Source organism: Mastacembelus armatus, chromosome 5, assembly GCF_900324485.2.
Source record: "Mastacembelus armatus chromosome 5, fMasArm1.2, whole genome shotgun sequence".
Lineage (NCBI taxonomy): Eukaryota > Metazoa > Chordata > Actinopteri > Synbranchiformes > Mastacembelidae > Mastacembelus > Mastacembelus armatus.
In genome coordinates, this window is record NC_046637.1 from 6,232,422 (window position 1) to 6,348,216 (window position 115,795).

The 115,795-nt window shown below is 38.6% G+C and overlaps 5 protein-coding genes across 9 annotated transcripts; 3 read left to right on the forward strand and 2 right to left on the reverse strand.

Annotated features, from left to right (window-relative positions):
- Positions 1-20,026: 20,026 nt before the first annotated feature.
- On the forward strand, positions 20,027-44,398 carry phc2b (polyhomeotic homolog 2b (Drosophila)). The gene is made up of 16 exons (XM_026307380.1): positions 20,027-20,176; positions 23,356-23,746; positions 24,893-25,054; positions 25,170-25,247; positions 25,576-25,737; positions 26,434-26,568; positions 26,915-27,209; positions 32,637-32,938; positions 33,740-33,816; positions 34,054-34,184; positions 37,977-38,188; positions 39,095-39,224; positions 40,350-40,455; positions 40,569-40,683; positions 41,421-41,745; positions 41,904-44,398. The coding sequence occupies exons 1-16, from the start codon at positions 20,133-20,135 to the stop codon at positions 42,056-42,058; spliced, it is 2,820 nt and encodes a 939-aa protein (XP_026163165.1). The 5' UTR covers positions 20,027-20,132; the 3' UTR covers positions 42,059-44,398.
- A 1,110-nt stretch (positions 44,399-45,508) lies between these two features.
- LOC113129834 (T-complex protein 11-like protein 1) lies at positions 45,509-54,140 on the forward strand. Its single transcript, XM_026305969.1, has 10 exons — positions 45,509-45,665; positions 46,652-46,742; positions 46,867-46,996; positions 47,108-47,228; positions 48,085-48,305; positions 49,248-49,384; positions 50,145-50,326; positions 50,748-50,929; positions 51,373-51,545; positions 52,179-54,140. Exons 2-10 carry the CDS (start codon positions 46,664-46,666, stop codon positions 52,409-52,411), a joined length of 1,458 nt encoding a protein of 485 aa, XP_026161754.1. The 5' UTR covers positions 45,509-45,665; positions 46,652-46,663; the 3' UTR covers positions 52,412-54,140.
- anks1ab (ankyrin repeat and sterile alpha motif domain containing 1Ab) lies at positions 53,566-89,821 on the reverse strand. 4 transcript variants are annotated; one of them, XM_026305965.1, is made up of 15 exons: positions 89,636-89,821; positions 88,714-89,150; positions 80,516-80,588; positions 73,620-73,738; positions 69,424-69,522; positions 68,396-68,542; positions 66,747-66,854; positions 65,180-65,350; positions 63,862-63,999; positions 63,586-63,657; positions 63,238-63,321; positions 62,977-63,114; positions 60,781-60,963; positions 57,876-57,973; positions 54,146-56,575 (listed from the first exon to the last, which is right to left on the reverse strand). In XM_026305965.1, exons 2-15 carry the CDS (start codon positions 89,005-89,007, stop codon positions 56,542-56,544), a joined length of 1,758 nt encoding a protein of 585 aa, XP_026161750.1. In that variant the 5' UTR covers positions 89,008-89,150; positions 89,636-89,821; the 3' UTR covers positions 54,146-56,541. The 4 variants fall into 4 exon arrangements, 3 of the variants coding, with proteins under 3 accessions (XP_026161752.1, XP_026161750.1, XP_026161751.1); XR_003295648.1 differs by lacking the exon at positions 89,636-89,821 and having other exon boundaries at positions 57,417-57,973; positions 88,714-89,574; XM_026305966.1 differs by lacking the exon at positions 89,636-89,821 and having other exon boundaries at positions 73,620-73,735; positions 88,714-89,574.
- A 10,510-nt stretch (positions 89,822-100,331) lies between these two features.
- On the reverse strand, positions 100,332-104,276 carry snrpc (small nuclear ribonucleoprotein polypeptide C). Of its 2 annotated transcripts, none has more exons than XM_026308127.1 (6): positions 104,182-104,276; positions 103,438-103,480; positions 103,238-103,346; positions 102,357-102,416; positions 101,548-101,634; positions 100,332-100,869 (listed from the first exon to the last, which is right to left on the reverse strand). In XM_026308127.1, exons 1-6 carry the CDS (start codon positions 104,187-104,189, stop codon positions 100,748-100,750), a joined length of 429 nt encoding a protein of 142 aa, XP_026163912.1. In that variant the 5' UTR covers positions 104,190-104,276; the 3' UTR covers positions 100,332-100,747. The 2 variants fall into 2 exon arrangements, with proteins under 2 accessions (XP_026163912.1, XP_026163911.1); XM_026308126.1 differs by having other exon boundaries at positions 101,548-101,652.
- Positions 104,277-106,008: 1,732 nt separating this feature from the next.
- On the forward strand, positions 106,009-114,407 carry ilrun (inflammation and lipid regulator with UBA-like and NBR1-like domains). Its single transcript, XM_026306667.2, is given in 6 exon segments — positions 106,009-106,315; positions 108,132-108,286; positions 108,412-108,428; positions 108,430-108,610; positions 108,807-109,111; positions 110,777-114,407. Coding segments are annotated over 6 exon segments (852 nt in total). The 5' UTR covers positions 106,009-106,157; the 3' UTR covers positions 110,813-114,407.
- The last annotated feature ends 1,388 nt before the right edge of the window (positions 114,408-115,795 follow it).

The following is a 115,795-nucleotide window of genomic DNA, read 5'->3' on the forward strand; positions in this document are numbered from 1 at the left end:
TTATCAGAGACAAATAAAACCTTCAGCAAAATGTTCTAACAATGGCATCAGCAACAAATTTACTCCAAAGCATCTAGAAGATGTTAATCTGTTATTCTTGTGTGTTCGCTTGTTATTTTTCCTTGTGTATTTTAACACTACACAGCTTTAATTGATGCAACATGCATTTGTCAGAAATAAACTGTGTGAGATGATGTTTGTCTGATTACATTTGACAGGTCGCAGTGCCAGTGATTACTGATAATCTTTTACCCACTGACCTTTGCCTCTGGCCTCAGCAGGCACTGTTTATATGTATTCCCATTTTTCAAGACAAATAAAAAGAGAAGACTTTTCAAAAGCAGACACTGATTTAAACCTCTACTCTTCTCAGACGCAGAAGACGCAGAATTGGGCGTCTGTTGTGGCCTTCTGAAGTCATGGCATGCAAACCTCAGTCACTCTCAAATGCTAAGAATGGTGGCTATCTTCCAAGAAACCTAACCCAGCCATCGCATGCAAGTTAAAACAAATCTTACTAGCATTTTTCATCTGTTGTCTGCCTTCCCCACTAACTGGCCTGTCATTTCAGATCCCGCTGCACACACCTGCCCAGCAGTTACCACATTCCTTCCCATCTTCTCAGTCATGTGATTCCCAAGTCCTACTTTCTAACCTGTTTCCTTTGGATTCACTAGTGTCCTTAGTATACTGTCCTATCCACTGTTACTTACCATCTGCTACTTACTTATTTAATTGTGCCTTTACAAGCTATCTTCCTGTTTTTGCATTCCTGCCTGTTTCTGGACAATTGTCTTGTCAGTCTCCACATGCATGCTGACTTCTCTGTCACCTTTACCTTGTTCCTTGCTTTTCATGTATTACCCTTTGAATAAAGGTGAGTTGTTTAAGCTTTTATTCAGAACACAACATAAAGCATCTAAGAGCTCCATAATCACTGTTAGCTTCCTTGTCGTTCCTTGTCCCTTGTGTCCCTTTTTTTAATCTGACCAATCACCACCAAATGGTATGCAGGGTATTCCTCAACCTTGCTGATACTAGAGTTCCTGTCCTTTTTGTTTCCTACTCGGTAAGCCATGGTTTCCTGCATCACCTCCTTGCTCACCAATCGAGCCCTATTATTTACCAGTGAATTAAAGAAGCTGTTCGATCACATGGCTCCCAGAAGAGTAGCAGCTTTAGTCTTACTCAATCTGTGCCAGGAGAACCGAGGAGTGACTGATTACTCCATTGAGTTCTGCACAGTGGCAGCACAGTGGAACAATCATTTTCTGTATAATGCCTATTACCATTGTTCCTCTATTAAAGACGAACTTGCACTACAGGAGCTTCCTGCAGCGACTGAAATCTGATCTCTCTGACCTTTTGAGCCCGACTTTTGAACTTTAACAAGACGACATCATAGTTTTCATCAAAACCCAGTAGGAACATGTTCAGACTGTTCTCCACAGGCTACTAGAGAACCAGCTCTACCTAAAAGATTCAAACCAAACACTATTGCTGTGCTTTCTTCTCCTGCTAATTCTTTCTGGTCAAGAAAAAATCTGACACTGGGAACTGGAACTTGCTGGCCATTAAGCTAACTGTTGAAGAGTTGAGACAATAGTTAGAGGGGGTTGAACAACTATTTGTGGGCTGTCTTGCTCATCTCTGCTCCTTTAGGGTCATTCCTCTCACCTGACATGCTATCCTGGAGCAACTGACACCCTGTCTTTGTTTTCCTGTCCTTTATCCACAAGCACCTTTTCTGTTTAACCATGAGGGCCTGACATTTAGGAATTTGGAGCTACCTGACCCATCTGTTCCCAAATGTTGTCCTAACTGCCACACTTCATACCTGACGCTAGGGGACTACCCAGAAGACAGCTCATTACCCAGCATCCCCTCAAGCTTGTCTCCCTTTCAGTGTGCCATCACCTTTTCTCCACTGACCAAAAGAAAGAGGTCCCCTCTGACCAACCTTTCATTCCCTGCTGTGGCTGGACCTGGGCAGAAGTCCAGTGCTTGCTTTCTCTGCACTTCTGTGCTTAACCATCCCCCAAAAGTGTGGGTATCTACTCAGGCCCTTCCATTGAGTGGGTTCCTCACTTTATAGGCTCCTTCCCCCATGTCTATGGTAAACAACCCTGGAGCAGTCAGACTCTGTGTCCCTTGGTTCATGTGGATACACCGACCATCTCATGGGTGGTGCTTCAAATCTGTTCTGAGTTGTGAAACTGATTCCAGGAATTCTCTGAGCTGTGACAAAGGTGGGTTTTCTGACGCTGGAAACAGGTTTGTGAAAAGAAGAAGGAATAATTGTAGAATGTGGCTTTGCCTGCTTGGCTTCATGTTGGTATTATTCCACTTGCAGGATTAACACTAAATATGTTACATAACTGGGTTGGAATTAAAATGCCCAGGGAAGCAACTTCAGATCACAACCTATGTTAGCAGCCACAACATTCATGTTCAGATGCTAACATTCGTCATTATCATTTGTTTATTATCTGAAAATGAACTGCTGAGCACACTGCATACTGAGATTACTTTCATTCATCAAAAGCCAATACAGTTTTCACATCCTAGCACTTTTGTCTGAAGAAGCAGTTTAGCACTGTACTTGAAAAATGGTCCTCTTAAGAAGGGTCCAGTTAGAGCACACACATTTATGAAAGAATTCAATTTTTATTACTTATGTCAAAGCCATGGTCTATGGCCAGCAGCTAAAGCTGTACCTTGGCAGCCTTACTCTTCTCTGCTTTTGTTGAAAACAGATGTCAAATCTTTGCTCTGTGGTCAGGTGATTTCTTGATTTTAACAGTACTGATACTGAGCAAAGGGCAAATAATGGATTTTATGTTTAAAAAAAAAGTTTTTCTGAATGCACTGAATTATTTTTATTCAAACCAGAGGGCATTTCTTCATTCTATGTTTTAATCGTACCAGTCACATTACTGCCACAGTCACTATCACACTGACTAAACAGTTGACATTTTAAAATAGATTAGTAGTGAACATTTAATAAATTGATCTCTAAACTACAGTGAACTACAGATTGTTGTTCAACAGTTTTGTTTATTTAGTAACACTTCAAACAGTACTGTAAATAAGCAGGAAAAGAAGAGCTAAAATTCTGCAGAATTAAGATATGGATTTGTTCAGCTTTTGATATTTGTTTTAACTACTAAGAAAACATCACATGACAACAAATACCTAAGTGTTTGATCATTTGTACAGCAGAGTCTGGTAAAACAGGATTTATACGTAAGTGACGCATGAGCTAAAATAAAATGAATATTCACACATCAGGTCAGGATAAATAAACAACACCAACAAGGCAACGCAGTGGCCTGGTCACTAAGGATTACTCAATCTCATTTATTTAATTTCTCCCTTTGCCTGAGAGGTTGTGAAACTGAAAGATAAAGCACAGCTGCTAACAAAAGATTATGTGTGGCTGAAAAGAGTCTAAAACTATGATTGTGCAGCCTAGAGGCTACTTTTCAATCATATCATTTGTATTTTGTTTCTACAGAGTGTGAAATGGAATTCTTTTTACTCATACTTCATCTTTTAATTTCTTAACACTGGCTTTCTTTTCAGAAATGTCTTTTTTGAAGATTCATCTCTGTTCTCCACTGTGCCAACCAGAAGAAGCCAGTATAATAAATGGCTTTATGCACTGCTCAAGCTTTTGGCTCTATGCTCAATGAGCACATCCCAAAAACCAGCCAGAATGAATCACCCTGATTCCGAAGCAACCAGGAACCCATTCTTGTTCTCTCCATCTGGTCTCATTTATCTTTGCAAACTTGTCTTGGACCAACAAGGTCTTGATTTACTGTAACAGGCTCTGTCACTCTGCCCAGTGCCCCTGCACAAATCCAGTTGACCAGGCAGCAGGCAAAAGGCCAAACAGGACTGTAGCTCTCAGCTAAATCGCTGACACACTCCTTTCCTTTCTTTGCTGGGCCTACAAAGACTGTGCCCCTGGAATCTCGGGCCCCCCAAGTCCATCCCGATTAAGATGCCCGTGAGGTACATGGAGGAGAGAGGGAGCTGGGAGCTCTAAATATGTCTAATCCCACAGTAATTAAACAGCCAGAAACAAAGGAGGGCAGGATTAAATATTATACAAGTATAATACATTTCATTTATATTTACATGCAAGTTTAAATGTAAATGTTTAGTGGCAAACTTTCCCACAACTTTGTGTTATTGTTTGACTTTGCCTCTTACGTACAGTACCCATAGTGACTGGTTAGTGCAAATCAGCATACATCCTAGAGAAGTATGGTTAATTCATAAATTGTAGGCAAAGACAGGCCCCACAATGGAGTCACAATGAATTAAACAGAGACAGGTTAATGCACATGTTTTTGTCAGCACTATTACAATCATTTTATATGCTCTGATTCAATAAGAAGTATTAGGTTTTGAGACTCTTCCATGAAGCTACAAAAAAATTGCATGTAGAGTTTTTCAAAGCAGTGTTACAGCAGTAGAGTAGTCAAATAAATTGTAACTTTTCCAGAGTAGGAAGGAGAGGCAAAGGTCAGTGGGAGGGTGGCTGGAAAACACAAGGCCAACTCAAATCCAAGAAAAGCGGAAGAGAATGTAAAAGGGTGTGTTTGTTATCTGATAACGTGTAGAAAATAATACAGTTTCCTTCCAAACAAGTACCTCTTGCAGGTGTACAGCATTTTCAAAGAGTCAAAACTTGTACATTGTTCTTTAAAAAAAAAAGCAAGTGGGCATATTAAAATCTGAACCCACCTCCTTCTCTCCTCACTATTATGTCCAATTAGAGAAATGTCACTCCCACTGCTGTCTCCAAAACCGTGCAAAATAGAAAAACAGACTGTCACATAGCATTAGTGTGGTCCTGCTGTGTTTGCTGAAATTCACTGGACCATCTCTGAGATTTGCAGCCTATGCCAAATGAGGTAAGAGGGGAGTGAAGCCGAACAGAGGCTATGCAGGGAGGCCTGTTGACTTCTTTTAGAACCATCTACTGTTCAGTTAACATGTTTAATTTACATGATTAATGACAGGTTCTTGTCTCTTATAGGTCTCATAGATAGATAGATGGAAATAGGGGCTCAAATCCACTACCCAGGCTCAGTTAACCACTGGTGTAGGAGCAACAAGACTAGTTGTAGGATATAAAAACTGTATATATCTCTGGGATTTTCACAGTATTACATCAACATGTTAGTCTCCAGTCACCTCTTTGAGTATGCCATGTGCTATATAATGTATAGAGATCAAACTACCATTGTATGGTGCATGTAGTTAGTGAATATTGACTAAATTGTGGAAAATTAAATTTGGCTTCACTGCATAGCATTAAAAAGAGAGGACAACACAGGGTTGCCTGTCTGAGATGTTTACTTGTAGCCAATGTGAGATGTCTATAATGTTCGAGCTGCTTGTGTTAAATGTTAAAAAGCCGAAAATATAAAATGCACAGTTTTGCACAGTTTTTGCACAGTTTTGCACACAATATAATTGCACAGTTTTGAACAAACAGCTAAATTGTTAATGCTCTGTTAATGCTAAAACATCTGACCTGAAACTCTCCTGTGTCTGTGCTAGATACTGGAAGACAATTCATATTCATACTAATTTCCCCAGCAGCTTTGAAATACGTAATGCAATATTTACTGCATTTGGTAAAGGACTCTGAGATTGCATTCTGCCTATAAGCAAACTGTGAGGGCCATGTAACTGTGAACTCAGGTGAACTCAAAGCACAGCTATTATTTCAAAGATGATGATGCATTTGTAAAACAGTACAAATAAGAAAGGACCACACCAGCAACCAGCAGTTTCAGGCCTACACTGGTTCTGCCTCTCCCACTGACATATGATTGAGCCTAGCAATAAACGATCTCTGTCACTCCCTCACTCTACAGTTCTGCCTGCACGTCTCTTTATTTATAAATTTCTCTTTTATTTCATAATGTCTCTACCTGTGGTTCTGGATTCTGAGGCCACGCCTCAATTAGGTTTGTTCTCTTTCTCTATTACCTTTTATGACTGCACACATTCATAATGGGAATGCAGCCTTGACAAACGTGCTGTAGACAATTTTTCAGAGTTGACTTTGTTTCTCTTACAACAACCATTAGCTACAATCCTTCTTTGAGCAGTCACCACCAACTTATGTGTCACCTATTTCCTTTTTTTTCCCTTTTCTTTATCTGTTTAATTTCGGTTTGGTCCAGGTTGTATTACAAACCTCTCGAAGCAAATTGGTATTTGAGATGAAGGAGGAACCACAGTTGTAACACACCACCCATCTTTACCAGTAAACATAACACCAGCGTGACAAATGAGTGGTGTGGTTACACGTGTTGTCCTGCCCTGTGCAGTAATCTTCAAGTCCACTCCATTGACGTACAGTTGTTAAGATCAGCTCACCAGCTTAGTATAATTAAATTGAATTATTTTGATTCAGTTTAAGGCAATAGAATTTATGACACTGGATTGTAACAATATTGTGACTTACATTACCAAATCAATATGTTGTAATGGGTAACACTTTACAAAAAAGCACAAAGTAATAAGTATTCTTAATAAATAATTAACTCTTGATCCATGATTTAATGCATGAATTAATGCAGGATGGATCATGAATTTTTGTTTCTCACAATTAACAAATGATCACATCACAATGGTTTTCTGCGATTATTTCAAATACAATATATCATCAATTAAGGAATATTAATGAACATCTAATTTGCACATTTATTAATATGCCAACAAATGATCTGCATTCCAATGAAACAGAGGTTCATTTCAGATCCATGCACATCAACCTGATGTTTGTTTTGTCATATGATAGAAAAATATTGGTTATTGAGGAGTGTATTCTACCATAGTATGCTCCACTTTTATAACATCAAACCAAAAACATCTACCATTTAGTTTATAGGTCAGGGGTCATACAGCAGCATGTAAATGTTTGCATCTGATGAAAAGTTTAGTTGAAAAAGAAGTTTTATGTTTCCATGAGATTGATTCTGCTGTGCTCATAGAGAAGCCTCAATCTTGTAATGCTTGTGCTTATGACTAATTTATATTTCTGAAGAATTTTAGTAAATCAACCATAACCAATATTTAGCCAATTAATTCTATTTAACTCTATTTGCTACAGGTATAGGAATGAATCAGGTTTCATGTTTACTTTCTCATTCTTTTTGTCTGAGTCAGTGATGGTTGCCAGACTACCAAACACTTTAAACTTCTTTCCACATTCTGCCTCTTCACAGATCACAAGCCCCTGTGGGTTAAACCCTCAACACTCTCATACTGACTGACTGGAAATAGAAAATGTGTACGTGCAGACAGGCACACTGCACACAGTAATCTGCAGCAGACAGATATCATAGACCTTAGCATAAACAAAATGGCACAGATGACCCCATCTGCCAAACTTTCAACCGAGTTCTAAAGTGAAAGCAATTGAGCTTCATTGCACATCAAACCACTACACCATTACATCAAACCACTACACCATTGGCAGTGCAGAGCTGTTCTCATTTCCTACTCACACAGTTCACCTCAAATACCCTCTAAAATTCAGACACACAGATAGAAATATTGCTTTTTTTAAATGAATAATAATGATAATAATATTAAAACATCTAACATAATCTAATATGTTTTGCTTGTTTTATGTAACACTGCAAACAGTCAGATTTGGTTTATTGAAACTAAAATGTATGATTGACCTTATTTTCAAATGCTTGAATGACATCATTTCCAGCTCTTCCACTCATCTAGTCACACCAACCTACACATTGAAAACAAGCAACTGAGAAATCCACTACCCAGACATCCTCTGTAAACCTGTTTTGTTTTTTATGTCTTGTAGAGCAGATTTATCAGCAGTTGCAACAAACCATTAACACTGATATAACCATTTACAATGTGATGTCTTTAATAATCACATGGGAATATTAAACATGGGCATATTTTGATATGTGCAGCATGTCTGTGCATTAGGATGTTTTTTATTGACATGTCAATGAGTTCATTATTTCAGATAGCAATCTGTATACTAAGGTGAAAAGAGGAGCTGACAACCCTACCGTGATATTTACTGGTTTTGAAAAATCCTTCAAAAGACTATTGTTTGCCTAGTGTAGATGACAAATGGTAAGACTTACATAACCTGTGTATTTAAAGATGGTTCCACAGGACCGATGACATTGTTATCAGATACCTTTCAAGATTCTTACTTGAAAATTTCATATGAACATTTAATTACCCATTCAAAAGAGCTGTAACAGTGACAGCTTAAACACCATATACACATATTTAACAAATGATGATGAAGGAAATAGTGAAGGACTACTTAAATTCCTTACTTGATCATTGATAGAGGTAAATAAATCAACACTGATCACATTCATGTTATACTTTATATGGCTTTGTTATGGTTAATCTATCTCTATGTCAGTATTAGTTATTGTTATGGTGGGAATCAACATGACATTCATTTCAAGTGTAAGTTATGGGTGACTGAGAAGACAATGATGAGAGCAAACTGAGCCTAAAGGCGAAACATGCATGGGCTGCAACAGTACACAAATATTTACATGGGCTGTTCACTGGCAGGCATGAAACACTGGGCCCTTGTTCTTCCACACACATCACTGCACACTGTCCAGTGTGTTGTAATGGTGATGGCAAAAATCCTATTATTTTGATCGGGTGTGAGGGAATTGAAGTAATGATTGCGTTTGATGTACTCTGCCATTCAGACTTTGCTGAGAAGGCAGAGACACTTTAAGTTGCTGTAATTCAAATAACAGCACAGAGGTCCTCCATTGATGGGTCTTTAAAGAATCTCATGGTCTTATTAAAGACAGGGAGATGGTTCTGTATGAGGCTGATTTACTACAAACAAATGTGAGAGAACATAAAAGAACATGATGGAGAGGAAAGCCTTCTGAATATTTTCGAGGATGCCATATGAAACTCTTAATTTTGTTTAATACATCCATCCATCCATTATCTATACCCACTTATTCCTATTTAGGGTCACAGGGATCTGCTGGAGCCTATCCCAGCATTCTTTGGGTGAAAGGCAGGGGTACACCCTGGACAGGTCACCAGTCCATCACAGGGCCACATAGAGACAAACAACCTCACACACTCACACTCACTCCTATGGGCAATTTAGAGTCAGCAATCAACCTGACATACATGTTTTTGGACTGTGGGGGGAAACCAGAGTACCTGGAGAAAACCCACACAAGCACAGGGAGAACATGCAAACTCCACAAAGAAAAGTGCTTGGTCATTTCTTACCTAAAATGTCACAGAAAGTGTGTCAAAAGTAATCCCACCTTTCTTGCTCAATATAGGCTTGTCAATTCATTTCATTGCTCAATACTGCTTGTAAATCTGAAGTAAATATTGGTAATGGTGGTGTGAGTACACTATGATGATATGTGCGACTCATAAGTCAATGTACATGGGGCCAGAGAGCAATCTTCAGACCTGTTTTCTGTGAGGTCAGTCTTATGCAGGAGGGAGAGGATGTCTGCTAGGGCTGAATCAGACTAAATATCCTTCCTCACAATAGTAATCCCTGCTGTACAAACACAGAGTGAGGCAAATCGGAGAAGTACACAACAATGAGGAGAAAACTGAGAAATTCTTGAACTAATAAGCAAACTTTGATGCTACAAGCCACTCTATCGTCATTCCCAAGCTCTTTCATGCAGAAAAAAACAGTTCAAAAAGGCATCAGGGTGGTGGTTTATACTCTCTTTGAAGAAAATAATAAAAGCAAACACATGACTGACCAAAGAGGAAGCAACTGCACACAGCCTTTGACTTCAGGAATTGTCATTGTTTCAGGGGAACAATTAAGGTGTTCCTGGATGCTATTTTAAACACCTTTTACTAGCCTGAATGATGACAGCTGACAAAAAATTCTCACAAGCAATTTTATGCTTCAGACTTAACATTATTGTTTAAATAGTCACACATGCTTGAAAAGCATGTGTGAAGATTAAATCCATTCAATGAAACATTCAATGGATTGTGTGGATCATGGTCACACAAACATGCATTCTCCTAAGATGAGATACTAAAAACATTGGTTTATGACGATTGTGCCCCTGAATGAGCCAATGTATGAGGTGAGAAAATCCGTCATTCAAGTCTAGGTCAAAAGGAACCTGTTTCACAAAGTTGCTTTCACGATTCAACTTCAAGTGAGGTGCAGTCCTTCATAATATGATGGCACCACCTGGTGGATGATAAATGCATTAACAAACCCATGGTCAAAACAGAGTAATACCTTATAAAATGAGAAATTGTGTAGAACTAAAATGTCATAACTCACTGAAATATCAAATATTTCCTCTCAAAGTACATATGCACTGTACAGATCTGTATGCAGGGAATTTCAACATGGAGGAATGACACACGCAGAGCATTTTTTGGATGAATCAAGATAATAAACAGCCCAGACTTTACCTTTCATAAGACACATGAATGATGTTTGCTTTTGGTGTGTGACTCATAAATAAAATGAACCATCAGTGCTGAAAGACTGAGGTCAAGGATTTCAACAGCAAATTATTACAATGAATTTCATCTGCAGTAAATGTGATTGCACTTGGGATTCCAGACTGTAAGTGTGTCATGCCAAAAGTCTAGGTCAAAAGGTAACCTGTTACACAAAGTTGCTTTCACGATTCAACTTCAAGTGAGGTGCAGTCCTTCACTGTTACAAAGGTAACATTATGAAACCAACAGTACATTTTTCTTCTACCACCAAATTCCAGTTTGCCTCTTTCCTTTTACTGCATTAATTCATTTATTAGCTATACCCGCTTATTCCTATTTAGGGTCAAATTAATAGGGTCTGCATTCATTTGCTTTATTTTACTCAGGGGAGGGCAGTGAAAATAACATTTCCAGTGTATAACAATATACTGTATAAAGAGTGATTTGCCACAAATACATTATTTACTATTATTTATTTTATTTGTCAGTTTGCATGTTATACAAGACACATATTTGATGAGATAGGACAAACATACAAAAAATGTTATGCTATATCTGCAGCAGTGTTCTATTCTGCATAAATCCCTCTGGTGTAGTAATTATGATTTTAGCATCACAGCTGTCAAGGGCATTTAAGTCATTCTTATTTGAATCATTTTTGCTCAGAATTCAACATTTATTAATTCCATAAGATTTACACTAAAATATTTGTGGCAGTATAATATTGTCTTTTATCTAAATATTTCTTAATATACAATATACCAGTATTTTTCACCAGCAAGGGGCTACTGTTGTGCTACCTACTATCTACTGGATCCTGAGTAGAAGAATAAATAAATCAGATTACAATTAAAAAAATATCTATTTTCATAACATGCGGTCTGTCAAAGTTTTACTGAAAAGCATAGACAATGAATAAGAAAAATAACTAACATTTAAAGTAAATTAAAAGCATAGAAACATCTTAGAGAAGAAAAATACCAACTAAAAGATGCAGAACAGGATGGTTCTGGCCTGTTTTTAAACCTGGTTTCAAAGCATCAGAACTGAGGCAGGTCTACACGTTTCAAATGTAATACTGTAGCTAATGCTGCCTCTGTGTATTTTGTGTTGCCTGTTGCCACACGACCAGAGAAGCTGAGAGACTTAAAAAAAAAAGGCCTTCAGAGATTTATGAACAAGTAGGAATAGTAGACCATTTGTCTTTGTATAGAAAGCTTCTAATACCAGCCATAAAATAGAACATCTGCAGGAGTCCCAGCACAGCTAAAAACTAAACTTTATAGTGAAGTTATTGTGAATCTGAATCAGGTTTGCACTGTGTCTTATAGTGCTCTGTTTAAAAGCAGTGAGCAGCTCTATGGAAACACAGACACACGTATGATCAACCAAGCTGAACGAGAGCCAACATAAATATTCCATTACGATTCTCATGTATTATCTACACACCATTACATCTGGCCCATTATATTGTGTAAACATCATTTTTAAGGTATGTTCCGGCCAAGTCAGGCCATGTTTATGCTTAGTGTTACTTTTGCTATAACATTAATATCACTGATTGCCTGGCTGCAAGCCCAAAACATGTCTTTGGGGATTAACCAAGTTACTGGAATGATATTGTGTTCATGCTAATGTTGTGAGCGAGGTATCGAGGGGCCTATGAAAGGCTAGATAATTAACTCAGGGGCCAACCAAATAAGTCATATTCTGATAAATTATTCAGTATTTGCAGGCGGATGAATGTACTCCCTACTTATATTGCAGGCAACACAATAGTGACTCACTGAAACATGAGCAATTCATTGCTGTCCATTTTATTATCATGCTTGGTCATTTTCATCTGGATAAACATTGCAGATTCAATGCTTGAGCGATGTTATTTTGCACATTTATAAAATGCTGCATGTTCAAAGTATCTGTTGTAAACATAGCCTACTGTGCAAAACTATTGTTTCATATCCATCTCTGTACTTTAAATATACTGATGCTTTCCATTCATATGTGTATCTTTACTTTGTTTAATACTTGTAGTCCTTCTCAAGCTTTCTCTTAGGATCCACAAAATATAGTTTATTTTTACACAAGGAATCTCAAAATTCATATTTTGTGGAGACTGTAAATCACATACCAAAATAAACAAAAAAAAAAACACACTTAAAAATGAAAACCTAAATAAACATTAAAATAAACTAAATTACAGAATAAATAATATAAACCCAACATATTTAAAGGACAGTCTAATAATTTTAATTTAATTAATTTAATTTTAAACCCTTGTATCATGCCTATTAACCATTGTATTTTTGTAGGGAACTGCCCCGAAGAAAAAACTGATCTCAAGTCAACAAGAAAAGTAGGAAAGTACAGAAAGCACCTTGTCTATGATCTTAAATTTAGTGGTGAAACCTAACATACTTAAATCTGAGAAGTAACTAGTAAATACATTGCTGCATTGCAAACTGAGCACAGCATGGTTACGGCCTTTCTGTTACTATGGTGATAAAGACAGCGGTCTCCACTTGACAGGCGCGTGAAACAAGAGGAGGGGGGGTGGGCGGGGACTTGGACTGCGGATTGACAGCAAAAGAGGCGGAACCACATAGCATACTCTGTGGCCATTGGTGGAATTTGAGTCACGTTGTCTGTTTGGAATGCAAATGAAAAGTGTTTCTTCGGCCCACCCCTGCTGTGCTCTTCCCCTGTCGCTGTTCGGATATGGTGAGCCGCCATCCAGGAATGGTGTAGAATATCAGGAAAAACAGCGAAAGAGAGCGGCCAGCGAGAGCAGCGAGGCTATAAGGATTAGGACAACGGTAAGGCGACGTCTAATCTGCTTCTTGGCATGGGATACCACGGTTGGCACAAGGGTCAGTTACTGTGTGTGTCGGAACGCGTGAGGTTAATCGGTCGCACAAGCTAACGTCTAATCGGGGGCCCCAGCACAGCAGCAAGCTACGGTATTTGCTTCTAGCTTGCTTGCTAACGTGGGTTAACATGGCCAAGTTTCGTATCCATAGCTCCATGTCGTCAAAAACAGATTTATATTGCTGAATAACAACCCAAGAAGCGCTGGTGTTAGCCAGTTTTCTAACGGAGTTCTCTAGCTTATTAAATATCATGAAGAAAATTTGTTATGAATGAAAATGAACGTGTAAATGAAACGTTGTAACCAGCAGTGACCCCCCTTAATGCATTTTTTAGTTACAGAAAACTAAACTTTAACGTTAGTCTTGCCCATGTGCTTTACTGTCATCCAGGTGGTGTCATGGGAAAGTTTGGTCCATTGTAGGTCATGACCTTTGGCTCAGAGGAGGAGCTGGTTGTTGAGTCAAGTGTCGTCCATCACAGAGGACAGACAGTAGTAGTGGCCATGGCCCCTCAGTGACCCCAATGTGGTTAAAATAATACCACAGTAAGACCTACAGTCATATAGTTTGTGTCTGTGTATGCAATTATTAAAACTAAACATGAATCTCTTAATCATTTAAATAAATTTAAAAACTTAAATGCCAAACATCTGCTGGTTTGAGCTTTCCAACTATAATTATATCATACCATCTTATATCACTGATTGTTTTGCTGTTTTGGATTAGTGTTGCAAAGGTTAGTCTTTGGACAGACTGTTTTCCTAATTGATTCACCCTCACACAGTAGATGGTTCCCACTTCTCTGATGTAAACCTTTGCTGCTTTGCTCTGTTTTCCTTTTTTGTGATCTGAATGTTTAGGGTTTTGTCTGTTGGTAGGACCAACAAGACATCTGATGATGTCATGAAGGATTCATTGATAGTCAATGATAGGAAAGACAACCAGAATCTTAATCAATAATGAAAATAATTCTTAGTTGCACCCCTGTTTTGAATAGTTGGTCAAAACAAACATTTTGAATATATTACCTTTGTCAATAAAGGTTTTATTTTTACATTTTCTTCACTAAGTGGTTGTTCAATTAATCAGGGAAGTAATTGGCAGAGTAATTACACCTCTTGTTTGTGTATTTGCAACAAAGTTGGCGCATAATGACCAATGTACCAGTGTATTACCACTGAGTGGGCAAACCTTAAGTACAGTGGTACTATTTCTCAGAGCTCAGGTTTGCCTGTGGGTGCCCCAACTAATTGTTGCCTGTGCTACACACCTCCTCCTCATATTATCTTCTCTCAGGAGGGTCACATCATACCTAGTAATTTTCCAATTTCAAGAATTAAAAAAGACAAAACTGGCTCAGTGACAAATCTCATAGATTTTCCTTAAGGCTACTGGGGTTAATTGCAGGGGCATGTGTGCCCTTTCTGCTTAAAAGCATGGCAAGATGTTATTATGGAACAGAGTGGCTCCTTATAAACCTGAGATCACACAGCCTGGGGAAATCAGCCTGAGACAATTGCTTGCACATCTTTTCAATATTTGACACTTACTATATTAGACAATATCTGGTCTAATATAGTAAGCTTCTACTTAGTACATTTTGTCTTAGCTTTTTATCTCAGTGTTATGTTCATTTCATAAGGGAGAGAGAGGCACACGCGTCATTATCATGTTTTTGTTTAAACATATGGTCATTTACATGTGAGATGGCACTAGTGCTTCCTCATCAATTCCCACTTTACATTTTCTTTCCTTTTCCGTATGTGTTACAGGATAACTATCAGAAAAACTGGATGTGTTTTCTTAGAAGAAATACAGTAGCTAAACTGGTCTGTTTCTTGTGTGAGTATGGGGGTAAACCTTTATTGGTAAAATACTAACCAGATGTGCTATGCTATGTGCTAGTTTGTCACAGCAGCAGCCTGCATTTTTATTTGTAGTTTCAGAAAGATTGCAAGTAGGAATGCATGGCATGAGGAAATAACTTTGTCACCACCGTTTTTTGTAGGTAGACAGTTCTTTTTATAATTGCAAGTGCACCTACTAGTTCCTCCACCTTTTTATCTTATCTGTTTGTGTTTAAATGTGACGCTTACTAGCTGTGTTTCAGAGGTGAAAGTCAATATGTGGTTGTGCATAAAAACTGTTCTGGTGATTGAAGGGAGCTAGATAGTCTTTTATTGCATAAACATGAGCCTTTCAAAGGTAGAATTTCTGTAAAAAATGCCAGAACATGTGATGTTTTCTGTTTTTCAGAAACTTGGCTCATTTCAAAAGGCTTTGGAGACCAACACATCTTAAAAGATGTCAAATCAGGTCAAAGACCACCCTGATTCAGTGATAACCTTTTCAATGCATCTCAGGGAACAGGCTTACAGATGATTAGGTTGACCTTCTCACCTACATTAAAGTGTTGCAGCAGGGTAAACAGTGATCAATTTCAGGATATTGCATTTTTTCTTATGAGAACAATACTGGGGAAATAGAAAGAGAACTTTTCACGTGGGGCATCTAGTAACATCTAGTTCTTAGAACATTAAGAAATGTATATGTTGATTAGATTATAAGGCAGTTGTGAATCTCCAGAAGCCTTTCTGTTATCCCTTGTTGAACTTTTGATGTCTAGCTGGTTCACTTCTGGCATTGACAAAGTGCTAGTTTGATGATGAATCCAGAAAAGCACTACAATTCTTTGCTGTTCAGTTGGGCTCATAACTGACCTATTTTATTCTCTTTCTGTTGGCGTGATTGACGCTTGAGAGTGATCCCTCAGAGACCTCTTCAATAAAACAGTCTAGATTGAAATGTGCTTCTAATCTGTCAGCTTTGCTAGAACTGTAACTGTGGTATTTATAGATTAGAGGGAGAATCTTTATCTGTCAGTCTGCTACCCCATCTCAGTCTGTCCCTGTGCTTTTCTGTCTGCTTCTCTCATGTTTAGTTTGACAGTTGTTGATAGTTCAGGTGCTTTTTAGCATTTCATGGAGCAATATGTACCTATAACACTAGGTCTTTGAATGAAGCCAAATAGAAAAAGACCACAGGCTTCTCAGGAGAGTAAAGTAAAAAAGCTTTGTATTTTCACAGCACCAGGCTATGTGTGCTAAAATAGCACATGCACACTCAGCACACTTAAACCTGGAAAGTAGCCAGTCTCTTTTGTATTGGTTTACTTGGCTGTGGAAAACAAGGTCCGTCTGAGTCAGATGGCTCAATTAGAGCTAGCCGATCAATCTTGTCGTGGGATCTGTTCTACTTGTTCTAACAAATGCACTGCCCTGCTTGCTCTGTTTGGACAAGACCCATCAACCATCATCAGCCTCAGGGTATGACCCCCAGCATCACAGGAAATGCTACTTTGTAGAGCACAGGGTATGGAAGCAAACTTTTACATAGGTCATCTTAGATTCATAGGTCATCCCTTCTCATCTGTGAGAAATTAGGTGAAACTAGGTGACACAGAATTGTTCATGAGGATAATATTTGGACTTCTGTAATGTAATGTATGAATTTGATTTGTAGCCTCCTAAGAATATTGTGGGGTTGTCATTAACTGCTGTTTTGTTAATGTATGTGCTTTGTGTACTGACTACTTTTTAACCCTTTGTCTCATGGCTTTTGTAACAGTGCATCATTTAAAAGGAAGTTATTTAGAATGGATGAAGTGTAACAAATAGCTAATTTATTGATTTGTTGATCAACAAACAATTAAACCTATCCACCCATAAGCTAAACAGCTTATCTTAGAGTGTTGCAGGGGGGGCTGGATCCGATCCCAGCTGACAGATTGCTAGTCTGTCACAGGGCTGACACAAACATTCACCCCTGCAGGCAATTAAAAGCAACCAGTTAACCTAACTTGCATGTCTTTGGACTGTGGAAGGAATCTGGAGTACTCAAAGGAAAGCCATACAGACCCATGCTCATCTCCACACAGAAAGCCCCTTGTCAGCTGTAGGCTCAAACCCAGAACCTTTTTGAAGCCAGTCACTGCACCATCATGCCATCCTAAACAATTAAATCTGCAACTATATTGGTGATTGATAATCTTAATCATTAATGTAATTTTCTGTGCCAAACTGGACAATAAATATACAAATTAAAGCTGTAATGACTGGTTTATTCTGATTTTCATATACAGTACCATATGACAGTAAACTGAATATCTTTAGATTCTGCACATTTGAAAGAAATTCAATGAATTCATAGTTTGATTTTCATGAAATTAATGAATGCAATTGTTAGTTGGATGTTTTATCCTTTTCTTTCATTGCTAATATATTGATGAACTATACTGCACTAATACAGTCTCCTTAAAGAACCAATCTGGGCCACCAATTCTGCAGTAAAAGTATGACACATCTACCACTTACACTTTACATTTTCTGGTTAAAAAATTTCAACCAGCTTGAATGTCCATATAATCAGATGAGTTTGGCAGACAGGTGCATCCTCTCCCTTGTGTGATACAAATACACAATCCTCAACAAAAAATAATGAAGACAGGCATAGGCAGATAAATGCATCCAGTGGATATATTCATTCCCTTAAAGGAAGGAATGATTTGCTGTTTTAAATTACTGATATGCTTAATGAATCAACTAGGGTTATTTTGGTAATTAGGTCTTCAGTAGCTCATATGCCACAGGCCCTTTTTATCGTTTTGTTTCATGTCAATGGCTTATAATGAGCATGGAGTTGATATATTTTTAAGCAAACTTTTTAGTACATGGTTATGGTGTCTTTGATGTAGGAACTTAATAGGAAGACTCATAAAGTGCATAGATCCTTTATTTTTGTACTTCTTCCCAAAAGGGTTTGTTAGGTGTCAGCATTCTTGAAATTGATAATGAGCTTGAACGTCCTTTGAACAAAAGGCGTGGTTTGTTTGTTTTAAGGCCCCTTGCCTGATGGCCCCTTTTGCCTTATATCACCTCCATGGCTCTCTGCTTATTTTTGTGTTTCATTTTGAGGTCCTGGCTTTTCAGATCTTGAGGTACACCATCCTAGCAAACCGAGGCGCCTCATCCCTGTTTTTCCCTGCTTATTTTGACCCCCTACTCTGCCGCACAGCTCTGTTAGCCAAGTGTGAGACTCTAGGTTTGCATTTCTATCTACACTGCCAGCTAATCTATATGCTAATGAGAAGATAATAATCAATGAGGTTTGCGCATGGTTGGCCCCAATCAATACCACATTGCACCAGCAAATGATTCAAATGGCTACATTTCATATAACCAGACAGTTGGGTGGCATGTTAATGTTGTGGGGCAGACCATAAGTATGCTATTATCCTCTGGTTTTATCTACCCTATTCCACATAAACGAATTTCATTGTCATTAAGGAGAGATTTGAATCCAACTGCAAAGCTATTGCATTTCACTTTTTTGAGTGGGGTTTGCAATTTTCTTTTCCTTGTTATTCATTTCATTTCCGTAATTGCTATAAATCAGTGTTTGGTCACCTGCTTTGATTTGACTGGCACATACCTCACAGGTCCTTCTTCATATTATTAGGGCTTTATTAGTGCAGTTTGTTAAACATTTAGTCTTATTACCATTACTTTACCCAGCAGGAAGTTATTGGGTATCAGTGCATTTACATATAAAGCTTTTCAATTGCCCATCTTATGCACATCGGACTGAAGAGGTACCTCTAGTTTAATGGGTCCAGCTGTCTACACAGTTGTGTAACTGCTTTCATTTTACTCATACTATATGCTCAAATGCAATCCAACAAGTATTTTAAACTTCTTGTATATTTCCCTGCGTTTTAGCACAGTGATTATGTTTTGGGCCCTGAGCACTTCCAAAACGCAGATGACCTGCATTTAGTACTGAGCTGGACACTTCCGGTATTGCCAAACACGGAGAACCGCTGCTCAAGATATGTTTTCTCTGTATAAATGGTATAATGGCCATTGTGGTGTATTTTATTTTATTTTTTTTCCTTCACGTCCTTTCCGTCATGCCACAAAATTGATGATTAAGTTGATTACTCTCCTGCTAGTAAGATAATGGGGTTAGTCAGTCGAGCCAAAAGTCACCAGCACTATTCGTAACTGAATGTAATGATGCAAAATTGGCCCACTTAGAGCAGCAGTTTATTTGTGGAAATGGTGATTACTATAAGTGGTTTAAATTCTGTGCTGTAGAGCTGCAGTCTTCACATTTGAGGTCCTGAAATGTGGTTGCAGCCTTCAGTTTTCAGCTGTCCAGACCAACATTTAGGGAAATAAACAGCATTATGTTTCTGAGCTGTCATTTTAATGAAATACGTCATTACATTGTTTGACTGAAAAGAAAAAAAAAAAAAATGGTACCAGCATCTTGACAAATGTTGGAGTGGCTATATATCCTAAAAAAGAACTCAGTATTCAGGCAGCAGCTGAGGGGGAGGGGAGGAAGAGAGTAAAATCATTACCATCATCTTCATTAGAGAGGATCCTGTTGTCCAATCAGCATGCAGCTCTACACGGGGAATCCATAGGCACCCCGTTGGCTGTCGCTAGGATACCACATAATCAGGAGGCAGGCCGCGGCCTGGTTGGTGGAGTGGGGTGTTGATGCTGGGACGAGCTTGCTGTGTGTTGGGGGTAGGCAAGAGGGGCTGGGGTTTGGATACAGCACAGAAACACGCTTGCACACGCTCACTCATTCACTCACTCAGTCAACCAGCCAGTCACTCAGTTAGTCAGACAAAGAAGAGCAACATCCTGCAGGAGGACAGCACGCTCCCGGGGGATGGGGCATCATACGCCTGCATCACGTTGGGGGGGCCAGAGGAGGTAGGAGCACCCGGGTTAGGGGGCTTTGTCTCTGCAGCAGAGCACCCCTTCACACACAGGCATACATTTCTCTGTGGCTATTAAAGCCATTATCACACATCAATCGATTTGTGCAGCTGACAAATGTATTCTTGTGGTATTTTTTAATGTGGGTCATCAAAGTTTTCCTATATGTGGACTGGAGGATGGACACTTATGGAGGCTCCTGCACTTGCTTACTGTGATCTAAGCTCTGAAGAGACAGCCAGTCTGTCTGACAGTCTCTTAATGGCTCTCATCTTCCTGCAGGCTTTGCAAATCCTCTAGACACAAATCTGACAGTCAGTTCTCGTGGTCTTGCATTGCCTACATGAGCAGATCAATATGTCCTTGTGTGAGGGGTGCAAAGAGCTGAAATTGTGTTGTTATGGTGTTGACCAGCTCATTGCAATCTATTACATGCTGCTGGTGCTGCCTTGATGTTGCTTTGATGCTCTCAGACACATTACCTCTACCACTTTTCATGGGTACCTGGTTTTCCCCAAAACCAATTCAAAGCTTGATCGCAGGATGTAGGGTTAGAGGCTGAAGTGGGGGTTTTCTCTTTGCACCCTTTCACTGATGGATGGGTGACTCCTCTCAGAAAGACAGGGGCTGAAGGCATCATTACCAGGGGGATTCCCTCCCCTCTTGACACAGAGGAGGCAATGGGAAGCAGACTGTGGGATATAGGCTAATGACTGCATGCGGGCAGGCTTTGGCAGTGGTGATGCTTTGTTTACAACCATAAACCCACTCTCCCTTACTGGTTTTCAGCTTTTTCACTGATGCAAATAAGCAGAGCTGAAATTTAGTGTTTGACAATTTTGAATTTTTAGTTAAATTATTATTATTTTTTTTTAATTAATTTTTAAAATTAATTTAGAGTAAATGGAAGAAATATTCCTGCCTTTTTCTCATTCAGCGACTATGTTTACTCAAACAGTTTTACAGCTGTTTAGTGCTGCTTTGCTTTTGCTATTTTAAGCAATAGCATATGGTTTGTTAGCTTTGCAGTCTTGTTCCCAAGGCAGCTTTTTAGCATGTGTGAGTTACAGAGCATTGCTTTGTCCCCTAATCCACTTTAAAGAATAATGAGAAGAAAATAGCTTAAGAATTGTGGCATAGCAGGAGCATTTCTCCTTATTTAATTACTTTCATCACAGTTTCTTCTCAATCCAGCCCATTTTAAAGTTCTCAATCTTTGCCTTCACTTGCTCTTTACACTCCTAACCTAAATGCACACACATCTAACCTCAAGGTTAGAAATTCCATCCTCCCTACCTTGGGTTCTTTTTTTCAGCATTGTTACATCAGCTGTCATGCTGTTCCTCCACCGTGGTGTCATTTGTCCAACTCACATCTCTGCACCACCTGCATCTCAAATGTTTGGTGTCTTCTGCTTCTTTATTTGTTTTATTTTAGTGCAGCTCTATCAAAGACTTCTGAACTGTCTTCCCATAGTTTTGCCTTCAACAAGGATATTTTCTCTTGTCCCATTTTTTTCATATCTCATCACTTGCCCTGCTGAGCTCCCCACGATTTGATCTGCTCAGAGAGCTCTGAAACTTTTCCTCTTGTACTAATGGATATCAGAGCACCAGGGGACCAACCTTAAAAAGGCTTTTATGGAAGTGGCCTAAGTTATTCATTCTTTCTACTTCATGCTCATGACTGACAAGAAGAAATTGATTCAGACATCTCAGATGCACAGTATGATATAAAACACAATACCTTATTACTTTACTTATTAAAGTTGATGACACTGTTTGACTCTTTATATGGATAAAGAAGCTATAGTTATGTGTCATATTTAGAGCAGGTTCTACTGCCTTTCCAGTTAGCTTTTACAAAATGTGCATTGAATTGATCTAATTCATGTCTTCCTGTGCATTTTATGTGTTGATGATGCCTTGTTTTCTTGAAGTTAGGCAGTTCAGATGCAGTCTAATATAAATGGGATTCAGTTGTTCCAGTCAGAAACAGCAGATATAACGTTTATAGTGTAGTTCAATAATCTTTTGTCACTAATCTTATCAATGATATTGTAAATATGATTATTACGAATAAGAGATGAAAAGTAGCCATTGCCTTTAGCACTACTGATGTGTGTAGAGTGGAGGGAGAGAGAGAGAGGCAGAAACACAGTTTATTTCAGTGCTAATTAGCAGTATTCATGTCAGCCAAGCGTGTAGATAAGCCGAAGTTTCTGTAGTAGTTACTGAAAGGCGATTACTGAAAGTGAAAAGAGCTAAGTTAGCCAAGCTTGGCCCCAAAAGAGCAAAGAGAGTTTGCCCTCCATCTAACCAATTATCCACTGTGTTTGCCCGCAGTTATCTGTGGAGTGCTGTAACATACCATCTCAGATGAGGGAGTGGAGTGGGGAAAGAAAAAGTAAACTGGTGTTATTCAGCTTCTGATTTACTGAACACACCTGATCCAGCTAATTGGCAGTGGCTCGGGCAGGGATAGTTGGAGAACAAGCAGGGCAGTGGTCCTCGAGGAACATGGCTTAGCCTCAGTGTATAGCCTCCAGGTTTGCACACTGTAAGATGGGCATCACCATCTTCTGGCTTTTCAAAGGGATCTGCTTTCAGAAAATTTGCTCTGCAGCAATATGGGCCTCACTGCATAATTTTGTCAGGTTTTACATTTTTGATGTTACAATTTTGTGCTCAGCCCAATCTGTGCTGAGTGAGGCTGCCTCACTCAGATGACATCCGCCGAGCAATCTAGGAAGTAGTATTTCCCAATGTGAGACACAAAACGAATCATATGAAAAAGAACTTTGGATTATTTACATAGCCGTGGTTCTCTGAGTACCATGAGTGAGTGTCTCACCAGGCCACCCTCGCCCCTCCTTTCTCATTTGTAGGAAGACAGAAATAATTGCTTTGAATGACGGTTAGCTGGATGTCACCCCTTTTAGAGGGGAAGAGTCCCTTCCTTCTTTGACACTGACACACTTAGTGCCGGAATGAAATAACAGCTTCTGATGCTTCTGACTCAGTCATGCTACTCAGAGGACTGTGGTTATGTACATAAAACCGAAGTTTTAGCTTGTCAAATGTGTTCGTTAAAAAGAAAAAGGAAGAAGAAGATAAAAGTTGTGATGCTTTTCTCACGTTTCACTCTCTTTTTTCCTTTTTTTTCTCCTCCAGGCACAGAAGAGCCATTCAGAAAAGTCGGGGGTCAAAGGGGAGAAGAGCAGAGGGCACCATGGAGAGTGAGCCAGGGGCCCCTGCCTCCACACCCAGCAGTACTGGGACCACCACTTCTGCCACCACCAGTTCTTCCAACACCACAGCTGCGAGTAGTAGTAGCACTGCTAACACTACTACTACTACTACTACTACTACTACTTCTACCACTTCCACTAGCAGTAGTAATACTAGTAACAGCAGTACTAGCACTAGTAGTAGTAGTAGTAGTAGTAATAATAGTAGTAGTAACACTAGCAGTACTGCCAGTAGTAGTACTACTACAGCAGGAAGACAGGCAGTGCCTCAGATATCTGTTTACAGTGGAATACCTGACCGACAAACAGTACAGGTGAGTTTTTTGGCATTAGTGACCTTGTTCAATATTAAGTTGTGACATTGTGGTCATGCACAAATGTGTATGTGTATGTACAAGTGCACACAACTCGGTATACTTTCCTTTTTTGTGCTGCCCTCTGTTGGTTTACATAAGGGCTTATGATGTGTTCCTAAAGAGATGTTTTATGATTCATTTTATAATTGGAAAATTTTATTAAATAATAGTCATTTTCTTTCAATACGTTAGTAAAGGAAACTCTAAGGTAATTTCACAGGATTTGTCCAAAAGGAAGGAAGGAATGCTTTCTGTGGTTTAGTGCTCTTGACCCATTGACCCCGGGATAAGCCCCTACACATGCTTATCCTCCTTGACAAGGGTCCACTCAACCTTTAGTACTGATGCTTTGACAGTGGGGTTTTTGTTACATTCAGCCCTTGTTTTCTTATTTTCTTCCTGCTGACAGTTAAAAGCCAAACATGATGACACCAAAAAACCTTCTAAATGCATTGTATGCAGTGCATTGCATCACTGAAAATTTTGATTTCAAGTGGTGTTAGTCTGGATGGACTATTGATACCACAGAATACATCTCAGCATTTTCCTTACAAAGCAGATGGAACTTGCAGAAATGAAGGCTGAGGAGAGCTATTGTTGACGTAAAGCTTTAGTATAATTAGGTCAAAGGGTTGTTGAGTTTTTTTTTTCTGACTGTTTAATTATGTCCGTTTGCTTGCAATGATCACTTGGACATATTTTGAAACACAGCCTAATGAGGTCAATACTCAAGATGATTCAAGTACAAATCTATATACACTGTTCATGATCCAGTTCTTTATCTCATAAAAAAGTGATAATACTTTCTGGTTCAATACAGTTTGATTAAATTTTGATTTGTTAAACATTTTGTTTAGAAAACATCAGAAAATAGTGGTAACTTCTAAGGAAATGCAACATTGTAAATTGTAATTTTTTTTTTTTTTTTTTTCAGATAAGCCAAACTCATTTTCAGTTTATGATGACAGCAAATGCATCGTATTTTGCTTAAAAATAGACTTAATTTCCTAATTAATTTTGTGTAAAATTATTAATCAAGTAATTGCAAATAACTATTTTGTCTAAAGTGCACTGCATAACCATCGTCTCTGTCGCCGTGTGCAGGTGTTCCAGCAAGCATTACACAGACAGCCTAACACAGCTGCACAGTACCTGCAGCAGATGTACGCTGCGCAGCAGCAGCATCTGATGTTGCAAACTGCAGCCCTCCAGCAGCAACACAGCCTCAGTACTGCTCAGCTCCAGAGCCTTGCTGCTGTACAGCAGGTCAGCAAATGATCATAATAGAATCAATATCACATAGACTATTATTGTTGCAAGACATTTAGGGAAATGGTAAATGCCTCTCTCTCTCCTGCATCTCTTTTGCAACTTGTGATAGGCCAGTATTGCAGCTGGCCGCCAAAGCTCCACACAGAATGGAACTTCATCTCAGCAAACAGGATCTACTCAGGCTACAGTAAGTATAGTTTTGAATGTTGGGGCTGTCATCAAAAACCATTAAGTTATCTTTGTCCATTAGGACAAGGAACTAAGCTGATTTTAGCATTAAAATGTTTGGAGGGAGGCCGGGTTCCACAGTAACAGCTTTGTGCGCTGGACTACTTCTGTTCCACACAGAAAAGTGATTGGAATGTGTTTTAGTAAAATATTCATTGTTAAAAACATTTTACAGATTCTTCTATATTTGAAATATTTTTAGGAGTAAACTGGTATATTGATTATAGATATTGGGATAGATATAGAAGTGTTTAACCTAATTATCCTGCTAATCTTCTCTTCCATAGATTAACCTGACCACCTCCCCAGCGGCAGCTCAGCTGATCAGTAGGGCCCAGAGTATTAGTTCCACCCCCACCAGTATTTCTCAGCAGGCTGTTCTCCTGGGTAGCCCATCCAGTCCCACTCTCACACCCAGCCAGGCCCAGATGTACCTGCGCGCACAGATGGTAAGACTGTAGACAGGGAGTGTAGCCACTGGCAACATTTGCATGAGCGTGCATATATGCATAAACACAAGCACACACACATACTGCTTGAATACATAAGCACATTTCAGTTCAGATTTTTTCTTCTTCTGGAGGTTAAGTGTGTGTGTGCGTGCGTGCGTGCGTGATGCATAGACGCTTACTCTGCCATAGTAAATAGCTTTATTCTCTTCTTGTCACCAGAGTAGGTGGCCAGAATAATCTGCCGAGCACCAGAGGGCTCATTACAAAAACAGAAGGAAATCAGCAATAGCTTAAGATTCAGTTGTTTTTAATAAGAGCAGAGTTGTAGGAATATAGGAATATAAGCCTTTATTGGCCTATTTTGGTTGACTGGTTGTGGGTAATTTGTCTGTTTCAATTTGCTGCCAGTTGTGCAGCTGGCATACAGACTGTTCCTGCCACCTCTTTAGGACCAAATACACAGTGTTAAGTGTGTGATCCTTCTGGCAGGAAACAAAAAACATTTGTCTGTTGAGATTGGCCTTTATTTCAAGTGTTAAATATGTGCCAAAAAAGAGATTTTAATTTTTCATTTCTTATGTTTACACATATACACCTGTTACAGGTTCAGAATACTTTAAGAATCCAATCGTGAAGCACTTTCTCACTCATTCATGTATACTGTATTTGTTATTTGTGTGTAATGCTTTTCAGGCCCAGCAGAGTAATTTGGTCCAGGTGGCCAGGAGTCTAGGCCGGGCTGTTCCTCTGTCCCCTCAGCTCATCTTTACTCCAACAGCTACAGTGACAGCTGTGCAGTCAGAGAGCTCCACACAGGCCTCCTCACAGGTAGTCTCCTTAGTTATTTTCACTAAATGACATAAAAATTGTATTAGTTGAGAATAAGTTGATTTAGAGAGTAAGTTGATTTAACTATAAATTGTAAACTAGAAGATGGAAAATGGAAGTCTTTAATTACAAGAGAGATTTAAAAAAAAAAAAAAACGCTATGTATTGCTGTGACATTATAATTTTAGTATCTTCAATAAGTGGCCCATTGAAAGACCTAGGTAATGCAGATAATTATAGTACATCTTAATTTATTCTGAAATAAAACCAGTTTGTAGAAATAAATGTATTTGTGTAACCAACCGTGAATGTGTTGCCAGTAATCCCCTTATTTCTCTCTCCTAAGAATCAGGTCCAGAATTTGGCCATCCGTGGCCAGCAGGGGGCGACCACATCCTCCTCACAGACTCAGACCCTGCAGGCTCTAAGTCTGAAGCAGAGCCCTGTGCCCATCCAACCTGCCTCTTTGATCAAGAATCCCAGCCCGATGACACAGCCTGCCACAGCGGGAAAGGTCAGCTCCTCTGACAACCCCTCTGAAGGAGGGAAGAAGGGGGACAGTGCAGTAGTCACAGAAGCCCGAGCTATAAACATGAGCCGCAGCGTCACAGCTGTCAGTGCCCAGCCTCTGATTGCCCCAGGTAAGTAAAGTTTGTAATCCCAAAGCCTGAAAAGTTATTTATTTGTGCAGAGCCAACCACAGGGAAGGCCCCAGACCCTGCAGAAAAAATTTCATTAGTGATCTGTGTGATACAGCTATTAGAAATGAAACAATTAGGTTCTCAGAGTTCCTCATCAGTTAGATATTCCAGAACTCAGTTGCTAAATTCTGAATAGCTTCAGGTTAATCAAACAAGCTGTAGTTGATGAAGTTCCCACTGGTTACAGAGCAAATAGGTTGTACGTTAAAAGCAAATGGTGTGCTTTTTTTAAAGGGGGGTGGTGTTATTTCTGTACAAAAAACTGAGTGTTCTATAGGAAAATGGTTTTCGTGGGCAGAAATATGAAACTGTCAAATTTTCTGTCAGTGGCTGTCAGTGTCAGGGTCTTCATGCTGCTATCATGTAATGTATACAGCAGAAATATGTGTGTTGATAGTAACATTGAATGAGAAGTTTTTTTCTCTTTGCTTTTAAGAGTTCTCTTTTGGTTGTTTGTGTGACATGTCAGGGCCTGCATCACAATCCCATTCACTCGCTAAATGGCTGAAACCAACCGTGTCACAGACAGTGTGTTGAGTTTTGTCTGGAATAGTTGTTTCTTTGTGAATTAGAAGCTGTTAAGGCATACTGCCATGCAAGAGTCTTTCTAAACCACTTACTGTGTAATTGAAAGTCGGCAGCTGTTTTTTTTTTTTTTTTCCAGTATGAATGGCTGTGAATGTGCCAGCAGTACAAGCTGATTAAGTCAAATTACGGTAAGTCCAGTTTGTTTATAGGACAAGACGCTTCACATGCCTTCTCTCATCTTTAATAGGGTCTTAATAAGACCTAACATTTTACATGCTGGGATTAGTAATGACTGTAAATCTTACGTACAGCAAAGTACACACTGTTAATACATGTTGTTTTTGTCTGCCTATTTAGTTATGTGTGTATGTTTTGGGGTTTGTGTCTGGTAAAGGGGAGGATGGGGGGGGTTGTCTGAGTGTGTCAGTGCACAACTGTGTCTTCCTTTGTTAGTCAGTAATGGATTCACATAAAATGAAAGGGAGGATGGAAGCTGAAAATCTGGCCTCATGCTGTCTGAAAAAATTAACGTTGGTTGCCATAGCAGCAGGCCATAAGGGACAGGTGTGCACGAGATGCTGGGGAGTTAATACAATGTGGATCAGGAAGAGGAGAGGTTGGATGGCTGGCAAGATTCAGATTTGGATACCAGAGTAGTTTTAAATTGACTGTGGCTGGGTCATTATCACTTTGATTTGCAAATTAAAATTTCTTTTGTACTGACATGCCATTGTCTCTTGTAAATCTAAAATTTTCATGAATTAATGTGGTGATTGGTGATTAGTTTTCTTTTACTACTAATAGGAAGTAACCAACAATTTTGCTGTTGGTAGTTTGTGTTGGAAGTTTACACCCTGTATATAGCCTTTGCTGTAATGAGTACTAGATCTACTTAGTCACTTTAATGTACTTAAAATGTAGAAAACTGACTCATAATGTAATATTGTTATATTACCAGTGTCAAAAAGAGCAATTGGTTATAGTCATGTGCTAGTTTGCTACATTACTTTCCATCCTAAATTGACTTTTAGTTAATTGTAAACTAAAGCTGAATTATCAGCATTGATAGTCTAAATAATGAATGGGGAAAAAAAGATAAACACATAATACCAATAAGAGTTAAAAGAGTTTTGTCAAGTATCAAACTCTGTAACTACATCATTTACCATAATGAAATTATTGGTATTGTAGTTAATCTGACTCATCTTTACTTTTGTTTAATGTGCTTGGCTTGATCTGAGACAATTAGAATGGAGGAGGTGTGATAACTGTGCTTGCTATTTTTGATCATCAGTTTTCAGATAACCATTCCAAAGATGGCAGATCTTAAATTCTGTTACAATAAAATGTCACAAACATTCGTGTCACTCAACTTTCTGTTGAGTAGGAGCTGGGCTGGAAACAAATGTTACGCCGTCTGGCTTGTTGCACTAAGCGTTTGTGATTGCCTTCTCTTGGCAGGAAAGAGCTAGCTTACTATTTAAAAAAAAAAAAAAACACACACAGCAGAGGGACCCCCTGAAAGTACCATGCTCACAGATTTAAAGAGCAGGTCTGAACATGATGCCTCTGTCTTGGCAAAATTATGTAGCTGCGAGCACCTGCATCAGTTTCAGTTGATTATTCTAGAAAACTGGAGAAAAGCAAGAGTCTACATGCTCAAGTACCACATTTTCAAATTTAAAACCTGGACTTCAGCTAGTTACAAAGCTTCTTTACTGTGCAAAAAACTGACCCTGTTTTGTCCTTGTCTGTTATGTTCACTTTGTTCATCTAATCTAATCTTCTTCTTCTTCTTCTTCTAATCAAAGCGTGAAAGAATCATGGTGGACCTCAGTTGTACACTCACATTATAGTATACAACTGGTAGAGTTCCACCACTACTTTTCTCCTTGGGTTTATTTCTCTTCAGTCTTGACAATCTGAGCTATTCCTTGAAATCATTTCACTCCTAATTTAAGTTTTAGTTATGGAGAGCCAGACATTGTCTTTTCACATGCACATGAGACAGGAGAACAGCAGCAGTGGCTTGTGCAAATCAAGAACTGGATTCATTTAGCCAGTATTCTCTTAATGCTAATGCTGCTTGATATCTTGATTTTGAATTGTTATGAAAGGAGGAAAGATGGTGTAAAGCCTGCTGTTGTTCTGTTATTTTTGGTTTGGAATGTGTTTCATGAACATATGCCAAAGCAACAGCCAATGAAAATGTAGAAACTTAGGGATTTTCCAGGGCCTGGTGCTACGAAGACATCAGGAACGTATACTGTCCTCAACTTCAGGACATTGTACAACTATGCACAAATAGAGCAAGATAAGGGGTGTGGAAGCCAGTGCCACATACTGAAGATTGTATGATCACATGTGTATATATGTGTGGGAGTGGGGGCCTGAGTCATTCCAGTCCTTAATCCCAAGACCTTGAGGGTGAATAGCATTTAAATGAATTCCCCTGTCTTTCTCTTCTTCCAAGACGTCTCTCTGTTCCTTATTAGGGGCTTGAGAAAGTTGTCAGGATTGTGTCCGGTGTGAACTATTCAGAAATCCCCCGCCTCCACTCATATTGCAGCTGGGAATTGCTAGCTACCTCATGATTAGATTCTGCTTTGATTTGGAGTGCTGCAGCTCAATTCCAAAAAGATCTTACTACTGTGTAGCTGTTTTCTATAGTCTTTTTATTTTATGGCCACATTTTAAACAGTATAATTATTAATATCCATCTTCTGACAAAGAAAAAAACTAATGGATTTGCTACCTTTACCATTTATTGACAGTGTGCATTGCTATGGTGAGCATCAGTTTTAATAAAATCTGATTTTCATTAAAAATCTATCTGCTTATTGTTCTAATTAATCCGTCATATTTGAAATGTCAAAAAAGTGGAGAAAAAATGCCAGTCCCAACTTCGCAGGCTTCAGAGTGATGTCTTCAAAACGCTTGTTTTTTTTTTTTTTTTCTGACTAAAATTCTAAAACCTAGAGTGTGTTCTGTTTCGTTTCATAATTTTGTATTGAATTTACTGTTATGTATGGCAAGTGGAATCAGGTTCTGTTATATGGGCCTCTATTTGCCCATAATCAACTAATCCATTAAGCAGCTAATCATTTCAGCTGCAGTTTTGTCAAACTACTACATTCAACAAATTGTTGCATGCCATATAAAATTTATAATACTTGTTCTGTTTATGTTTAACACTTAACTTCTCTGTATTACCGGTACTTAAATTTAGAAAAAAAAAAAGCCTCAATAACTGACAACTTTAAAATACATGTTGAATGAATACATTCTGAAGGCTGCATCATAAAAAAATCATGATGGAACTAATAATTATTTTTGACAGAGTGGTTGCTTTCAACATTGTAAAAATTAACTGTAGGGCCTCCCATGTATATCATAACTAACCACATTGTCTGTCAGTGGGTTCCACTGTGTCTCACCATGTGAAAAAGAAAACACTTCTCAGCAGATCCTGCAGAATTAAGGGGACTAATGACATGCAAACTCTGCTGGGTAGAAACATCTATATTTTCCACAGCAGGCAACAGACTGTGGTTAGTCTCTCACAGGGAAACTTTGAAACCAGATGGAGCCTATCCCACACAAAACATCATGAAAAGAACAGGGAGAGGAGGTGCAGGGCTGGTGGGGTGAGGGGCATTCGGGAAAAACACTGATGTACTTGGCAGTTTTCCAGGCTTCAGAATGATGTTTTGGATTTATTATGGTGGGGGTTTATTAACATCACCAAACACCTCCGTGTTCATACAGCCCATACAGCATGAGATTCTGTAGAGTACTTCTAATCAGAGGTAACTCATTTCTTGTTTGGGTTCAGTAATAAGATTGGGTCTATTGGGTCTTATTGTTTTGTGGTAGACTTGTTAGAGATTAAGCAGGTTCTAGAGCGGCAGGGACTCAACATTAACTCTGTAATTAGTGCCATAGACGGTTGGCTCTGCATGTTTGTTACTGAGGCATTACTAATATTAGACTTGCCTCAGGCTACTTCCACCGAACACACTTCCACTCCACGCATGCTACCAAACATAAGATTGATGTGCTGTGTCTTGGACTGAGCTCGGCATGTTTTTTTTTTGTTTTTTTTTTTACCCATGACAGCATTCACTTTTTTGAAACTATTCGTGACTAATGGTAAGGGCAAAACTGTAACAGCAGGCTTCTCTTGGCACCTTCCAACAATATTATATCCTGCCAACAAGGGGCACACAGGTGAAGTGAACACGAAGCTTCTTGTGTAGACATCTTCATTTTTCAGTTTATGAGCCTGTGGCACAGTGCTCATGATATATACTAAGCTTGACCAGACCATCACACATGAAATAAGTAATGCTCACGGTTTGTACAATGATATAAAACAATGACGGGCGGTAAGTTTTACTAGTGATCTTGTAAAGCGGAGATTGAATATTTGTTTGTTGATTTATTTATTTTCCAATTCACGCCTGAAATCATGTTCTGGCCATTACTAACAGTATATGCAGTAGTGATTTGCTTATTATTGAGGTTATCACAAAAGCTGCTTTTTAATAATAGCCTTTTTTTTTTAGTATAGATAGAAAAACTCATTAAAGAAACTAACCTTTCAGTATACCTCACTAATATCAGACTCTATTCTTTAATATTAAATCAAAGTACTTTTCCACCAAAATTTCCAGGACCTTTGCAAAAACGTTAAAGCGTTATAAGTTCAAAGTTCCTCTAGTGGACAGCAGGGTCAAAGCTCTGAAGGATTAAGCAAATTAGTCTGCTGACAGATGAAAAGAGTGGTGGTCATGAATTCATCATTTTCAGTAATATGCGTTGGTTTTCTCTTTTCAGCTTACACCCAGATCCAGCCACACTCCTTGGTTCAGCAGCACAAGCAGCAGCAGTTTGTGGTTCATCAGAGTCAAGGCTCCCAGAGGACTACGGGCCAGCTGCTGCAGACGGCCTCCATTCAGCCGTCACAGCACCCTGTCCCCGTGCTGCCCAAACCTGCTCCACACCAACCCTCTATGCCCAGCCAGCAGGCCACCATCTTCCACTCCACCATCAGGCCCCATGCCCTCCAATCCTCTCTCAGCCATGCCAAAGCACCACCTGTCCAGCTCACTGCCATCAACCTTCAAATACACCCAACGGTGAGTACAATTATACACACACTTGGGGTCTCAAGCAGATGAGCATTTGAACAAGGTAGTTATTGTTTGGTTCAGTCAAACTGAGGCTAGCATCATTGATAAAACTGAAACTTTTGGAAATACAGAGGGAGTTTCTTTTGATCAGTTAATAGCCATGTTTAGCTTTGAAGCAGTGGGCTAAGTTTAGGAAAATACTGTAATTGCAGAGGTGTGATGATGCTACTAAATTTAATGTATTGTGTTCTGAAACTAGATGAAAAACATGAATGTGAGTAGAAACACTGCCATTATATTGTAGGCAAATAAGAGCCCATAAATTTCTTCAGATAGTTAAACCTGAGACTTATCAGGTCTATCTATCCCTTACACAGCAACATACAGCCATAATACATTGTAGATGTTTCCATGATTGCATGATGGATATGTTTAGTTTTTGTCCCATTTGTTTTAATGGGGCATGGATTTCTGTCCTAGTTAACATCCTAACTTCTCTTGTTGTTCACATCTTTGAATGTGGTGTTTTGAAATGGTAACCAGTGAAACAAAGATGACTGCTCCAACAACACCCACAGTATCCATTTCAAGTCCAAGACAGGGATGTTTTAAAAAAAAAAAAAAAAAAAAAAAACAGCACAGGAATCTTCTGAGTTTGGGATTCCTCTGTGCAATATTTTCCCATTTCCCATATTTTCCTAGACTAATGGTTTATATTTTTTGAGTGCTAACAACCCTTCATGGGACTTTTTCTTACCTTCTCAGATGTACTTTCTCACATGTTTTTGCTTCTCATGCACATCCTAGGCCTCTCGACTGGTTCAGGACAGCAAAGACAAGCCAACCTCACTGGTGGTCAGAGAGACGTGTCCGACCCCCTCCACACAACAACAACAACAACAACAACAGCAGCAGCAGCAGCAGCAGCAGCAGCAGCAGCAGCAGCAGCAGCAGCAACCGCAACCGCAACCGCAGCAGCAGCAGCAGCAACCACAGCAACAGCAGCAGCAACCGCAGCAGCAGCAGCAGCAGCAGCAGCAGCAGCAGCAGCAGCAGCAGCAGCAGCAGCAGCAGCAGCAGCAGCAGCAGCAGCAGCAGCAGCAGCAGCAGCAGCAACAACAACAACAACAGCAACAACAACAACAGCAACAACAACAACAACAGCAGCAAACTGCACATTCGCCATCACAACCCACTAAGCCTGTAGAGCAGCCCAAGATAGACACAGCCACACCAGCTGACCAGCCAGAAGGTAAGCATGATTTTCTAGGATGCTAAATTACTCTCCGGGAAGTGCTTAAATGTTTTAGTGAATAAACATTTTAACCAATTAGCTCTGGGGACAACAAGACTCGTAGCAGCTTTTAAAAACATGTAAGTAAATGTAACTTCAACTCTTGCCATTTTCATGCTGATATTTACTTGTAACTCAGAACATGTTGTGTCTACAGCATCTTTACAGCATCACCCACTGTTTCCCAGTTTCTTTTTGCTTTACTTGTCTCTTGAGCTGTGGCCAAGACTCTCACCTGATACCCAGTGTAGTCACTGGTGTCCCCAAAAGCCCCAAACATGAATAAAAAAATCATTTCAAGTAAGTGGAGGAATTAAGGAATGAATACAGTAACATATGGTCTCATAATGACAGTTCTTGAATGATCCAGTTCTTGAATAATAAATTGCTTCAAAATACATGGCACATCTTGACCTGTTACTGTAGGAGTGTGTAATATCAGCCTGAGCAGCAGCCAGCAGGGAAACATCATGATCATATTATGTCCACACCCAGTTACATAAATGAAGCACATCATTAGAAACTCATCATATCCTATTAATTCTGGCCTCACTGATGGCGTCAATAAAACTTATAAATCTTTAACAAAAATAGGAATTATATTTAAAATAGGCCATATAAACTATTAGTATTTTTTTAAATATTCTTGCTTGACTGGCAGAATCGGCAATCTTACTTCTAAACGGTTCTGTATATGTTTGCAGGCTGAACCATTCTCTGCTGTTTATCCTGATACAGGTCACATTATTTTAAACGAGTCATTGGGAAAGATGCAGAAAATGATGATAAAGTGAGTAAAATAATGATTAGTTCTAGTCCCTACTGTTTTTTTTTTTCATATTTTGGCCAGTATAACCATCAGCAGGTACTAAATTGCATTTTATGAGGTATTAAAAAGGTCTTGACAAGCCTTACGCTTCACTTGTGAAACCCTCCAAAAATACTGACGTATGCCGTCTATTGATGTTCAAGTCTTAGGTTTGTTGCGATGTTCATAGTTTTATTCCACGGCACTTGATATATGCGCATTGCATATACACCCCCTGTTTATTGACGTGTTGCTTGCTGTGGGGATAGGAACTGTGACTTTTTAGATACAGAGAAGTTTTTGTCTGTCTGCGACACGCTTGCGAAATAGATATTGTGACATTTGCTTAGAAGAAGTGTCAAACTTTGGAAAAACTGTTTTGGTATCCTAGACTAAAGCGTATTTAAGTAATAAAATGTAGATGACAAAGTACTACATGTACAGTATATTCTTGTTAAAACACTTTCTGTGTGCACATACCACAAATTGTTGTTTATGGGCACTGAGTTGGGTGTGATGTGGAGTGGAGGTGCATTGTTCACCACCACAACAGGAAACTTTTTTTGTAATCCAATAGTCACAGGGGCTGATACAGACAAATATACTTAAGTCTCTTTTTATTTCTTTCTTAATCCCCAAAGGGAAATTCTGGTATGATAGAGATATGCCTTAAGTGTGAGCTGTTTAGAATATTGTAATATTTAAGAGAAAATCCAGATAAAATCTGTTTTTCACTTCAAGTGGCTTAGTTGAGTGCACAGTTACAAATATGATCTTTGATTTATCATATGATTGAATTGATTTAAATCAGCTTCTGCCCTGCTGTATGCTGATAGAATAGCCTCTGAAGTATTTAAATGGAAATGTATAAATAGAGAAGTGAGTGTTACATTAATAACACTCTGGTGAGCACAGATGACAGGTTCTATAAACTGTCTCATGAACATTCGCTTATTAAAACCCAGCAATAAAACAACACGTGGGACCGTGTTGGTGGGGGTTGTCTTGCCTTCAGTAGTCTTAACACAGGAATAATGATTCATTTGGTCAGATGGTATTGCATTGCCTGCCAGCAAAAGTTATGGTGGGTACAACTTTCTTTCAGATGACCCTACCTATTTAGTGCTTGCTCTTAAGGGATTTGTTGGGTCTCTAAGTAAAGTGCCTTGAGATGATTGCACTGTAATCTGGCACTAAACAAAAATTGAATTTGTGTTGCTTATTAAAATGAATGAGGGTGTACAAACTATAACATGACTTTCTGGGAAGCTCACTTTTGTTCATTTCTGTAGTCAGGCTCAGAAATGACAGGTACAGTATTTCTAAAACAAATGATTTTGTTTTATTTCATATTCCTTTTACAATTAATACAAATACTAAGAAAACTGTGACCGGTGCTGTAGGTATTTCAGTAAGCTTCAGCTGTAGCCTGTCAGCACATCTGATATATCAGATAATGACCACATCAAACCTCCATAGAGGTTTCAAAACTAAACATCACAGTGTGATACAGTATTAAAGCCTGACAGTATACGCTATACTATATTCTATAGCTGCCTCGCAAAGTATTTCTATGAGTAACCTCATGATGATGGTAATGAATACCATTGTGCAGTGGTGGCAATGGATGCATTAAGAAGGGGGCCCTCTGATGGTGGAGACGTGTGGGTCCCAGATCAGTGTGTTGTTTTTTTAGTCATTTGGACAGAATAATATATTTGTAGTCGATTGACGCTGGAGACACTTTGCTTGTGATTCAGTCTGAGGTTAAGAGATGAACCATGCTGGCATGTTGCAGCAGCCTGAGGAGGCTCAGAGCCGCTAAGGCCGGGAGGAAACGGGAGGCGGACCCCGGTTAGTTCACTGACGGGTCTGGGGCGGCGCTGCAGCTTAAAGCCGATCTCGGTCAGAAACAGCAGCAGCAGGTCGATGTGTGTCTGTCGGATGATTCCAACAACAAACGGAGACCAAAGCGCACATGTTTCGTGTGTGAACAGGCGGAAGTTGGCGCGGTAAGAAAACTCTTCTCATTCAGCACAGCATGGCGGCTCCTTGTTTACTTTCGCTTTGTGCGTGTTGTGATGTGAGGACACCGCGGACTGACCGACACTGTGGGTCACTGCAAACGTCTTGTTGTCGACACCAGAAACGCAGTTTATGTAGGCGACCGCATGAAGACGCCTGTAATGTGATGGTTCCGGGAGTCGTTGCTATAATCCGACAGTATAAACAGACGCACTTTAGTATCCGGTTCGCCAGAGCTGCAATGTGTCACGGTTTATGACACAAGTCAGCATTTTTCTCCAGTGTTTGTCGACACTCAGTCAACTCTGGAAGTCAGATAATGAAGGTGTTTGAAGTGGATTGACCTTCTATTACATCTGTAATGTAAACACTTTATCTAGAGCTGCAAATGATTAGTTTCCTTATCAGTTACACTGGTGATTTGATTTATATCCTCTTTGATAATACTATTAAAAAGCTCTATACAGATTCTTAAAGTCTAAGGTGACACCTTTAAATGTCTTGGTTTAACCAACTGACAAAACTAAATTCAGAATTTACAGTTTGCTGTCATATATGGCAAGAAAGGGTGTAAATACACAATAGACTCACACAGTGAACTGCAGTTTTTGTTTTTGACAAACTGTTTAGTTTTGTTCTTGTTTTGTTTTGTTTTTTTCAAAACAATTTAAAAGAGGCCTGGTATGATTTGCTGGAGTCCAGAGTTATGATATTCACAAATGCTTGGACTGGCTGACCAAAAACCTAAAACCCAAACTACAATCAGTTTATTGTCATATTTTATAAAGGCAAACATCAAATATTCATATTTGAGAAGGCTGAACCAGAAAATGTTTGACAGTTTAGTTTCATTCAAACTCAAAGAGTACATGATGTTATACACTAACTGGATACTGCTGTATTCATTTGCCCGTCAGGAGGAGGCTCAGCCAAGAAGCCAAGTGTTACACCTGGGACCCCACCTCCAGCCATGACCTCAGGAAATGAGAGCGAGGCGCCCCCCGTGACGGGGAGCACGCCGCAGAACGGAGAGAACAAACCGCCCCAGGCCATCGTCAAGCCCCAGGTCCTCACACATGTCATCGAGGGCTTTGTCATCCAGGAGGGAGCCGAACCTTTCCCCGTGTGTGTAAGTGCCTGCTGTCAGCTTTACCACCAGAGACATGGTAAACAACCCAGAACCATCATACTCTGGTGTACAGGCCTGCAGGGAGCTGTCAGCAGGCGAACACAGACCTTCTGTTACTACTAGTAGTGACAGTTCAAGCTCACTGTTTTTGTCAGATTCAGTCAATAATCATAGTGAGGTGGTTGTGAAACTGTACAGATGGATGAAGGTGTGTGTAATTAGTGTGTAGTGTGTTATCTCGAGGCATAAAAATCCTTCATCTCTCTTTAAACTTGAAGTTATATCATGATGTTAATCAGAATATCTATGCATTTTATGTTTGTATCATCCCCATTCACTGTTAAACAGCAAAATGTTCTACTGAAGCCTTTAAGGTGCAATATCATGACGTGATTTCTACACTTAGAGCTTACTGACTCCTACTGGACATTAGGTGTAAATGTTCGTTGTATTTACATGTATCATTTATATCATATCATTCATAATATCATAATATCTATATTGGGAAGACATTGATCTGATCCTTTCAACTAGGTTGTAATTGAAGACTGTTTTTATTATTGTTTATATTTTGAATTAAACCATAATTATTACAGGTTCAGAGAGCACAAGTTACCAACAGACCAGAACTCTTAACATGTTAATTTAAAAAAAAAAAAAAAAAAAAAAAGGAAAAAAAAAAGATTTTAAGCTGAGCAAACAGTAAATGAATCAATATTCTCTCAGATGAACTTATCAAATAACTAATCATTTCAGCACTGTGTGATATTGCTTTTTGGGATATTGTTAAAATGAGACAATCTTAACTCTGTTGTCAGCTTCAGGCTTGTTTTCATTGTTTCTTGCTGCTGGAGCATATTTCATGTCATTTTGGTACAGCTGTAACTATGTTGTTCATGACACCAGGTGGAGCGTCTGCCCATTCTCATCGACAGCCCTAAGAAGCTGGATCATCAGCTCTCTTCAGACCCCGATAAAACACCGGTCAGCAATGCAGCAAACACCGACTCCGAGCCAGAGGACATGAACCAACCAGGTGAGACAAAAATGATTAGACGGCTACAAAAGGTTGTGTGTAGCAGTTTGTGCAGCACAGACTTGTGAAATTTTTATTTATAGTCCTTAGAAGGTTTACGATAGTGTGTATGAACCTCATAATGACGGATACACCATCACACTGTTAACACACACAGATGGTGTGAATGGATTATTGTGTTGTGAAGGAATAACAATCAGTGATAAGAGATAATCAGACCTCATCCTGTATCATTATCGTCTGTCCACTCAGAAAAGACTTCCCTCAGTGTAAAGCACTTAACCTCTGTCTTATACCCCCTGACCACAAAGTCACAGCACAAGACCAGAAATGCCAAAATCTAGTGTTAAAACTATTCAAGAGGTATTAGTATATGTATATTACTGCAGCTGTAGTTAGTGATGGTGTTGAACTGGACTGCATTATTCAAAAATGTGTTCCTAATATTATTCCCCCTTGTGTATGTAAGTGCAGTGGGTCAATTGCTGTATAATAATGTAGACCAATACAACATTACTGCTAACTGCAGCCTCATTATATAGCAAACACATTTCTGCTAATCAAAAGTAAAGGTTGATGTTGTGCTTGATGTTTGCACAGCTGTTGTCAGCTACTGTAGATATTAGCTTAACAACACAGAGCAGATATCGCTACTTAATGCAGATCAGTGATAGTTGTCTGAAACACAGTGAGTATGCACAGTGACGTGCGCCTTGTCTGGTGGAAGTCAACCAACTAAAACTCGAATCACTTTAAATTTTACCGAGATATACAAAAAATGCAAATGCTGACGGATGGTGGTGCGAACATCTATGCTCTAAAACATGGGAAATGTCAGCAAAGCAACTCCAAAATGTGGCTGCAGATTAAACAGATGCTGTGCTCCTGAAATGCTTTCAGTGGACATTGAAACTGTCAAGGCCGGAGCACAGCCAGATGCTGTGGACATAAGGGGATAGAAATGTCACTTTAATGTTGCGTAAAAAGCATCATCATGATATCCAGTTGAAAGTATTTCACACACAAAAAAAAATTCCTTAACTACAGTCAGAGTCGATTTTAGTTTTGAAAGAGCAAATCTGTAATTTAGAAGAAAACCTGAGTGTTTTCTTTACCCTCCCACAGATAAAGAACAGGAACCCAAACTGACATGTGAATACTGCGGCTGGGTCGACTTTGCCTACACCTTCAAAGGCTCTAAAAGATTCTGCTCCGTGGTTTGTGCAAAGAGGCAAGTCACCTCCAGATTTAATTTTCATTTTTCACAATTAACTGTTCTTCCTTTAAAAAAAAAAAAAAAAAGTATATATTGGATATATATATATAATGGACTTTAATGGACAGGTACAATGTGGGCTGTACGAAGCGGATAGGCCTCTTCCGTCCAGAGAGAACTAAACCAACAAATCGCTGGCGTAGAAAATCTCAGGGCCGCTCCACTGTAGAGGCCAAGAAGCAGGTACAGGAACAGACACACACACTTCACTGTTGTATAACGTCCTCATCAACACTTTGCCTCCCACCACATACTGCTTCCACTGCACATTTTATACCCTGCACTTTTCATGCCTCATGCTTTTTAATGAACTTAGGCATCATTTCTGTCAGTGGATGATTATCTCCCTCTGTCTTTAAAGGGTCATTAAGTGCTTTATGATCCTTGTCAACCTTTATCGGAATGGGAAACCATTAGTAGAGATTTTCTGCCCTCTGCACAAGATATGTAGACATCAAAAACAACTGGATTTGATGGGGTTTTCTGTTATCACTCATTCAATCAACTTTGACTTAGTACTACTAAGTACTGATACTAGCAGCTCTTCTCTGCCTTGAGAAATATTGAAGTTTGTAATGACATTTTTAATACAGAGATAAGTAGTTTTGATAATTAAAGAGGGGAAAAATATTAGATATTAATCTTTTGCCTCATGTTTATTCTTTTTAGGTTTTGAAAACAAAATGTTTTTAAGTTATGTAATGTCTCAAGGGCTAGGTCTTGGACCTCCATTGGGGGGTGCTTTTGTTTCATCTTTAGACCAAAATAATCCAGAGTGATCAGCACCTTACAAAGTAATCAAGAGGTATTGGTATTGGTATTGATCCAGCAACCCTATGAACTACTTGCATGTTACAGATGAGCCATTAGTTTCTTTAATGCTGAGCACTGACGTCATCTCTGACTGTTTTCCTTTTCAGAAGCTGTCTCCCTCACCACAGCAGACTCAGGGCGGTTCTGTATCCTCACCACATCTCTCACAGCCCAGTCAGGAGGAGTCCAGCCCATGCTCGGACATGTCTAGCTACGAGGAGCCGCCGTCTCCCCTATCAGCAGCCAGCTCTGGACCGCTGGCTCCTGCCCAGGCCCCAGCCCAGGTCCCTGTCCACCGGCAGCCGAGCAGGGCCTCAGACCAGGAGGGCTGCGGTGTGAGAGATGCGCCTTCACTCTGTCAGCGCTTCTTGCCCAGCGACCCTGCCAAGTGGAACGTGGAAGAGGTTTATGAGTTCATCCGTTCCCTGCCAGGTCAGTGGAATAAACAGACTCCCTGTTTGTTCAGGAAACATACTCACAAATCTTTACATGCCAGACCAGTCAGTTTTACAGATCTGTTTTGCTTACGATCCCTGATTCACTGTGACTTACTGCAGTTTGTACTTTTTTTTCCTCTGCTGTTTACGCAGGCTGTCAAGAAATAGCAGACGAGTTTCGGTCTCAGGAGATTGATGGACAGGCTTTGCTCCTGTTAAAGGAGGACCACCTCATGAGCACCATGAACATTAAGCTGGGACCTGCACTCAAGATCTTTGCACGCATCAACATGCTCAAAGACTCATAGCAGGAAAGAGTGTGCATGTATTGATCTGAGTGCATCTGTGTGGGGTTTTTGTGTGTGTGTGTGTGTGTGTGTCTGGGAGAGAAGAGCAGAGTATAAAACTTTAGCACAGGTGGAAAGATGTGCTATTATAGCACTGACAGCACAGAGAACTGACTGCACTATGACCTCACCTTCTCCACACTTCAAACCTGGTTCCTTTTGGTACAGAATCTCTCAAACTGCTCATACTCACCAGCATCAGCTCATTAACCATGTGACCAGTTAGACTTGTGCTTTGTAAGACTGTTGGTGATCCAGTCATTTGTATGGCACCTCAAGTAGCATGAGTTTGATTCGGTTCATCAGTTTACATGTGTTTGGAGTGGAACCGTTTTTTGCTACTTAGAAGCAATGTAGGCAGTGGACTAAAACTGAAATCAGGAGGTGCAGTGATGGCTGTGCCAAATTCAAAAATGTGGATTCTCATATTATATGAGAGCACATAATGTTTTTGACAAGCAAAAGTGATTGATGTTGTAGAATTGCCGATTTACTCCTGGTATCAAGTGACAAGCTGTGTCTGGATATCTGATCTGGACAAGAAATGCATGTTAATTCAGGTGCGAATGAACACAGAACACATCACAGTCAGATTTTCTATTTGTTTATCACAGCTAATGTAAATATCATTCATACAGTATATACTGTATATACTACTTTTGGGGCATTTAATGCTTTTATTAGGTCAGGAAATGATGGGAACGCACCTTAAAATCAGAGGCAAAAGGAAAATCACTAAAAAATGTTTTGTTTTTTTCTTTTCTTTTCATGGAAGTGTGAACAAATTTTTCCATCAAATCTGGACCACCTTCACATAATGCCCATCGTCATCACTGACTGTCGGCACCGGCTCAGACTGGTAAAATAAACATGGAGGAGAGCAACAATGCTGGGGGTCAGTAGAAAGGAAAGCTGAAGACATTTCACATTTGTTAGACCTTTGTGGAGAAGCCAAGTTGGTTGAAACATTGTAATCGACCAGTTTATTAGAAAATTGTGCGATTTGACTGTCACACAAATGACATTATTCTTGTATGCGGGCGGCTCATGTTTCAGTCAAATCACGGTGTATGGTGTTCAGCCAGTACTTTGCTTGCATGAAATGTGAAACATCAACACAAAGGCTGTAACAAGGCTCCAGATGACCCTTTTCTACTCTGAGGGACAGTAGAGCTCACTCATCATTGCTTTCCTTGACCTCAGACATGCTGTGCTGTGTACCTGTTTTACATATTAAGATCTGATCGCAATGTGGGCAAAATAGCAAGAATACTTATCACCAGGTGTAGTTCCACCAGCCTTTATCAGATATCATTAGCCAGATAACACATCTACACATATAGGCACAGATGATATTAGGTGTAAATGGGGTCACAGGTTTGCCCTGGTAAAAACAACAAAGTAGACATTCAATGGAAAAATAATGGAGAAAATAACGCTGATAGAGCATGTAGTGCCAAAGTGCACTGGCTGTTCAATTGTGCCTGGGTTGGGTCATACTGCAACATAGTCATAGCTGATTTAAGCATCGTGTGTGAAGTCAGAAATGATTATATTGTAATTATTATATTAGACATTTGTAAAGGTTTGTTAGCATGTGAATGAGAGAACACATGACTGGGAACAGAAGATTACATTCATTCATTTGCTCATTTTTATTCAGTATAGATGCTCCTTTGCCTTTTCTCGCATTAAGACTCTCACTGCTCTGACTACATAACAGAGAAACTCTCTTCTGTTGTGACATTTATTTTCCTTTTAGGAAAACTTAACTGTTTTTTCCTGTAGATATAAATGGCTTACAAATGATTTTGTACCCACTTCTGTTTTTTTAACGAGTTACTAAACTATATCATTTTCTGTTTCATAGGAGGACACTAACTCATCCAAAGAGCAATTCGGGTATGCAGCGCTCTTTACAGCCCTGCTTTTGGCACTTATTTAGTTTTGCTTTAATTTTATGAGACACCTAAAGTGAGAGTGGCATTTGTGCAGCAGTTCAAAAAGCTTATATGTACATAGGAGCTCAAGTGAGGAAGAACACTAAGTGTGAAACTCATTTTTTTTTTTAAGTTATCCATGTTATTTTAAAAGAAATTTAATGGTGTTTGATATTTTGAAATATGAAAATATATAATTATCATGGCCTGGAAGGTTTTTTTTTTTTTTTTTTCCTAATGAAAATATGATCATATCTATTTGTGTTTTGTGGCTGTGATGGAAGGTCAACTTTTTTAGATAATGCTTTGTTAAATGCCTGTATTTAACACAATGGTTTGTTACACAACATTTTGCAATTATAAATCATTTGCAGTACAATTCTCTCTTGAGACATTTTGTGTGTATGTGTGGAACAATAACCTGCCCAGTCACACTAACTCTTCCTAGTCTATACAAAGCTTTGCTGAGAAAGGAGAGGGTCTGGCTGGCCAGGCTTAATTGTTTTTTAGACAGTATTCCAGTTCATTCTGCTCATTATATATCATGTGTGTATTTCTTGCACTCTTACACCGCACCCCATCAACAAACACCAGCTTTATAAATTATCTTGCTCTGCTCGATATGCTCTTCTGAAGGACGTATTTATTTTATGAGTTTATCAATCATTTTTATCTTCATCTTCTCTGACATTAGAACTTTTTATTTTTATTTAAGGAAACCAACACATTAAGAGCAAGTTACGATGCTGAAAAAAATTGAATTGTTGTTGGTTGACTAATTATTCAATTATTAAAATAAAATTACCTTAACTTTAACAGTCACATTAACTGTAGAAATGTCTACACAAAACTAAAAACAGAGTAGAAATACATTTTTAATTAAAAGGTTTAAAATAAAGAAATTGCGCTTCTTGTAATGTTCAAGTTTGAGCTATCATCAGTTCCACCAAAACAAGGTGACTCCTCTTCTTTCATCCTAATAATCACTGAATGAATCATTGTTCCATCAGAAAAAATGCAAATAACCACTTTTTATTTTTTCAGGCTTTGGTGTTTACCGGTTCATTGTCCACCGCTATAGTTGAGCTGCATGTTGTGACGTGCCTTGTTTGAAACATTATCATCTGTTTGCCTGATACATGAAGCGTTTTACACAAACAAACCCTCCTCGTTGTTTCCACTAGAGGACAACAGCGCTGCAAACAGGTGTGTTGAGTTTTTGTTTGCTACAGTCAGAGGGGCGGAGCTACAGTGGCAGCACTAAGACTGTTTTCATTTGAGAACGGACCGAACCAAATCGTACTGTTGTCTTTTGTTGTTCTATTGTGCGTAAACGAACACGACGTTTGTATTCACGTTTGACGGATGTATAGCAGCTTATTTTATGACAATAAACAGTCTCAGAAATCGTCTTAGGTCACATGTCGAAACGAAAACAAGTCAGTTCTTTTGTTAAACCCCCCCCCCCATATCTCTTCAGAATGGTTTAGCCCAGGTTTAAACTTGACCGTTAGTTGTACGTGCGTTTTAAACGGCAGATTGTTACATTTTGTGACGTTTCACGCCGCAACGTTTTCATCATCCTCATTATTATTGTTATCATTGTTAAATTACTAAACTCGGAGCAGGTAGGTTTGTCTTTATTTTCATTATACTATAAATATTTTGTTTGCTGTAGTTATTGTGGGATTTTCAACCCAGTGCTGCATTTAGTTTTTATCATATGTTGACATGTGTTTTTGATGGAAAGGTTTTAATGTTAGTTTCATAAGTGACCAGTGGTGGAGGAAGCAGCCAGCCTGTATATCATTATCACATTAACGTTAACTACACCTAAACTTCACTACATGCAGAAGTCCTGCAGGAGAAGTGCTACCTAAGTATTACCTAGTAGTACTGGTACTGCAATTATCAGAAAAATCAAGTAGCCTATCAAAAGTAAAAGTACTAGGGTTTTCTTTGTGGGTTTGCCTAATCTGTTTATTTTCTTAATTCATTTTAGTCTTTAAAATGTTAGAAAATTGTGCAAAATGCATAATACTCGTGAGATGTTTGTTTTGTCTGAAAAACAAACCCCAAAAATCAGTTAATTATCGACAAAAGTGTAAAAATGATGACGAATTATTAGCCAGCGTAAGAAGGAAGTGTTTGGTATTTGTTACATCAAGTCATTAAAATTAGCTCCACCTTTACTCATTGCTGCATCCGTATAACGCGGTTCATGTACAGTTTTGAACGCATTAAGTTACAACAGCATTTCTGCACTGTGGTATTACTACTTTGTTCTTTTTCCTGTGAAATTATATTTATTCTACATTTAAGTGACATGATAGAATATTAGGCGATTGACCTATTGTTTTCGTTGTTAATGGTTGATCATTAACTGGGTTTAACTACAAAATTTCCTTAAAGAATTGCCAAATCCTGGGCATTTTTGATTGGACAATCAGTGCAATGATTAGTCAATTACCAAAGTAGTGGCTGGTAAATTTTCTCTTTACTGACCAATTAATTAACTAATTGTTGCACCTTAAATGTTTTATTGTACAGATTGTTACTGCCAGTTACCATGCCCTGTTGAGTTGGTTAGTTACTGAATCATTTAAATGTCTAGACTGTTGCTGAAATGCCGAACAAAAGAGACGAAACGCCTGATGATTCCCCCACTGATCTTCCCTGTCTGGAAAAACTTGACTCTCCTACAGGTATAAAGCTTTATTATGGCAGTTATTGTTTTCAGCCACATTCAGGGACCATTAGTAAGTGAATTATTACCACTGTGGCAGTTTTAATTATCTGTGGGTGTGTGTGTGTCCTGTCTGGTTTCAGGGAGTCCACCCACTGCCTCATTATCCAGTCTGATGGAGCTAGAAAATTGTGTTTCTAACCTGAGCCTCGCACATGAGATAGTGGTGAATAGAGACTTCTGCTTCAAACCCCAGAGCCCTCTCACAGACAGGCAAGAAAAACAACACTGCACCGTTAATAAGTGACCGTAGTTATGTTTGTTTCCAAATGTAATTGAAAGTTTAGTGCCTTTTGAGCTGCTTTTCTGTTTCTCTTACTGAAGCCTGGAGGGCAGAGTGACTGAGATTGTTCACCGAGCGTTTTGGGACAGTCTTCAGGAGCAGCTGAACAGTGATCCTCCAAACTACAGCCATGCTGTCGTTCTGCTGCAGGAAGTCAAAACTGTAAGTCTGGATACCTGCAGGTCCTAAAAGTTTTAAAAATCTGTGCAATAGTACATTTGAAGCTTATTTGAACTACAGTGAATTTAGTATATTTCATTTGATTTTCCACTATTTGACACCTACTAGAAGCTATTGTTATATAAAGTTGGAAAGTATTATAAGAATACAATTAAGAAGAAGAGTACTTTATTAATCCCCAAGGGGATTACAGCAGTTATTTATTTATTTTATTTTGTGTGTGTGTGTGTGTGTGTTGTTGTTGTTTATATTGTGGAGTTATAGAGTCTTATGGCCTTGGACACAAAAAACTTCCTGAAAAAACAACAATAAAAATATTTCCTAATACAGTATATTAATATTACAATCAGTAATAAAACATTCACATGCTATAGAACTTTATATGTCTAAATCTCTAAAGTTTCAATAAGAACCCTTGAATGGAAATTGAAGTAATCAATTATTTAAATAGTCCTTTCCTCACTTATAGTAACTGTCTGGATGAGAATTTGCATGTTTGGTTTTGCTTTTTGTTTAGTGGTTGTATATTTGAGTGGTTCAGTTAAAATACTATGAGTTTGTGCCCTTTAGAACAAAATGTATGATGCCCTCTGTTGAATCCCATAATCAAATAAGGGAAGATAAAGTGATAACAAATTGTCACATTTTTTTTGACAGCTGCAAAAAGAATGCAATGTAATGTTTTCGGGCAGGCACTGATATAATACAATTAGATTGAACCTTTATGTGTATAAGAAAAGATTAATCAAGAGGACACACTAAACCTCATGAGCCTTTAAGGATGTCAACCTTTCTGAAAATAATCAATACAATTAGTAAAGTGTTTGTTTCTCATTAGATGCTTCAGTCCCTGCTGCTGCCCAGACACAATAGACTGAGGTCTCAGCTGGATGAGGTGCTGGACATGGAGTTGATAAAGCAGGAGGTCGATCATAGAGCTCTGGATCTCCACAGTTTGGCAGAATACATCATCAACATCATGGCGTCTTTGTGTGCTCCTGTACGAGACCCAGAGGTCAGAGCACTGAGGGACATCCAGCACCCTGTGGAGCTCCTGAGGTGAGTGGCAACAGAATAAGCTTGTGTCTGACACAGGATCAACACACCAGACTGCTGACACGTGTTTATCCCCATTTGTTGCATTTTACAAAAGATGAGATTCTGCAGCCAGTTGTATTTGTATATTAGTATTTGACTCATTAGTGCATTGTTAATATACCATATTTTCTGGACTATAGGTCGCACTTTTTTTAGTTCTCTGGCTTGTGACTTATATACTGAAGAGACTTATACGTGTTAAACTACTTTCATTTAGTCGAGTAGTCACTAGTGTTAGATGATACTGTACTGCCAAAAAAGTAAAAATGTTTATGTTCACGCTAACTACAGCTCCTGGTGTAACAACTGAAAATGTCACCCAAAAAAAACAGAGCTATCCTGCAGACTTTAAAATGCAGGTAAAGTCTGCAGACAACCTGAGAGATGAAGAGAAGCCACTTGATCTCTCCCCCAAGCAACGTTGGCATTGTTGTTTAATGTTATTTGACATGGATGAATGAATATCATGATGCACTTATGCTTCTTCTTATAGACAAATTTAGATTATAATTAGAAATGCAAGTTATACACCAAAGTTATAAGTTTATACTTTTCCTTGTTCAATAAGACTGTTTATGTTAAAAGTGACAAATATTCTGTTGCGACTGATAGTCTGGAAAATACAGTATTTATCTGTAATTGTACTACAGGTTTAATGTGTTTGCTAAAATCCCTATTTGAATTGACAGTGGGAGGGTAAAAACAGTGCTTTTGTTCCTTCACTCTGAAACAGCCTCCCATAAAAACACAATGATTTAAAACTCATTTGTGCATTGTCTGTTTCTTTGCCATATGCGTGTAAATACATTTTACATGCTTGCAGTTGTAGTTATTAGGTAAACTGTCACAAAAGCTTTGTTTTTTCACCCTTGTGGACCCACCCTCACCCCCCACTTCCTTTAGAGAGATCTTCCGTGTGCTGGGGATGATGAAGACTGACATGATTAACTTCACCATCCAGAGTCTGAGGCCTCACCTCCTGCAGCAGGCTGTGCACTATGAGAGGGCCAAATTCCAGGAGATTATGGAAAAACACCCAGGTGAGGCAACGTGTTAAAATCTCTAACCTGACTATTACAAGGTGAGTGATATATGATGAAGGTGACTTTGTGACTATAGAAATGGTGGTTAATGGTCATTTTAGTTTTCAGTGGAACAAATGTTGATCCATGCACTGTCCTGCCATTTGAAAGCCTTTCATAGCTAGAAACTGCATAGCCAATCATTGACATTTAGCACAGGTATTATTGCTTCCCAATGACAGGTGACTAATCAGGCACTAGAAAAGCAATAAGGTCCCTGGTGCTCACGGTCATTTTAGCTGGGATATTAAACATAACAATGCATTTATGAAAAGTTCTATTTGCAATGTGTTACTGATATATACATACATTTCATCTTGGTGAATGAGAAAAACAGGGCTGGATGGAGTACTATGAAAAACAGCCAATCTTTAACAGCAAACATTCTGTATTTGATAAACTGATTTAAACTGATTTGATAAATTGAAACTGGAGATTTTGTTTAAATGAGAAATTAACAGATTATCAAAATTGTTGGTTATTTCTCTTGTGACTAATTAATCATTTTATTGTCCCTGGACAGCAGTATTTTCTCATGCCGTTATAATGCACTGCAAATACAACTTATGTAGTTTCCCTCCATCAATAGACTTTTAAACCCACTCTTGACTTTTTATGAAGAAAACATGAATAGATTCCTATCTGTATTTCAGTGCCACTGCAGTTGATCTTACCTCTCGTATAACTGCTAAGGTTTTAATCTACTGCTTCCTTTCAGCTTCTCTGGATAATACCACTGCTTGGCTTCAGGCAGCAGCATCAGAAGAGGCATCAGCTGTCAGAGCTCAGTCTGATTCACCCAGTCCTGATAGCCAAGGTCCTGTCAGCGCCACTGCTGTCCTCAACCGGGCCTACATGCGTCTGTTACATTGGGACCCACAGGACCAGAAATATCCTGAGGTCAGCTGCAGCATGTAAAATTACATCATGTTGCGCCTTTCATTTAGGCAATAATTTATTGATAAGGAAATATTCCACCCCACCATGCTGCATGTTAAAAGAAGTGTACAAACACAGAGGTCATGTGATGTTGTAAAACAGTGGTTTGTAGCCTTTTTTTTGTCAGACAGCCTAGTGACATGAACCACATTATCAACATCACACATCATGTTTGAGACTTTTCAAAACTTCTAGTTATATGAAAGGTAGTTAGCATACAAGAATTTTTTAAATATAATTACTTACATTACTTTAAGGTATTTGAACTATTTATCTTTTACTCCTAGCTAATTATTTCAAACATTTATCCAATCACTGCTTTGTATCTAAATGCAGCTATTGGTTTTCTCACATTTGATCCTGACCTGACCTCTACACACAGACAGTGCTGATGGACCGAGCCCGCCTGGATGCTCTGGCCCAGCAGCTCCAGATGTTGATCCTGGAGGCATCAGTGCTGCTCTTGACCACTGCTCAGTGTGGGGGCAATGCTTCCTCCCTGCAGGGGTTTGTAGGTAAACTCAGGCAGTCCATCACTACTCTGCTGGAAGGCAGTCACACCAGGTAAGAGGAGGATGTGGTGATGCATGTACAGGCTGTCATGGGGAACAGGTATTGTATGAGAAGGAAACCAATGGAGGTGACAGGAGGCAACTAGCTTGTCAGAACAGATCCAGCTAACCTCATTCTTTCTGTTCAAGAGAATGATTAGTTGATAAATGTGGAACAGCAACTTGTGATATTCGAGGTCTGCTTACACTCTGGTCAAGCTTGTAGTAAATTGTACCAGAGACTATTTCTCCCTTAATTATCTTTATTAAAATGCTAATTTTATTATTCTAAATGTCTTTTGAGAGACATAGATGTTATTAAAGATCCCTATCTATTGACTCCCACGAGTCCCAGGACTCTTTGATTATCACTGTTTATAAAATAGCTTGTGACTTAATACACATCTAATGAAGCTTGCTGGTAAATTTGTCACATGTGGTTTCCTGGTGCTGCAGAGAGGCTGAGCTAAAGGGGGCATTGCTGGGGCTCGGAGAAACAATACTGCAGCAGGTGAACGAAGCTGTGAGTAGCCAGGGTGGAGCAACGCTGCCTAAGGAGAGCCAGGATCTGCTGAAGGGACAACTTATGGACCTGTGGAAACATAGCAACCCTGTCCGCACACTCATAGGTAAGAAATTAACACAACAGTGCAGGATAGATCATTAACTGAAGCACAAATACAGAGAAATGTTATGAATCAACATTTTCCATTTAAATTCTAAAGCATTTGGTTGTTGTTATATACCATATCATCTTTGAGTGTCCTGAAAAGAGCTATACAAATTTATATATTAATAATGTATTATTTATTTATTACCTCATTTTTAAAAATTCTGATATTTTATCCTGATTTTTTTATTTTTTTTTTGCAGTAGATTAATTTACTGTGAACTAATCATTGAATTTGGGCAGGAAAATGAATAATAATATAAAAATATTATATATTATATATTTATTGTCCTGAATTAAGATAACTTGTTGTTGGAGGATGTGTCATATAGTTTTAGAACTCTGACCTTTCAGGCCAATTTAAAAAAATAATTAATTAATAAAAAACTTTAAGGTTGAGCACAGTTTTAGATAAAGAAATGGTTGTTTTAGTCTGTGCATGTTCAGAATGTCAGTTTTTTTACCTTTCACTTGACAGGACGCATTACATTGTCATTTAGGTTGAGTTATTTCTGTCTCCCTGGATGTTTTTAAACAGGAACATGTGCTGCTGCAGAAAGTTGATTTCTTTCCTTCTTTCTTGATCAAACAGGAGAAAGGGTACAGGGCTTCCTCCAGGCCATGCTGCAGGGCGGCACTGCTAAAAGAAGTCCAGAGCTGCTCGGTCCCCTCAGGCTGGTGAGCACTGAGCTCACCAAGGTGGGGACAGCCTTTGAGCGATTAGTCCACTTCAACCGAACAGTCTTTGGTCCCTTCTATGCACCCATCCTCCGGAAACTGCTGTTCCCACCCGGAGAGGCCGAGGCTGGGGAGGACTCACGCTAGGCTGAGGCGACCCAGACAACATCTGGTGACCTTAACATGAGCTGCCATGTGGCACTGCACTTGTAGCTGAAGAGTGTAAATACAGTGAGTGAAGCCATAATATATCAAAATATAGAAGTATACAAAGTCAACTATTAGGGGCCGTTTACATGTCTCAATCTGCAAACACATGGGAAGACATCAAGCTCCCTTCTCCTTCTTTCCAAAGCACTCAGGAGCTTATGCTCCTCGGTGTCTGGCGTTGCTAAGGAACCATGAGCTGTGTGCTGCATGACAAAGAGGATGTTACAGGATGTAAACAGATTTCCAAAATTTTTTGCAATAGCTCTGCCATTTTGTGGACAAGAAAATTAATTTTAAAAAGTTTGTCTGGGTGCACCCTATCCTTCAAGCACGAAGAAAACGCAGATGACGGGACGTTATTATGGAAAGCTGATTGGCTAGTTTTTGTCACATGACTTGTAGTGCACTTACTGCATCCTAAAAATTTTTTTTTATCTTATAGTAATGCATGTGCGCATGGGAAAACAGCTGCGTTGTAATGATCATGCGTCACTGTCCATTCTGAGCTTGCTTGTCTTCATTTAAAATAAAGAGAAAATAAAAGTGCACAGAAAAAGCGACATGTCAACAGCCCCACAGTAGGTCAGTATTTTTCTTTCCATTGCCCTACAAGAGAACACAATCTGCTGAAAAGGATTTTTTGTTTTTAAATTATATTTTTTTAAAATGTTAAGACAAAAAAGTCCAAATCAAAGCATAAGGCAGGTATGGAATTATTATTAGAGTGCATCTTAACAGCACATTAGAGGGCACAAAACATTAGCAAACAGCTTATGAAAAGGAAAGACAGCAGATACAAACAGTTTGTACTGTGCTAATGAGAAAATTCTGTACGTGTCAGATGTAGTCACAGCAGAAGAGCCTGAAATGCTCTGAAAATAATTAGTTGCCTGGAAAACATCCTTTTTGGTTTTCACTCACTAGATATACACTCTCAGGGAAAAAACAAAGTACCAAAGAACATATGCTAATAGTTTGTATATAATGCTTAAGGTGAAAAATGTAGTTGGTTTCATATCCTTATATTGACAGATGTTTATACATGCCAAAAAACAGTATGCACTTTCTTTTTCCTTGGCTAACGGTTAATGTTGTTTTTTTTTTTTAAATCACAGACCAAAAGTATACTCAGTGCTTTCCCTGCTATTGAGAATGGGGTAGTTAAAGTTTTTATTATAATAACTAAGGATTTGCTGACCATCAACATTATAACTTGTATTACAAAACCCAAGCTAAGATTTGGGGAAGAATTAGTTGTCATTTGCACACCCTTCACAAGCCAAATGTTTATATAGTTTTAATGTTTGTGCTATAGTTGGCTGCAGGTAACAATTTATAAAGGAATTGTGCTCATAACACAGCAAAAATTAGCAAAACAAAGTCATACAACTAAGCATCGGATCTGGGATTGTCAAAGATCACCAGGTTCTTTAGAATAACAAATGCTTAGTTCTGTGACTTTAATGCAGTATAACACATTTGAATTACCAGCTGGGGCTAATTGTTTGTTGACATTAGAAGTAGCACCACCCACCAATCTCTTCATCAGGGGAAACACTGATGTATAATTGTACAATAATTACCATGTTATAATTTTCAGCAAACGATGTATTGTTTCTTTTCCATCATTCAATGCTCAACCATAAAACAAAACCAGTGCTGACAACAGGCTTGAGAGGGATTCTTTTGTCATTGTATTTTTAATTTCATTAATATAATATTGCTTTGAAATTTGAAACAGTATCTCATTTTCATTGACAAACCATACTCTGTCCACAAACATGGGCAAAGAATTGTATGCTGGTACAGTTTTTTTTTCTCTACACTTAGTTCCATTTCTGTTTACCCTTCAATAATTTTCAGTTACTATCTCCACTAGACCTGAATCAATAGAAATGTTCATTAATGTTCTACATCATTAATGGTCTACAGTGCTCTACACATTACAGTACCTACATGACAAGATCAGAAAGTGACACGGAAGCCAGGAAATAGACTTGACCTTTCTGACTGACCTTTCTCAAGACAGGAGTGAAACACAGGTTCTGTTTAGCCAGTGATGTAGGACAACAGATCACCTTTCATGTGTGTGTTGGGATTCATATCAGGGGCAGTGGAGGAGCAGGGGAAATACAGAATGAGATCTAAATGTCAGAGTAGCGCTGGTTGGCCCTGCATATTACAAAAGGCTTACATTTTGTTTTCTCTCTCTTGCTATCTCTTTTCCACTGCTCTGCCCACTAACTCAACACACGCAAAACACACTCGCGGCTGCTCCCCTTCAACTCACAGCTTGGTATCCGGAAACTTGAACGCTGGGGTGAGCTACACAAGGAAAACACCAATGTTAAAAAGACTGGTACATGCACAGCCAAATCATGCCACCAAAACTTGCTTTAAATAGCTGCTGCTCATTAAAGTGTAATGCTTTTATATTATGCATACATACTAGAGCAAGTTGTCTTAGTGAAACACAAAATGGAAGGACATACATGACCAAAAGGAGTGACAACAATGGGAACCATGGAAGAATGAAGATGAATCGCTGTATTGGTGTGTAACAAAGAGGGAACATAAAAAGCAAGTGGCAGATATGTTAGAGGAGACGAGACATTGCTACAGTACAAACAAAGACTGCTCAGGCCAAGTGCATCAAGGGGTACAGAACACAAAAAAAAACACTGCCAACATGCATCGTCAGTGGAAGCTGACAGTTAACAGTCAGAACAGAGTGGCAATGACACAGCCACAATACCACACACAGACTAGTTAACAGTTCAACAGTCAGTCTCAAGACACACCGTCTTCTGGAGAGAGGCTCAATACCTCACATCTCCTGCCGCACACACAAACAAGGACAGTGGCCGGTGATGCAACAGTCCAAACTCCATCGAGGACCAACAACAAGGCATACAGCACACACAGCAGGTAGTGCACACAGGGGGAACCCACAGATTTGTGCTGACTCCATAACGAGCAGTTTTGAGTCACAGTGCAGGAGGGGGAAAAAAAAAAAAAAAAAATTGTGTCACGTTCTCAGCATAACAAATCCATTCGCATTAACACAACACCAGAGCAACTTTTAGATTTGGCCCTTTTATTTTCAAGTGGCATACTTTGCATGCACTGTACCCAATTCTCAATTGGTTTGAAACAACAGGGATACCGACCCATGTAATCATAATAAGATGCTATGTTGGGAAATGTACATAATTAATATAGTCAAATGAAACTGCGTTAATATTTTGTTTAAATTACTAAAACTGAAATGTGGAACCAACGCCAGTACACTCAGTAGGTTTATATATTTTTTGTTTTGTTTTTTTTTTTTGCCTCTGGTTGTATTAATGTCAGGATCCTCCATGATCCCTTATTAATAATCCTGTCACCAAGTATTTCAGTCAGTCCTTGCCTATCAAAAGTATCACAAAATGCACAATGTCCTAGTTGCACCATAAGAAAAGAAAAGAAAGGTATTAAAAGGGATAGTGCCATGTTTTAACACAGTGCTTTTTTTTAATTGACCAGAAGATGCTGTGATTTGCAACCTCAGTGCTACCATAAATGCTGAGAGGCACAGGGCAATACAAGGCCAGAGCAAAGACTCTCATCAGGACAAAACTGTACCATCATAAGAATATCATCATCCCAGCCAGTCACAGTCAATTAGATACATCAGGAAATCTGAAGTGTTTTTTTTTTTTGTTTGCTTGTTTTGTTTTTGTTTTTTAAGGTCTTTTAGAAGTAAGGGGAGGCGTGCAATTGTTGGGTAGGGGTTCTGTCAAGGGAAGGTGGGGGCTTTAGTTGATTATAGATAACCCGAAATGAAGTAAGGCTGTTGTCCTCGGTAAAATGTAGGAAAGTTGTCCACTTGTGTTTACGAGGGTTCAGTAGTTCTTGGTCCGTTTGAGTTCAGACATCAGTGATAGATTCATGAGCGATCCATCATGTTATGAGTAACTGTACAAATGCGTAGAAAAAAAAACAGGTTGTTTGCTATTTTGTCTTTCACTGATTAATTCTCCATCTTGCATCCCATGCTAGCAAAGCAGCCTCCTCATAGTGCCTCACAGTGGTAGATGCCTGGTAAGACAGGACAGGCTACAGATGGAGAAAGAAAAAAGTAATAACTGTCTTGAGGCAAAACAATCAGGCAAGTCAGTAAAATGAAAAAAATGATGCTGAAAAATCTTTTAGAGATTTAGTATTTAAATCTGTGTGAACAGAGCCTGTTAAATAAAAAGTTCAGCACTGTGGGAAAAATTCTTGCTTGATTTGTTTTCAAAAGGTGGATAATGCTGATACCACCCTAATGTCTGTGCAATAAATATGAAGCTACTGCCAGAAGGTGGCTAATTTAGCTTAGCACTAGCAGCAGAAACAGGTGGAAACAGCCTGGCTCTTTCCAATGACCAGCACCTCTTAAGCTCATTAATTAACTTCATACTGCATCTCATTCATATTTTTATGCTTCAGCTTTTGTATGAATTAAACAAAACAAATACAATTTTATTAGTGAGCTTTAGAGTTGCTGGTGAGCTGATTTTGTTACCTTTGGACAGAGTCAGACTAGTTGCTTCCCATTGTTTTCAGTCTTTATGCTAAGATATATTAGGCACTGCAGGATGTAGCTTCACATTTACCATAGAGGAAAGAGAATTAATCAACCTTTGCAACTAACCCTTAGCAAGAAAGCAAATAGCTATAATTCCCAAAATGTTGAAATTTTTCTTTAACAGGATAACACATTGGCCCCTTTGGTATTTCCTATAACTTTGTAATATTATCAATGTAAACCTTGAGGAATTTCCTTAACTTGGTGTTACTATGAATGATCTAGATACAGAGCAAAATAAAAAAATGATCATGCTTGCTTTGCCTGTTCATCAAGAATCAAGTTTCATAAAATGGTCTGAAAGAGGAAGAATAATAAAGATGCAACCTCTGGAAGCTATCTGGGATTTGAAGGCAGATGTAAGTTGGCAGGAAGAAGAGGATGAGGAGGAAGAGGCAGTTTGGTTGAGAGAGCAGGGCCACTGTAAAATGAGATCAGTCCAGGATCATCCGTTCCAGGGCTCTGCCATTGGCTGCAGCAGCAACAGGCGTGGGAGGCTGCCAGGGGTGTTAGGGAGACACGGGAGAGCCGCAGGAGTGTTTGTCATGGCAGGTAGGAGGTTGGTGTGGGTCACTGGGCAGGGCAAAGGAGGGTGCAGGAGTAGGCAGCCCTGAGGGGTGCTATACCATCACAGTGAGAAGGCACAGGGCTCGCATGTGTATGTCTGTGGGTGGGTGTGTGTGTAGTAAGAGTAAGAGATAAATGGAGAACCGGATGCAGGGGGAGAGGAAAGCAGTACGAAGGAGTGCAGAGGGGATCCGGCTTCAGAATATGGTGGTCTCGTACTTGGTGCTGACAGGGCGCCTGTTGGAGTCTCGCTGGTCCAAGAGCCAGGTGGTGCTGCCCAGGGACTGCATGTCTGCGTCCATCTCCAGGGGGTCGATCTGCCGGGGGGAGGAAGGAAGGAGGGACGAGAGGAGGGTGTGAGACGGGCGGCAGTGGAGGCCATTGCGCCACACTGACAAGTCCTCAGCTCACACACGTGCATGTGGATTAGAGGTACAGTCCAGTGATCATGTTATAATCATGGACACTCAGGGCTCAATCCACAACATGGATGATGTCTGACAGCAAATACACTCAGCCTCTGTAAGCTGCTGCAGTAAACCAAAGCTACAACCCTCAGGGAGTTAAAAAATATACTGATTAGTAGTTTAAAAGCAACGTACACTACACCAGCGGCTACTGTGATAAGTCATGAGCAATCAAGACACATCATTCTATGTAAATTATGCTGATTATTTTGGAGATACATATGAATTTGAAATAGCTATAAGAAGATAGGCATTTATATTCCCTTCTTGTAGATGACACCTTCAGTTCCAACAGAAACAACTTCAACCATCTTTGTTTAAGTCCACTATGGAATAAATCCTTACTGACTCAATTTAGCCAACAGTCCTCACATAGACAAGGTAAATCACATCAACAAATCCTCTCTTCCTTGAATGTGTTTAACGACAGATCCTGAACTAAATGCATCTTAAAATTTAAAAATGTAAGATGAAGATGAGAGATGGGAAAAGTAAAGGAATGAGGAGAACATTTATGGCTGAAATATTAAGAAAATCAAAACAAGGAGAAAGTGCACTGCAGCACTCCAAGAAGAAAGAAAAAGAGGGGAGGGAACTGGTGTGTAAGCAAATGTCTGATGAGTAAGGGTTGACTAGAGGAAAGGAAAGAGAAGGACCTGGACTCCAGGGCTAACAGAGTGCAACGGGAGGAAGGAAGGACGGTGGGTAGTACACGTGTGACAGTGACAGCAGCGGCATTCAAGCAGAGGTGCACCCTGGGAAGCAGGAGGACCAAGAAGACAAGAACAAATACATGTTAAAAAAACGAGACAAAAGAGGGACAGAGCATTTAAATGCACTGGACCGACAAAGAAGAAATCCAGTAAGAACAGTTCATCACCTGTTATGTGCCAAGAATGGAGAATTACTCTATGACTTGTGTTCTTGAAATTCACCATGTGCTAAGCTCTGACCCCAAACAGTGATTACCCAATAGCCACTGTAACTAGACACAGCAGGCTTTTCAAGCTGTGTGTGGCTCCAATATAGGCATCGTATTTTCAAAGGTGGCTTATTTTAGATTTTTTTATTTTAGCAAAAGCTCAAAGAATTAAATAAATTGTTCATATCTGAACTAATACGTGCTACAGTGATTAGCATTTCTGACTAACTAGCTTACATCCTACATTACTAGTAATCCAGAGACACTTCCAAAGCCAAGGAATACATTATTACATTTTTAAATGCCTTCTTCACACCATGTCGACTGTGTGATATATTCTCACTGTTAGAAAGTGGCCCTGGGATGGTACACAGAATATGCCTATATTAGTGACTCTGCCCTTCTGGTTATTGGAAATAGGAACTACACTCCAGCCCACCCAGCCAAAGTTACCCAGGATTTATGAGCATTTTGATTGATTCTTGTCCTAACAGCCATTTCTCTTATGTTACAAGAAAAATATTTGTTTGAAAATACAAACATGCACTTTATTAGGTACAGAAACATAAAACTAATACGTTCTAATACAACAGTCCTGTAATAAATCCTCCCATCATGAAGGTAACAATGTTTAGGTTTTGTTGACTCTGTTTTAGATGGTTATGAATTAACTGTATCTCATTTTTGGGAAATACAAACTCATGAAACTAATGTTAGCTTACTTAGCTATCTAACGACAGCAACAGTTGTCATTACAGCTGAAATAAATTGACGCATGAAGACTGATTCTGTATACTTGATCCAAAATCAATGACACACGGTTTCAAAAATTAATATAAATCTTGGGTAGTAAACAGTCAAAGTTATCACTGTAAGCTGCAATTATTCTCTGCGAGAATGAAAAGTTTGACAGGTGTAGCAACTCTAAGTACAGAGTACAGGGCTTATTAAATAGTCAATTGCCCATTGGACTTTTTTTTAAAGAACTGTATAGCTGTCACACTTTCTGTTGGCAACATTTGGTTGCAGTCACCTAGCAATAAAAAGCATCACAACAAACTGCAATTTGTTGTGATGCAAACCTCCCCACTTCTCATCCTAAACTTAAGTAATTAGCCACACTCATTATGCAGCTATGTGAATGCTTCATATATTATCTTTACAGGTAGGTAGTTTAAAAAAAAGTGATTTGTGTCTCTGAATAAGCATGTGGTCCAGCAGTGTGCATCCTCCCAGCTGTGCAGCTCTCTCAGGTGACAGTGATCGCTGAGTGCTCATTATATGTAGCGTCAGAGGTCAATGCATCAATGCGTAGCTTAGAATTTCCACTATAGTAGAATAGTGATCAGCAAGTTGAACCCTCAAAAAAGTCTCAAGAGGAAATCATATGGTCACCCATAAGCAACAAATTATTTATCATGCTTTGCATATGCACAAAAAGAAAATCTCTCTTGACTGGAGTGACTCAAGAGTTGGGGGGTGGGTGAGATTAGTAGCAAAGTAATGACTCATCACTGTCTTCAAAATCTTTCTTTACAGGTTTCCCACTGGGGATTCAGTGGCAGGTAAAAAGTTGGTCATAAGGTCTGTATACCTTTTCTGAATTATGATTGCATAACAGCCTTTATTCTGCTCTCTCTCTATCTTTTTAACAAGTAGAGCAAATACTCACTCTCAGATTCACAGATTCAGACATTCAGTGTGTTGTTTGAGAGTCTGTGGGGTTCTTACTTACTGCTGATCTCCGCATGCTGCTCCATGACTGAGATACAGGACGGCTCGTTTTGGTCTCGATGACCTCTGAACCCAGAGATGAAGGGGGGATATAGTGCCTCTGGAGCGCTCTGGACTGGACTGCCATTTGGTAGGCCACCTCAAATGCCTGTCCCAGTGTTAGGATGATCTCATAGGTCTGTGTCTGTGTGAATGAAAATAAAACATTTTAATTTTGTTGAAAAATTCTGAAATGATTCTTCGAATCCTAGACCACGGTGTCCTGTGTGCTGCATGTCTTCCCTTGCTCTCCTTGCCACATTTCCTGTCATCTCTCTACTGTCCTCTGAATAAAAGGCAAAAATGCCCAAAAATTCTGACAGTGTTGTCAGAAGCACGTCCAGAGATATTCTGGAGTTGTTTTAACACATGCAGCCACAGTGGGAGACACTAAGGAGCTCATACAAGGGGCGGACTGAAACACTGATTTAAGCCAGGAGTTTAACTCCTTCCCAGGCCACTGATTTTGGTGGACAAGTAGGTGGACCATTGCTCTGCACTATGGTTGTTATGCACTATGGCTGTTATGTGAACGCACTATGACTTTTTTGGCACTGCAGCAAGCGTCCCAAGTCGTGCTTGATGTGAGGATTCTGAGAGTTTGCAAATTTATCCTGCTGCTGTATTGTTGCCCACCACAACAACACTACCCAGACTTTTTACAGGCGAGCTTTTAAGAGCAAAGTCTGTATTCCTTGGACAATTACAGTTTTACATGTAGCTCATTGTGATAATATATAGCAATGTTCAAGCGCATGTCTGAAAGCATGTCACTTCATTAGTGTTAATGCGTCACTCACCTTTGCTTTATGTGAGAAATTCTAGCAAACAAGTGCCTTTTTTTAATTTATTCAAATTTAACATCTGTTTAAATGTCAAACAGAAAAATAGGAGTTGATTTTATTTTTTTATTACATGTGTAGCAACATCATTGTTTAAGGTTCATATTTTGATAATTAGATGTTGAGAAAAGGCTTTTTTGTACAAATCCAATTAATCAGAAACATAATCGACTAATTAACTGATTATTAAAGTAACTGTTTGTTGCAGCCCTAAATAATATAATTCAAAAAAGCCTGTTTTATCAAAGGTATTCATGATAATGATATGGAACGATTTAACCAAGTAACTTGTACTATGAAATAAAACTGAATTAATCATTTCTAAGGATTTCTGACTCACTTTAAATTTTTGTGTACAATATTTTAAAAATTCAATACTTAGAATGACAATATTATTAGGCTTTCAAATGCTTTTCCCATACTTTGGTGTTGAGAATCAACACAGAGTAAGAACCTAGTTCTTGGTTAAATGTTGAACACATATACTATGCTGTACAAAAAGCAAGCCTTAAAATTTGGGGTTCAGCCTTTAGCAAACTTTAATCATTACAGTTAAAACCATTTTCCTGCAATTAAATGTGGCTCCACAGTGGCCCACTGGTGAAAAAAAAGATTGCTGTCGACCTTTAAAAAAGCTGAGAAACAAATTACAACATAATCTGTGCCTGTACATAGAAATGTCATGCATAGCAGGAATGGAACTTCAATCAAGCCATTTGAGAAGCCAATCAAGAAAATAATGCCCACATAGGGGTTCATTCAGTTTTAACTGTGAGATTTCTGACGTCCATACACCACTTTTTTCTAAATTATTCCATAATGGATTTACACAAAGTTCAGTTTTGGAAAAAGTTTATAAAGATTTAAAGGCATATTTACTTTAATGTGTGGAAAAGAGTGGTTATTAATATAAAGCATGTTTCTGTTAAATCAAGCAAAATAAATATGACATGCCTCCCTTTTTACTTTTGAATGCATTACATTTACCATCTGCCATTTTATTTGAGTGCCTAAATTCTGTGTGGAAGGAAAGGAAGGAAAAGGGTGTTTCTCTGGCATATACACTACTTTCTATTAATAATACTACAATGCATTGCTCCTTGTTATACTAGATGTGAACACTACCACAGGATTCAACAGCTGACAGCAATGATGCAAAATGATTTATGATCACTACTGAAATCTAAATTTACTGCTCACCATTGGTCAAACTATTGACTGTCTGTCAAAAAGGGGAAAAATGAATGAGCAAATAAAAGTCATTTCGGACAGAGACAAAGTGTTTGTTCAGATCCACGTTAAGATGTATTACTCACCACTTCAACAGTGCTGAAGACATGACAAAAGTGGTGTCCACTCTTCAAATCCTTGGTAATGTAAGCAAAAGTGCAGAGGTCATCTGGGTCTTGGGCAGCACATGAAATGTTCCTGATCTCATGCTCTGCAACTATGGTCTAAGATAGGAAGAAAGTGCTAACTGTGAACCAATTGCTAATGGAGGCTGAGAGAGTCAACTAGAATGTTTGGCTTGGACAGATCAATAAATGTGGAAACACACAAACATACTTTCCCATTACCTTCGTGGCTGCATCAATGAATTTGACCCCTCTGTAGGTAATGGACAATATAACAACTGGGCCCTTTCTTGAATCCTTTGATTTCTAGAATGGAGACAATTAAAATAGAGGCAAGTACATGTGCTACAACAAAACACAATATTTTGTGCACTATGTGACTATTGCAGTCACAGTGATTGTGAGCTGTATATTACACATAGGATTTTCTTCTTTATTTCATGTCTGACATTATCATTAACTTGCAAACATTTATTAATTTTATGAACAAAAAAAATGTTTAGTTATTCAAAAGCTCAATGCCAACGAAATTAGAAAAAAAATATTGTTAAAATTTTTAGTAATACATACTCTAATTTTAGCGCAGGCATCTTGTGTGGACTCAATCCCTCGTAGGTCCCTGATTATCATTGATCCTAGATACTAGGAGAGAGAGAGAAAAACACATTCAGAGTTTGGTCAGTGTAGAATACAATTTTAGCACTACAAGTCAACTACACTGTACAATAACATATTTTGGTCAGTCGGTTTCATATTCTGCAGTATGAAATAATTGCAATATGAAATAATTCTGCAATATACTGTCATCTACATTTTAAATAGTGTAAAGATAGGAAAATTGCTTACAGTTGCCTCGTACCCACAGGAGTCCAGGATGAGTTTCTCAGGCTGGTGATGCCAGGCAGACACCGTGGCGTAGGTAGCAGAGTGGCTTGGTGGCCGGAGGTTTAAGCGAGACTCTTTGTGTCGCTCACCGTGTCTGTCCTGTAAAGACAAAAAGAATTCTTCAATAGGGCAGCAGAAAGCCTTTCATATGTTTGTGTCAGGACACCTTTCCTTCACAGATCTACCACTCAGTTAATAGATAAACAATAAAGAGTGATTATACAGAACAGAAAGGTAGAGCCACTGATCACACATGTATCTACATCGACCCTCAATACAAATTCGTGTCTTGGTCAAGCTGTGAGGCAAGACTTCTGACTGCTGTACATTTATGTGATGGCAAGTAAGGTATGCCTGGTCAGCACTTTAATATAAGTCCTTTCTGATTTGCTGGTAGGCTCATAAATATTCATATACTAAGTTGCGCCTTTAGGTGGGCTGTGCTCTGCTCTTTCATAAACTATATGTCAGAATAAAACATACTTATGACAATTATCCACTAAGCATTTAGGTAAGTATTGATTTTACATATCATGGACTCAGGGTAATGTGGCCTTTCAACAGTTTCCCTTATAGGTGCTCCTCTGTGTTTTCCCTCTGACCTCATGAGAGTCAATTCCAGCTTGACTGCGTGTATGTTGTAGTTTACCTTCAGTAAATGGTCAAATTTGATGATTTGCAGATAATGAAAGAACAGAAGAAATTGATTATTCAAATATTTTTAAAATTCAGAGCTATTCAGGAGACAATCTAACTATGTGAGTTAAATTTCCCTGGATGGAGCTAAATAGCTCAGTACTTCTAGTAAAAGTTGGCAAGCTGATAAACAAAGCTGATTTGAGGCATTAATGATAAAGAATTTTGCTACCAACAAGATTTCCTGAATATTAGGGCCATTGGGGTTTTGTTATAGTAAAATTATTTTTCTCCAAAGTAATCAGTCAAATTTTTATTGAAAAGAAAAAAGAACCAGAAGGAACCAAAGTAATGCATCGTCTGTATTACTACAAACCAAATTCTTGCTCAATTTCCAACACACATGTGAGATACTAAAAAAAATGGCTACCACTATATGAATGAAATCATGAAATCTTTTGTTGTGTTTTTTGGATAACTCAACCAGTTTTACATCCAGGACTGTTTTGTGTCTTACAAATATGACCAAATCATATCATCACCCTAACACATCTAACGTTTCACAGGATCACTTTTTCAGCTAGTATTTGAAAGTGCATTAGGTGGTTTGATAAAGATGATAAAAGTTAAGGGAGCAACTCACTACAGAGCGCGGCCTCTCACTATATGATCGCAGAGATACACTACAGTCTTGGTCTGCTCCCCTCCGCCTCCGGTCCGACTCTGTGAGGGGCAGGAGCATGTCCATGGAGCGACTGGTATAGGGGTCCATCTGACTTAGGGGAGATGTAGTCTGGGACAGGAGGTCATGAAACTGACGCACGCACGCACGCACGCACGCGCGCGCACACACACACACACACACACACACCACAGATTAATAATTTGACAGCACTGTCTACATGGACTAGCTTCCCTGATCTAGAGCCAAGCTTAATCCTCAATAAAAGAGCCTCTTCAATGGAGATTCTCACTTTTTTTTTAGCCCAGTTTAATCTGCCTGGGAAATCAGCCCTGAGTATTTAACTGTTGTGAACATAATGATTTTGAAAAATCTCATTCCAAAATTAGATATCCGTTACAGAGAGAAAAGGATCCATTTTCTCACAAAATGATGTTGGCACAGAAATACAGCGTGACATGTGATGCTGTTCTTCCATCTTAAGATCTGTTTTGATTGTTGCCCAGTGATAAAAAAAAAAAACTGCAATCATTCTCAGCAAATTCTGAGCTGAGTGCTATCTCATTTTATATATCTTTCAAAGTCATCACTAACAGTAAAATATGAGGGCCTATGATGAAGTAACCTTTTCATTAGGTATACTGAGCATAACCATCTATTAAACGAGTTAGTGCTGACAGTATGCTTCTGCACTTCAGTGGTTAAATAGTAGCGCTAACATTGCTGCAGTCTGACTCACACAGTGTTGTAAAGGGCTTCAGATACAAACGTATTTAGACTGTGCCCTCTTTGCGGATTCTGGGAAGACATCTAATGAACAGTGTTTCTAAAGGGTTCATAAAATAAAACAACATTTTATGACAACATAGTCAACTGTTGATACCAGTTTCACACTAACCAATGTATGAAAAATGATGTGAAACAGCAAAATATTTAACAATAGTTTCTATTCATTTAACATAACCTGGACATAGATAAGCAGGGGGAAACAGGTTAATACATAGCTGGATTTAGAGCTGCAAATTACAATAATTTTGTGTATTCACGTAATTTTTGGGGGTTTATATATTGTCATAAAATAGTAACAGATGCCTGGTGTAATTTCTCTGTTGTGGTCATATGGTGTGTTTATCTGAAAAATATTCTGTTTAAAATGGCTTCTCATTAATTTTCCGTTAATCAACTGACTGATTACTTGCCTAACTGCTGAAGTCATAGATAAATTAACCAATTGAAAAGTATCTTATTTATTTATTCAATGCCAGTACAGAAATTTTACATAACCTCAGATATATGGAACAATAGTATAAGAGATTTTACAGCCAGTTTTTTCTAATATCACATAGAAACACAATTTTATGAGTAATGTTACTGCCTACAACAGGCTAGAAAACATTTTTTTATTTGTAAATCAAAGACTTTTAATATATTTCAAGTTATTTTTATGACCTTTCAAGAACAGCAGAGCTAACAACAAACATCATTTAATAAATGTTAACTGCATCAGCATCTACATCACCAGTCTTACCATAATTGGGGACAGACGCCGGGACTTTGTTGGAGCCTCTTCATAAGGTCTCTCTGCTAGAGAGGCAATGATTCTCTTCCTGTGGCCTAGGGGACCAATCTTAATAACCTAGAGAGGACAGCGATGAGACACAATATGAAGCACACCTCCAGTGAACTGTCACATCGATATCTCATACACAATAATTTATCTAGACTAAGCTAATAGAGATATATAAAATACACTGACACAGAGCGTCAGACTTGGTGGCATACATCCCTCACCGGCAGGCTTCCACAAACACACAGAAATGACTCTCGTCAATAATTCAGGCTCAATCTGTTTCACCATAAGCTTAAAGTACAGCACTGTCTCTTTCCCAGGACACTCTATAATTCACAATCCATTTTTGGACATAGTGCATAAATAACACAGAAGCATTTACTTGATTTACAGGATAATGATAAGTAATATTCAAATACAAAGGTGATCTGCAATTTATGACTCTAGCGCTACTTTATCACAATTCAAATGTTATTGTTTTACTTTAACACTTAAGTTTATTTATGGTATTTGCCTTTTTAAACCTTTTAGAAAAGCTATGTTAGCTTGTGAGAAAAATCATCAGAGGAAGATCCATAGGTGAATTTTATGTAGTCAAAACTCATCATCTTAATACTGTATATTTGCATAATTGGCCATTAACATTCATCTTCATCCAGTGTCAAGTGATTAATATACTGCTGGTACAAAATATTCTATAACAAGCTCATATCATTCTTTGTTTAAAGGCTTCAATTATTTATTCAGTGAGAGGCAGTAGCAACTGGTGTGTAAAATAAGATACATTTTAAATAGTAATAAAGAGCCTCCAGATTATATGAGAGTGTGAACTAGATTATCTTGATACTTAATACCATTTGCTGAAAGATGCTGAGAAGGATGTACAAAATGTAATGGGCAAAGCAAGTTCTGCCAAGATGCTCAGAGGCAGTTCTACTACTCTGCACACTGAAAATAATGTGCCCTGCTCTCACACCCATTATTTCTGTGCTGCATCACAGCCTGCTGGACACCATCCCTCACATACTGCATACTGTATACAGTATATTTGGTTGTTGTTTTCTTGCTGCTGATGATGCTGCTGCAGCTTTTGCTGGTTTCTGCAATTTTACCAACACTGTGTTTGTGTTGATCACAACCAGATATGTAGGTACACATGGGAAAACACTGCCTTCTGTGACTGCTTATTTGGTCAATCAATCAAGCAGACAATCAATGCTTAAGTCATGCTCAACCGAATTGATACATGCATTTCTCTATAACCTCCACAGATTTCAATCCATAAGAAATTTAAAAATAATTACAAATTATCATAAAATATTTCCATAAAGATTAAATGAAATTACATATTTCATCCCTCACCTTATTTTTCATTAATTTACAATGCATCTGTTAGTTGTCTACTACTTGCAAGCATCTCTTACTGCAGCATTGCATTTTAAATTGCATCTTAACCTAAAAGAAAATAAATTAATTGAGGTGGTCCTGTGACTGTGATGAAAACCTATATTACTTTGTCAAAACATAAGATATTCAGGTATTTCTTTTTTGAGTCAATCATAAAACATAAATGTATTGCACAAATCATGTAAATCACCACTTCTTACATTGACAATCTCTAGCTCCCACAGGTTCTTAACACACTCCAATGTGCGGTAGCCGCTTGAAAGAAAATTGGGCAGATATTCATGCAAACCAAGTCCATCCAGCCAGGAGGCAAGAGATGTGCTACCATCACAGCCCAGTGCTTTTACCTACAAAGTAGAGAAAGAGACATATGACAGACAATATTGTGACCAAATTTTTGTACTCACTAAAAAGTAGGAATGTACAGCATATATTCTGGTTTTATAATTGTGGCTGTAATTCTGCGCTAGTAAAGCTAGACCCTGCTGCTCCTGCTTTTAGCCATACTAACAGGTACAGAGCTCTATGGCTCCCAGAGGATGAAAGTTACTGACTATTGATACCCTCACTTTTTCTCTAGCGCCATCAGCAGTTTGGCTAAATATGTTGACAACTATTGGGTGGAATGGAAATGAACCTGAACAGTCATAATGAGATTAGTATCTTCATTTTTCTTTAACAGTATCTTTAACAGTTTAAGGTCGGGGTCCCCAAACCTGGTCCTCGAGTGCTACTGTCCTGCAAGTTTTCCAACTATCCCTGGCCTTCCAGTTTCTGATTGGCTGAACACACTTAATCCAGGTAATAAGCTGTGAGTAGGGCAGGGATATGTCGAAAACAAGCAGGACAGTGCTCTTGGACCAGGGTTGGATACTCCTGCTTTAAGTCATTGCATAGCATACAGCTAAATTGAGATGATGAATCTGGTTAAGAGACCTACTTTAGATCAACATATTAGCATTCAGCTCAAAGCAACACTGTGCAAAAGGACGTTTTAAAGAGTGTCTTGAATGGTTGCAGATGCTTTAATATCCAGATTTGCAAGCCTGGAAACATTATGTTAACTTTGAATAAATGCTTTCCTTAAATTTGTGAGATGCTTTTCCACAATCACAAAATCTTTTTACTATAATTTATTATTGCTTATGTCCTATTGTATTCTTTTTCCTGAGACACAGTCAGTCACTGTCTTTTCTCATTGCTAAGGTTAGGTTATAATGTTAAGTACCTTGGGTAAGCTGCGTGCCGCATGAAGGATTTTCTTCCTGTGTCCTGGGTCAGTGATCCCAATATCTCTGAGGTCCTGATCCTCCATCACGTTACTTCCCTATGTGTGCACAAACACAAGAACAAACACAGATAAACACATTCACACACACCCACACTCAAACACACATGCATTCAAACAAATAACCACACGCACATGAGCAAACAAAAATGGAGAGAGACAATATATAATATTGACATACAACAGCACAATACAAGAACATAAATCATCTATAAAACAATTTATCTCTTTCACACACACAAATATGGATGCAGCATTTACACAGAAAAGACACTGTACTGACATAAGAACATACGCCAATATCAAGCTACCAAAATTGTAGCTGTACAAATGAACACTTGTAAATTACAGAAAATACGCACACACAGAATATGCACATCTCTGACACAAGCAGTAAGAACAGAGTGGGAGGACTCTGAAGTCAAATAAATTGTGCATGCCAAGAGTAATCAATCTGATCTGGTCTGACTCAGAGGAAACAAAGCCTTCGTAACTGCAGGAGCGTCTACAGGATCTCTTTGCTGCTGTGTTTAATTGTGGGAAACTAAACACCCCATGTACAATCAAATTATTTCACTACAATTTGTAACTATTCCTTAATTTAGGACAAAGAAACAATGAACAATAATACTGACTGACAAGTAGATTCTTGTCTTTTTCATGTAAGCTGTATGCATACAAGGCTCTGCCATTTTATTCCAGTTTACAGGCAGGAATAAAGATACAAGGAGAACCTTGAAAATGTGGAGCTAAGCACTTTCCCCTGTGGACTGCTGCAGATTGATTCTTCCTGGCCAAGAATGTTAAAATGTTCTGTAGTCTTCACTCAATCTGCTCTCACTGGATTGGTTTCAAAGCACAGCACAGCAGCATTCACAGGCCTGTATCAGGGTGCAGTTAGGAGATTACTCACTGATCGCTAGAATAAAGGTCAAAATGAAGCGGGGTCTGATGTAAAGGAGGCCCAAAATAGATTTCCCATTTTTATTAACACAGCTTGAAGTTTGACAATGCCTCGGGAGATGCGGCAAACTTATTTCATGCTGCATTTGAAACATGTGACGAGAATGTATGGTTCAGTTCTTACATAGCTTATGAGCTATGGTAGTTTGATTTAATCTGATACGACTCGCAGATGTAGCCATGGTAGAAGTCCTTCATCTCACTAAATACACTAAGTTAATGCAACAGTGAATTGGAATTGGTCTATTGGTCAGCCCCACAGAGGAACAGCTTAGACAATACATTTAAGATATTTGAAACGAGATACTGAAAAAATGCCAAGAGTCTGTAGCATAACAACAATCTAGTTAAGAAAAAAATGCTTAATTTATGTTTTACAATATATATGTTCAATTCCACATCAAAACATCTAAGAAAGACGGGGCCGCAGAATCTGATGCAATATTAATACAGGAGAGATGCAATGTAAATGCATAAGGGGGAGGTTATAAGCTGTTTTGCATAATTTGCCTCATCAGAGCAACAAAGTATAACACTAAAAAAAGAATTTATGTAAAATTTTGACTGTAAGTGAAATGTGTAGGCATAAAGGCCAAGAGAATGAAAGCTACAAACGTCCCACTTCTGGTAGCATGAAAGGAGTACAAAATGATAATCATCGTGTAAAAATTATGAGAATGGGCACACAGCTGTTCATAATTTATGATCCCTCAAAAGCTGCATCTCAGAGCAATCATCACATGCAGAGAGCCTTGCAGACTCATGTGAGTGCTTGCTGTCTTGCTCTCGTGGGCGGGCCCAAGGAAACTTTCCAAGCAGCACTGTATATCTTTGGCAGTGACAGTGTTGCTTTGTGGGTACAGTAGGGCTCACATGCTGAGATTCCTGCCATTGCAGATTGAGACTGAAGAAGCTCTTTGCCTTTCCCTGGTCTCGCAAATGATAGAGAGTGTGGAAAATCCACATTGGGTTTAATCTTGTTTTCATATGCAGAAACTGTCTGACATAGCAAAGTGATGTTACCCTTTTCATTGTGCTTTATGTTGTTCTTCAGTATGGGATTATTACACAATTGTATACAAACATGACATAGAACTAGTCTTAACTGATAAATCTACTCTCATTTGCAATTAATCCTACAAACAAATTCTGATGTTGAAGTTGCATCAGATTGATGACATCTGAAGCAAGTCTGTCAGGATCTAAAAGGGCACAATATTAAACATTCACAATGTCTGCCTGACTAGGTTGACCTTTCCCTTGTTTGCAATCTCCACATCCTTGTAAATATCCATGGGTAATTTGCCTTGTGAAACTAATGATTTATCTCCTTGATGCATCAAGTCCAGCAGACACATTAGTCGTGGCATTAAAATGAACATCAGAATGCCTAATGACCCATAGTCCTCATCATATTATTGCCCAGAAATCTTGATCAACATGGAATCTTCCAACCCAGCCGTCAAGATAGCTGTACACTAGCATTGGGCAATATAACAATATACACCATGAGATGACAAAAATCTGTCAACTAGTAAAGATTTTGAGATACGTTTTATACTGAGCAAGCTATTTATTTAATATTTGTGGTTATGCTACGCTTTATAGGCTATGTTGCAAATCAATGCACAGAACTGATTTGGGGTTTTTTTTTTTAAATCAATGTATTTAAGTACCTTGTTTTGTAATCTAACTAGATTAATGAAAAACTAGCCTTCCCATTTTATCTCTCTACAAGTTCTATAAAATCACTTATAGTAAAATTATAAATTATCATAGCATAATTTTAAATACACAATAATAAAACCAGACTACCAATATATATCTTTTAGAGATTAAAAAAAACAGGATAATGATAAAAATCCTTTAATTTTGGAGGGGTCCCAGTGGCCTAGTGGTTAAGACATAGGCCACTGGTCTATGCAACATTATCAGTTCAAGCTTCTTGTTACCTCTCCAATGTCCCTTTATAAATGAAAGAGTAATATACATTAAAAAAAAGGTATCGTACAATGATATACACATTATGAAATAGAGACAGTGTCTAGATCAAAATATCTTTGAAATTTCTGCTGCAATATTTTACCTATTGTCTAACATTTGCATGACACCAGCATATGTGCAATGAGCTAACATCTGCTGATATAACCCCGGAGAGATAGCAGCACTCCCATGATGAAACATATAGCCCATAATGCTACTGTAGCTGTGTGGTGCATGAAATGTCCATGTTTACCTTTTGGGCCCAGTTATTTACAGTGTACAGCCATGATTATTGGTGTGACATAACTAGAAGCTTAAAATCTGTTTTCTACGAAAAAAAAACACGGTAACACTTTTAGTCACATCATGGATGTCCTCTGATCTGTAGATAAATGTATTTTTCTGACAGATGAATTTAAAAAATGCAAAACATTTGTGCAAAATCGGTCAATGATTTTCAGAAACACTAATCTGTCATGTTTTTCCCACGAAACATTACTTCACAGGCAGCAAATCATGTGGCTTTTGATAATTTACATTCTCATGAAATAAATCTGTAACAAGAATAAATGTCTGCATGCCAACATATGGAATTAAAAACCTAATGCATACCACATTACAGCATGCTGCTGCAGTGTATATTGTGCAGTTAGTGCACGGCTGTCTCATAAGCACCACAAGCAGAGGACAGAGCTTAATGGGTAAAGGATTTAGTAAGATTTGGCGAGCAATCATGCAAAGGAATTTAGAATAAACTACAGATGTTTATATTAAGGACTGAGGTCCAGTAGCTGTGTATCAGAGGACTGAATGTATATATATGTACAGTAAATGTGAAAGCATTTTTGGGAATACTGGAAAAAAGTTCATGGTTTTCAGCTGTCTTGCCATTGGTGACAGCCTATATTCTTTAAAAGGATTAAGTGAGGGGTCATAAATCAGGATCATGCACCACACAGAGCTATAGAGGAGTTATGAAAGGCAAAGAGGGTAGAAAGAAAAAGCGCAAGGATGAGTGGATAAGATAAAAGCTGAAAGGGGAAAGTGGAGCTACTCAGAGATAAACAGAGGGTAAGAGAGCAGAGTGGTGACATAAAAAGACAAATGCAGCTAGGTTGACAGAGGTTGAGAGAGGCAGAGTGATGTAAAGTGGAACCGACCCCTGAGATGACGTGCTGCAGGTGACTCACCATGAATCGTAGGTCATCAAAGCCATTGAGCAGGAACTTGCTCTCGTACTGCGGCAGCCCCACGTGCTCCAGCCACTCTCCCACCGGCTGGTCCAGGGCTTTGCCACAGGCCCCATCTGCTGAGAGAGGGAAGCGCTTCAGCAGTGAGAAGCCGTTCAGCCGGTAGCAGCGGCACTCAGAGGACGACACATGGCATTGCCACATCATCCTCGGCCAGCAGAGGCAGAGCCGAGTGCAGCAGCACCAGGCAGGGTGGGGGGGAGACAGGGTCCAGGCTGGGGGTGAGGGGCTCCCACAGTACAGGCGGGGGCCCAGCTAACTCAAACACAGGAGGAGGAAAGGAAAAGCTGCAGGCCCAGCTCAAGCCCTGCAGGGGACTGACTAGACTAATATACACCCACTGGTGTCGGTGTGACTGACTGGAAATGTCAGGCGAGGGTGGAGGTAGTGCAGGGAAGGAAGCCCATCTGAAGCTTGGTATAGTAGGTTATGTTGGACTGAGCCACTACGGCATCTTCCAACAAACAGGGTTCACTAAACATTCCTTTAGTGAGCAGATGAGCAAATGTAGCTAGCTAGTCCAAAAACATAACAATACTGAACACAAGTCAAGAGACTAGATAATTTTCAGTCTGAAAATGGAAATTATTTATCACTAAATCAGACATTTTCATACGTCACACAATATTTACTCTGCTATAACCATCCCTGTCATTTTTCTAAAATCAAAATGACTCCATTAAGGTGTAATATAGAAATACTCAGTTTCCCCCCAAAAAAACCTGTCATGGTTTTCAACACATACTTGTAAAGCTCTGGCTGAGTCCCATGGCTTCATTGGTCAACCTCTTTGAGAGCTAGGACACGGCTCATACAATGAAGGTAGCAGCATTCTAAAGTACTGTTGAGGTACTCAGGTTATTTTTGACAAAGGAATACACATTTGCTTAAATCATGTTTTCGTCCTTACTCCAGAGCCACAAGGAGTACGGTTAGGTAGACATATTGTAAATCCTACATCAAAAAATCAAAATGTTGACTTAGAATTTCCACAGTGTGCCGATTCCAAACTCCTCAATTCATAAATAAATCCAAATATAGGTTCCTGGATAAAGCTCCAGTTAGGCTCTTTGTCAGTGGAAAAAGATATGGTGTCCTTGGTGGTGCCAGTGCTCCCTGTGCTACCCAGCATTCACACTCTTCAGTAGGCTGCTGGCTGTGCGGCTCCGCCAGAGATCATGCTTCTGATCTCTCAAACCAGTAAATCCAGGTTCAGATCCAACAGACAGCAGGGGAGTCTGACTCTGAAGTGAGAAGATGACTGCAGGACCACAGTGCAGGTTAAGCTAGCTCCTTCCTGAGGTAGGCGCCCCCCACTTCCACCCAGCCCACCTGGTTCTTCTCTTCGCTTGGTACAGCTAGCAGCCTCTGTGCTTAGGGCAGAGGTTTGCTGCATCCCCTGTCTGAGACATACAGGCAGTGCAGATGCAGTCACAGCAGCTGCTCCTGGCTCACACACGCTACCCCTCACTGCTCACAGGGCATAATGTCCTGACGCCGGCTACTTCTACACAAGAGACCACAGATCTGGCTCAACCTCAGCCCCTGCTGCCACGTCCTTCCCACAACCACGACAGCCAACAGTCTCAGTGATCATCCCTTCTTCTCATCCAAGCAAATCCCTCAAGCTCCTTTTTTTACTCCCCCCCCTCCTCGCACTTGTCTCTCTCTGCTTTCTTTCTCTCACGCTCAATCTCATAGCCCCATTCCCATAGTGTGATCGCACTGCAGGGCTGCCGTATGCTGCCTGATGAAGTGGGGTACTGCTCCACGTAACCACCTCTCCCTCTCTCGATTCCCCTCCCTCTGCCTCTCTCCCTCTTTGACTAGCACTCTCCCTCACTCAGTCTCGCTCCTTGCTTCTTGTTCTCACAGACACAAACATACACACACACTAATTCTCGCTCGTCTTCCTTCCTGGCCCCTTTTCTTTCTCATATAAATGCACACATTCTCGCTTCACACTATCTGTTTCTCACTAACCTTAGTCCACCTTCTCCCCCTCTCTCATCCCACTGCACTGATTAGAATTGCACAGAGGCACTCTGATCTCGCCTGTGCAGAAAGGACACCACCATCAGCGGCAACGAACAAGTAGTGAGATCCCAAAATTACAGTCCTTTTGTGAGAAGAATGACTAGAATGTAAAAGTATGATATAGACTCAATGCTATTCTGTGAGAGCATGTACAATTTTTTCCACTAACAAGAGCCTTCTCAAGCCTTTACTTAATAGCAGATGACTTTAATTCATTTACATCTTACAATGATGATAGGACGAGGGGAGGCAGCATTGATTCAAGTCAACAGAAGTCTCTGATGTGCTTGTAAAGTAGAGAGAGAATGGGAGAAGAGACGAAACAAGGCAAACTTCAAGTCCATCTCCATCTCATCCAGTCATACACAATGACAGAAAAGAGCAAATTCCATTATGTACTTCCAGATGCTTATGTCACATTATCCATTTGTAGAGCACAACAGAGGCTACTTAGAGTAAAAAACCCAGATAAACAAGGGAGATGATATAAAATTCAGATGTTGGGGTAAAAGACTTACACACAGTGCCATTTGACTTGGCAAGAATTGTCAGTTTATACAGGGAGTGGTAGATTTACCATCCACCAATGCGGTGCTGCTCACTGCGTCTGTCACTGGTGTTATCTGGGTACAGCTGACAGGCTAAGAATAATTATGCAGGCACCTCACACATTCCTGGACAGGTAGTCAGCAAGCCAGTAAGCCAGTCAGGGCAAGAAGAACGTGGTGCCAACAGACGGAGGCAAAGTGAAAGGTTATTGATCAAAACTCCTCCATAATTGGCCACCTATACCGCTTTTGCTCTGGTGTTAACAATCAGGTAAAAGGCCAGGTGAGGTCTTGATCCTTCAGTCATCCAGAAGGACCAGTGCTCATCATTTGTTATCAGGAAGAGAAGCTACTCTCAAATTTGCTCTGACCGAGGAGAAGAATGACGCAAAGAGGGAGTGAGAATGAAAGAGAGCAAGAGAATGAGCAGGAGATAGATGAGACAAAAAAAGACTCACAGGGGAGGAAACGTGGTCGAGATAAGATGCTAATAGGAAGTAAGAAGGATTCAACCGGACTAATTATGATTCACTATGAGATCCCACAACTGTTCCTCCTCTTCCTTTATGCTTTGCTGTGAACCTCCCACCAAAGTCAGCTCTAACACCACGATATCGAGACAAAGACTGTTAAAAATACCAGCCACCCTATCCAATTACTTCCATTCATTTGGGACAGCAACACCTCCCACGGTAGTAGGACCTAATTACTAACTGACAGAGTATCCAATGCTCCTCTGTGAGGGGGAAATGGGTCACTGTCTTATCCCCTGTTAAACAGGCCAAGCTGTCAAATCGATCCAAGTATGTTTCTGTAATGTTAGGCACGGCTTGGTCTAGACTTGGCTCCAAGGAATGCCCAAAAAGATCTATTTACAGAGAAAGAGGTAGAGGTTGTGCCCAGATAAAGCTGTGCCTCTTTATCAGAGCAGGAGAAAAGCACTAGCTCCTTGTCAACATATCCAAGCACTGAGGAAAATGAGCCGCAAAGCTGAATTAATTCAGGGAAACTGAAGGCGGACTCTTTTCCTTTGAACGTGAGAGTGTGGCTGTACACAAACTGAGCTGATGCATCCTGTGTGCTGTTAGCTGAGCTCTCTCTCCACTCCCTTTCTCTTTTTAAGCTCATTTACTTTGTGCAGTCTTAGCACACAATCGAGACACTTGTGATGGGTATACAACACAAACAGCCTCATCCTCAAGCATAGAGAATGGCACAAAACTGAAGAGCTATTTTCCATAGCCACTAAAATATAATGTACAGAAATCTGCTTCTGAAAGATGAATTATTTCCCTTCGTTACTGATGTGAAATGGACTGGATACAAGAAAAAGGTAGATGGAATGAACACACACTAAAACAGGGACAAAGGATAGGGATTTTCCAGTTGTATCACAATAATAATCTTTGGGTTTTTCTTCCTTCTTCCCACTGTCTTTTTCAGTACAACCTCTTTACTACGTGGCACATACAAAAAATGTGAAAAAAAAAGCATCCTTGCTCAAACTACTTGTGCACAATCTCAGATTAAAATCAGAATAGCAACTGCATGACTCAGCTGAATGTGGGACACTTTCAGTATGCTGTTCTTTAAACAAGATCTATAAATAGCACACACCTATATGTGAAAGACAAAAAACAAACGTCTTTTCTCTTATGTAATGTGAAATAGCCTGAGGTTTAGATGTTAAGATTAATAAGAATGCTTGGATGTGCTAAAGCCCAGTTACAATTAAAATCCTAAATTATGACTGCCATGGAAACCAGCATCGCTTTAGAACTGATTTACTAATCTTCTTTTGGTTAAACTAATATTAATGAATATGAAGAAGTGTGTTATGGGTAGAAGCAACCTGGAATGAACTGATTTAGACTAGGGCTGAACAATTAATTGCATTTGATATTAAATCGCAATTTGAAAAAACAAGATTTTTAAACCACAGAGACTGCGATTACACTCTGTCACGTGACATGCCAGAGTTTAGCAGGCTGCAGAGGAAGAATAAAGTTGGTACGCTACACTACAACTTAATCTGTTAAACAATGGCTTCAGCATCGACAGAACCTGACACTGCGGAAACTGCTTAAGTGTCAAAGAGGAGCAGTATGTCCGTTGTATGGAACTATTTTGGCTTTAAAAAAGAAGATGCTACACAGCGTCAGGTATTGTGCAAAACCTGCCTTGCTAAGGTTGCTACCTCACGGGGCAATACTACTAACCTGATTCAGCATTAAAAAAAACATCACAAAGTACTGTATGATCGTTGCATGGAAAAAATGCTGTTTATTTCTTTAAAGTCTGTCTGGTAACGTTCATAGACAGTGATTAAAAAGTGCAATCCACACGTTTACATGTTTATTACAGTAACTTTGAATTAAATGTGGTAAAGCCACAAATTTGTTTTTTATATTTCTTTAATCTACACTTTAGTTTGTGTGATTTGTTACTGACTTTTATATTAATGTTTACACCAGGTTTTGTTCATTTGTTTATTTATTTTTGTTGTAAGTATTACATTATAGTACTACTGTGATTGTAGTTGATAAATAAAAATTTTATTTATATCAATTCTTGCATCACAGGATTTCATTGTAACATATAGGCCTGGTCTACAGAAAAGAACATTTAGGTTTAATCTATCTAAATATTGTTTTGTTCATACTTCAATGATTTATTGCTTGTCATTGTCGAAAAATACAGAACAGAAAAGCTTTGAAAAAATAATCGCACTGTAAATCGCAATCGCAATACTGGTAAAAAATAATCGCAATTAGATTATTTTCAAAAATCGTTCAGCCCTAATATAGACTATAAATACTAACATGCAAAATAAATGTTGATATGACACTGACACATGCTGCAGCAGTAAAATTCTTAATTCTTCTAAGTCCAGGGTAATTTTCCTGGATAATTGTTTTATATCCTTTGACCACATTCATAAACTTCACTGTTTCTGCTGTGTCTTTCAGCTTGGGTTATATTACACCTTGGGCTGATTGGTAAGTACACTGCACATAATTAATGAAAATCTAAATAAATCTGACAAGACTTGTAAAAAGCAGCCCTGTGCAGACTCAGAGAAGCTGTTACACAACCCTGTGCTGTATGATGAAACCTCCTTATCATGTAGCACTTACAGAAGTAGGTTTACACTGTATCAACTCTGGAGTGCTATCTAAACAAACTGAGCTGATGCCAGCTGGCATCTCCATCTACTCTGCCTGAAGGACACATTATGAAGCATACTGTCAATACAAGTCTTACTGAGATGTACATTAACTCCAGAAAAAAGAAAATATAACACTGAGGGGAATTTAGAATAAGATTCCACATTAAATGTAAGCTATGTGTGTATCAAATAACAACGACGTGCCAAAAATGCCAACTTGTATCTCAGTTACTTATAAAGACCACAAAACTACCCTACATCTTTTTGGAAGCTGTGCTTAAATTAGAGCCCAAGTTGCAAGTCCTTTAAAGCTGGTGGTATTTGAGGGTTTAAATCCAGAAATATACTAGCCTATATTCATCTTTTCATAGAGACATATAGGATAAACAACATTGAAAACTTTCAGTGTCCTTTGCTTCTCTCAATGTGTGTATGTTTATTTCTAGTGTTTTTCTGCTCATCTAGTAACCCTCTATCATCGCTCAGGCTTCTTTTATTGTGATAGATATGGGTTAATTTTTAAAAAGAATGTCTCAGCCTTAATTTTACAGATAAAACTACTGATATCTTCAGTAAAAAAATGGGACATTTTTCAAATGCATATCATCTGTGACATCAATAATGTTTGACATTAGGAATTAATTTTCACTCCTCATTAATTTTTTTCGTCCATCACAGCAAAACATCTTACAGTAACCTTCAGAAAATCCAGTGGTTTAAACTGGACTAAGAAAACACTTTTCAGGCCTGACTAACACAGAGACTCACTGTAGCCAATTCATAACATCAGTTAAAAATAGCCAGTCAGTTAGAGGGGGTGAAAAGTTTGGTTGTCTGTAACATTACATATAATTCCCATCTAATAAACTCGACAAGACTATCATCAGTGCAGCACCAAGGGCAATTAAGAGCTTTATGAATGTTAATGAATAAGACTCAATTAATCCCACAGACTCAGTTGTCATTTCGCATTAACCAACCAATGAATTACATACCACATACTCTGGGGGAAAAAATCTCTCCATACTTTTTAAATTAAAAATTCTATTATCACAGAAACAGAATAGATGGTGGTATACTACCTGAGCTTGGTGTGGGCTGCTTGCTTTTGGATGTTTCAATGCCTGCTCCAATCAAGTTCATGATCTTCTCAATCTGTTAAAGAAATATGAATCACAGAGGGAAATCATTTTTGCATTTGACATATTCACTTCTAATCAATAACAGTTTAGGCTAAAACAGAACAAAGAAGAATGTAAATTGTTGAAATTCTTTGGATCTGTATTATCATTTTCCATAACTGTAAAATATGTATAAAACTCCTATCTAACCCCCACGATTCCACTATATCCAAACCAATAAAAATAAAATAAAAATAAAATAAAATACAGAACACTTAAGAATTGGCATTGGGTGAGAAGTCAGGACAAAAAACTGCTGCTGTTGGGAGTATTGGGAAAGAGACAGGCTGCTTGCAATGATGGATTATAAACAACAGTCCAACGTGGACAGCAATTCAATGACTAACTCACCACTGCGCAAAAACACAGCAGGAAGATAAGGTGAATTACAATCTAGAAGCTTTAAAACTCCAAATTACTGAAGCTTATACGAAGTCCTACAACCAAGTCCAAACTCTACAAACAACTCTCTGGAGATTCAGATCTATAACTGACTGTTTCTTAGTGAGTATTTTATTACTCTCTAAGACCTGTATTATTTACGAATCCTAGAATAAGGCAACAGCTTATTGCAAGGTTATGTGAGCACAATGCTGCATGCAGGAGATTACAGAGCACCTCAGAGAAGAGTTGTTTAGGGGCTTAGCGCCAAAACTGTTTATTTAAGTAGTCTGACTTTCCAGGAGAGGCAAAGACATTTCCAGGTTGTTTGTTTGCATTTGTTTATTTTGCAGGATAACTGAAGAGTTATTCAACAGCCAACAAAGTGCTTTGGAGCTAGATGCAGTATGCGTCAGATTCACTGATTTCAACCAGCTTGATGGGAACAACTTTTTTGACACACCCAATATTATATTTCTTCAATATTAATTTTGATATTCCAACTCAAGGAAACACTCTGGGACTCATCATAGGAATGGCATGTTTGAATAGTAATCACACTGCTTGTTAAATGTGAGCAATTTGTTGACAAGAGTGCCACACTACTTGCTGACACTTCATGCTCCAAGGATAACAAGAGCTCATCTGAAGAACAAACTCCACTCCATTATAAAGAAAACAGACTATACGTATTAACAGAATTTTATATTTTTTGTCTAATTTAGAAGAGTTATATATAGGGCTTGAAACACTTAAGACAATTCACAGGCTGGGATCAGCTAAAATTCTATGTGCAAACTATTGCAAATCAGACTAGGAACTAAATTTAGAATCACTAGACTAGTCTATTCACAATCAGCAATGAAGATTTTTGCAAGCCTGAAAAGCTGATTCTGCTTTCACAAGTGACACCAGAGACACAGCCAGGCTTATTTGATGTAATATTTAGTGTTTGAAAAAGCCCCATGCACTTCGCTAGTGGCATCAACACTGTGAAAAAGCCTTGATTCATTTGGAAGTCAGGCACGTGGGACGCATGGCATATGCCTCCAGCAATAAAGACCTCACATTACTCTTTGAATTAACCCAGTTACATTCTATATAACTAACAAATACACACACACACCAGGACTGCAATTCATCTCAGCATAAGTGCGCCTTTATTAAAACATTTCACCAAAATACTGCTTATAAGGAAACCAGTGTCATCATAGTTACATAATATGTTCATACGGCTTGATCTATTACATGTAGCTAGCTAGATATCTGGCACTGGTTACTCCAGGTTACATCGCATTTTGACACCCCTTCATAATCCTAAATCTTAATCAACACATCAAAAAAAGAGCCAAGATGTTTCACTTTCACAAGAGCCCTCAAACCTTTTGATGTTCCTACTGCAATAAATGCTCTCAACTAAAATGTTTACACTCGTTTGAGAATTTTAGAAATTTGTTACAATAGCAGAAGCTAAAAAGTCAACTTGAATTATTAATACCAGAATGCAGCCTGTTGGCTCAAAAACATCAGAAAAACTATTACAGTGTTTCCCCTGGGATTTTTTCAGTGGCACATGCATAAACCAGCGTGTGACATCAGATATAACTGTTACAGGTAGAGTTAATGATCGTCATCTGGTCATGTGCGGATGTTTAACAAGCGATTTGAGCACATGAATGGCTCTGGAGGACCAGATAGCTGTAACAGGAATGTCCAGGAATAAAATGCCTCATCAGGAGTTTTGATCCAGTGGAACAAAACAAGCATCTGAATACAGATTTTACTGTAATTTTACTGAACAGTTTTACAGAAGCCAGTAGGAATATCACAAATGTAGTACTATCACAAACTGTCTCCTGCCAGTTATAGCAGATTACAATTTGATTTGAATAGACTGATTTTGAATTTGGTTGGATTAGTTTATGTCTTTAAATGAGATAGTAATGTACAGTACAGCTCTTTCTCTCTCACTTGACTCCTACGCTGCTTCCTCAGTCTGTCTATTTTCCTCCATCTTTTTCCTTAAATATTTAATCTGTACCTTCATTACCTTCTCAGTTTTTCTGTCCCCACTTTTGCAGCCTGAGTTGCTCCCTCATTTCTGTCTCCTCTATGCTCATCCCTTCATTCATTTTCTGAATATAAAAAGCCTGTGTTTTAAATCTGACAGTGCATCAAGTAGTACTGAAACCTGTACAGTGTTAAATGCAGTAGCTATGGATTCAAATTCTAATGTGTTGTGGAGGCATGTTATGAGCTATGAAGTTACATTAAAAAAATATCAACAATGATATAAAACATTTCTGTGTAAAAAGTATGAGTTTAAGACCTGCTTAGCAGAGGTGGGATTGACACTCACTCTGTCTTACAGTGGTTCTAAAGGGGAGATGCAATGTTCCAAAAATTAGTCTTCTTTAGTTTTATAAAAACAGAGGTAGTGTTTCAGCTCAATAACAGCATGCATTACCAGTATTTAAGAATTTGAGAGGTGTGTAAACAGTGTTTATTTGATTATAGTCTATGTGTAGAAAGCACAACTTGCAGTAGTTAGGTCACTTATTGAAAATTAATGAACCCTTAGAAATGTATACAACACTGGTAAAAACATAGGGAAAACACTGTAAACCACTAAATTATCAGCACTGGATTTTGGTGATATACCGTATGCTAATGTTGCTGCCATGCCCCTCTAACCACTGGATGTGTTACAAAAAAAAAAAAAAAAAGAAAAGTCCAGTTACCATGACCTGTAAGCCAGTTCTCAGTAGACATAATGTTGACACACAGTGCACCTTCAACTGAATATCTAGGAGCAGGATGGAAATAATCTTCTAAAAAGATTTATATCTCAGAAATGTAATTGATTTTGCAGTTATGAAGGACATGGGGCTCTGAGTAGCTGTATCATTAAATTAGTGGTGCTCAACTCTGAGTGATGGCACTACATCCTGAAGTGATTTACATGTTAATACAGGCTGATCTGCTCTTCAGCTCCTGCACACACTGCAAAAATTATCCATTTCATGTCACCTTTTCAAGCTCAAGTCTTGCAGTTTAAAAAATGGCATCATTTTGCTCATCTCCAGTGCAAATCGTGGATAAAATCATTTTTGTGATCAGTTAATTCCTTGCTACCTTCTATTGCTTTGGATATATACATAGACTATATTATACATAGAAACGGCTGCCACTGGACTAAGTTTGTCATAAACTGTGTGTAGTCTTCAATTTTAATTCTCATATTGCAATTTTTAAACCGCCAAACCTATATCGTTTAAAGCACACATTTTGAACACGCCTAGCCTTGCATATGTGGAATACCAATATGAAACACCAAACTAAATGCACTGCGGGGCCTACTGCGTTACAATTTTTTTACGGGCAATGTGGCAAGTGAAACAGGACTGTACCTCCCTCTACTCAGCCCCCACAACACCATCACCACTACTGTCTTATTCATGTACCACATCTGTCTAACCAGATCTTGGGATGTGTTCACTCTGCTGTAGCACTCTCTGTAAATTATAAATTATCTTACACATGCTTCGAAAACATTTCTCTTTTTTATCAACTTGATCTACCAACATGAAAAGATTCTAATCTCATTCACCTTTATTTTCACTGTGGCCAACTGAAATTTATTGATGATAATTATTGTAATTATCATATAAACATTTATGGAATATCTTTCTATCTTTCTTACTATCAATTTCAAAATTATTACAGTACAAATAAATGATTTAAAATGATTACAATAGACTTTACTTAATGTAATAAAAAGGTGTCTTACAGATCAAGGGTCCCAATCAGTTTGTTTTATGTAAAATCACAGCCAGGAAGTAAGTATGGAAGCACTTTAAAAGCATGCATGCATAACAAACTCAGGAATACCACTGGGAAATTTAGAGTACACACACAAATGCAGCCACTCAAGCATCTGTAACATGTAGTTGTGTTAACCTTTGCCTTTTGAGTATTAAACAGATTCACTGAAGACATCTATCACCTTAATTATATATGCTATTTCTATTATTAGTAACATGAGTAATGAGCAGTGAATTTAAATATTCTAAGTTGTATAGTAAGGTTATTTGTGGTATTAATCTTACAGAGATAGAAGGAACCTTAAAAGACACAACCTTAAAAAATTTTTGTATTTATGTATCCATTTAGTTATTTAGGGAAATATATCTCCTATTTCCATAGATAACTGAACATGTGAACAAGATTATGTTAAATATTTCTTTGTCAGTTAAGTGAAGAAACAATTACATTTGTTAAATGTCTGGTATTGACAAACAAAATTAAGGATTTGGCTTATTTTTTTACAGTGAGTTTGAAACAGCTGATAATCTTTTGTGTTAGCGTAAAACAGTAACGTTAATGTCTAAAAAATGTACTTAGCGTTAGCTATCATTAAGTGGCATAATATAAATTTCTCACAGTGGTCTCAATAGTCGATATTTTAATACACCTGTTGGGTTTTGTTTGATCCGCATTTCTAGCTAGTTGCGTTGTGAATTAATTAATTGTTTTAACATTAGTAGCTTAATCGGTTTAAAATGATGCGCAAAATCTTAAAGCGTAGCTAGGTGTCAAGATTAAGTTCACAGTAGTTAATTAGTAAGTAATGTTCTCTAGCTAACGTTAGCTTACTTTAAAATGACTACTAGTAGGTAATATTTCATGTTATTATAACATTACCCACATTTGCAAAGCCACTTTGAAGAGTTTCTCAAGTGAGCGACTAGCTATTGTCACCCTTAACGTTAACGACTAGCTAACGTTAACGTAAGCTAACGATAGCTAACGCTATGCTAGTTTAGACTGTTTAGCTAATTAGCGTTAGCTACATCTGAAAATACTTCAGTTGTGCACAAAACCCTGAAAACTAAACTTTGAACTTGAACACTTTACTTACAATAATGTTAGAATATTGTGAAGGGTTAAACTTGGTTGAAGAGAATTGAGGACTGCCGTTGTAACGCCACAAAAAGCCTTTAGGAGTGTTTTTGTCTTCACCAGATCCATCGTTACCAACTAATTTCAGTGGAAAGTACTTACAGGTTGCTGACTGGCGTCACTACTTAATTTGCATATTGATTGATTATGTCATCACGCAGAGGAACTTGCAAAGTGGGCGTGCTGTCACTGAAACCAATACAAACCAAGTATGTGCAAATTGTTATATTGTTCATTTATTGATTCTAAACTAAACTAGGCATTGAAGGTTAAAATCTATCTATCTATCTATTATCTATCTATCTATTATCTATCTATCTATCTATCTATGTATCTATCTATCTATCTATCAGAATAAATGGGAAACTTCTGTTACTGTATTTTTTAAATTACAGCCATTGTTTAGTTTAAAATTTAAATAAAAGAGCAAGTACTCTCACTACAACGAGAGTCAAAGGCAGTCACACAATGTACCAGACATAATGTAATTTAAAATATATAGGCTATTATATGTACCACTGAAAATGTCAATGGAGTTTAAAGGTTATTCGTTTTTCTAAAAAGAACATCCCAGTGCCAATGTTTGTATCCATTATATTGTGAGTATATGCTTGTAGCCTACTGACATAACAATGTGTTTATGCATCTGGCCTATGGCCCAGCCTCCCTCTGAGCCTCATGTTTGGTGTTGGTGGCGGTAGATCGCTTGAGATATACACATAAATGAGAGTCAGATTGGCCCTCACCCATACACACTCCTATATCTCCATCCCAAACAAATTCCTTGAAATCTGGAAGAGAGACAGACCCTCAGGAGCAGCTGAAAAACAGGATGCCATTGAGAACAGGACACTCCACCCAACATGGCCTGAATAAACATTTCTGTGAGAGAGCAGAGGAGTGAAGGTGTGCACAAGCATAGGACAGGCCACATTGAGAGTTGTATGCAAAGCAAGTATAAGCTCAAGATTTCTGAAGTGACACTATATTTCCCTTACTGTCATAATGAAAAAGGCACAGACATGTGACCATAATTTTGGCAGGACTCTTGTCGAAGTCAAGGCTGGATTAATATTGATGGTAGTTGCATGGCCATTTCATTAATCTCCCAGAAACCAAACTAATGTTAAAATGATTGACTAAAATAAATAATTAATAAAATAATTGTGTAAATAATTGTGTAAACTTAAATAACATACTCAATATAAATTGCAATAGTTAAAGTTAATTTATAGTTAAGTCTTAAAACTATATTTTTGTACACACAGAATAGAGGATCCCTCACAGGTAATATTCTTCTTCAGAGGTATACATTTTACCATATAAAATCAAATTATGTATATGGAATACATCTGGTTGTAGAAGTTGCTAGCTTTTCCCAGTTGTTAATCCCATCTTGAGTCCTAGACTAGTTCAAATATTGAGATTCAGTCAAGTCTGAGTCCACAAAGGCAAAACAATCCCCTGTTCAGTGTTTTCATGTTGTTTATGCTAGCATAAAAAAGGAAATGGATTTTCCCTGCCCAAAGTCAAAGCACATTGCAGTGTTAAAGTACAAAAGGTACACAGGTACAAGTAAAAGGTAACAGAACCAATGCCACATCAGTACAGTACAGTACAGTACAGTGCCAAAATTTAAGCAAAAAGTAAAACTTCTGCTCAAAGGTTATGCTGTTAACTCGCTGTTAAGTGGCCCAACTAGCATAATGTCATTGTAGATAAACAAGTCTTGCACCTATATGCAATTTGAAAAACAGTATGTCTCTAACAAGAAAAATGCAAAACCCACAGGTCTTTTTCTGCTACTTCAACCTTCAGACAAAGTATTGCACTATACCAAAATTTACCCTAATAGCCTGATAAAATATCTTCATTTTATTTTAATATCTTTTTAGTTTTATTTTTAAAACTCTGATAGGAAATAGGCACTCAGCAGGAAGTGTCAGAAGTGTTTTCGTGTGATGTGGACATTAAAAAACTGCACAATTTTACCTCTGAGCTGTGGACTATAATAATATATTAATGGTTTTCAGCCATTGTCCCCACAGGTTTTGACTAGTTAAGCATATCTGGAAGTTTTGATAAGAGATGATTATTCATTTCAGTGCTTTAGGGTGTGCTGCATTGATGCTCCAAAATGCTCAAAAATCACAAGTTAAGTCTTTTGGGATAATGGGGGGTGGGGATTGCTCACAGTGCGCTGAAAGTAGATGGCGCAAGACAGAGCAAAGGAGCCAGAGGAGTGCAGGAGGAGACAGTGGAAGCGTGGGTCGGCCCTTGAGACATGTACTGAGTGGATGTGGAATGACAGCACAAGCCTAATTAGTCTTGGATGCCAGGGCTGCTACAGGGAGGTCGGTGCAAGTGATCAAGCCATTCATGCATTCAAGCACTTGCCCGCAGGCATTCTCCGCCAACAGCCTGGGTAAAGTTACTCTATCTCTGCTTCTGCTGGACTCTTGATCGCTCTCATACTGCTGCCTCTGCTCTCCCCATCCTCCTTCCTCCCCTCTCTCCTGAAATGTGCTGCCTCGCCTGTTCCTGTTTTTTTTTCTCTCTTCTTTCCAACTAATCCTCACTTGCTTTTCTTATCAGATTCAGTTTTTTCTCACACATTCACACTTGCTACCAAATTCTCTCAGAGACAGTAACACCTTGAACTTTAAAGTCTGTCTATGCCTTAACAATTGAAGTGCCACTCCCTCTGTCCTCTCCACCCTCACACATGTTTCAGATCCCCAGAGCTCAAGTATTACCTCATCCCACTCAGAGGCAAAGGACGGCATGCGCTCCATGGATGGCTGCCCAGAGCTGCAGTTAGACATCGACCCACAGCGGCCAGCCAGTCCGCCATCCTCCTCAACATGTGGTGACCCCAACAAGTCAGAATCCGACTTAGATAAACTTCGAATCAGCCCTAGTTCTGTAGGTTTGACTTTGACTGCCATGGATGATGCAGGCTCAGCGGAAACTTCATTTGAGTCGTTGACGTCATCCTTTGGATTCTGGATCACCTTGGTGGAGTTGGAAACTGGCATGCACTCTGCCATTGTTTTGGAGCTGCCAAGTTCAGTGCAGCTCAGGGTCCGTAGTTTCCTGCAGTGCTCTGACTTCTTTAGTCAGTCCAGAGAGGGATCCAAAGTCTTTGTGGAGACTTAAACTTCTGGTGGTCGAAAGTCACTCAGTGCTAGTGCTGAAAGAATCATGAAATATAAGTACTCTAGACTGAGGGAATCTGCCAGTACACCAACTGACTTCAATTCATGCAAAAAGCTCTTGTTTGGAGGGAAAGCATAGAAGTGAGAGACTTGTACACAGAAACAATCATTAAGGTCCACCCACTAGTTGTATCCTGTTGCCCTCCCCTTAGTGACTGACTGCCTCAAAATGTGCTGTGCCTTTATCCTCTCAGCTATGACTTTTTTGATACTTCAACAGTCCTGTAACTCATGTGCTTCTGCAGTTCCTAAAGAAATACTCACAGTAGTATCTTAACTAGGAAACCAGGATTAGCTCAGTCATAAAGCACATATGCATGCATCCATAAAATCAATCCATAGTATTTTAATGTTTGACCTGATACCTGATGGCTGACTTAAACTCATCACTGTTAGCTGAAATGAACATAAAATTTCTTACTGAGAAATCTATAAAGTCCTTAGAACTGCTTCTGCTTACCTGTTTATTTATTGACCCCCGGTGCCTTCCCTGCTCCATATATTTATGTCCATCCTGTTCTGAGGTTGTTTTCAGACTCCTTTGGAGTACCAGCTCTGTCCTGTAGTGAAGATCAGAGGACGGGAGGATCCCAAAGTCTGGCCTTGTTCAGACTGACAGCTGGGATAATCAGGTTACTGATGCACTGGGTGGCTGCTCCATTTTAAAAAAGGAGAGAGATGAGGTTCCTTCTTTCCTGTCTGTCTGTGCAGGAGACTGAAGTTAGTTAAGTTCTGTTATTGTAGGACCGACATGGTGGATATAGTCTCAGATCACTGCTGAGCCAGGGTTACGTGTCCTAAAAATGTCCACATATGCATTTATCTATTAATGTATTTATTTATTGTGTCCATCTGTCTGTCTGTCTTTCCAGAATAACTCTGTTACAGTGTCAATGACCTAAAGTGTAGCAGAATACAGGATACTTCTCCAATTCAGCCTGATGAGGAGCTTTATAGACCTTTATGAACTTATTTTATTTCACAAAGTCAGATTTTAATGCCAAAAAAAATTGATTTTCTCTAAAAATATGGAATATAAAATATGAATGCTTGTGCAGGTAAAAAAAAAAAGATAGCGAATGATGATATGAAAGGTATGTAGAAAATATCTCCCACACTCTATGCTTTTAATTACTCTTCTCAAAGGTAGCTGATGCTGATAAAATGTTCTCTTAGGAGTTGTCCTTAGTATTCACACGCAACAGTAGCCTCTGTGTCCTGTGCCCTCAAGAAGCCAAGTTCCTTGCTCACCTCTTCCTTATGGGCAGCACTGGTATGTGCATGACAGAAAAGATAACATTCTTCACTCGGTACAGAGGATTCACACAGCCACACACTGCTTAGCTGGCAATAACAAAAGCCACATCTAATGAAGGAAACAGAAGTGCACATAAAATGATCCCTATGACTGTGAGGACAATGAAACAGTTTAAGTTATCCATATCTTCTGTGGCATATATACAGACAATAGAGGCTCTGGAATACAACATGTTTGAGGATAATGATGTCTTCACAGCATATTAGAGTGACTAAAATAAAACATGCATCTCCTCCTTCAGCAGGCTGGCTGCTGAGCCTAAGGCTAAAGACAGTGGTGACTCATGAACACTCTTCTCTAACAAAGACATGCACACTGTGCAACTCAGAGAAACAGCGCATATAGTAAGCACACACTTGAGTTCAGTGTTTTTATGCATGGCACATTATTGATGTGTGTGTGTGCGTGTGTGTGTGTGTGTGTGTGTGTGTGTGTGTGTGTTGTGCGATCCTAAACTGTTTGTACGCACTTACACATGGATGTCTTTTCAGGTTTTTTGTGATGTTCCTTCCACCTGCTGTGTGTGTCCACAGGTATACAATTGTCATGTTTTTCTAAAACCACTTTTCTCACCACTCCTGCCTATGAATCATTATCCCGCTCTGCAATTTGTGCCCTGCAGTTCCCACCTGATCAACCAGCATTACGGAGAAAGAGAATGAGGCTACTGGGTAAAGATGTAATAAAGTTAATCAGCATTGGAAGCTAATACCTTCAGATAGACTTTTCAATTTCAAAACAAATCTGCAATTGGTAACAAAGCTCCAAATAGTGTAAATCAGCTTTGCATGAACACTATAAAATGTGCTGTACAGTTGCCTGGGATTGTATGACAATTATATGGTTCATTCTCTCAAATCCCACAGCACTATATTTGGCTTGTTCTCCTTAGAGAGTCTAAGGAGATAATAACTGGAGATTCAGGAATTCTCAGATGCTAACCTTTAAGGTCATCTGTTCCCAATGCAGGCCATTCATTCAGGATTTTCAGAGCCTCAAAAATGTGTGGATTCAATACTGTTGAATACGATACTGTTCATTCATGGACTAAAAATCCAAGAAATAATAATGTAAAAGATCAAATTATGCTTAGAAGATTATAAATAAAGAGAATTTTTACAGGCCAGCAGCGTAGAGCATATATGCATTTTGGGAAAAAAAAGGAATATGCAAACAGTAGCAAGCACATGTATCTTATTTTATAATATCAGTTACTTCATTGTAAAAGGTAAAAACTTCAAAGCTTGGGATGAAATAAATCACTTCAATAGAGGCAACAGCAAAACTACCTGCTGTTAGCTCAGAATGGCTAAAGATGTGGTTCCTGTGAAAGCTTTCCAGAAGACACGAACAGAGCTGACCTCTCAGCAGGGAAATGGGAGGACAAGCATGCATGGCTGAATGAAGATGTAGTGCTAGATATCCATCAGAGAAGGGGGGTGAGACAGAAACTGAGGGGTACAGATACAATCTTTTCTCAGCAGCTAACTGGGTTTAGTCCATAATCTCACTTGGTTATTCTGTGAATTTACTCAAATACCATCTTATCAATGTAGCATCTGTAGGTTATAGGGAAACTGACACAAGGCTCCCCACAGTGAAATGATCTGGCAATTATCTACTGGTGTAGAGGGGTCTACTGGCATTTTAGCCACCCTAGTGGCATGGCTCCAGGGATGGTAATATTGGCTGGTAGTAGGGAAATGTCTCAACAACTACTAAATGGATTACTGTGAAATTAGGTACAGATATCTAGAGGAAATGCTTCTTACTTTGGCAACCCTCTGACTTTTCCTCTAGTGCCATTGTGAGGTTGACATTTGAGCTTTAGAGCAAATGTCTTGAGAACCATTTGATGGACTAGTATAAAAAATGGTACAGATATTATTGGCCATGTCATGAAGAAGTGGAATGACTTTGGTGATCTCTTAACTTTTCATCTATTGACATCATCACATCATTTCCATTTGTCCAATAGTTCAGTTTAGGACCAAATGCTTGTGAAACAATCTGATAATTTGACAATCCGATTAGTTTCAGCTGTATTTTTGTGCTAATTAACTAATGCTAATGCTTAAAGTATACCTGCTAAATAGCATGTTTGCATGCTGTCAGCAGCTCTTAGCTCAAAGCAGTGCTGTGTCACACAGAGTCACTATTATGGCTGAAGATTTGTAATCTTGGTTAGTTGCAACATAAATATTAATTTAAACATAGTGATTTAGATCTCATCTCCTCTGGCAGCATGGTTGAACACCTGCTTTTCAGTAAAACACTATTGTCGAAGCTGAGAAAGCTGTAGTGATGTCTTACTCTATAACTACAGCTGCATTCAATCCTGTTACTATTCATGCTTTTAGTGGGAAGGCTACCGGGAAACAGGATGATCTGAATATGAAAGGTTGAAAAAGCAGTGATAGCTTGTTCGGATATTTCTGAACAAGATGCACTGTTGTGACAATGTAAAACAGAGAGCAGTCATTCCTCAGCAGGACATTCCAGCACTGTTGCCAATTCTCACCTTGAAAAAGTGGTTATCAGTGTTATTATTACAGTGTTTGTGCTTCATCCATCCATATTTTTGGTCTTTATCATGCTGCGTGTTATCATGGTCCATAACAACCACTGCCAGCTGCATTACTATAAAGATAAATTTAACAAATAAATTGAGCATGCTGGAAAGATCAGAATCAAGGCTCACCATGGAAACTCACGGTAGTTTTTTCATTGGTTTGTAAGATGAGAAACAATGCCATGATATATCTATGCAAAAGTGATGTGTGAGCCTGCAGGCAGGTGTACATCTGCAATGAATGCATGCTTGCATGCATGATTATGTATGCACATTTATGTGGATGTATGCATGCAGGGATGCATGTTTGTGTTGAAGCCAGAGGCACACAGAGCTTCCTGTGTTAGGTTAATTCTCTCTGCTGCTCTCAGTGAAAACAATGGGCTGGCTCCATGCTCCCCCTTCCCATCAGGGGGGACAATAGCCACTGACAGATTAAACACATTCTGTGCTTTACTGCAATTGTTCCAGAATTTGAAGGTGAAAAGGGGCAACCATTTTCAATTTAATCTAATTGCTAACAATCCATTGCATCTTATCAATGGTACATGGGAAGAGAATGATGGAGGGACACATTTAAATTTTAAAGGAAGAAGGGACAATGGGATTTTGTGAGCATAAGATGCAGAAAGCAGGTAGAGTGAGAATGGGAAGTAATTAATCCACAGAGAATGCGGACAGTTCACAGCCAGGTCATTTTCAGCGTAACTCTGTGATAATAGCTGCCCTTGACAAGCTCCATATCCAGCAAGTACTGGAGATATATGCCTTAATGATAGCAATCATATTGGCAGTCATCAATCAGACAGGCTCAATGTATTCAGCTGAGAGTCTAGAAATGTATCTCAGGTGGTGATACTGTAAGACAATCCATGTCTATTATTTGATAGATTAAGAAAACACTTTGAGAATAAAGACATTTATCTCTATTGATAGTTGAAGAAAAAACAATTTATAAAGGAAGGGTTTTCACATACCCAAGGTACAAAATACTATAGGAATATTGTTCTGCTTTCATGCTGCTCTCCCTGTTGCACAAACCGGCCTACTATCTTCTTTTACTGCACAGGTTTATTGCCACGGTTAAATCTGCCCTCATCTTTAGATACACAGCACTTAGCCAAAGGCTTTTAGCCTTTTTAACTTTTGAACATCAAAGAATTTTAGAGAGTAAAAATCCTTTCCTTCAGTAAAAATAGACTCTGCCCTTGACTCTATATTGAGCACATTTTTAGAAGCAGTTTTACTTGTTGCTAGAGTAAAAGGCAAGACAGCACTCAGTATTCAGTCCTAGCTTGCAGTTATGACTACCTCAGATTTAAAAGGTGACATTTCAGGAGTTTTTGTTTTAGTCAGGGCATTTTATTTTTAGAAAGAAAAACTGTTCTTATTGTTCTATGCACATGAAATATGTTTTTTTCTCTCAAATTAACTCCTTAGAGAAGCATGGCCTGACAACAAGACTACTCTCCAATGGCAATAAAATGTCAGGATTCTCACAGAATGAATACAAATGGGCATGGAAATGGTTTGGCTTTTGTTTTAAGGGCCTGAATAAGTCCATCCAGTAGAGAGCTGACTATCTAACTGAAATCTTTAGCAAAAGGAAAACACTGACAGAGAACAATACCCAGTGGAAAACAGATTCTTATGCCCTTTGATAAAAACAAGTTTTGCTTATTTTTAACAAAAGTTGAGTTCTTGTATCAAACATCATTACAAGGATGAAAAAGATGGTAACAGATGATGTTTTTCTTTAATTCCACCTTGGGTGCATACTGACTGACAGAAGTGAACAGAAATATCCGTAGGTGAGATAAGCAGCTCAACACTGAGAGCAAAGACAGCTTGTCAAAAGAAACAATTTCAGGCAGTTTTACATTAAGCTGATTTGTGAAACTTCTGTACTTGCTGCTAATCTTCCATGATAATTACAGACAAAACTGCAGATTTTGCACCTTCATTCTGGAGTCATCATGTTGTATACTTATGTACACGTAAAAAGAGATAAATTTGAGGTTTTGTTCACTTTGTTGTACAGTAACAGCAAAGTTAGCACAAAAAAAAAGGGTTTAAAGATTTCAGGATGGCTGGTAAAATGAATAGACTTCTGCCTTTTAGTAATCTTCACATTATGTAAAGTTATGTAAAAATATTTTTTTATATGGGTTTAACTCACAGAATAAGTATGCCTGGCTCACGTGTAAAAACACACACATAAAAGTAGTTAAAAGAGTAGTCCTTAATATACTGAAATAATAACCTTCACTGGTAATTCTCAGGATAGAGCAAACAAATCAAGTAAGTAAAGAAGGTTGGAGGTGAAATAGAACTCATAAAAACAAGCAGAATTAAATAAAAAAAAGAAAAGATTTTGTTGCAACATTGTGATAAGGAAGAACAAATCTTTGTGATTGCACACCAGCTACAGTCTGATGACTCTCTTAAGAAACAGAAATTTGCACCTACTTTGATATGCATGTATGGATAAGAACCATATGTTAGAGGTGACGAGGACCCTGTTAAAAAATTTAGGTCCTTTAGTTGAAGGTGAGGTTACATGAAAAATGTATCAAGTCAAGTTATTCCAAACTTAGACTTTCAGAATTGGGGAAAAACAAAAACACTCTGTAAGAGAATATAATAATCAGCATCAGTGTTCCTGATCTCACTCACATTCATCTGTTTTCTTAAAAAGAGCTTTATCCAGCGTGAAGTTCATGGTGCCATTTGTCATAATACATTTCGATTGGTCTGAAAAATGATTCATTATAAAAATCAGTGTGTATTGATTTGAATATACTTGATTGCATTAACAGTAGACTGGAACTTTATATTTAATCAGTGTAGATTTGCAACCATTAGCCTTCTTTCAAAGAGAAAAATATACCAAAAACTCAACTACTCCTTGATGGTGGAAGTGTTTTTTATAACTCTTCAACTTTCCTACTCTTTTTAAACATACTTCAGTATTTAACTGTGGTGCCTGTTCTTTTTTTTATTTATATTTTTGTCTTGTAAAACATTTCAAATTTCAATTTGTTGAAACACCGAAATTTGATAATGAAATTCACATAACTTTTATCAGATGTTGATATTTGTCTTATTTCACACTAGTATTATAACCATTAAGGTAAACAGTTGTGTAAATTGTTTGCCTGTCCTTTTGACTTCATAAAAGTTTGGATGCAAATGCTGACAGATGAATATTTAACATGGCTATTAATAACACATGCACAACACAGTGGAGCAGGTGAAGGAGAATCACTGTCAGTGTCTAGAGACTGTACAGCTGGTCGGTGGCAGGTCGCAAGAGGCGGGCTAAAGACTTTAAATACAGAACAAGGACAGCTAACAATGCTATGTGAGCCCAGTAACAGTGAGAGAAGAATTCTTACACTTGAATTTAGACTGTTAGTGGATGGCATGGCACACAGGCTATTTCTAGTCACTGAAGCTGACATTGCAGTATAGTAAAGCTAACTGCTCTTCATCTGCCATCCCAGTGTACTACATTGTGCCAGCAGTAAATCACTTCTTGAGGGAGAAGAAATATTTCAGTATTTCTTCCTGGTCATTTACAAGGCTCACTAATGAAATTAGGTTTAATTGAATCTGATTTGATATCATTCATTTGTTAACCAGCCAGGCATTGCATTTCAACATCTCTGTGGACGAGAATATTTCATCTGTGATCAAGAGCAATGAAACCCATGGATTCCAAGTAATGCACTATACAACAAAAAGTTTGTAAAAATGTGAAAATACTCATTTAATCTACAGCTATGTTTTCTACAGCAGGTTAGTGAGAGATTACGTGTAAGCTTTGCTTTGTTTATATCACATACTGTGATGTACTACATCTGTATCTGCCTGCGGGCTCATGGGAGCCCCTGCTGGCCAACACAACCACTGTTTGGAACAAGCAGATTCAAGTGGCTCTCCCTAAGGGCAAGGAAAATGGATATTGATCTGGAGCCATGGCTAAATGGATTAAATTACAGAGTAGTGTTACCAGTGGTAGCAGGGTAGCTGAGAGTACAAGACAAGAGGAAGGAAGAGGAGAGGAAATGGATGGAGGGAAAGAGAGAGACAAAAAAATAAGGACAAGCAGTGAGTATTGAAAGAGTCTAGCAAAATCTTTGGATTGCAGACCGCTTTCTTTCTCTCTCATTCTTTCAATCAATAACCCAGCCAGCAGCCCTGCATGCCACACTCCCAAGCATCATCCTGGTCTTCATGCAGTTATGAGCCAATTGGCATCAGAGAAGCTAGTAGTCAGGGAATTATCATTTTCCATTCTTCCAAGGCTGTTGAGTAGTAAGAATGCCAACTGCATGCTAGGAGCAAAAGAAGATGCATCATCATGAATACAGAACCCAAAATCATCCTTCAGAAGGTGTTAATCTGAGCGGATCTGGCCAGCTGTCAGTCAAATTCCAACCTGTTTGGAAAACAGTTAACCAATCAGCAGTCCTGAAGCACCTCTTCTTCATGTTCTTGGCTTCTGAGGGCCTGAATTTTGATATTCAGGACATTAATGTTCACCTGCATGACAGGAATATCAAAAAGGTGACTGTGAAGTGCACTGTAAAATTGAAGAAGTCATGTTCAAGTTCAGTTTTTGCACAGTTCAGGAAGGATTTGTCAAGGAGATTCACAACATCCACTGTTACAAAACAGAATACAATATATTCAAGGAAAAGGACAACATTTGATGCATTTACTTAATCTAGTTGGCAGTACTTCTGTTATGCAATTCCGTCCGTTTGATAACAGACAAGCATTTGGAAGTGTTTTTCTTACAATACAATCATTTATCATCTTGAATAAGACAAGTTTAAATCTCATCAAACGCTTGGTAGAACTCTACTCCAAACCTATCTGGATGGACATTTTCCTGTGGGGAATACTTTAATTGCACCTAGGAACTCAGCAAGAGAAAAAAAAATCTTTCCAGAGACATAAGGAACTAAACACGGAGTGTAATCTGCCTCTGATTGTGTGGAGGTAGAGGTGTAGAGATCGGTGTTTAATTTGATGAGTTAAGTGATTAGCTAGACATTTAGTAGAGGCATTGTTTCATTACAAGATTGAACTTCAGGTTTTGAAAGTGATTACTAGATAAAATAAGTCGATTAGATCTAACAAACCATTCAATTACATTAAGTTAGTGGCAATCCATGAGTTAGGAAACTTAACAGTGTAGTGGAATAAAGATGGAGTGGAGTTAAAAAAACTGGTTTTCCTACAGATAAGTGATTAGGCCTAACTCGTGCTCAAGAGATACTAACTTGGTTCTGTGATGGAAAAAAAGCATTTCCATGATTGATTATTCTTACTGATTATGGTTTTTATTGTTTCTTACTTTATTCTTGGTTTTTCAGGTTTCACAGGTTTTCATTTACAGGTTGATTCACAGAGTTCACCAAGCAGCTCATGTGTTTTCATTATCATATCTGATGTTTATGTTCTTCCTGACCTAGTGTAGTCTGGCACTAAGGGACACAGTGTTCTCAAGGATGTTGGTGAGGAGTATCTGGGAGAAAGGTTCCTTAGGACACTAGGTGTGAGGAAGGGACAAGTGTAACAGAGCACACCTAGGATGGAGGATTAACTGTTGAATGAGAATATAGTTTTAGAATATAATACAACTTTATACGATGACAAATCTTCCTTCTTCTCTGTGATAAAGGATTTCTTTTATAGATCTACTTGCCTGTCTTTAGTGGCCTATATACATGGCCACCATCTTTAGTGTCTGTTCATGAGAGGTTTCCCTCCTCTAAGATGCATTATAATACGCATTATTCATGATGAAGGCTTATTTCCTCAACTTCTGAGCTCTAATCATAAACACTTTTGGCCACTCCATTTCATTCTCTTCAAGGCAGTGCTCCACTTCACGGCTAGATTGAATATTCATAAAGACTCTTCTGATTTCAGATGACACAAGGGCGTTCGCCTATGCTCGACATATACATAAAATGTGCATCAGCATGGTTTTACTCCTGTCTCTGTGAAGTGGGGAGTGGATGTTTATGGGACATTTAATGGAATACATCTCCTTAGAGTGGCAATCAGATTGCATGTAATCTACCAAAGTAACTCTGGATATCACAATTTACAACATGCATGAGTGACAGCTACCAAAGGTTATCTGATGTGGTGCACAGCCTATAACAGTTTGTACTGTCATTGCTGTGCTTTCCCCCAGGTCTAGAAGTATATAAATTGGCAAACACAGCGTGAAGCATATGGCTTTTGCCCCTGAACAAATTTGTTTCTTTTTTATATGTGGCCTAGAAACTTCCTAAACCATAAAACCACAAAAATGTCCTCTGGGAATATGAGATACAAAGAATTTTGACAGTCCATGGAAATACATAATCAGTCATTGCACATCATTTGAGTTTCTTGGTTGTAATTGCAAAGCATTATGACTCACTAGCTCCATCTGTTGAGACATTTCCATAATCAGAGGCTAATGTTTCTCAACATGGATACAGATGTTACAATCCAGGTAAATGAGAGCATTGAATTCTTGCATGGCATTGTAGATACAAAAGTCAGCTGAGATAATGATTCAGCAGCAGCCACAAATTCTTATGTAAGAGCTGTAATTCTTCATACATGCTTGACTGAATAAACTAATGAGTTGGTTGACTTTATCTAGTGAAACACTAACACTTTTGAGATGTTTTACTGGATCTTATCTGAAACAAGCTGTTGCTTGAAGGAAATTTTGATAATCAAATCATCATTTTGGAGTAAAAAAAGTTTTATGCAATTTTAGAAACCATGCATGATGGAAAACTCAATATCTTTGGGTGTTGGACTACTGATCAGACAAAACAGGACATGTGAAGACATTACCTTCAGCTGTGGGAAAGCCTAACTGGTTCATTAACATCCACAAATTGTTGCATAAGTGATGCTGGCTTTTTTATATTTTATTTTAAACTTTAAAGCTTTTTCTGATCCTATCAGGTTCCTGTTTCTGGAAATGATGCTAATGAGAGTGTCAAGAGGAAACCGTAATGATCATGCTTAAGGGCATACTAGAGAACAGTAAGCTCAAAGATGGTGATATGCTCCATAGAGCTGATAGTAACTACAGAGTCTGGCCAGCTTTGTGACATTGGTAATTCGAAACAGAGCTGTGACCTTGATTAATCTGTCTAACCAGTCAAAACAACTGAAAACACTGGTGTTGCATTAAAAACAATAAATGAGCTTTATCAATATGTACTACAATTTAAAAAGAAGCAGGTTTGAAATCAGTTTTATTTCTAAATGCAATGGAATATAACAAAAACATGTAAAATCCAAAATAAAGCAAAAATATAGTAAGAATTGTCAAAATCAAACACTCTGTTAATGTGTGTGCTGAACAGTTGTCACAGTGAGATGATATTTCAGTCTTCACACTAACACGAGTGTGTTTAATGTGAAAAATGTCTTTAAAATTGGGATCTGAAATTATTTCTAATGCAGTGAACAGTAATAAATACCACAAATGAGGCAAAAACAGTAATTATGCAAAAACGACAATTACCATCAGGAAGTTAGGTTGGACATTTGAGAATTTCATCTGTTGATAGACCCAAGCGGTAAACCAAGTGTCCTCACTGCACCGTGTCTGTTCATGGCAACAAAGAATGGAGAAAATCCGCTCTGTCTTATCTGTCCGGTCGCGTCATGCCGGGCCTGACTGGCATCATCATCGGTCGAGGGTGACGCATCATGTGTGGTGGTCCTGGCATCATCTGCATGGGCCCTCCCATCGGTGGCCTCATGCCTCCTAAAAGCAACAGCAAAGGAAGACACAGCTTAGGTGCTGATACATGCCAACTGTTTTACATAAAGAGTCAAAACAGTGCATCTAAAAACACATTTAGAAAACCCTGATTAAGATCATAGTCTCTAATCCCATAATAAATTAGTTAGTGGTGAATAGACTTAACTCTTGGTTTTTTGATTCTACATAAATAGACTGAATTAGTCTAAGATAGAATAAAGTGCAGTTCATTATTTTAAGTGCTCATCAATATGTCAATTATTTTCACAAAAACTCAACTTATCATTTCCAATGTAATTAAAAGATAAATGACAGTTAAAGGCTGCCCCCTGAAGGTTGATACATCAGAAGTTGACATGTATTTCACCAGCCGAGTTCTATTTTTATAGCTGCAACACTGTACGCAGAGCATCGCAGGAGCAACAGCACGGCAGGCTGTAAACTTTACAAACCAAATCTGTCTAAAATGCCCAAACCACAAAACTTAATTAACTTGTGCTCTGATTAACGGTGCTTTTAACATCAAATAACTGTTCATTTCATAAACTAATCGTTAAGAATCAGGACAATTCTAACAGGGAGATGGATGTTTACTTGTTTTTAAACTGTTTAAACCAGATTATTCCGTTGACAATAGGAAATGGAATAATTGATGTTTTGTTAAAGAAACTCGTCTCTTACCAGGTCCACCAGGCATCATCCCGTGTGGTGGAGGCCCCATCATGGGCATCATAGGTGGGCCTCCCATAGGCGGTGTTGGTAGCATGCCTGGGCGAGGAGGACCACCTGTGTTACAAACCGCAAATGGTAGTCTACACACAAAGCTAAGACAATATACTACACACTTGAATGTAATCAGGTTCATAGAGAATTATTATGGTTTGACAGCTTAATTTGCACTAACTTTTGGCTTAACAGAAAACACCTGTTAAACCTGTTCAAACAGATTAACTGCAGCCAAAAATCTGTCACACTTCTGACAGATGGGGTTAGTTTGTGCACATGTGAAAGTTATTTAGTGTTTAAACAAGTGGTCGTTCTGACAATCTAGATGTGAAAATCTGTGTAGTTAACTAAACCAAACAGAAAATATTTACTAGCTTCTGACATAAAATCACATTTGTAATCAGAAGAAAATGATCATTTAATAAAAGATGGAAACACATGATATTGAAAGGTTTGCAATACACTGCATACAAGGTTACAAGAGATCAGCTGTGCAACAAATCACACAGTCTTAAATGACCTCTTGTTGGTCCTTTGTCAGCAGTTCTATTTTTTTTTTTTTTCCCCTTCAACAAAGTCAGTTTATTGTTGGACGGGCAGCCCAGATATTTGACTGTTAAAACTGAATAAAGTTAACTTATATTATAATGACATTTCACAGCTACATTATCACTGGAATTCAACTGCCACTAAGGTAACTTGTCTTTTTGTGACAATCACTGGGATTTGTCTACATATAATCCATAATATGGCGATGGACTCACCTGGAGGAGGGCCGCCAGGGAAAGGTGTGGGAGGAATCTTTCCCTGTTGAAATGCTGCCGCTTTGGGGAGAAAAGACAAAACGTTACACTCAAAAGACAAAAACTATTTCATTGAGGATAAATAACACAAACTGCCATGTGTGTAGTCTTTCTAACATTTTGGCACTGCAAAATACTGTACAAGGTATGTGATGCAGTACAAAAACTACAAGTACAGAAAAACCCACAACAATAAAGAAGTCTAGTTTAAAAACAAAATAGTAATTTTACATTTTTGTTCTATTGAAAAACCTTATGGATGTAAATGAGAATTTAGACAGCAAAACATCACATTCCTCCACAGTGCACAATACTATGCTCCACCATCACTCAGTCCACACACTGACTTTGCATGAATCAGTGGTTTGTACTCAGAGGGGGTTTGAGAAAGCTGGTACACATAGTACATTATTTACAGAGAGAGCCTTGATAACCCACATACATATATAAGTATGGATTGTGTGGGCCATAAAACAGGCTTTACACTAACATGAAGTTTATTGTCTACAACTAACCAGGGTACTAAATGTGGCAAAGATATTCATGCTGAGCCCACATTAGGCATGTGCATGGATGACCGCTCAACCAAAAATCATCAGTAATACGTTACTGCCACTGGAGGTCCCCTTCATATTTAAATGAAGCTTAATGCGCACATGAGCTTTATCCCAATCAGCTGACTAGTTTATGAAAATTCTCAGTCATCTTAGTTATAGGATATCTAGAGCTGAAGCTCTCCTGACAAAAAGAGGTGCCTTCTGGATAAATGGGAACATGTTATACATAATAAAACCATTCACTCAGACACATTTACCAGAAAATTGGGACAATAATATGCTTACTTGTTTTATCAATAAGGCTCTGGGCCTGCTCCTCCATCCATTTCTGGTAGTAATCTTTCACATTTTCTTTGTGTTTTCGGCCACTGCAGTGGGTCTTCCTCACCGATGGCTAAAACGGAAATAGAGCAATTAAACAGGTGCACAGAATATTAACATTAATTTACTACTCTAAGTGATATTATAAATCATACAACACTTACTGAGTCATGTGTAAGGTAAGTGTCACAGTAGTCACAGTAAAACCTGTGAAAAGGTAAATGAAAACAGTAAAAGATAAATGAAAGAGTTAATCGCAGAAAAACTGGACCTGAAGATATTACCTCTATTGACACTGTCAGACATTTAGTTTTATACTAAGTTGCAGTATGGAGAGACGCGTTTCGATTTCAGGTTTTAGAAAATGCCCCACAAACAATTCATTGCCTGACAAGAAGTTTTGAGTTGTATAACAGAAAAACAAATGACTAATTTTATGCCGACAGACTAATCGTTGCAGCTCTGTTGGGGAAAAATAACCGCTTGAATATCTAACGCCACGGTTTCATTACCAGAAACTGATGAGGACCGTGTGATATGATCGAAAACTCCGGAACAACGGACTCAATGGACTAGAAATGACTAGAAATTGTTTTAGCATCACAGCAATGTTAATGTTTAACGTGATGTCAGCACAGGCAGACTTTGAAAACTAGCGTTAAGTCATTCTGACTTTCAGTTAAAACGTTACATTCACGTCGACGTCCAATCCAGAACATAGACGCAGCCCAAACAAAGCTCCCGGCGTTCGTCTGGCAAACAAACCGACTGTTTGGTTAGTTTTCAACGTGTAACTATTCTACTTCAACGCTATGTGTAACACAACGTTTAGCAATAATTAAGTTACCTAAAATAAGTTAAAATCCGAGATAAGCCATTTAAAAAAACAGAACAATATCTTCACTTACTTAGGCATGTTTCGCAGCAATCCCTGTCGAGAGCGCGATTCCGGTGTCCCCAGCAAATGTTCCTACGAGATATGAGTCCTGCCTATAGTTAGTTCCGCATGAGACATGCGACTGAAAAATGTCAGCAGCATTGATAATTGCACATAGGTTTATAATAATTACTCAGTTATTCTATTTCTTGTGCAAGACGCAATGATTGACAGAATAAGAACGTTTTTCTGAACAGTTTTAGTGTCTGGAGAGTGTCTTGATTAAAATCAAGTTTGGTTCATATCAAAATATATTTCCTTTGCTGGTTATTTAATGGTTTATTTAAGCTGATAAAAGTTACTTATTGCTAAACAAAAGCATAGTAATAGCATTCAGTAAGTAGCAATACCTCAAAATAAAAATAGTCTATTAAAAGTAAAACTGTCGCATCCAGAATTTTAATGAGAAGTACAGAAGTAGCGTATCAACAAAATGCTCACTGGGCAGCAGAATGACTGGGTTTGCAGCTCAAAATAAAGTCAAGTCAAAGAAGCTTTATTGTCACTTCAACCATATATAGCAGATGCAGTACACAGTAATCAGTACACAGTACACAGAAAAGCATCAGTAATGCTTCACATAAATAACTCAAGCACACACATATTGCCATTTCAAGTCCTGTACTCCTAAAAACTGATGCTATCTGATAAAACAATACAACAATAGTATTTAACTGTGAAAACATTTGAAGGAGCGCTTTGTAATTGTACATAAAATACACTTATTGACCAAATCAGGGCTATGTCACCTTATGAAAACAATTCTATATTTTTTATCCTAGATATCTCATTGTGGCTGTATAGTCGTGTATTTAAACTGTGTCATACTCAGGGTTGATTTAAATATTTAAACTATCTAGATTGATATAAATGGGGTCTACAAAATATTAGATATTGTCTCAGTATGAAATTTCTGAAAGCTGATCAGTCACTTTGTTAATCAGTAGCACATGTAGATTTTTGTAGTCCATGTTGCACATTTTGCATACAGTAACAATATATACTGTGAATTTTTAATTGGAAACCTGAGCAAAAACAAATGTAGACACAGCTGAGGTCAATAAAACAGAGAAGAAAGACATATATGCTAGAAAAACAGAAAGGGTTAAAAAAAGGTTTGTTTTTTTTGTTGAAACATCAATAACAACAACAAAAAAACTTTAAAAAATACAATAGTAGATGATCCACACTTTTTTCCACTGGATATCTAAGACAAATTCCCTAGTAACTGATTATATCTGGTAAATGTTTTGCAGAAAAAGTGAGAGCTGATCTTTTTGTTCTCAGTTAAAGGGTTGAATGGCATCTATTACATATTAAACTGTTTAAGGGTGACAGAGACACAAATTCTGAATAAGAAAATGGTTGCATTTAAGGATTGCTTATACTGTTCCTGTGTGGTACAGGCTCAGGGACCAAAGCCTTTGTTTGACCTGACTGAAGGAACATTTCCACACAGATACAAAGTGACCACAAAGAAACACAAATAAAGAAATGCAAAATGATACATGCAGACATGTCGTTTTGTAGCTATTTCAACTTTGGGGGTATTGATCCTTTATGGGGGGATGTGGGGCCCTATAAGTAACGTGTGCACAGGGGCCCCTTGCCTCTAATGAGCCCACGGGTGCTTTGTATACAAATGTAAACATGACACCCAGTGTTAACGTTGATCAGCGCTGAGCTGAAATTGAGCATCGTGCATTTCATTGATAAACCAATGAGAAGGGGGCTGCAAATAGCAACAGATGACGTAGACGCCGACTACGTGATTGGCGAAGGTCACGCGCGGGCTGTTGCAACGTCAAACATCGTCCCCCTGCTCGTGCCATGCGCACTGGCGGTTGTTGTTGTTGAGCTGGTTGTTATGGCTGGACAAGGCCTCGGACCAAACTGAGAGAGTACTCCCCGCACCACCCCGTCTCCGCTACGGGACACCCACCATCAATGGAGGGCACGGACATGGACGTGGACGCGGAGCTCATGCAGAAATTCAGCTGCATGGGTACCACGGACAAGGACGTCCTCATTTCGGAGTTTCAGAGACTACTGGGCTTTCAGCTCAACCCAGCCGGCTGCGCCTTCTTCCTGGACATGACCAACTGGTGAGTGCGGGGACCCGGAGGCCTGTTATCGGGCAGCAACATGACGCTAACTCGTCTGTGTAATTAGCTGGTTAGCATAGAGTAAAATACTAAAACAAAACGGGGACAGACACACGTCGCTAAGTTTTCAAAGCCGAGAGGCGCATTTCACGATCGCTGCAGGGGAACCAGCAGTTAACTCCTAACGGAGGTTTCAGGGGCCAGAGAGCTGAAACGTTAAAGTTTGTCCCGGCTGAGTCAGAATAAGGTGAAACAAGTGGAAAAGCAAAGAGCCAGCTAGGTAACTAGCTAACAGGCTAATTTAAACACAGGGAACCCTCGGCATAGACCTGTCATAATAGATATTATATAAAAAACTAGATATTACATAACAGAGCCAGAAAAACCGGGATCTTTGAGCAGTCGCTGCACGTTAGTCTAATGACGTCACCAGTCGTGATCTACAACAAGTGGTCTTGATCAAAACACCTTTGTGTCCCTGATCAGTTGTTACCTGAGCTGATCAATAGTCAGTGGACCTGATCACGTCGCTGTTTAAAGGAAGAATCCGCCCCAAAAATAATCCAGTTGGTCTTGTTGAAGTTTCATTTTGAAAAGTAAAGTGTGGAAATTAGCGTGTCATGTGCTCCTTAAAGGAGGAGTCCATCTAGCAGTATACTGGTGCTACATTCATGATTTATAAAAGTTTATAATTGTCGTTATAATGGTCGTTTTACTGCATAATCTTATACAGATCATCTACAAGAGCCATTGACAAGACCAATTTGTGTTGTTTTAGCAGTTTGATTTATTTTGAAGACCCTGCCAATGGATTTTTTGATCAGTTTTCTCCTGGAAAAAAACTTATAGGACATCTGGAACAAAATCACACTGACATTTGTAACTGCATTCAAGCTGACTTATTAGAAAGTGAGAAACAGTTTACAATGTGTTACAGACTTACTAACGTTTATAACATCTGGTCACCCAAACGGAGCCCAGTTCTGCTGGAGGTTTCTTTTGTTTACCAGAGTTTTCCCTCTCCAGTGTCACCAGTGCTTACTCCTAAGGGATTTGTTGAGTTTTGGTAAAGTGCCATGAGGTGATTGTATTGTGATTTGGCGCTATAAAAATAAGTTGAATTGAATTGAATTGAATTCTAACTTTGCTTGGGGGGTTACTAAAATGTCACACCGGAGGAGGACTTTCAACAACTTGGCATTGGCAAAACAAATAAACCATACTACATTGTTTCAGGCGAACTGCTGTCTTAAAAGTCAGGATATTATTGACTTGGATACATCAGTGTCCTCTAGGCTTAACATTCTGACACCTATTTCCAGCAACTTTATGGATTTTTGTTTTGTCCTGTTAGAAGTCCAAAACCAACAATATTCTGTTTTAGAGGGTTGAGAAAACCAGCAAAAATCTGATTTTAGAAGCTGGAGCCAGTATTTGTGCTTAAAGCAGATTAAAAAATATTAATTGTTGATCAAAATTGTTCCAGGCTGATATTGTTGACAAACAATCACTTGTGTTAGTTTAGGTGTAAACTGCTTCACATATAAATAAAAAAATGTGTTAAAAATAAGATTAGATATATTTGCAGTATGTTGTCCTGGGACTCGCTTCATTGTTGGCAGTCTGTTGAGCACTTCCATGATAAAAAGGGCCTTGCGGAAAGGTTTTAAAGAAGAAATTAGAAAATAAAAAAAGACTTGGACACAGTGTTCTATTGGTATTAGTTTGTAATATTCAAATGTAAAATCTCAAGGCCAAGACTACTGTGGGTAATGTCAACTCTTGATAACATGCCTTTCATTTTTTGTTTGAACAGGAACCTTCAGGCTGCTATTGGTGCATATTATGACTTTGAAAGTCCCAGTGTCAACACACCATCCATGTCATTTGTTGAAGACGTGACAATTGGGGAAGGGGAGTCTGTTCCTCCTGATACACCATTCACAAAAACTTGGAGGATACAAAACACAGGTGTGGAAAATGTCACTGCTTTCACATGTTCATTTTTAGTATTTATACTGAAATCTCCAAGCACCATGACATTTTTAGGGTTTTGTTGAACTGTGTTTGATTCCACTCATGTTTGGACCTTACAGGTGCAGAGTCGTGGCCGCCCGGGGGTTTGTCTCAAGTACATTGGTGGTGATCAGTTCGGGCATGTAAACACAGTTATGGTGAAGTCTCTAGACCCCCAGGAAATATCAGATGTGAGTGTACAGATGCGAAGTCCCACAACTCCTGGCATGTACCAGGGCCAGTGGAGAATGTGTACAGCCACTGGATTATTCTATGGAGGTAATTTCTCAGGGATTTCACTACCTATTCAGCTCTTTTGTTACAGTGCCATTGAACTTCCTTTATCTTTTCTGACCAACATTCCCAAACCAAAAATACTTTAAGACACAAAATGGAGAAAATCTGCAAATGATTACAAATATCTTCCATCTGTCATTAGTCAGCCTTAGTTTGTGTATGCTCCTTTTCTCCGCAGATGTAATCTGGGTGATTCTTAGCGTAGAAGTTGGAGGGCTTCTTGGTGTGACCCAGCAGCTGTCTTCCTTTGAGACAGAATTCAACACCCAACCCCAGCGGAACGTGCAGGGAGACTTTAACCCCTTTGCCTCACCACAGAAGAACAAGCACGATGCCACTGACAACAGCTTCAGAGATCCTGGTGGAGCCTGGGATCGAACACAAGAGCCAATCCAGCAAGATCAAAATGGACTGTCTCATAATGCTGTAAATAGGGCATCAAATAGTCTCCAAACCAATCTATCTATGGTGACTTATGGTCAGGTATGTATGCATTAAATATAAGGTCTTACACTGGTATAACATATACACTTATAGCCCTACAGCATGACAGCAGGGCATGGCAAAATACTGAAATTACTAGTAAAACAGCAATGTACGCATCCATTTGCAGTGTGAGTTCTGTGCTAGGCTTTACCCTACCTGTGTGCTAGTTGAAGTGCCCCTTTATTGGTGACCACATGTAATTGACCTGTTGGTGAATGCGCTTTATTAACTTCATTTTATTTTGCAGAATTAGTATCAGGACGTCCTGATTAATCAGCAAAAGAGGTTATAGTAGGTGTAACATGACTGCAAGACAAAGAGAAATCCATCATAGGGAGCCTCTGCTGTGGTTGCTCCTTATATGATTATATTATAAAAGCCAATACTCAATAAAAATATATATCTGTTTTACTTTGGGGGACCAAAGTTTTAGCTTGTGGCCCCTGGAAGCAACAGCACAAAACGAATGTATTGGAAAGCTACCACTACTGCAAGTGAAGAACCCATCAGAATCAGTCTGATTATAGTGTATGTAGCATGGTTAACAATCTGCTTTCCAGTAATCAGGGATATGGTTTTTTTCTTTTTCCCTCTTTGCCCTTGAGTAATAATTAGAATAGCTGCCAGGCTTGGTTAGTTTTAGCCATGCTAGTGATGTGACTCTCAGTCCTTCAATCCAACACTTTGGCCCAGAGTAAAATTTAATGCCAGAAACTTCTGTACAGACAGTTATGGTCCCAAGAGGATGAATCTTATGCTGATGATTCCCAATTTAGAATCCAGCATTGCTAAACGGGAATGTATTTTATACAGAACTGAAGAACATGGTTTTTGCCTATGATCACTTACATTGAAGGTACTTTAGAAAGGAGGGAATCTGGTTCAGTATTGGTGCAGAGTTGACTGTTTTAGTTTTCTAAGTTTTCTTTTGATGTTTTGCCACAGTAGTGATAAGGCACTAAGACATGCGGTGTTGTCTCTATTTTTTGCACATTCATCAGAATAATTTGCTGGTATGTAGCTATCATTATAAACAAACTGTGCAGGTACTGTGGCCATTCACAATACTATAAATCAGTAAAAGAGATTACATGTACTGTAACCAAAACAGGAGTATTTATATTGTTCAGCTGTGCGCTGCTCATATTGTTGATTCATGATATGCATCAGACAAAATCTAGCTATAGTTAAGTTTATGGTCTCTAGTGAAGAAAGTTCCTTTATCACTGCACCACCTGGCATTGTAAAAACTCAATAACTCAATTAAGACACTTGCGTCTTACAGGTGGAGCCAAATTATTGTTTTATACCGTAGTATCTTCTCGTAGCGTCTTCTGGGTAGCTACACTGGACTATTGAGAGCCACGTAGCTTTGTCAGCCAGTTAGGGCATTTAAAGAAGTATTAGTTGAAAAGGACATTAACTGAGCTCCTACAAATACTACCCTGAAACTGATAATAGCAGACAACAAAGCAGTTTTAGTATACATCACACTCATATGCATCCCTTTTTCTGTAGTAGGTATATGTTGACCCCTCATCCAGCTCTGATTTTGTTTTAAATGGTTTAAAAAATGATGTTCATGTTCACATATATCCAGCCTTTTCATTACACAAACCCTTAGTCTAATAAACTAATACATTTCTCTCACATTTTTCCCAGGGTATTCATGGACCCTATCCATTTGGACAGAGCTAGAATGACAAAGACCCTCCCCCCATGGTGGATGATGAGCTTAACACCCTGGGATTCCTTAAATGCAGAGGAGTTAGAGGGAGGGGAGGAACTATTGTTTTATATTGACTCATGACAACCCTCTGCCCAACCCATGGCCCTTTCCACAGAAACACAAATTAAAGAGGTGATGGATTACATCCGCAACAGTGAAACATCCCACCTGACATCAACACCTTGATGCATGTGTGAATGCTTCATTTAAGAGTGCTGTAAACCTGTAAAAACAGATACACACAACTATTTTTATTTTTACTGTAAAACACAGCTATTTAAAGGGAAAATCAGCCCTAAACAAGCTACATACAATTTACTGTTCCCATGGGCAATTGAACACTTGTCTTTCAGGGTTCCTACACAGGTGTGAAGATGTCTGGAAAATTACTCAAATATAGTATAAAAATTAAAAAGAGTGATGCTAGATCATTTTGAGGAAGATGTTTTAAAAACAGAATTGTGGAATGTATGTTTTATATAGGAAGATATGTAATGGTTCACCACATCAAACAGGTTTTATTAGAAGCATATGAAGCATTTCCAAGCTCCTGTAGATGACAGCCTTACAAACCTAGTGAATAATATGTAATGTCAAACTAGTACAGCAACAACCATGATCTGTTGCACCAGCCTGTGAGCTGCAGGTAAATACTGGAGCAGTGTAGGTCATGAAAGATGGCTTCAGAATTTTCTCAAATTCTTGGATTAATTGATGTGTTTTTGCTGCATTTCCAAGAAGTGTACAAGTCTCTCAGTCTTTCACATCAACTGGAAAAATAGATGGTTTGACTGAGTGACGTTTAAAATATGGCATAATGACTGGCTGACATGAGGTGTTCATATTTGTTTGATTTTCAGCAAATTGCATACAATTAAATTGTAAAGAACAGTTTTCAGAAAAGTGAGACATTTCTGCTATTTAGAAATCCTAAACTAAATAATCCTAAACTAAAATATGGTACACCGCTGTTGTGTTTTAGTGCCTGGAGGAGATGTTTTGGGGATTATTCTTATATATTTTCAGGTTCACTAAGCTAATGTACTTCTTTCTTTAGTCAGTCTTACAAAAGGTTTAAAAAAACCTGTACTCTATTCCAAAAGGAGTTTGCAGAGGGGGAAAACTAGGTACTTTTTGAGTATTTTGGGAATCTGTCAAGAGTGTATCTAACCTCTTGCCAGTTTCAACTGGCTCCCCCCTCCCCATTATGCTATGTAGGATATGTGGTATAGATTTGGATGGATAGAGTATAATAAAACTTAGGGCTGAGAGGAAGTTATAGCCAATATTTTTGTATCACATTTATTAGTCAGATGTTACTTTCACAACTGGTATTCAACTTACAACTTAATAGTTTTAAACTCCTTCAACTCAGGTTGCTAAGCCAAGTCAGATAACACATAAGGACCTGTTTGCTGCAGGCTGAAAGTATTTTTTATTACAATTAAGAATTTGCCAATTGACTGAGTTCATTATTTGCCTTTTTTGGAGAAACCTCAAACCCTAAAACCACACTGTGTACTAATCGGATACATTACAGTATAGACATTTAAAGTTGAGGTCAGAGTTTTTGAAACTTTGCATAGAAAATGTGGTTGACTCCCTGTGTAGGAACCTTGTCTCTCCCAAAGATAAAAAACCCTGAAAACAAAGACACTAATCTATGCTGACTTAAAGCCACACAGTCTGCAGGTGCCTGATACAGACTGCATGGGACAATGTATGTGTTTTTAGGGTGGGTTTTTGCTTTAAATAGATGTTAAAGGGCGATAGGATGTGACTTGAGTATGAGTAAGAGAGTTGTGAGGAAGGGTTGAAAAAGCCATCTAAATCTATTTTGCCTGGTGAGTGATTAGTTTCTGAGTCCATGTCTACAGTATGTGTACTAGATATATATATATAAATATATGTGTGTGTGTGTGTGTGTGTGTGTGCGTGTGTTTGTGTGTGCCTGGTCTGTTTATGTGTGCATGTATGTAATGGTTTGGATTTAACTGACATAAAATGGTGTATACTACTTGGGCAAATGATGACGTGTCAATTCACATGCACTATACTACATAAAGCTCTGTAGAAAGCTCTCTCAGTATTTCTATAATGAGAAAGCTTTACTAGGTGTGTACCTCTGGAGTATTGTTGAGTGATTGTGAGCCATTTGGATGAAATGAATCACTAATTGCCCTGATGTTATTTATTTGCTGTCTTTTTGTGCATTGCAGATGCAAAATGTCCCTTTTACAGCCAGCAGGTGGTGCTAAAAATCAAATGACCAACTTAAACTTGACTGAGGATGCCAAGTGCATAGTAAAGAAAAGGTGACAGGTTGTAGTTTGATTGTAGTAAAACTGTCAGAATATGTATATGAATGGTTTGCATCAGCCTTGTTGGCACTCATTTTCTGTTACTGCTATTTGCACATTATTGCCCACCACTGATAATGAGAAAAAAATGGAAATTTTTGGCTTATTGTGGATTGTGATACCAGAAGTTTCAAAGTTTTGCTAATCTTTTCTCCCCAGAATCTCTGTCTTCTTAACAGCTTCAAGAGTATGAAAAGTAAGGTTTTCATGATTATATATCAGTTTCATTGCTGCACCAATGTCTTACTTTAAAAATGAAGATTGATTGTATCATGTTTGTTTAGATTTTACATATCTGCAAAAGGGTTTGCCTGCAGTCTCACCTGAGCTTTTACTTCAGCTTTGCTTTGTTCGGTATGTCAGATGGTGAATTTGATCATGTACTAATGCTTAAAAATAAAATGGGAAAAGTTGTTGATAGAACTTCTTGATAGTGTTACATTTTTTTTCTAAGGGGCTATGTTAATCAAACTGAATTATTTATAATTATTGGAAATTTTAATTTATCAAAAATGTTATTAATGATAGAGTTCCAATTTGTAAAAAGTGACCAGCATTCTGTTGCAGCTCTGTTGTATTTGTATTGAGATTCAGCTGAGTCCTCCTCCCAAACAGTATACACTGTTCTGCACTGCTTCTGTTAGTCACGTCAGTCTTTTTTTGTGCGTGTGTTTGTGCGTATATGTGTGTCTGTGCGTGTACTTCTATCTTTATGAGGACATTTTGAGTATAATGAGGACATTTTGGCTGGTCCTCACTTTTTCAGACTACTGTTTGAGGATTAACACTTGGTTTTAGGATTAACATTCAAATTAGGTTTAGGTTAGGGCTAGGGCTGAATTTCGGCATTTAGCTGTGATGGTTAGGGGTCTAGGGAATGTCTTACATCAATGTGCCCTCACAAAGCTAGAAGGACAAGTGTATGTGTGTGTGTGTGTGTGTGCATGCATGCTTTCTTGTGAGCTGGCTTGTGTGTGAGATTGACAGATAGTGGGGAAGGCTGAATATTGCTGGATTCTTTCTCTAGTTTTAGTTTGTGACTATGTATGGACTTGAGTGGCATGGTGAGTGGATGATATGAAAGTTTACATAGTCCTAAGATAGCACATTTATCAGAAGAGAATTTGTCAAAATAAAGCTTTTTTTTCCCCCCCTGTATGTATAATTAAGCATTTGTATGATTAAATTGACACTGAAATAATGACTAAGCTGTCTTTTTTTTAATGAGAAGTGCCAGCTTTTTGGATTTGCATTTTATTGTCACTTTGACTTATGACACCTTATGTTACTTTAACCTTAGATTACCCCACACTCAGTGCATATCATCTTATTGTGAAGCTGCACTACCAGCTGTTTCAGACATGCAGTTCCAGTTGATTTTTGTGCCACGTTACGGCAAGAAACGTGTCAGCTGCAGTAGCTTAGACCTACTTAGACAGACATGGTATCTACACAATGTACCCTAATGACTAAGGTGATACCATAGTGATTTCTCTAGCACCTCCATGTGTCCATGCGCAAACTTTGGGAAACAAAACCACTTTTTATTGAGTGCATGTTAGCATGTGCTGCTAATTATTGCTATTAATGGCATAAAGCAGTAAAGAGGTTGATGAAAATGTCAATAGTTTAGCAAGTATTTTAGTCATAAACTACTGAACAAAGTTTGATCTGATTAATGCACTGGTTGAAATGCCTAAACAAAATGTAATAGTCATCCAGCCAGTATTTGTTGACATTTGTTATTTCAGTAAAAGTAAAAATAAACATCAGGACTTCCAAAGTCTATATAAATTCTTATCTGACTCTTAGGATATAGCTGTTACAAGAAGCAATATATCCCACAGAACCAACATTAGCCCAGCAACCCACAATGAGGGTTTTAACAGGTTCCTCAGTTTCTCCAGTTGTGGCCAATCTCTAGCTCAGAAAACTGCATCCAGCTACTGATTTAGATGTGTGGATGACTTCTGGGTCAAAATTTAAACACAGGAAATTGAAGCATTTACTGAAATACATTCATGCAGCAACAACAACACTGCTTGTAGGCTAAGCAACATCCATTTCACACAGGATGTCAGAGGAAATAGTCTGGCATTTCTCCAATGTGTAGTACTCACTGAAGAGGACAGACGCTGAAGTATACAGAAAACCCACATATCAATATTCACTCTGATTCTCACCACCCACTGAGGCACAAACTGTAAGTTATCAGAACTTTACACCACCAATCTGGAAACGTTTCTGCAATAATGGAAGGGAAGGAACCTGTGGCTACCCTAGCTGGGCCTCGAGAGCAACATTTTCATTCCATACCTTGTCGGAGTAATTCAAACTCTTATACAGTATATAAACTCTTATAAACCAGCATTATATTAGTGAAATTTCAGATAATGATAGGTCAAATGACCAGATACCACTAAATTTGATGTTATTTCATCTATCTATTTATTGATAATGTGGGTAAAGCCACCCTTTAAATTAGAGGAAAGTAACATGAAACCCAAAAGATATAATACAACCCAGACCTATACCCAAGTGCCAGAGGTGCCTTTTCAATTAATGGTTAATGCTGTGCCTAACATAACATAG

Bases quoted from the DNA above. Each gene is read 5' to 3' on its own strand.
- phc2b (XM_026307380.1), top strand. From the start codon at position 20,133: ATGGGGCATCATACGCCTGCATCACGTTGGGGGGGCCAGAGGAG. The intron at 23,747-24,892 runs GTGAGTTTTTTG...CGCCGTGTGCAG, and splicing joins CTGACCGACAAACAGTACAG to GTGTTCCAGCAAGCATTACA. The intron at 25,738-26,433 runs GTAAGACTGTAG...AATGCTTTTCAG, and splicing joins TGTACCTGCGCGCACAGATG to GCCCAGCAGAGTAATTTGGT.
- LOC113129834 (XM_026305969.1), top strand. From the start codon at position 46,664: ATGCCGAACAAAAGAGACGAAACGCCTGATGATTCCCCCACTGATCTT. The intron at 48,306-49,247 runs GTGAGTGGCAAC...CACTTCCTTTAG, and splicing joins CACCCTGTGGAGCTCCTGAG to AGAGATCTTCCGTGTGCTGG. The intron at 50,930-51,372 runs GTAAGAGGAGGA...CTGGTGCTGCAG, and splicing joins CTGGAAGGCAGTCACACCAG to AGAGGCTGAGCTAAAGGGGG.
- anks1ab (XM_026305965.1), bottom strand. From the start codon at position 89,007: ATGGCAGAGTGCATGCCAGTTTCCAACTCCACCAAGGTGATCCAGAAT. The intron at 80,589-88,713 runs GTAATACTTGAG...TTTCTTTAACAG, and splicing joins TTGCCTCTGAGTGGGATGAG to ATTGAGAAGATCATGAACTT. The intron at 66,855-68,395 runs GTAAGAAGTGGT...TGTCCTCTCTAG, and splicing joins GGGAGCTAGAGATTGTCAAT to GTTATTAAGATTGGTCCCCT.
- snrpc (XM_026308126.1), bottom strand. The intron at 102,417-103,237 runs GTAAGCATATTA...TTCTCCCCAAAG, and splicing joins GAGCCTTATTGATAAAACAA to CGGCAGCATTTCAACAGGGA. The intron at 101,653-102,356 runs GTGAGTCCATCG...TTTGTAACACAG, and splicing joins CCCTGGCGGCCCTCCTCCAG to GTGGTCCTCCTCGCCCAGGC.